The sequence below is a fragment of the Mesoplodon bidens genome (genome assembly GCF_964165515.1).
Source record: "Mesoplodon bidens genome assembly, chromosome: 16".
NCBI lineage: Eukaryota > Metazoa > Chordata > Mammalia > Artiodactyla > Ziphiidae > Mesoplodon > Mesoplodon bidens.
The window spans coordinates 3,183,146-3,305,041 of record NC_138173.1 but is presented as its reverse complement, the minus strand read 5'-3'; the positions used below and the strand labels follow the sequence as shown (position 1 = coordinate 3,305,041).

The following is a 121,896-nucleotide window of genomic DNA, read 5'->3' as shown; positions in this document are numbered from 1 at the left end:
AGCCCTCCCGCCGGGCAGCCCTCGGCCCCGCCTCCTCTCCCGGCGCCGCCCGAGGGGGTGGAAGCCGCCCGCCGTGACGGACTGACAAGCGCCCACACGCCGCCAGGCACCGCGGAGCAGCACCAGCTCAACGACCGACCCCAGCTCCGGAAACAGCCAACCCACGCGGGGAGGCGGGGGGGAGGGCGGCGGGGAGGGCGGCGGGGAGGGCGGCGGCGGCGGCGGCGGCGGCTGCTCTCGCGGGATCTCTCTCTGCCTCCGTGACTTCCGGCCCCATCGAGACCTCGCGTGGTTTGGGCTAGGGGCGGGGCGAGCCGAGGGGCGGAGTCGGATGGGGCGTCCCCGGGCCTTGTTGATTTCAGCGTCCTCGCGGCGGCCCTCACGCCCGCTGCCGTCCGCGCATGCCCGGTCCCCGCCGGCTCGGAGGCCGCGGCGCTCGGGCTTCCCCAACCAGCGTCCGGGCCCCGCCCCTACCCCCGGCGGCGGCGGTGGACGTGTTGTTTTGGCGGCGGCGCCGGCTGCCGCGGAGCCCGCCGAGTCCCAGCGCCTCACCTGCGCCCGCTGCGGCGGGCCCACCGACCGCCTCGCCACAGGTAAGGCAGTCGCCTCGGGCTGGGGGCGGGGTCGGGGGCCAAGGGGCCGGAAGGGCCGAAGGGGGCCTAGGGATTGAGGGGAGTCAGGGGGTGGTCGGGGGCCGGGAGGGAGGGAGGTCGGGCCTGGGCGGCCGAGGGGGCGGGGGGAGGCTGGGCCCGGGGGTGGAGGCGGGTCTGGGGCCGGGAGGTCGGAAGGGCCGAGGGGCCGGGGGTCGGGGCCGGCGGCTGAGGGTTCGAGGGGGCCTGGGGGCTGAGGGGAGGCTGCGGGCCGCGGCGTCCAAGGAGGCGGAAGGGCCGGGGGGCCGGGCCCGGGCCCCGCCGCCGCGACTTTGTTGTTGTCGGCTTCGGAGGAGGCGGACCTGCCCGCGGCGCCTCGCGCGGCCTCGGCGCTGCAGCTGGACGGGGTCTCGGGGGCTGGAACGGCGCCGCCTTTTCTCGTTTTCGGGTCTCGGTTGGGCGGTTACTGCTGTAGAGTGCGGGCTCGTCCACCGCGGGAGTAGAGGGGACCCCGGCGTGGAACCACACGGGGAGAAATTTTGAGAATCCCAATTATTTTTTTGTTTGTTTGTTCCCCACTTCCGGAACTGTGTTTCCATCTGTCCTCTTAAAATTTAGAGATCCCAACTGTGTTTTTTAAATCACACATTGGCATCCTTTGGGTACGGAGGAGGAAGTACGGTCTTCCCGATAGTTTTTGCTCGCAGTTTGTTATGTATCATTGTTGCAGGAGTACTATGTGCTCTTTAAGGAAACACAGCGCAGCCGCACAGTGCCGAAGTTTGTCCTCACGCCGCGCCGGCCTCCCACCCATCTCCACCCCCCCGCCCCCCGCCCCAGCTTACTGCCCAGGGGAACCAGTCTGAGAGTGTGGTGTTTAGCCATTAAGGATTTGTCTGTGCGTGTAATAAATACGGTTTAAAAACACAGTTGTCACATTACTGTAAATCGACTATACTTCAATAAAACAAAAACAAAAAACAAACTTGGGATCATATATAGTATGTAGTTCTTATTGGCCAGTTCTACTCATGGTTGTTTCTCCATTTTATGACGTATCTCATTCTTTTAAAAACCTACAGAGCTCTATTCTTTTAATCGATGAACATTGTCGTCCATAGTTCTGTAATCTTTTAGCTTTTAGTTAGCTTTTAATAAGGTCTACAAACTAATGTTTTGAAACATAATGTGGTAGAACTTTAAGAATGTCTGCCAGTTGGGGATACTTACATATTAGGAAGTTGAGTAATATGTTTACACAGAGCTTAATGATAGCTTACAGGAGGCCTGGGTGACTTCATAAAGCAGGTTACTAAAATACTTCATTTTTTGTTTCTTTAAGTGCATTTTTCAGAGTAAACTTGAATTCCATATGCTCAGTTGAAAACAGATTCAGTCCCTCAAATGTGAACTGGTCCCTGTGTGACGAAGAGGTAAAGGTAGGAGGCCAGTGGCCCACAAGTTTGTGTCTCAGGCAGGTAAACCATAGGGAGTAAGCTGTTAAGTGGAGGGCTGTAGCAGCTGCTTACTATTCAAGAGGACGGGAAACTAGGGACTCTCTACTGCACTTGATATTTCTGCGTGCAGAAGAACTGGAGGCTTTGTTGATCTAATCACCGCCTTGTATCTATTAAAAATGTGCTGTGCGTTCATCTTGGTGCTGGCTTCCAGGGAAAACAACTGAGTAAGGTAATCACAGAGAACCATCTGGTTCTCAACATGTATAGCCTGAAATCTGAGGCCCAGTTGTGTAGCATTTTATTATTTGGGAAACTGTGTTTAGAAGGAATCAAAAACATCCGTGGCCTTTTTAGTTATCCTTGCTGGTAATAGAATGCTCTTTCTTATGTATTTCTCACAACATAGGTGGCAGTCTCTCCATTCTATGAATTTTTAAACAGAGGCTCTGAGAGATTAAACTGGTGAAGACCCCACTGCCTTTTTAGTGGTGCTGACTGCATTAGACTCAGGCATGCTTCATGCTTCAGACATGCTTCCAAGAACCTGTTTTTTGCTCTACTGTGCTGCCCCCCATTAATGAAAATTACCTTACAAAATTACTGATCTTAGAGTTTCCTTCTCTTTTTTGGCTTGGAAACGTTCCTTACAAAGTAGAGACATAAATATAATTGTATGTATTGGAAAATAATCTAAAGGATACTTAGTGTGAAACTCTAACAATATCTATTTATTTATTTTTATTAATTTATTTTCATTTTTGGCTGCTTTGGGTCTTTGTTGCTGCGCGCAGGCTTTCTCTAGTTGCGGTGAGCGGGGGCTACTCTTCGTTGCGGTGCACGGGCTTTTCATTGCAGTGGCTTCTCTTGCTGCAGAGCACGGGCTCTAGGCACACGGGCTCAGTAGTTGTGGCACGTGGGCTCAGTAGTTGTGGCTTGTGGGCTTAGTTGCTCCGTGGCATGTGGGATGTTCCCGGACCAGGGCTCGAACCCGTGTCCCCTGCATTGGCAGGTGGATTCTTAACCACTGTGCCACCAGAGAAGTCCCTCTAATGATATCTTTTAGATGAGGTTTCTGATGGTGTATTATTAAAATATTGAATTCCTTGAGGTGATGCCATTAAGCAAGAAGATGGGGGATTGTGTTACTTTAGTTTTCAGTCACTCCATTTGATGCCATGCTAAATTTGGATGTCATAGTGAATTGTAGCTCTTACAGATGCTTTTATTCCTTATAGACTAGTCTCATTTCACTTAGTATTATTTTTATGAACCCCATTACACTCTTTGTAAACTAATATGATGAAAACAATACAAAGAGGGTCCTAAAAAGATTAAAATTTGCTTATTTATTTTGGTCTCCTAAAACTGCATCATGACAGGCAGTTTAATAGAGTATATGTCATAATGTTATGGTTATTGATCTGTTTTGGTTTTCCAGCAGATGTGACAACTGTGTGGTTTGAAGAAATATGGCACGTACTGAAGTTAAAGTATGATCAGTTGTAATATGTATTTGAGAAGAAACCCACGTATAGGAAAATATTTGAGCTTTTTTTCTGGGCATTTGTTAAGGATGGTAATTAGATTCACATTTAAATGGCATATCTGCCATCACTTGTCTCTTGGACAACTTACACTGGATGTGAGTGGGTTTTATAGTTGTGGGATACCAAAAAACAATTCAGCACCAGCAAGATGTCTTTAGAATACGTTAGGACTTCCATCTGTTGGAGGATGGGGAATCCAGTTCTGTGTGTGCATAGTCTCAAAAATTAATAAGAGAGATCTTATGGCTGACGGGGAGAAATACAGAGTTTTCCAGTTTAGCCAAAAAATCCTTTTGGGGCGGCATACATTCATGAGTAGCCGTCAATAAACTATTTAGGGCCTATGAATGGTAACAAAGGCGTCAGCTATGATCTAGAGTTTAAAATCTAGATGAGATTTAAAAGCTAAGTATGAAAGAACTCTTGTGGAATTGCCTAAAGGACCTGTTCCCTGATAGCTCTGTTTCTAGGGAGAAAGTAGTTAAGATGCAAGAGAGGCCAAAAGAGAGGGGAGATAATCTGAGCGTTGGCCCTCCAAGTAACAGAGGGAAAGGGGAGTCCTGAGAGTCAGCTCTGTGGTTGGAAGTCAAGGGAGATAAGCACTTAAAAGTTACAGTTCTTTGAGATACTGAAAGAAAGTCTAATTACGATTATTATCCTGTGGTAGCTGTGTCCTGCTGGGGGTTGAGTTGGAATAATTAACACTTTGCAGTAACGTGTGGGCTCTTGTAAACCTGTAATAACCACAGTGCAGTAAGTCAGTTCAGTGTATAACCTCAAGTGCAGTGAGCATCTGAGAGCTGTGAACTGTGAAGTGTCGTGAGGCCCTTGTCTTCCCCGTTCCTGCTGCAGGCCAGCACCTTGGACTTAACGTACAGGTGTTACCTGAGATAGAGTTCTCGTCTCCCTGTTTTGGGGCTGTGTTTTCTCCTTTCTGGCCACCTCAGGCCCCCGGATCCCCCTGTTAATTCCCTCTTTGCTGAGGTCCCAGTTTGCATCACCAGCTTCATTTTCTTTCCAGAGCTTCAGACCTGCCTTTTGTTGCTTTCCTTGACAAACTCTTTAAAGTGGCTGTCATTTTGTTATCTTGAATCAAATAAATTCAGAATTGAAGTGTTTTCCTTGCAAATTTAATTCTTTTTCCTTCATTTACTTGTTTGTATTAATGATCCTCACATTTCCTTAGTCATCTAGACTCAAAATCAAAGGACACCTTTGATTCTTCACTTTCCCCCTTCTTATAAATGATTTGTCATTTTATTGCATGTGGTTCCTGATTCTCCTGCCTCTTGTCCATTTTCCCAGCAGTTAAGTCATTTTAATCCCTTTGCCATTAACAGGAGACATCCCTAATCTCTAGGTTTTACCATCCCATCATGTTTGCGGCTCTCAAATTAATTGTACTAAATGCAGCCCTGATCATTTTTTTCCCCCTGCTCGCAAACAAAACAAACCCCCAAAACTTATGGAGTGTTTCTTCTGACAGCCACTGTGCTGGGTGCTTTGTCCCATTTGGTCCTCGTAATAGCTTTATGTTGTCGGTACTGTTAGGCCACTTTACAGAGGAAGACATTGAGAGTTCATGAGCCTGAAGGAGTTGCTACTAGGCAGGTGAACTGGAGCCGGAATCCCTCCCAAGCCGGGCTTCCAATTCTGTGTTCTTGGCCTCTGTGCTCGCACCGCGTGGCTGCTGGTCGACCCTGGAGTACCGTCCTGTTCGTCACCTTTGCCTTTTCAAAACTGCATTACGTGGCCCCGGCGCTCCTTCTCAAATTGGTTCCTTGTTTTATTCAAACTTCTGGTTTCTTATGCATTTTCTTTCGGAGTTTCCTCCCTTTCCTGTCTCTGCTCTTCGAGGCCCTCCTTGCGGAAGGCTTGCTGATGCGCCGTATTTCGCTAGGGCTCCTCTTCCCTGTCTGCGAGTTAGGTCTCCTCTCATTCATATCGTTGCTTAACCTTGTGATGAGAACTTTCTACTCTGAATTTGTTTTTGAGTACTCTGACAGTTGTAATTGGATTTAAAAATGCTCAAAAACGGAAACCGTGTGTTGTGGAGGCTCAGGAGATTGGTGTGAATGAATATGAAAATGATCTCTGGTCACCTGCCCTGTTAATGGCAATTTAAGCAGTATTTGACTTTAGTTGGTAGATGACACCCAATAGTTTATTGGAGTTTTTAATTTTGTGTATGTGACAAAACCAGATTTTCTTGTTGTAGGCTATCAAATGAGTTCAATTTTCAGATTCATTTCTAGGTACTTATGATAAGTTGTTTTTTCTTAAAAATTCAGTTTTGTTTTTTTTTGTATGCACGTGTCTGAGTTATTGACAATTGTACATATGTATAATATATGTATATAAATTCTTAAAATTAATGGTTTGACATTTGAATTCTTTTCGATGCCGTTGAATTAGACATATTGTCTAGTGAACTACAATGTTCTCATAAGCTTTCTGGCCTCACACCTTTCTCTGTGCTTATGTAGATACGGGCCTATCCTGCAGTGTCATTTATTCCTTTTTTGTGACACCAGGAAGCTCCAACTTTTTGGTCAGCTGAAATGCCCTCACACAGATTATACATCAGTCTGCTTCCTGAAGAGTTCATGTGAAATTTCAGATTATGTTGAATCTGTCAAGGTTAATGGTTACCATGCAAAGGTTAAAATTTTATATTTCTCTTATATCTGCCTCTGCATCTTGTATTACAGTGTAAGTAATACGAGTATTATATTAAGTAATTAGTTTCTGCTTTATCATATAAAAATACAATCTTTTCTGTTAGGAGCTGAGAATGTAGGATATCTTGGTGATGGTGATAGGGGGACACATTTGGGGTTTCTTTTTGGAATACTAAATGCATGATTATAAAAGAGTGAGATTGATTCTCAGACTAATTAGTCAGTCTTCCTGCTCTCGACTTCATAAAGGATTAAAGTAATCACAAATACTTCTCTAAAGATAAAAGTTTTAAGCAAGTTTAAAATGAAAGATTTTGAAAATAGATACTGCAGTCACATGGTTCAAGGTTTAAGTGCTGTGAGAAGTTTCTAGCCTGAAGATGACTCCTCAGCCTGCCCTTTTCCCCGCTGGGAGGTAGCCACTTATCTCTGGAATGATACAAAAGAAACTGTTTGTATAGGAGTAAATTTGAATAAATACTCTTTTTCTTTCCAGTTAGGATGAGGTTCATTGCAAACAGTTTCACTTGCATTTTTCACTCAGTGTATCTCTAATATTCCGTAACAGTAAAGAATTTCTTCATTCTTTAAAAAAACCTTTTTGCAGCCTCAAAGTATCTGTTATATATTGCTACATATATAGATTGTATATATTATCATTTATTTAACCTTATTCCCTACTGATGGATATTTAGATTGTTTCCAGTTTTCTACTGTTATACCCATTGAGGCACCCGTTTGAAGGAAGAGAAATAAAAAGTAGATCTTTCTCTCTAGGGAAAAATAAAAATTGAAAACTGAAATGGATGTTTCTTGGGGAATGAAATGGCTTCCTTTTCAGGCCTGATGATTACTTGTGAGAGAAGGATGGGGCCATGTGAAGGTGCTTGCTGGAGCCCCTGGCGACTGTGGGCAGGAAGAGTGGGAATGGCAGTGGTGATTGGCCGCAGCTTCCAGGGCCAGTGTCCGCTCCGAGCGAGGCCACCTCTGTCTGCGGTTAGAAGGTCTGTGCTGGGAAAGGGTTCTTGATATTTGGAAACTCGTCTCTGGGACTGTGGCCTGTAACAGTATATTTAACGTAGGAAATCTGTTAAGGGAATGAACGAAGATCCCTGGGTGTCATCTAGAAGGAAATGTCATGGCCAGCAACACAATATATTTTATGAGGTCATTAAATTTTTTACTGTAGTATTATTGTATGATCAGGCGTAAGATTTAAACTACTGGAATAAATGAAGTTTAACAAATTCCTCCTTCAGCAAACCTCTGCCATCCACATCTGTTCCTTGTGGGTTGTTTGGGTAATAATGGCTTTTTAACAGTGTGGTGTGAATCCTTTCAGACTTTATGTATAAACAGAAATAACATTCATGTATCTTAAAAATGTCAGTCAGAATCCTATTGAATAACAAGTCATGGTAAGAATAACGAAAAGTCAGAATTGAATGTAATAACAAGTGAATAAGGTGATGATGGGATGTCAGGTAAATAATGAATGCTCTTTGATTCCTTCTGACCAAGGGTGCTATAAATACAGACTGTCATTGTATACAAGTGTAACAGCTGCTAAAGTTGTGTAGCTGGTCTATCAGGTTACTCCTAACAAGTCATTTAAGGTTTCCCAAGCTGTGCCTTTTTTTGTTTGTTTGTTTTTTAACCATAGTAGATACGGCTTACTGAACAGGATGAGTTATCTTTTCTTTGTTATTTTTCAATCATTCTGTCCTAAATATGGGATTTGAGTGTTTTTCTGATAGGCATCAAAAAATTAGTTTTTTAGGTGTTTGGTAGCTATGGCATTTCTCTTTATGCTGGTACTATATATGCTGCCTGGGTCCACATGGCTCAGGTTTTTGTAACAAGGGTTCGTTGGCACTGACTCATTTCTGAACGCCTATGATTCTCTTTTGGTCACTTATACACACTTTCCTGGCTATCGTAGAAATAATAGGTAAAAAGGTCATTTGTCTTTGTTCATCCCCATGTTCTGCCACATATTATAGCAGTAAGAATTCCTTGTAGAAAGACTAGAAAATATGGATAAAAAAGCAACAGATTGTCGGGAATGTCATCACCCCGGGTGTGTGTCCTCTAGTTAATTCTGAGAGATTTCTATGTTAATGAGAACACCAACTAGAAAAGCCCAGCTTTATAAATCCTGCTGCCATATAAGGCAGATACATTTGGTGATAGAAGCATGGAAAATGTGAGTGCTTGAATTTTCTCTGACCTGGATGCTTTGCCAGGTAACCAAGGCTGTGGTAGGGCCTCAACTTAGCATGTCAGGTGGTTTGTGCACACGAACGGCCAAGTGCTGAGTGGTGTAGCTGTTGGTGATGGGAGCCCCCCATGTGTCAGTAGGTGGGTTAGTATCCACCTCTATTGCTGTTCCTGGTTTCATAATTCAGAGCTTTTATTCTGATTGTGTATCATTGTATTTTTGTAATCTGTCTTTAAGATACTGGATCTTAAGTTTATTAGAAAGAAATATTTAGAAATGCCATAGTTCAAAAACAAACACAAAATGAACCTTTCTTTGTTTGACAGTATTTCAAAGGACGGTGTATTTTATCCCTGTGACCCCTGTGAGTCCTGGTACTCTTAGTCTCCTGTTTGCATTGTAGTCTCTTTTTTAAAATTAATTAATTAATTAATTAATTAATTTTTGGCTGCATTAGGTCTTCGTTGCTGCACGTGGGCTTTTCTTTAGTTGCAGCGAGCGGGGGCTACTCTTCGTTGCGGTGCACGGGCTTTTCATTACGGTGGCTTCTCTGGCTGTGGCACACGGGCTCTAGGTTTGCCGGCTTCGGTAGTTGCAGCACAGGGGCTCAGTAGTTGTGGCTCGCAGGCTCTAGAGCGCAGGCTCAGTAGTCGTGGCTCACGGGTTCAGTTGCTCTGCAGCATGTGGCATCTTCCTGGACCAGAGCTCAAACCCGTGTCCCCTGCATTGGCAGGTGGATTCTTAACCACTGCGCCACCAGGGAAGCTCCCTGCATTGTAGTCCCTTGATGACTAGAGTGGATTTTTAAATTCATGGTCACCTTGATAATCAAATATAAGAGCAGATTTTGGAACACATGAAGGTAGTTACTACAGTTTTAGTTTTAAGAAAAAGCCTGGCAGTGGTCTGTAGTGATTTAACATGTATTGTAAATACCATTGTGAAAGACTTACTTCAAATACTTCTAAACCATTTTAATGGTTTAATGGACTTGACTTTTTTCCTGCAAATAGAGTGATTTTGAACCTTTATTCTTTTATGAACCAGAGAAATTAGAAATGGCAAAAGAAAGATTTAGGCTTTTCTGCAGTGATTTATATAAATATCTATATTGTAACTGTTCCTGAAATTGGTTTGGTTCTGATGGAAAGGGAGAGATCACCATGGTCTTAAACTAGTTGAGCCACCTTATTGTTTATGGCAAAAAAGCTTTTTGTAAGCTTTCTGTTTCTTGTTAAGGACTTGTTCAGTTGTCGCTGTTTAATAATCCCTGGTTTTATTGTGCCTAGATAGTGCATCCTGTATGTATTTGGGGCCGCACCTGCATATGCACGTGTGCATGGACATCCGCGGCGCACGGCTCCAGGAGGCCCCATTCACACAGACACAGTGTGATTGCCATTCCCTGCGCTGCCTCAGAAGTCTCCTGTGTGTGTGACGGATGCTCCCTGGAACGGTGCAGTACGAGATGCTAATATCTTGGTGCTTTAACATTTTCACACTTTTGTATGACTTTCCCTTCATTTAATCTTTACAACAGCCTTGTCAAAGAGTGTCTTGTGTGGTGAGTATCATTAGTCTCATTTTATAGATTCATGAACTGAGATTCAGAGTTAGTTCCTTTTCCTGAATCTGCTGAATCTGCTTTCTTTGCTGTGAAATGATCTGCAGTCTTTAAGGACAGAGGGCTTGGTGTGAGAATAGACCTGGAACTCAAAGCCCATTCTGCCTTCCAAGGAAGTTAGGCAGTCCCTTTCCTTGGAAGTAATGCTATTACACGCAGTTTTAAGATTAAATGAATTAAAATGGCAAAGCTTTATATGCAGTAAATGCTCAACTAATGACAGTTGCACTAATGATAAAGGTAGTAATGCTTTATGAGTCACACACTGCTTTTCAAAGACCATGAGATCCGTCGTCCCTCGGCAGAGCAGGGACGTGCACAGCAGTAGTGTCCGTGTAAACGAGAGGCCAGCCTCGGGAGCAGCCTCACGTCAGTGTTGTGTGGGGGGTCAGGAGGAGCCAGGGAGCTGGGGTGCGGTCGCTGGGGTGCGGTTGCTGGGGAGCCCATTAGGCTCGCTCGTCTTCCCTTTGTTTTTAGTGATAACATGCAAAGCACCACCTGTAGGGCAGTCTGTTTTTAAAAGGGTGCTCCCTCTTGAGGCCAGCCTGGAATCATACTACATTAAAGTTTGAGCAATTTTGAATCTGCTGCAAAAATCCTGACAAGTACCAACAGCTGAGAAAAGGTGCCAACTCTCACGTACAGGGTCTTAACTCACGCTGAACTGAATTTTTGTCAGCCCTCAGAATGAATCTGTGCAGTGGCTTCCCACTGTCCTAAAAGTAAGGGCAGGAATTGAGCAGGTTTGAGCCCTAAGTGGTTTTAAGCCTAAGCACAATTTCTCCCAGTGGTGTAGCATGTTAGGAATGCTCAAGTTTTTTTTGTGATACTGCTCAAGGGTTAGGACTGGGCATACATTTTCATTTATAAGAAAAAATGATTACATGCCTTAAGAATAACCAAACCAAAAAATGGATGGTTTTATTTGTTGCAGTGTTTCCAGTTAGTCCTTCAAATTGAAGTTCAGGGTCATCTTTAAAGTCCCTGTGTAGTCATCTGCAGTCTAGTTACTGTTGTTTCAGGGGACTTCGGGTTGTCTTCATGTGACCGCCTTATCTGTGAGAGAAAGTGAATTCCACGTTTCGTCAAAGGAATAGGAGCGTATCTCTTGCCGCGGATTATCCTTGTGCTCTCTTATTTTGTTTCCTGTATCTTAGGTGAGTAGAATGGATTCAGTCCCCAAGTGTACAGATTTAATTCCCTGTGGAGCAGCATTTGGCTGTAGACTTTGGGCAGTGTGATAGACAGATAATGCCCCCTTCCCCAGGGTGTTCATGCTTTAATTCCTGGACCCTGTCAGTGTGTTACCCCTCATGGCTCGGGGGAATTCAGGTTGCTAATTAGCTGACTTTGATAGGGAGAGTGTCCTGTATCACCCTGATGGGCCCGGTGTGATCACAGGGTTCCTTAAAAGTGGAAGAAAGAGGCAGACTGAGGACTCAGCCTGGTGTGGCTGAAGATGGAGAAAAGGGTCATAAGCCGAAGAAAGCAGACGGACCCTAGACTTTTGAAAATGCAAGAGTAACCCCCCCTCTTAGAGCCTCCAGAAAGGAATGCAGCCCTGCCTGCACCCTGATCTTAGCCCAGTGAGACCTGTTTTAGAGTCTGACCTCCAGGACTGTAATATAATAAACCTGTGTGGTTTTAGGCAGTTTCAGTTGCGGGAATTTGTTAAGGCAGTGATAGAAAATGTATACAGGTAATAACACATTGTGATCATTTGATTCCTTAGTGAAATGATTGCTAAGCAACCCCTTCCCCCAACAAAATATTTAGATGACATTTACAAAGCTGATAAAAAAACTAGTACTGCTGTGTTTATTTTTATTAAAAAATTTTTTTTAAAAGGCTTGATTTAGAGCATTTATATTAGTGTCATTTTAATTAATTAATTTATTTTTGGCTTCATTGCTGCGCTTGGGCTTTCTCCAGTTGCAGAGAGCGGGGGCTACTCTTTGTCGCGGTGCGCGGGCTCTAGGCGTGTGGGCTTCAGTAGTTGTGGCACGTGGGCTCAGTAGTTGTGGCTCGTGGGCTCTAGAGCGCAGGCTCAGTATTTGTGACGCATGGGCTTATTTGCTCCACGGCATGTGGGACCTTCACGGACCAGGGCTCGAACCCGTGTCCACTGCATTGACAGGCGGATTCTTAGCCACTGTGCCAACAGGGAAGTCCTACTGCTGTTTTTAAATGGGGGTGGTCTTGAGCCCTACCAGGTGGGATTTCCTCTCATTTTTGCAGCATCCTGGAGATACCTCTGAGTTTTTGGAGCTTCGTCCTTTTTTTTAATGACAGAAGTGGTGTATTGGGTAGGTGAATCAAAATGGTATACAGATGCTGTTGAAGTTGGGAGAACCGCAAGTATGAAGACCATCTTGAAGTTAGTTGTTGTAATCTAGCTAAAATTGATAAGGATGGTGATAGAATGGAATTTTCACTGAGAGCGGTGGGAGTAATTGAAGCAAGTAGCTGCCCTGCAGGGTGAGGGCTGTGTAGAAGGCTTTGGGTGTATTGTGTTTGAAGTGATGGTGGGGACCCCCGTCCCTGTGAAATTAATCTAGTAATTTATTAAATGCACTGGAAAATTTGTACTGAAGAGGAGGGTGACTTTGAATCAGCAGAGCAGGAGAAAGGAGAAATACATACCTGCCCTCAAAATCCTGAGGCAGTATGCTGGAGGAAGGCATGGACAAAATTAACATCTATTTAAGTTGCTTTTCTGGCAGATGGAAGCTGGGGTCCTTGTGAATTTGCTACATGGAATCCTTCCAGTTTGGGGGAAAGAGTCTTATATTTGAAGAAGTTGTATATACTCTTTGTTCTCAGTAGGAAAGAAAGACTATCCCTCTGCATTCACTGTAAATAGACATAAGTAAATTTCTACCCTAGGCTCCCCTGCTGTAAAAAATGGAAAAATGACAGTAAGGTAGTTGGATAAGGTAAATTATTAGAGATTATTATTTTTGAAAATATTTTTGTTCTTCCAGAACACACATACCTCCCCACACAACACGCATTAAAATAAAACCAAATGCTCTGTAGAAACATAAGGTTGTCTTTCTGGCTATTCCTGCTGTTCTCTGGTGTTCAGTGTGTCACATTTTTAGGGCAGCAGCAACGTTTATATGGCTTATTTAGCGTTTTTTACTGTTGCTCTCTTCCAAAATTATTTTCTGCTAAATGAGTAATACAACAAATCCATTGAATTTTTTAGGGCCTGTTTGTATATCTCGTTTTCCCTCCGTGTTCCTACAGCTCTGGGACTGCATTTTCCAATAAATGTTTTTTGATGGTCTGGTCTCCTTTCCGTTTGAAATGCCACCGACAAGAAAAGGTAACCTTTACCATTGCTTCGCCCTGGCACTCGGTTCAAGAATTTGGCTTTGCCGTCTCCCTGTCCCTTCGTTCCGTGTGGGTCTCTATTTTTAGCCTCTGCCTCCCATGTCTACGTGAAATTTAATGAGTGCTTCATTGGTTTTATTCTGTCCTTTCCCAGGTGTGCTAATGATTATTGAAGTCTATACAGGGGAAGCAAGGGAACCAGAAAGATGTTGTGTTTCAGTTAACAAGCTCATGTTTAAGCTGACGCCCAGTGGCTGAGGCTACCAGGCATCCTTCTGTCTAAGAGTGTGACCCAGTGATGCATCTCCTGAGACGGAACTTTAATTAATTAATTAATTAATTAATTAATTAATTAATTTTTGGCTGCGTTGGGTCTTCGTTGCTGCGTGTGGGCTTTCTCTAGTTGCGGCGAGCGGGGGCTTCTCTTGTTGCGGAGCACGGGCTCTACGCGTGCGGGCTTCAGTAGTTGTGGCTTGCGGGCTCTAGAACGCAGGCTCGGTAGTTGTGGTACACGGGCTTCGTTGCTCCGCGGCCTGTGGGATCTTCCCGGACCAGGGCTCGAACCCGTGTCCCCTGCATTGACAGGCGGATTCTTAGCCATGGCTCCACCAGGAAAGTCCCCCTGAGCAAGAGCTTTAAGATGGCAGAATTGGCGCCTGCTGCCCTCAGACTCCTAGTTGCTGTTGGCCGTCTAACTTTCCTCTGTGATCATGGTGGACAGCTCTCCTAGCACAGAGAAGCTGGTGACAAGTGTTTAACATTTTGCGAAGAAACTAAGATAAAACACAGTCACATACTTAGAAGTTTTAAAAAAAGCGGGGGTCATTGCAGGATATAGCAACTCCCGTCAGATCCGTGGGACTGTGGGTGTTTTGGCTGGCGAGTATCAGGGTCTCGTGTGTCCTCAGTTCATTTTACTGCCTGACTGTCTTTCGTTCTCTGATGGACCTGAATGTAGTCTTTCTGGTTTTCAGGTTTGTATGAGTCTAGTTTGTACAGGAAAGGAAAACCACACGGTACTTTGAACAGGGAAAGTTTAATGTGAAGAATTGTTAGCTGTAATGGGATTGGCTAGTAAGTAAAGAGAGCCCTAAAGAATATAGAAATGGTATAAGGAGCAGCCACTACTCCTGGGGCTGGGATTGAGCGCTCCAGGAAGAGGCCCGCCTGGCGCTGAGATCCAGGCCTTGTTGGGAGGGTGTGTGGCTCATTGGATGTCAGAGAAGTTGCTCTGGTGCCTCCTTGATGGAATTTTCCAGAAATCTGCTCTCTGGGGTATGAGGCAAAAATGCTAGAGAGGTGTTTCACCAGAGGCTGCTTTCCGCAAAGTGGCCAGGGCGGCCGCTGAGGGAGCCAGGTGCCGGGAACCCTCTTGCTCTGTGGGAGCCCGCCGAGCCATGGCTGGGCTGTCCAAGGTCAGGAGCCCGCAGGAGGAGTGAGGTGGAAAGTCCGTGCGAGGGGCCGAGAGGGACAGGAGGAGGGGCAGGGCAAGGGGGTGAAGCCTTGTTTGTGGGGCCTGTTCGGTCTGGGAAGAAAGTGGTGCTGGTGGGTGTTAGCAAGTTGTGACCCGTGGGTTACGCTGGGCCCGCTGTCTGTTTCTGTGTAGCCGACAAACTAAGAAGGGTGTTTACATTTTCATATGGTTGGAAAAATACTAAAAGAAGAGTACTGTTTCATGATGTGAAAATTCTATGTAATTCAGGTTTCAAGGGTCCATAAATAAAATTTCTGGGACATAGCCAACACTGTTTGATTTATAAGTTGTTTGTAGCTGCTTTTGCTCTAGAAGCACACAGTTCAGAAGTTGTGATGGAAACTATGGCTTGCAAATCCTAAAATACTTGCTCTCTGACCTTTTATAGAAAAAGTTAGCTCAAGGACTGGAGACACTGAAGATTCAGTGTAGTGGGAGAAGGATCAGCAAATGAGATGTGAGATGCGCTTGGAGAAGGAAGTAGGGATTCCGAGGGGCCGTGGGTGGGCAGGTCCTCAGAGGTGAGACAGTTGTCGTTGTCGGAGTTCTGGTGCTCGAGCACTTGTTGAAGGTGCCCAGGATGATGGTGAGAGCTGGCGGCAGAGAACCTGCAGCTGAGGTGCCAGAGTCCCCACTGACGCTGGGGGAGTGGACACCTCAGGGTCCTCAGTGTGCGGATGGGGAGATCAGCGTGCACAGATAGGAGAGCGGAGCGCGAGGTAGAGATGCACAGCGTCTTCCGCACCTTTTCCAACAAGAGTGAAAAGCAGTCGCTATCAATCTTCTAGGTCTTCTTGAACACGGAAGACTATGTATGTATATGTGTTTTCTCTAGCTTCTTATTTTTATATGTGTGTGTGTATATACATGTATATGTATACACACACATATATATTTTATATGTATATATTTTAAACGCGTATCATGAGTTTACATTGATTCCAGTTCCATCCAGCTCACAAGGTATATCCTCGCAGTCTTGCCCCGGTCTTTCCATGCTTTGGTTTCCCCCAGAAACACCATAGGGTTATTGAGATCTCATTGACAATTGGCACCTAACATCCGCAGTATTTTATGTGTCTTTATTATATCTTATTGCTAGATTTCTATACATTTGATGAATGTTTCTTGAAATGGAAACATGTTCTTTTGTGAGAGGACTAAGTAGGTCTGTATTAAATCATAAAAACAGCCGTTGAGCACATGGTGTGTGTTATGGACTGTCACAGGCAGTTTACGTAGATTATCCCATATATTTCTCACTGATCCTGAGGTAGTTATTATTATTAATATTGGGTTTACCATGTAGTAACTGAGGCCTAGAGAGATGGATTATGTTTCCTGAGGCCGCATAGCTGGGAAGCTGTACAATTAGGGTTCCGACCCAGAACCCACACAGTATCCTATGAACCTTTATTTAAGTATCATTTTTATTTTAAAAGAGCACTTTCTGTTAGAATATGACTCATAATGAACATACAACTTGATGCGAAGTTACGATTTGATATACTAATACTCATTCTACAAATGATCCTTGTAAGGGTAGCAAAGAGTAAAGTGAAATTAAGTTATATTCCTGTTGATGTGGCTCCTGTTGAATTCTGACCAGAATTTCACATTGCGGAGGGTTGTGGCTCAGCACCGTAACCTCTGTGCCTATCAGAGTTCCTGAGACTAGGTTATCAGTTTTTGTTTATTAAATGAGGAAATCATCAAGTAAAGTCTTTTTGTGCAAAACTCTTAAAAATTAAAATATCCAAACGTAAGGTAATACTAGTTGCTTTGAGTAACTTTTTGTTGAGGGAATATTTAGTGTTTTAAATACGCTATTAATAAACATGATTTTACTCACCCATTTTGACTACTGTTTATAGTTTGAAGACCAGTCTAATTTCATTTTAAAATGCAACGGTTTCTTACATTACTAGAGATCTTTAGTTCTGTGAATTCGTTTTAGCCAAGTTAAAAGTAATTTTTCAACATTTTTTCTGAAAATATGCTAACTATTTAAGAGACTGAGTTCCTTGAGCAGAGACTGTCTGTGTGCGCTGGAGCCATCCTTGGGCGTTCTTTCCTCAGCGTGCCTGTGTCGTGCTCATCTTGCCGGATCCGTGGTGAAGAAGTGTTGAGTGCAGGCTGGAGGGAGGTACTGAGCTATAGTTTTAAAAGCTTTTGCAGGCATTTTGATTGCTTAGTTTGGACAGTTTTCTCAAAATGAGATTTATTAACTAAAGGAACCACGGATGACAAATTAATCATTTGAACTTAAGGTGAAGCTCTTAGCACTTACTTCAGAGCCCACATAGCATTGTTACGATCATCTTAGGACGACAGTTCATTTCTCAGAACTTCTTAAACTTTCTCTGGGTTGTGAGTAAAAATAAGGATAGAACTATTTGTCCCCATAAATGAAATGAAGCTATAGTATCAATGTGGTGTGTGTGTGTGTTTGCATTTCTCAAGGGTCTCAGACCTGCATTTCTAGTCATTTTATTTCTGACAATGTGAATATTAGTAGTAGTGCATGACATAAGATCTATGAATAAGGCTGAAATATCTCTGTATTTAGGAAATCTAGAACAATTTACTCTTTCTCAGTTGGTTTTCTTCATTCATATGGTGCAGGTAATACCACCTGTCCTGAAATACCCTAAGGTAATTATGCTATTATGTGAGTTGGTACTGAAATATAACAAGGTGTTTTTGTTTTATGCAGCTTTTACTAGTGTCTGTCTGTAGATAAAGTGACCATCATGGACTTCAGAAAGATGCCATTTTATAGAACTACCATACGACCCAGCAATTCCACTACCGGGCATATACCCTGAGAAAACCATAATTCAAAGAGTCATGTACCACGATGTTCATTGCAGCTCTATTTACAATAGCCAGCACATGGAAGTGTCCATTGATAGATGAATGGATAAAGAAGATGTGGCACATATATACAATGGAATATTACTCAGCCATAAAAATGAAATGAAATTGAGTTATTTGTAGTGAGGTGGATGGACCTAGAGTCTGTCATACGGAGTGAAGTAAGTCAGAAAGAGAAAAACAAATACCGTATGTTAACACATATATATGGAATCTAAGGAAGAAAAAAAAAAAGGTCATGAAGAACCTAGGGGCAAGATGGAAATAAAGACACAGACCTACTAGAGAATGGACTTGAGGATATGGGGAAGGGGAAGGGTAAGCTGTGACAAAGTGAGAGAGAGGCATGGACATGTATACACTACCAAACGTAAAATAGATAGCTAATGGGAAGCAGCCGTATAGCACAGGGAGATCAGCTCGGTGCTTTGTGACCACCTAGAGGGGTGGGATAGGGAGGGTGGGAGAGAGACGCAAGAGGGAGGAGATATGGGGATATATGTATACGTATAGCTAATTCACTTTGTTATACAGCAGAAACTAACACACCATTGTAGAGCAATTATACTCCAATAAAGATGTTAAAAAAAAGCCATTTTATAATACTGGAAAACTGTAGTTAACCTACTTACATTCTTTATCTTTGCTTACTAAAGCATTTACTTAGACTTTTTGAAAGTTTTTAAAGGCGCCATCAAAATAATTTGATGTAATGACTGTGTTCCAGTTGAAAAAACCAAAACCAGAAAAGATAACCACTTGCTCAAAATCATACTGTGTGACAAGGCCAGTCTTTGCATTACACAGTACGTTAATACATAGAAAGAACATCTTTGGCGTGAGCTCATCTTCTGGTTTATTTTATAACGAAATATTGGAACAAATTAGAGGAAGGGAACAGATACAAATCATCTGAACTGATGAGTAGTTTCCAAGCCATGTAGTTTTGCTTTGGAGTATTCTTTTATTTTTATTTGAATATTGTCCTGTGTGAATTCATAATTTTTCCAATAAGCCCCACTTTGAAAGCATGACCCAAGAGGAGCTGAAAATGCGTATGCTTTTCTCTCATGTTTCCCCACCCATCTCACTGTATCCTAAGAACATGGTCACTTAACGGACTGAAAGCGGACAGCACAGCTGCCATTTCAGTGTTCTGGTTCAGACTTTTCCCGAGTTAGAGGAGGTAAACAACTTGCAGGCTGTGGCTCCTATGAGGATTGTTTTTAAGTGTTAAGGATTGTAGTATAGCACTTCTTAATACTTCTTGAAAAATTGAAAGATGTTAAGTAAATATCCTCAAACCTGATGAGTTTATTCCCCGAGGATTGGTTTTGTTAGGTCACAGACACGTGTATAGTGAGGGTGTTTGTGGTCTACGATTAGGGCTGTGCCCAGTGACCACGTGCTTGCGCGGCAGTGGTAGAGGTTTGACAAGGCCGTAGATTCAGATCTTTGAGTAAGAGGAGAGGAGAGACTTCTGGAGCTATATGAAGTTCTGTAATTTTCAAAATAAAAAAATTTCAGATTGAGTTGCTTCATATCTCTTCTTTTAAAAAAATGTGTATTTCTTTATCCCCTCATGTCCTGTACCTTGACCTCTTCAGCGAGCCACCACCTACTGCTTCTCTGTCCATCTGTGAGTTCATGCAGTTGTCCACTGTCCCAGGTGGGGAGGAGGGGAGAATTAGAAGAATGAGGGGCGCTGTGGGGCAAGGCAGCGGGAGCAGCTCTGGAGTCGTGGGGTTGAGAAGGTAACTGAGAAGTCCGCATCTGTGCATCTAGGCCTCTTAGCACTTGCCGAATGTCATCGAGTGTCTAGTGTGGACGCTTGAACAGATTTTCTTTCGTTTCTTCAGACTGTCTGTGGTAGTGAACTGAAGGGCTGGTGAGGAGACAGTGGCTTATCAGTTTGCCTTTCTTCCTGGCGCTGCAGCTGCAGGGTTCACACTCTCCCTCTAGAATCGTGTCTCACACAGGCCACTCGCTAGGTGATAACTGTGCCAGATTCCAGAACTGGTCCTTCTTTGTGTTCCCTCTTTGGTCTTCTGGATTGAAAAATGAAAGTTTGGAATGTGCACTGTGTCATAGAAGTGAAAGAAAGTGAAGTATTTACTGGATTTGTGTATTATTAGGAGCTTTATATGTAACGCACTCTTTACTCTTCACAAATTGATGATGTGATTATTATTTTTCCCATTATATTGATAGGGAAACTGAAGATCACAGGTTAAACAGTTTACCCGAGGCTGTACAGTCAGTAAATGACATCCGATGCTTCATTTCCCTCGAATCCAGGGGTCCCCAGCTCCCGGGCCGCAGACCCGTTCGGAGCCGGGCCGCGCAGCAGGAGATGAGAGGCGGGTGACCGAGCCAGCCTTTGCCTGCCGCTGCCCACCGCTCGCGCCCCCGCCCCCATCCGTGGAAAAATTGTCTTCCACAAAACTGGTCCCTGGTGGCCAAAAGGTTGGGGACCTCTCTTCTAATCCATTCTTCTGTCTTTGGAACCAAGAGTACAAAAGGGAGGGGAAAAAGGGAACTGTGAGAGGTTGAGGAGAAGGAAGGAGATCTGAACTGAACATCTTTTCAGCTAAGAGAATGAATGGCTCTTCTGAGTGAGAGGTCAGGAGCCTCTGGGCCAGCTGTTGTGTTTCAGGGGGGGTCCATGGCTTGACAGACCGCATTTGCGTTGTGGCTCACCCCTGCCAGCTGTGAGCTTGTCTCGTGGTCTTTGAACTTTGTTCTCATCAGTAAGATAAGGTTAGTGCTTCTTCGTAGGGATGCTGAAGAAAGACTCCAGTGCCTGGTAGGTAGAGGTGCATAGGGAATTGCATGTGTGTGTTATTAGTACTGAAACAAGGGCAAGCTTTGCATTATCTTTGGATGTGGAGTTAATCAGATGTTCTCAGCAGCTTTTGGCATGGAGTAGCGAACCTTGGCTCACCCTATTTTTTCGTTTTCGTCCTTTCATAAGTCTCTATGTTTCCTCATGTCTGTCTGTCATTGAGAAAGGTTCCCGTGCGGTTCTCTCTGTACTCAGAGCGGTCTTGGTCCATGACTCCCATGGCAAGATCCTTGAGGGCTTGAGGAAGGAGCCTATGTTCGTGCCCTCCTGTAGTGTGTTCTCCTTTGTTGGGGTCACCAGTCTCCTTCCCCGAAAGCTGGGTGGGCTGCGTCCCCACCTCTGCGGGGACAGGAGCACAGGGAGTGACTGCTGGCCACCCGTGCCAGGAAGGCAGGGGAGGGGTCAGCCTTCCGCCTGTTCTCTTCCCGCCCCGTGGCGTCTGTCTGCCACCGGCTTGCTTCCTGCCTCCTTTGACTTGGCTTTAACCTTCCATAAACATCCCTGAGCTGCCTGAAAGACACCATGATGTTGAATGTGGCTGCCAGTAGTTCTGTCCCACAGCCAGGTACATTAAAGTCACAGACCTAATTTTGAAAGCATGGCAAGCAGCTTTTGGAGCACTTGGAAATCAGGTCAGGTGAGCTTATGTGAATGTGCGCTTTGCTCCTCCACCCTCAGGAGTGAAAACTGTTCTTAGCTTGTTCACAAAGCTGTTCACAGCTTCCTTCTGGGACATAACTGCTTGAGCTGTTCAGTCCTTTATTCTGACACTTTGTCCTTTTCTACCTTTACCCTTTCTTCTTTCTCTCAGAATCCTTATTTTGCTTTTATTGTTTATGCAGGACTTGAACACCCCTAAATTTTTTTTTTCTTCTATGTTACAGAAAATGGCAGGAGTGGGGCAGAAAAAATTGTGATTGAAGTAACAGAAATGCTGAGGCACAGACACTCATTCCTAGATAACTAAAACTCAGTTGTATTCAATGCAGGTTTAACTGATGCCAAAGTAGCAGAGAAATCAGAGCCCTTGGGAACCTTAGGAATCAGAGAATTAGCCTCTTCATTTCACAGGTGAGGAAGTGATGTTCTGGAGGGTTGCCCAGAGCCATACAGCAAAGTTATCAATGGGATCAAGGCTAGACCTTGGTCTCTTGACTTGTGTTTGGCACTTTTCCATGATCGAGATGGAATTATCTCAGAATTAACAACTGGCAAACACATTCCATGACCTAATGCTGTAATGGCTTTTTAAATACTGTTTGCTTTACTCATAAAAAATGAACTGTATTTCAAGTTAGGAGATTATTATTGTTTGCCTTACTCATAAAAAATGAACTGTATTTCAAGTTAGGAGATGATTGTTGAATTATCAAAATATTCACTACAGATTTAACTTGCAAACTCCTCATATGTACATTGATTTTAATCAATTTAAAATCTCATGGTCCAGTAGTCGGGATTGGTTACTTGGTGCATCTGTCTGATGGAATATCACGCCCCCCTGGATTTTGGAAGAATTTTTGATGGCATGAATAAATGCTTAAGACATATTAAGTGAAAGTCTGAAATAATATATACAGTATAATACCAACATTGTGTTAAAAAAATAAGAATATTGATGCTTAGAAAGTAAATAATAACAGTGACTCTTCAAAGGTTAGGCTTATCAATAATTTTTATTTATTTTACTTGGTTTTCAGGTTTTCTGCAAATGCATATACTACTTTTATAATCAAATCAGTGAATATTATAAAATGTAATTTATAATTATACATATAATTTATATGTACTATGTGACTCATTTTTCACTCAGTTTTTCAGAACATTGTATATGATAAAATGACATCTTTCAAGCTCTGTAGTGTAAATTATTATATTATGATCTCTTTTGTTCTGTGGTTTTTCTGCTGTAGACTTATTTTATTTGTTAAATGTATTTTTATTCCTTAGGAAACTATTCTCCATGTGTCTTTATTGTACTTCATCTGGTCTAAATAAATATATATAGCTGTCTTCATTTTTACCTTGTCAGTTTTGTTCAAATAATGCAAATACACAGTTTAGAAAGTTAAGTGATACTTCGAGCCTTGGAGACAAAGCATAGCAGTTCCTGGCTTCACCTGTCCCCCCCGCCAGGAGGCTCAACACTCCAGAGGGAACTTAAAAAGATAGCTTTTACGTCCTGCTACAGGTGAAGGGTTAACTCCCATACCCCCTTTACCTCCCTCTCATCCTCCCAGTGTGGGTAAATGACTATTCAAATTAAATCAGCAATCATGTTTTCTGTTATGACTATGTAAATATTGCCTTCCACAGACGAAATAATGTATTCCAGTTCTAACAGTCCCTTTCTTTTATGGTTTTGGTTTTCCCTTCACATCCTGTTTGAGTCATTCAGTGCGCTTCTCATTGTCTGAAATCCTTCCCTGGCTTGCCCCGTCTGCAGGAGGAGGTCCAGGCTCCATGTGCTGTGGCCTGCGAGTTTGCCAGGCCCCTTGGTCCCTCTGGCCTCAGGAGCACTGCTTTCTGTCTCCAGGCTCACCTCTGCGGTGCTGTTTGCAGTGTTTGAGCGGGTGTAATGCCCCTGTCCCTTCTACATCCCGAAATGCCTTTCCTGCTTTCTGCTCTCTGCTGCGCAGGCCTTCTTTAGGCAACTCTTGCGGTCCTTCCATCCCCTCCCCTGCCCCCACTGTGTCTGGGCTGGGTGCCCCCTAACACCTTGTGCAATTGCTGTGCTCTGTTCATGTGAGTTTGTAGTTGTTTATGCCAGCTGCATGCCACATGTGCTCTGGGGTCCTTGAGGTCTCCTAGGATCTTTTCAAGGGTCTGAGAGGTCAAGTACTGGGTCTTTCTACTATAACATCTGAAAACACCTAATGTTTTGCAAAACAGCAGGGCTTGTGGGAAAAATAGCGTTGGGGCGTGCCACTCAAAGCCTGTGCAACCAGCTTACCAGCAGAAACAGTACCAATCCTAATAAAATTTCTGGGACAGCTAAACCTCTCCTGGGGTTTGCAGCTGGCATCACGGTCAGTCAGGCCTTCGCAGCCTTAACCCCTAGGGTTCATCGTCCTCCTTTGACATTGAGGCCCTGGAAGACCATTTGCTTATGGATTATCATTCTATTTGCATATAGATGTCATTTTTATTAAAATTAAAAAATCGGAACCTGGGTTTAGCCTTCATTAGTCTGTTGTTTTAATTCGGGGAAAACGTCTTAGCATTTTAACATCTGCATCCACAGTCCCCCAGATCCCTTGAAGACGCTGTACCATCATCGAATTGTCTTACATAGGAAGGTACTCTATTCTAAGCTTTTTGCTTGAAGTCTTTATGAACTGCTATGGTATGCCTTTAGTGTGTGGAAGCTTGTGCCTTCCTGTCACTTCAGAACACGAGCATGTATTGTAAAACGACCACACCTTCATTATCTCCACGTCATTACCGTGTATGCTGAACGTGTGAACTCATTTGTGTTGAAGAAACATGCACTGCAGCAGGTTGTACCTCCTATTCCAGGAAGCCTTTCCTGACTTCCTCCCTCCTGCATACCCTTTCAGCTTTCTGTTCAGATCTGTTTCTTTCCTACCAGACCAGAGAGAAAGGAGTCTGGGAAATCTGATTTCGCAGTTGGGCGCTACACCCTGTTGACAAGGTGATGTATTTTCCAGCCTTCTGAGTGCCTGGTCTGTTGCAGTAGATCTGAAACACAGATGCACTGCACTTTCTAAAATGGAAAAGTAATTTCCCTTGTTAATACCTGACTGACTCTGCTGCCTGTAGTAGATGTTCCTAAACTAGCGTGGACTCCTGGGTCTCTAGGAGCTCAGGAGCCTTCTGAAATTGTATGCACCACTTCTAATTTGTTCATTTTTTTTAGTAGAGGAGAGTTTGTGATCAAACTCTCAAAAGAAATCACTGGCCTACAGGATGAAGTCTACCCAGCTCCGTGTACTTTCCCTGCTCTCTTGACTTAGGCTGAGCTGTTTCCTCAGCCTGTAATTCCCTAACTCCCTTTACTGTGTTGCACAGTCCATGCCCTTAAGAAAGCTTCCTTGATCCCGAGAGCCAGTTCCCTCTGGGCTCCGTGGGCTCCTTCAGCAGCCTTGTGTCACGTGAGCTGGAGCTCCCCACCCCTTTACGGACGGTTTCTCACTTGACAGTGGGCGTGCCAGGGCCTTCTTCCCAGGCTTACGGTGGCGTTGGTGAGGTGGTACACAGATGGCAGCAAATGGTGCTAGTCCCTGCGTGCTTGGGTCTTCCCCTTGCCTTTCTCACTGAGAGTGTGAGCTGCCGTGTGGTGAGGTCCACGTGTGCGTTTTGCTCTGATGATTTTGGGTAGAGTTCAGAAGGACCCGAGAAGGGTCAGGTCACTCTTCAGCCATAAAACAGAGGAGAAGGGAAATAATTTTTCAGGCTAGTAGATGATGGCGTTTCGGTAGAGCCGTCTGTAAAATGCCTCTGTGTAGTCAGAGTCGCTCTCGTCAGATCCTCAGCAAGTGCTGCCCGGGGGGCTGACGGCAGCTGCTGCCGCCCAGCGTCGCCAGCTTTTCTGTCGTCTCGGGAAGACTTTGAGGACCCGGTGAGAAAGCTAACCTGTGCCTAGAGGCCATGCTGTCAAAAACACCTCTAAATGGGCAAGTCCCTGGCGGGCCAACGGTGGGCTTCGAAGACCCCGCAAGCCTCACGGCGCAGCCCCAAATCCCACCACCTTTAAATGCTGGAATTGCACCCCGCGCGGCGCGCGGTGCTTGAGCTGGAAAGGGTGTGTCCCCGTCCGCCTTCGTTGCGTGGCGGCTGCAGGGCGCTCAGCTCGCGGGGAGGACGGCGCTGCGGACCCTGGCCCTTTCCAAGGAGAGCGGGTGGGGACGTCGGAGCCAGCGTTTGTGTGCGTGAGCTTGAGCGCGCCAGATAGGGGCGCGGCGCGAGTCTGCAGTGCTTCCCCTGCTTGGAGAGGAGGAGAGAAGGGCCCGGCAGTGGGGCAGGCCCTGGGGGCGCGGCCGCGCGGTCCGGCTGCTCGTCCTCTCTCCAGTCCGGAGCGGACCGAGTGGGCTGTCAGAACTCTGGTTTTTGGCCATATGGGTGTTTTCGTTTCTTACTTTCCCTCTCGCCTGATTTATCAATTCAGAAATTAATTGATACATGAATTTGCTTATTAGTGCATTGAATAAAGCTTAAATTGTGTATTGAATAGTACTATTGAAATTCTTATTTTATCAAGTTGCACTTACGTTTCCATTCAAAGATGCTGAGTTTGACTTGTTAAAGAAGTTCATTGTACCTACGTGTGTATAACGTATGTTCTAACGCTTAAACTATTAAAGTTGTTAACAAAATTTGTGGTCTCATTTATCATGACAGGGTTTACCAAACACAATTGTAATATGTATATTTACATATATGTATATGTATTTATTTATATACACACATTTTAAACATGTTGTAGTTCCATTTTGTATTCCGTATTTAGGTAATCTATTCTTCTTTATGTTAACATTTTGAATTTATGTGGTGCATTTAGGAATTGATAGTGGATGTTTAAGTTTAGGAACTTTAAATCCAGTAATTCGTGTATATTTACCTAGGCTTTCCACACTCTCAAGAAGGCCACATGGCTCAGTGATGGAGGAGCGTGGTCTCTGGAGTCTGGAAGGCCGGGGGCCACGCCCCAGCAGCGTCCCCTTCCAGAGCAGCACTGTCCACCATGGCAGCCACTGGCCACGTGGGGCTCTTCAACACTGGGAGTGTGGCCGGTGTGACTGAATTTTTAATTGTATTTAATTTTAATTAATTTAGGTCTAGGTAGCCATGTGTGACTGTGGCTGTCATACTGGGCCTCACAGTATGAGGTGATTTAACTTAGTTCTGTGTCCCAGCTTTCCTGTCTGTACAGATGAGATCAAACTTAAGCTGCCTTTTGTGGTGGTTATAAGAATAAATAAAACAGTATATTTAAAGAGCTTAACTCTGTGCCTGGAACAGAATATGTCCTTGAGAAATGCTAGTTAGTTATAATGACTATTATATATTTAATAAGCTGGAATAACTTTCCTTTTGAGCATTCATTTAAACCTGTTTATTTTTATTCTTCCCTTTCAGGATTAATTTATTTTTGGAAATCAAGTGCAATATTAAAGGAAAACAAACCACACTACCTTATTGGAAGCCATTTCTGCTAATTTTATTACATTTTAAAATTTATGGTTTGATTTGAATACTATCATGGGAGGAGCTGTGAGTGCTGGGGAAGATAATGATGACTTAATTGATAACTTAAAAGAAGCTCAGTATATCCGCACTGAAAGAGTGGAGCAAGCCTTCAGAGCGATTGATCGCGGAGATTACTATTTGGAAGGCTACCGAGACAATGCTTACAAAGACTTAGCCTGGAAGCATGGCAACATACACTTGTCAGCACCTTGCATTTATTCAGAAGTTATGGAAGCGTTGAAACTTCAACCAGGATTGTCTTTTCTTAACCTGGGAAGTGGAACCGGATATTTAAGTACAATGGTGGGCTTAATTTTAGGTAATTTAATTTTTGTAAAATTCTATTTTAAAAAGTAAGCTGAGTTTGTATTACTGTTTATGATTTATAGGGTTTGTAACTTTGTGTACAATATATGTTTGAATGTATATTCTAAAAGTAGTTACCTTCCTTAAGTGTGGAAACACAAGGTCATAGTAGTAATCTTTCCTTATTTTCAACCCTGACCCTGATAGTTAGCTTTGCGTTCAGTCCTAGACTTAAAAAGTTCTTGGAACTGTTTTTGAACCCCCAGCCATTGTCTGTACTTAGAATTGAACAGTTGGAAGGTGGGAAACTCAGGAGTATCATGTAATCTACTTCAGGTAAAGTGTCCTGACAGCTGGCATCCTGACAGCTGGCATCGAGAGTTTGATGGCTATCAGTCAGTGCCCCATAGTGAAGGGGATGGTGCTGTGCTCTTGTTAGGGTGCAGGAGTCTGTGGGGTATGGAGGGTGTGGCACTGTGGGGCAAAGCACAGGACCCGGGAGAGAAGTGTGTGTGTCGTTAAGTTTCAGCCATCTCGTTGAGTGTCTCTCTGCCAGGCCTTATTTCTGGAGCGAGTATACAGCAGTGATCAAAAGGGACAAATGTCTCTGCCTTCAAGAAGCTTACTGGGTGCTTACTACGAGGGCTAGGCATTGCTGAAAGCACTTGACATACAGTAACTCATTTAATGCTCCCAATAACCCTGTGACGTATGTATTGTCATGATTCCTGCGTATGTTGGTGAGTAAACCGAGGCACAGAGGTTCAGTAACTTGCCTAGAGTCACGTAGCTAGGAAATGACAGCTGGGGGATTGAGAAGGCGGGTGGACAAAGCATGCACACAGGAGAGTCTGCTCTAAGACATTGTGATGTTGGATGGAGGATGAACAATCATGAGTGTCACTGAGCCACTTAGTATTTACTGAGAACTGCTGTGTGACAAGCATTAAGGTAGAGTGTCAGGCTTATAACATGGACTCCTGCCCTTGAGTTTGCAGACTGGTGGGAGTGGAGAGACAGAGGAAGATGCACGGTTCTCATCCCGTGTGCTGTGTGCTGTGGTTGGGGTGTGTGTCCGCGTTACAGGGATGAGACTGGTTTACAGACTACAGTGATGGGGATCATGGAAGGATTTTAAGTAGAGAAATGGCTGTACTCTAGGAGGGCGATCTTGTGTCCTGGTGCGCTGAGGCAGTCCTGGTTTTTCCCGGTTATCCTAGCATCAGTATTGACGATGTCCTTTTCTTTCCCAAAGTGTCCCAGTCTGCCCGGTAAATTATGTGTTCACATTGTACGACTTCAGGCCTGAAGTTCCCCCTCCTAAACACTGACTTAGCTCCGTACTTGCTCTCCTAGTCATGGAACCTGCAATCATTTCACTTAAAAAAAAAATTAAAGAGCCCTTTCATCCCACAGCTGAGTCAGTTCCTGATACATAATAACTGGTCAAAAACGGTAACATTATTAATTTCTGCCAAGAAAGAAATTTAGCAGCTTACATTTAAATTTGGTGCTCTCCTGATCCTGAGATAGCAATTTTTCATCAGGTTGGGAATCCCAGAAACCTAGCACTTGTATCATTAGAGCCTCTTTGAAAAAGGAATCTCTAGGGTTTGAGACGGTCTCCAAATCAAAGGAACTTAGTGGAGGGGGAGCAGGGAGAGCTGCTTTTCCAAAGTGGGAGCTGCCTTCCTTGAGCCAGTGCCTTTCTTTTTTTTTGTTTTTTTTTGTTTTTTTTTGCCAGTGCCTTTCTTGAGCAACTGTGGCTGCTTAAGACTCAAGTCCAGCCTCACTCCGCGTTCAAGCACCTGTTCTGCCTTTCACTCTTCTAGCCGGTCAGCTGGCTTCTGCTGAGGGAGGGCAGTTTAGCCAAAGGCCTGGTGGGGGGAGAGCAGGGGTCCTAACTAGCAGCCTTACCAGCAGTGGGGTCACCCTCCGAAACTCCATTCCTTAGTACTTGTCACCAAGAAATTAGATGACTGGGGCCAGATGCATTTGTAGGCCGACTGCAGACTTCATCATATCTGAATGCTTTCTCCTGTATATCCGCGGGCATTGTGGGGAAACAGACCCTGGTTTGCGTGACCCACAGTGATGACGCTTCCTCCTGTTAGCAGGCTCCAGGGGGTCGCGAGTCTTCAGTCAACATGTGTGACCGCACTGACTGGACAGTATTCCAGCATTTGTCTGTGTGTGGTCCTGCCGTCAAGACCAAGATATAATACCTCTCCTTTTGCTGGTAAATATTCATTTGATGAGAAGGGTAAAATAAATATATTTAGAAGAAGGAAAGGCAGAGAGAGCGGAGTCTGTAAAACTGTAAAACTTACTACAGTTAATACATCTTGGATCTCTCCAGCTTCTGAAGAAGCTAATCTTTTTTTCTCCTGCTCCCCTTTTTTGGTTTGTGTTTCTCGAGCATTTAATTAAGGTCAAGGAGGGGGATACATCCATAAAAATCACTTAGAACCAGCTGCACAGGGGGCTGCTTCCGTGTTGCCTGTAATAATCTGAGAGCCCTGCATCGGGCTTGGCCCCAGTGCCTCCCAGTGGCCGTAGCAACAGAAGCGGTCTCCTTACTGCGCTGCTCTAGCACGCTGGCCCTCAGCCCTGCTCTCCGGCCACAAGATGGGGCGGCGCGTCCTCCCTGTGGGCAGCATTCCTCGCCCGAGGACACGCTCCGTGTGGTCCGGGCCGGGAGGGCAGGGCGTCTGAGGAGGAGGCCCCTTGAGGGATCTCCGCCTGGAGAGGATGGGCTGCAGTCCTGAGAGCTCTTGTTCAGTGAGAGAAGTTAGGGTGATCCTGGCTGCAGGAAATGTCTCGTGATTCCACCACATTTGGAGCAGTTACTCATAAATGGAGTTTAGTTTTGCCCCGCACTGAGAAAATGGGTTACTCCAGGTTCTAAATCATGCCTCATTTTGGACAACTTGTTTCGTTCCCAATTGAAGAATAATTCTTGTTCCACTCTCTTGTCCTTAGGAGTCTTCCTGGAGCAAAGGATTTTCACACAGAATCTAGTCCTTAATTGATCCTCCTTTCAGTTCTGTCTTCTGCCCAGGGAAGACCATTGAATAGGATGCCGGAAAAGAGGCCTCTCATGTCCTCATTAAATATCAGAACCATGAAGGCAAATTATTCTGATCATCTTTCTGATTCAGGTGGGAATGGTTCGTCTCCATTCTGATCCTTTTTGCTTAGGGATTCACTCCTTATGTAACCCATAATATAAAACTTAAGTGTTTCTTATAAAACCTGTAATATCGGGCTTAATGATTCTCTCAGTCTCTTGCCTAGGTCCTGAGTTAGTAGGCGTGACTGTGGAGAGACCGGCAGAACCACCCAGCACTCGGTACGCCACTGCCTCAGCTCTGCAGCGTTAGTTCCTACAGGTCACACAGTGGGCAGGCTTGCGTGTTTAATGGGAAAAGCACCGCCAATGGACCTAAATGCCTTCACCTCCAAGGGGGCTGGTCAAGCTGCGTGTGGCCGTCATGTTTGGCCTCTGTACTCTTTCTTTCTCTTTACCACAGGACATTAAGTGGTGCTTGCTGATTCAGCTACACTGACATTGCCTTTGACCTCAGACATTCATGTTTTCTCTCTCATTTTAGCCCTCTTCCTCACTTGGATGAGGTTCTAATTTACGCACCATAAAGTTCACCCATTTTAACTGTACAAGTCAGGGAGTTTTAGTCTGTTAGCAGAGTTGTACAAACATGACCATAATCCAGTTTGAGAGCACTTCCATCACCCATAAAGATCCCCTACCGCAGCCCCTGGCAGCCACTTACCTACTTTCTGTCTCTATAGATTCGCCTTTTCTGTACCTTTCATGTCAATGGAATCATGCAGCCTGTGATCTTTTGTGTATGGTTTCTTTCCTTTAGCGTTACATTTTCAGGGTTCATCTGTGCTGTAGCGTGTATCAGTGCTCCATTCCTTTTGGTGGCTGAGTAATACTCCATTGTGTGGGTATACCACATTTTGTTTGTCCTTTCACCAGTTAATGCTGATTTTGAATGATGCTGATGTGAACATTCATGTACAAATCTTGGTGGAGACATCCAGTTACATTTCTCTTGGGTGGATTCCTAGGAGTGAAATTGCTGGGCTGTATGGTGAGTTTATGTTTAACTTTTTAAGAACTTGCCTAACTGTTTTCTGGAGTGGCTGCGCCATTTTATATTCCCACCAACAATACACAAGGTTCTAGTTTCTCCATAGCTGCACTGATGGGTTTTTTTTTTTTTTCTTTAATAACCATCTTAGTGGGTATAAAGTGGTATCTTGTGGTTTTAACTTGCACTTCCCTGGTGCCTAATGATGTGGAGTATCTCTTCCTGTGCTTTTCGGTTATTCCTCTGTTTTCTTTGGTGAAATGTCTATTCAGATCTTTTCTCCATTTTAAAATTAAGTTGTTGGTGTACTTATTATTGAGTTGTAAGTGTTCTTTATATATTGTAGGTACAAGCCCTTGATCAGAAATATGATTTTCAAATAATCGTCTCATATCTCTTTAAGTACCCCTTTGAGAAAACCCCGTGGCTCGCTTCAGGCCTGAGAACGAGGGGGACCCAGAGCAGCACTCTGCCTCGTCTCCCCCATCTTTGGTGAGACAAAACCCATTCTGCAGCTTTCCAGGGTTCTCTCCAAGGTAGATTCTCTTCTCTTCTTCTCTGCATCAAGCCAAACCTCAGTTTTCCCTCTATATTTCTACCCTACTTCTTCTTTTTGAGGAGATTATTATTATTTTTTTCTTTTTAAGAATTACGAAGACTGTTCTTGGTATGGGCTTTATTTTGGGCCCTGAGCAAATCTGTTTTGAAAAGAACCCTTGCGTTTAGGCTACTACCGTTTTCTGAGATCAGTTAAGCTCCTTGCTGTTTACACCGTTACTTCTTAGTCCTGGTTGGGCTTCCGTGCATCTTTTTTCTGCCCATATGCCCTGCATTGAGTTGCTACCATTACTGTGTTTCTTGGGGTTTTCCCTCACTTCTGGTTGTGGAGCGGAAGTCATTACTGACAGCCGTCTCCTTCATTGATGCTCCTGTGGAAGTCCCCAGATGATTCTGTGTTTATGGGTGTTACTGCTGATTATTACAGGGCAGCTAATAGTAATAAAAATACAGTTTGAGGGAACAGTGCAAGCTGTAGAAGTCTTACCAAGTTTTCATAGTAATTTCTTCTGGTTATATTTCTTCATGCTCTTCGAGGTTGAAAGGCACTTCCCTTAGTGCTGTGAAAAGTCTGAGGTGGGTCACTTTGCATCCTGAGTTTTTACCTTCAGGCTTAACGCTCCCCAGCCTGGATCATCCATGCACCAAAACCAGTTGAACCGTTATTTGCGAATTTGCCAACTTGCTGAAGTGCGTCTGTAACCCTGACGTCAGTATCTGTCATTGGTGTGCGTGTGCGGGCGCCGGCGGGGGGTGGTGGTGGGAGCTGCTCTGTGGGCCTGGCCCCAGCTGGCCTGGGTCGAGGGACGGTTCTGCTCCTGGTTTCAGCGTCTCAGAGCGGCGGCCAGAGGATCGAGTCGCAGTGCAGTGCGAGCAGCTTGGCTGCTGGGCCCCTTTCTCCTGAACCTCTTCGCTTCTTTTGCAAAATAGAGAAAGTAGACTCCACCAGGGTGAGTCTTTAGGACTGAACGTTATTTATCTCTGTGAGGTACGTATGTACGTGTGTGTGTGCGTATTTCCCTAGTAGCCGTGGTGTAGCATTTGCTTTGTGTTTTCTGGACTTTACAGAACATAAACGACCACAGATACCGTGTGCTGACTGTGTACTCCAGAACACTCCTCACCCTTTCCGAATTTGTGTCTCTGTGTAAAATAACTCGTGAACCTCCGTCTCCCGGTGACTCCCTCCGGAGCTGGCGCCCACGGCCGCATCTCTCCCCGGCAGTCTCCCCTAGGCTGAGCTGGGTGCCAGACTGAGCACCCCGTCAGAGGCTCACCTGTGTCGCGGGGCTGCTCCTGGAACCTGCCTTCACGTGGTCTGTGCGGGCAGCTCCTGCAGCCTCAGCCCGTCCGGCCTCCCTCACCTTTGGCCTGCAAAGAATCTTCCCCTGGATTCTGCTGCTCTTTGCGTTGCCTTTACATACACTTCCTCTGTCCTTTTGTGGAAGCTTCTTTGGCTTCAGCCTATGGTGAAGGGTGGCTCTTCCTTCTGTCTTCAGGTCACCTCCACAGGCAGAGGATTCCCAGGTTTCCAGCACCAGGTCTGTCTGCTGAGCTCTGGACACTCCGCATCCTCCAAGCTGGCCAACAAGCTGGATACTTGATTATGCAGTGCTTACTGCACGCCTCTTCTTCAGTGTGCACGAGATTCCCAAGTTCAGCCTGTCTCCAGCTCAAGTTGCCCTTGCTTACCCTCGCCCACACAAGACAGAGCAGCTCAAGTGGCTTATACCTCCTGTGTTTCCATTTTGGTGAAAGGTACTTTTTCCTACAAAAATTACTCAAGGCAGGGCCTGAACAGCAGTCTCTCTTCTCTGTCCTTAACTTTATCTTGCGGGATAGGCAGTCTGTTCACAGGGTTAGAAACCTGAAAGAACCGAAAGGCCCCTCACCTGTCTCCTCTGCTTTGTCTCGTCCTCCCACCTGAAGAGCAGTCAGCGCATGGAGCCCTGGGGACACCTCCACTTCGGCACCGACTCGCAGGATGCTTAGAGGGTGACAGTTGACTTGAAATCAGAAGAACTTTCCTAGGTACATAAAGGAAAGTCTGTATTGCATTTTAGAAGATTTCTAGCAAACAGCCAAAATTAGTAAGAAATTTATTTTCAATGACATATACTTTTCTGTAAGATTTACTTCTGTACAATGCCTCATTCTGTGATAAAATAGATTTGACACATGAAGACGTGACAAATACACATTTTTATGCTTTGTATATATATCATTTGCCTCAGTCTTCCTTGTGCACCTTTTAAATTTGGGATGGTAGCTAAGTTTATGTACTTTATCATTCTCCCAAAGAGTATTTATTATACGTGCCATTGAGCTAGCTGCTGAGGATACCACAGTGCAGAAGACACATCCCACACCCTTGAAATTGTGCGTGTCGCTTCTAAACTAGCATTAGAAGCACTGGGTCAGATTTGTTGGCTGTTCTTCATTTAGTTCAGGAATTTTTATTGAGTATTGATGTGACGTGGTCACTGCACTGGCCCTGGAGTATCTTCACAGGTGAATACGCAGTACAACAAAAGGGCTGATGAAGTGGCTTCCGTGGAAAGTGAGTGCGTTAACGGAGTTGGATCAAGACCTAAAGCTGTTCACGTCACCTTTTAAACCATGTTCTGTTTTATTACAGTTGCGCGCACTCCTCAGCTTACTGACTGCTGTGGCGTAGTGTTCTGGTGTAGATGTGTGAGAGATAGTCCTAAATTACTCTGGTCACGTTAGACTTGGGTATTATCAGCCCACTGGGTGGAAATACCTGAAGCAGCTGATGGTGACGTGTGTTCTTGATATATTGACATTTTAGACATATAGTTTACTGAGGATCTTGGGTCCGTGCTCCATAACTGTTTAAACCGACACTTTCAGATTTCGTGTAAACATATTTTTAAGATTCACGTGTAGTAAAAGAAAACAGTACTTATATCCATAAGCTGAGAGAAGCCTGAGGGACTGGAACGTTCTGGTAAATTCCAAGGCTTGCTTCACGAGGCCTTTCCCAAACCTAGAGAGCAGAGAACAAGTCTCCAGTCTTAGGTATGTCCCACTAGCTAAAGAATTTTAAGCTTAACATGGCAAGATTCAGTAAATGTTTGACAGTGTCTTTTGTTAATATGCTTTTTTAACGTGATACAGTAAGGTGGAGAACCATAAGAAAATATTTATATCATAAGTGGAAATGCATTTGATCAGTTTCTCTTATCTGGTTATTGGTTACTTAATCTTTTGCTGATCTCATTTTTTCTCCCCTTTTCTTCACCTACCTTTGCACTATTTTGTTTCTTGGCGTTATACCCCAGGGTGTTCACGGAAAGAAAGAATGAAACCTATTCTTGTCTGCTTTTCACCTGTTACCATCTCTGAATTCTTCTAAAGTTACTTGTAAATCTTCCCAAAGATGCCTATTTTATTCAACTAGAATTAGTAATAAAATATCATTGTAACTTGTTTAAAGGTGTTTTTACATATACAGTTGGTCCTCTGTATCCACGGGTTCCGCATCTATGGATTCATCCACCATGCATCAAGATATTGGGGTGAAAAAGTCCAGCAAGTCCCTAAAAGCAGAACTTGAATTTGTCACGTGCCGGCAACTATATACGTAGCATTTACGCTGTATTTCCTAGACGTAGCATTTATGTATTGGGTATTATAAGTAGTCAAGATGATTAGGGGAGGATGTACAGATGTCCAGGGTGCATGTGGATACTACCATTTATATGAGGGACTTGAGCGTGCACAGATTTTGGTATTTGCAGGGGCTGGTCCTGGAACCAACCTCCCCCCCCCCCCCAATACTGAAGGGTGACTGTATGTTTTAATTCTCACTGAGAAACTTTATGCTAATTTCATGGAAACCGAATAACTGATTCACCTACTCCCTCTTGTGGTAAATATTTAGTTTTATCCCGATGCTTTTATTTGTAGTTATTAACTCTTGATTTTCATTTTAGCAACGAGAGCACAGACTTGAATAGTCCAAAAAGATTTAAAAAATCATTTAGATTGGGCATGGCAATAATTAGGAGGCTGTAGCTAGGGTGCTCAACCCAAGCTGCCTTGTTAGGGTCACCTGCAGAGCCTGGGCCTCACCCTGAGAGACTCCCTCCCCCTGTTTACAGTTTAAATCAAATTAAATTTAATCTACTTTGAAATTTGATTTTAAAATTCACAGGTTATTCTAACATGCAGTCAGGGTAGAGAACCACCTATAAGCTGCAGTTTTGCTTCTACAATTAACCAGTTCTGTATTCAAGGGCAGAGCATGTTATAATTTCTAATGATTTGTACCCATCTTGTACTTTATGGTGTGTGAAAGACTTTTACATAATTTACATGATTTTCCCACAGACCCATTTCATACAGTAGGAAAGACCTCACATGGTAAGTGACTGCTCTGATTATTCAGCTGTAGCAGGAGCCAGGATTGGAAACGAAGGCACTGGCCTTAAATCCACCCGGTTTCTCAGCACCCCGCGGTGTTTTGGTCTCAGATGGGCTGCGAATTGTTCATCTACAGAGCTCCTCTGGTTATGTGCTATGCACTGTGAGGGGCTTTTTGCTTGTGGCTGTTCCACGGATTAGCTCTCCGCACAGCACAGAGGACGCTGGGCATCCCGGGCGCTGTGCAGCTCTCAGGTGCCCGGGCTTGCACACCACACTCAGTGCTTCAGAGGGGGCGTGGGGTGCTGGGCGCCACAGGGTCAGCAGCCGTGTAGTAAGAAATGGAGGTGTTGATAGACACTTGATACCTAGACCTAATAATCAGCGACCTTTATGTATAAGCTCTTATTATTGACTAACTGGAAGATAATAAATACGCTGGTTTAGGTCCAAATACTACAAAAGAAAAACAGTCTTTAGATTTTTTTGTTATATAGGAATTTTGTTATATTATTGCTCTTAATAAATGGACTTTTGCCAGCCTTAAAAGTAATTTCTAATATAGGATACCTATGTTTTTCTAGTAACTGTATTTGTCTTAATAGACTGTGACTTCTGTGTAAGTTTCTATTTTCTCTTTAGTATTTAGCAATTAAAGATAGTGGTCAACTGTCAGTACTTTGATTTTTTAAGAATTTATATGACAAAAATTAAGCTTTTATTATTTCATAGAAAAATCTCTTCACATTGGCATATACAAAATAACACTGGCATCTATTCAGCACAGTCCAATTAACGTTTCACCTGTTAGATGGTGATAGGGAGTCTTAAGCTTTCGTCTTTTGGATGCCATTTCAGTTTTCTCCAGCAACAGCTTATACCTTTCTATTAGAATTATTGTATATTACTTATTTATTTGAAAATCTTGTACTTTTTTTTTTTTAATCTCTTTGACTAACCTAAGCTCATTATTTTTTGGTCGAAAAAGTTATACATGCATGTGTTAAGACACACTTTAGACACTAGAGTGTAATGGTGAAAATGTCTCCTTCCCACCCCAGACCTCTTAGTCCCCTTCCTTAGAAGCAGCTGTGTACGCTTTTTTAGTTTTCTGTGTTTATTTTTCCGTTCTATTTAGTACAGGTGTCAAATGAGTTGTAATAAAGAGCATCACACTGCAATTTTATCATATACTTGATGTGTTCTAGTTGTATATCACATTCTAAATAAATGAGATACTGGTGACATTGCCATTTAAGTTCTGCCTTCTATTAATGCATTCTTTTCAATTTATTTTTTTCAACATGTTAATTGCTGTTCAGTTTATTAGTGATAATTAAAGATATATCTCCATGATATTTTAAAATTAAGCAATTCCACCCATTAAAAAATCATGAATGGTGTTTGTACTAGAAATTAATGATAGTATATCATACATGTGTGTTTATGATACTATCAAACAAATCCATTGTATGTTAATGAAATTGTCTTTATTTTGTGTCAAGGTGACGTGAAAAACAACCTTAAGAAATTTTCTTAACCAACTTTAAACCTTATTTCCAAAAGGTGCCACTTTGCTTTTAGATATTGTATAAGCAGAAAGCAAGAAAAGGAAAATGAGACCAGTGGTGTCTTAAGTGACAAACAGCCTACGTAGTCCCTTTTGACTTAGAACTCTCAAGTTCAGACTCCCTCTGTTAGTAAGGCAGTTTGAAATATTGAACCAGAAGCCTTGATTTCTACATTCTTTACTTGCCGCCTTTATTATAGTGCTTATCCATTCAGTCCTATTGGAAACTTCAGCCCCAGCAATAATGACCTTTTTTTATTGACCTCTCATCCATATAGCCCTCCTTTTGTTTTCCAGATGGTTGATGAGTATAACTAGATTCTTAAAATGAAAAAAGTCTCCGTTATGTTTTACATTCAGTGGATTACCTTAAAAGGGTAGAAGGAAAATTAGATTCATTTCCTAGAGCAATATTTTCCTTACTATGTATATAATGTTAAGTAACTGTAGTGTAATTTGAGGTTTTTTAAATGAGGAAAACTTTATTCAGTGTTTCCTAGCCTTTTTTGTTTCCTTACGGAAGTTCAGGTTTTCAAAATAGTCAGATTCAATACCAAATTGAAAAGTGACATTACTACGTGTACTTCTCTAAGTTTAATTTTTTTGCCATTTTCGTTTATTTTTTGAAAAAAGGAAATTCTAGTTTTTGTCAATTTGTCTTTGGTAATATTAAGGAATTACAAGAGATCTTAAAAGATATTGGATGGGTGTTCCAGTTAGCAGATGAAGACTAACGGTTTGACAGTAAGGAAAAAAAAAATGAGAAGCAAAACATTTAAGATTTCATTGATCAGAATAACATTTAAAAAAGTATAAAGCATTTCAAAGGAAGTTAATGCTATAACTGTTGTGGTCTGAAGGATCAAGTACCTTTTTATTTAATCTTTTTTTTTAATCAATACATTTTCCAAGGAGAATCAGTTTTTTTTTTTAATTAATCAAATGCAATAGAAATATAGTAGGTTTATCTGCTTTTGACTTGAAGATAGTATCTGAACATTTTGGTTTAATTTTTACAGTTAGGTAATTCCTAGATTACAAACCGGTATTTTCATGTGCCCCCTGTACATTCAAAAATGTTAATTGAGGACTGTGATTTTTTTTGTTATTTTAAAGTTCTTAGAGGTCTGTGGAACTCCAGTATATGTTGTATTTTTAATGGCATTCAGTAGGGGGCACATCCAGTTAAGTAGTTCCTAAGATACATACCAGATACAGAAAATAACACACACACTTTTTCCTGAGAGACCAATCTCAAAGTAAGACAGAAATATAACAAAAACGTAGAGTGGAAAACCTGATTGCCTCAGTCTCAGAAGTTTGGGAGGAATGAGATGACTAGCTCAGAACAGTGTGTTACTGTCTTGGGGTCATGGGGCAGGCACGAGGCACAGTAGCCTTAGGAAACGGGAATCCTGTTGGTCACATTCTTGGCCAGTACCAGGGTGGGGGAAGGAGCAGTCCCTAGATCATTGCCTTGTTCCCCGTTCCTGGACTGTCACTCATCCTTGGCTGTGTGCAAAAAGAAATGCCAAGTAAGCGGTGTGAAGTGGGCGGGAACAGGAGAGTCAAACCAGCTCCGCCCGGAGCCGCACTGCCCTGGACAGTGGGAGCTCCAGAGGCAGAGGGTGTGGTCTCAGCCCTGGAGGAAAGTAGCATTCACTGGGTGGGGGGTACTGTGCGAGGCTTCTGTCATACCTGTGTCAGCCCGTGGATGCAGACATTTGAGAATTACCGAATTTTTAACAAATGATAAAGGAGATAATGGTAATTAACTTGAACTTCATATAGAACTATGATTATTTCTTTGGCAGTATTGTCCTGACAGATAAGCTACACCCTGGAGAGAACTCTGTGACTTATTTTTTTTAAAGCAGTGTAAATAGATTTCCATATAGCTTTTTAAATCTGTGGCTAGCAGATAACATATTTCAAGCCCTCTTTAAATGCTCCTGTGATAGATAAATGAGCAGAAATTAAAAGAGCTCTATAAAGACATTCTTAATATTTTTTATAAATGCTGCTGCTACAATTGCAGGTCCTTTTGGAATAAATCATGGGATTGAGCTTCATTCAGATGTGGTGGAGTATGCCAAGGAAAAACTGGAGAGCTTCATCAAAAATAGTGATAGCTTTGATAAGTAAGTATTCATATCTATAGTTCTGCTTTGAAAGCACTTGATAAGTAGACACGTGTGACATGTCTGTTCCTCACTACGGTTAGTTTATTGATCCTGAGTTGTCAGCTGAGTGCAGCAAAAATCAGTGTGGTATAAAATGAGAGAAAAAATTAAGTTAGAAAACTGCTGTGATTTTTATTCTGTGTGCATATGTAGTGAATGACAAATAAATACCTTCTCTGTTTTAATTATATGCTGCCGTCACTTTATTCGTGGGGTGATGTTCCATTCATTACGCAGCATACAAGTACCTTTCCTGAAGACAGAATGTAAAGGTGCGCTTGGCATTAGAATAGTTTTGGGGAACTGTGTTTATACCTTTGGGATAGTAATTTAATAGTCTGCCCTCTTTATTTGCAGCATAAGAGCGACACCTGTTAGAATATGGAGGACTTGCTTAAAAACATGAGGTTCCTTAGTAATTTAGCCAGAGAAAATCATCATCGAAGTATATTGATATGTGCTGTGAGGGCTGTGTTTGAGAAATTTGCTTATAGAACCATTGTTTTGAACTCCTACTTTCCTTAGAAGAAATACTGCCGCACAGGCGTTGGCCCTTGCGCGGGCAAGGAAGTCTGTTTGCTGTGTAATGTCCTTAAAATTCAGCAGTGGTAGTACTGTGGGGCAAAGGCTGCTTCTGCTGAAGTCCGTGAACTCTTGTGAAACTGGAAGATTTGGAGGGCATTTATCTCTCTCAACTAGTCATAGTTTCAAAGAGAGAAAGGCCTAAAACTGATAGGAATCAAGCTTAGAACCTAGTCCCTTTACTGTATAGCAGAGCTTTGGTCCAGGGTTCCAACCCAGCTTGTTGGGAGTGGGCCTCACTCAGCTCTGGCCTGGCCTGGCCTGGCCTGGAGGTGGGGACCTGGGCTGGGGGTGGGTTCCGAGCTGAGGGCTGTTTCCTAGGGTTCAGGCCTGCGGGTCAGCGCTAAGAAGGCAGCAGGACGGCCTCTGAGGGTCTCCTGGAGCGTCTTCCCCTCCTTGCTCCTCCCTTCTCTGCCCCTCCTCTCCTTCCTTCCCTGGCCCTTTCCTTTCAGTCCCCTTTGCTCCGGCCAGTTTGTGTGTGTCCTTGGCAAGTGGCACTTGGTGGGTTGAAGAACAGAAAACCCGAGGTGCCGCAGAGTCCGCAGTGCAGGGGGAAGGCCCAGGGAGGGAGCGTGACTGGGTGTTACGGACCTCCGGCGGCGAGCTGGGATCTGCGAGCTGCGGAGCGTGCCTGTGCTCGGCTTTGGCTTTGTTCTGTGATCAAGCCAGTGGATCTGAGCAGGTCACTTGAATTTTCTGCACCAGTTTGCTGAACACAGTTCTTTATCTTATTTATAAAGAGTTAACATTTAATTCATGTTTTTGAATCATTTTTCAAATGCTTACCATGTGGATTCATATTCTGTTTCCAAGAATAACATACTGTTTGACAGAAAGAAAATAGTGTTGAGTTCAAGTTATTTGATAAGAAATTGAGTTTCAATGTTAGTATCCTTTTGTGTCTTCATCGTTTCCGTGTCTTATAATTAGTGGTATGGTAAGTGCTTAAGATCTGGGCATGGATATTTTTTATATTGGTTGTTAGAACTCTGGAACTTTGTTGAATTTATTGAATTTCTATTGTTCTAAGTATTTGTTTTGATGCTGAAACTTAACGTACACATAAGACCTTTTGAATACAAGACCTTTTGAATACAAGTAAACTTGGAAAATATGAAAGTAATATTACTAAAAGCAAATGTTTAAAGTCTAAAGAACTATATATTAGATAATATATTTCAGGTGTTAACACATAAAGGCACAGATAATTCACTTTTGGGTCATTAATCAGGCAGAACAAACTCAAGGAAGAACTTTGAATCATCGAAGTACCTTTTTACAATATCTGCGGAGTCAAGTTTCTTGCTGACAAGTGGGCATGGTCCTGGCAAACAGTAGAATATGTCATTCTTTAAAGTATTTCTGTGTTGATGTAATTTAAATATTAAATCATCTATAACACAGATAATTTTGAAGGTTTTATATATTTAAGTGTCTCAATTTTAAAAAACTTTTTCTAAAATTGTTTTTGTGTAATTGTAAGATGATCAAATGTCCTTGGCTTGTATTTCTTGAGTGTTGTTGTTACTGTGTTATACAGGTTTGTTATTCATAAAATGGCGAATCATCAAATATGGTGATATGACTGATCTAAATGTTTCTTTATAATTTTTAATGGTCTTGTTACTTTAGTTAAAATAATCAGACTTTATAATATGGTTGTTTCTGAAGTGTTACAACTTACTTTTAAAACAGATTCTTATATTAATAAACTATTCTGAAAAAAAAAAGACAGTTTTGGAAATGTTATCTATTCTGGTTTTCAAGTAGCTACTGAAATAATGGTTACGTACTTCAGATTATGAAGGTATCTTGCACATACAAGGGGTAGTAGGTGCTGGGAAATGCTTTGTTTTGCACAAAGTCGTGAGTTGGGTGAAAGTTAAGTAATCAAAGTTGAGTCATTTAATGGGCTCCTTTAACGTCATTTGGTTTTGGTGATAGAAATAATGAAGATGTAGTAGTTTTCTTCCTATCTTACTTGTATTTTGATGATTTCTTTGATTTTTTCTTGGCGTTTATTGATAATATTCCTAGTTATTTTCAATTTTTAAATTTGAAAACCTTGCTTTGGAAAGTGATGTTTAAAATTCCGTTCCTAAGCAATTTTATTATATTTAATTGTGTACGGGTCATCAAAATACATGTTTTAATTAATAAAATATAAAGTAACTCAGGAAAACAAATTGCTATTTATGTATTCCTTAGTACTTAGTATTGTTCCTTAGTACCAGGCTATCCTTGATTGTGTGTAACACGAAGACAGTAGAAAGCTAAAACCTAATACTTTTCCAATCTTATTTATCCTGTTGGTTTGGATCTTTTTTTTTTTTTTTTTTTGGATCTTTTTTATCAGTTCCTTTTTTGAAAGTATTGTCATGTCACTTATGATTTAAACTGTATCTTTAAAGTTTTCTTGTGTATATCTGTTGGAGATCATAGTGAACTCCCAAACATAGCAGGTGGGAAAAGATTCAATAAACTACTCAACATTACAATATGTAATGTAATATACATATTTTTAAAAAAAATATACAGATGTATGTTTCTGTGTGTGCTTTGTAAAGCAAGCTTGGTTCCTGAGTCTTGAAAGTACTATTTCTTCTTTCAGAAAAAAGATCCTTAGTATAATGTGTATACTTGTAAATGTTCTATGTCTTGGTTCTGTATCAGCAAATGAAGTAATTTGGAGAAGCTACCCTGAATTTACTGTACTTGGAGATAGGAGGGAAGGGGGAGTTCTCTTGTGTGGTTTATTCCTTGGCTCTGCCTGTGGTATACCCACATGCACCGAAATTCCCTAATGAACTGACATTTGATTCCAAAGGTTCTCTAAAACACTGGCAAGCTTTTTCAAATGAAGGACCAGATAGTGAATGTATCTGGCTTCCTGGGCCAAGTGGTCTCTGTGGCAGCTGCTCAGCTGTGCCACTGCAGTGCACAGGCCTCTTGGGACACCCTGTGGAGGGGTGGGCGAGGGGTTCTGGTACCACTTCATTGACAGAAACAAGTGCGGGCTGCATTTGGCCTCTTGTCCGTGGTCTGCTGACTCCGGTTCTGCCCGTCACACACACGCTCCGCAACGTTTTTATCTTAGCCCACTCTGATACAAATGAGTCTTTGGGCCTAAGTTCTAAAGGCCCTTAGGTGTCTGGCTTTCATGAGGGAAGGAGAAGTTTGGGGAAGGTCAGGTTATCTGAATCAGTGTTTGTGCACATAGAGTAAGCAAAATAATGTCTCCAGCTGTGTTTGCTTGGAAGAGTAAGTCAGTTAAAGGAGCGTGAATTATAAGCCTTTATCCTGTAAGTGCTTTGCAAGTAAGTTGGTAATTGGTGTAGCATTTATTTACGGCTTCATTTATGTGTTTGTATACATGGAGCTGACTTGGCTCCCTAGAGGGCATGCTTTGGGGGTGTGCCATTCCCTGTGAGACAATAGGTCCTGTCTCCTCTCCCCTCCAAGGATGCTGTACCTGATTTTGGAAATACTCTACTGTCAGTAGCCACATGAGTGCAGCGTAGCCTGACTAATTGAAGATTTTCATTCTCTTTGAATGGAGGACTGTTGTTTCTACATAGTTTGTTGTAGAAGTGAGTCATGAAGACAGTAATGAGATGATAAAAATAACAGCAGGTAATGTGTATTATCTGTTCTTTAAGTACCAAGTGCCATTCTAAGAGCTGTACCCACAGTCCTAGAGGCAATATTGATGTCCACATTTCCCAGATGGGAAAACAGGGTTAGACAGTCCATAACTTCAACTAGGCTAGTCTTTTTGTTTAGTTCTGATTTAGCTATGATGATGTAAAAACTGATTTATTCTAGTGTTTCTTCCCAGGGGTAAGCTGTGCCAATGAATTACAGCCTAGCAACTTGGCCCCAGATACAAAAGTTGAAGCAGCACTTTTATTTCCATCATTTATTTATTTTTTCCAGATTAGAATTTAGGAAGTGCTGTTAGCATGGTTACGTGCACTATAGCATTTTTATCAGAAAGCACACCTACCTGTTCATTAATGAGACTTACCTGTGGTATGGGTGATGGAGATGGGCAGGAGAGGAAGCATGTCCCTCAGGGTCAGTCAAGGTACACACTTGAAATTACCTTCAGAGCTAGTTTAGTTGTCTGCATTTTAGAAGATTTGATTGATTTGTGGCAATGTCTAGTGTTCTAATTTTATTTTTAATTATAGGCTCCTTTTCCACATAATTCAGTTTGCATTGGAAAAAATTAAATGATACTGTATTCTATCAGTTTATCGCTAGAGTAGTCCCGCTTCATCTTTAAGAGAATTATGGCATACTTGAAGTAGTTTCGCTATCTGTAGATATATAGTCAATATTATTTCAAACTAGTTCTTGAACTAGTTCTTGAACACTTTGGTATATTAATAATGTTCAGATGGTAGTTTTATGAGAGATACTATAGGTTGTAAGCACAGTTTTTAATCATGACAAACATTCAAATGGTGGGACAGAAAAATGCTTAAAACTAGTCATCAGGGCTCCCAGTTACGTGTTTTAACGTCGGTTAGAAATGGCGTGGGGGAAAGTTTGATGGCTTCTAACACATTTCAGGAGAAGAAATTATTCCCGGAATAACATACTGTTTGACAGAAATGAAATAGTTTTTATCCCAAGTTACTTTATAAGAAATTACTGTTGAAATATATGAAGGCTCACTTTTATGCGATGTACCTGTCACATTCCCTATAAAATGTTTAGAGATTGTTTTTGGTCCTGTGGAGTCTCCTAAAGCTCTATTCAATGAGAAATCTGTGTATTTACTCTTAACACTGTGCTTTAAATAATGCTTGAATTATTCTGAAATGAGTTTGATACAGTTGGAAGGGAAACCACTTGAAAAGGTAAAGTCTTTGTTTTTTTAAATTTTTTGAAATTCAGTAGCTTAATCCTTGGTTGTACGAGTTTTTGAATGGTATAACTGTACTTGGAGATCAAGAGATTAACGTTTCCTTGGGTTTTCTTCCCAATGGAAGGTTGTGAAGTGTTTTGTTTTTTTGTTTTTTGGCGGTACGCGGGCCTCTCACCGCTGTGGCCTCTCCCGTTGCGGAGCACAGGCTCCGGACGCGCAGGCTCAGCGGCCATGGCTCACGGGCCCAGCCGCTCCGCGGCACGTGGGATCTTCCCGGACCGGGGCACGAACCCGTGTCCCCTGCATCGGCAGGCGGACTCTCAACCACTGCGCCACCAGGGAAGCCCTGAAGTTCTGTTTTAATGAAGTAGTCCTAGCTGTTAGAGTTCAAAATGTATATTATGGCAGAGTGTTTTGAGGAAAAGAAGTGTCTATGATTCATTTGGCAGGTTGTTTTGGACGAGGTATGAGAACAAGGTAGGGTTCTTTCCTTTGTCCTTGAAGTCCTTTATTCCATGGGAGTAATAGTCTGACATTTCCATGGCAGCACATCCTGCGGCACATGATACACTAGGTGTGCAAACTGCCAGCTCCCACTCCAGCCGTGTATTGAAGGGAAGTGTTGCTTTCCCACCCTCAGTCAGCTCCTAGACCGAGACTAGCCATCTAAGAGGGCAGCTGCAGGGCAAGGCTAGGTCACCCTGTTCTCCTAGCAGCTTATCAAAAGAATTGTATGGGCAAGTTGGCAAGGTCCCTGCTGTGAATGAAATCGTCTGTCCACCTCGAGATGAAGATAATCCAGCACGCACCTGTACAGAAAAGCGCGGCTGAGGTAAGTGATTGGAATCCGGGTGCTAGTTTGGCCAAGCGCTCATGTCGTAAACCAAGCTCTCTGTGCTCTCTCTTTTCCCACAAATGATTTTCCGTGCACGTTTTATTTTAGTAAGGGCATGTCAAATAATTTTCCCTTTCAACGTAAAAGTCTAAAAAGCCATTAGATTTTCGGGTTTAAATCAATAAATAATTAATAAGTCTAAAGTGGGTGAATTTGTAGTTATTACATTTTAGAACTGTTTAACTCTTTTTTTTGTATACAGGTAACTTACATAGTTAGGAAGTATAATTTGGTGTAATATAGGAGTATAAGGTATCTGTATCTGGGAAATTTTGTTTTGGAAATTTTCTTCAAAGGATAAAAATGATTGCTACTTTTCATGTTACTAACAGACATAAAATTTAAATGAGCTCCCCCGAATCAAGTGTGAAAACTGGAAGAGAACACAAGAACCATACTTTTAGGATTAAAATGATAACCACATAGGAAGTCTCCTTTTGGTAGGTCTCTTCTCTCTTTTTTTTGTTTATTTTTGTTTTGCTGTTTTTTTTTTTTTTTTTTCCCCTTCTCAGGTTCCATTTGTGTGTGGTTGATGTGAAAAGGTGGAATTTGGATTTTCTCTTTCACTATTTTTAAACCTAGATTTTATGTATAAATCTATAAATAATGTAGCACTATTTTATAATGAAGTGAAAACTTCTGGTTAGTTTATTACTACAGTCTTCCAGATTATACAGAATGGTATTTTTGTTATAAAATATGTCCTTTGCCTATAGAGGTTTGTGGAAACTTAGGGAAGATGCAGCTTTCAGAATCTAGTTAAAGCTGAAGGAGGAAACTGTTCTCTTTATTTTCTTCTTTACACTGGAAGAAATAATAGCAGTTGTAATTGACTCTAGCCACACTGTAGCTGTCATCCATGCCTCGAATCAGTCATTTGTTCTTCATACGTATATGAGCACATCCGTAAACATTTGCCTGAAAAATTTTAATCATAGTCTTTTGAAAAAGTATTATTAGCAGTAGGATTTGTATGAATTTATTTACGTGAAATGCTATTTTTAAAATGAGCCCTAATTTCAGTTTCAGAATACAAAATGTCTAAGTAAGATCCTCACCTCTACCTAGTCAGAAATAATAAAGGCATCTCTAAATCCTTTATTAGGAAAGATAATCTATAACCCATTTGTGTATTTAAAAAAATAACGTTATAAGTACAGGCAGTTTGAGAGTTGTTTTGTTTTCTTTGCTAACCTGAAGGATTCGTGAATTATTGGTGGAGAAGGTGAAGCCATAGCTGTAAGTGTAATAAACAGTACCCAGACGGAACAGTGTCTCTGCTAGACATGTTTCTTATAACTAGTAAATTACTATGTTCTAGGTGTTTTTGTGCCTATATTTTAAAATATTCACCTTTCTACCTGATACGTCCTTGAGGCTTTACTATTTGTTGTCTAGAAATAGTCCAATCCTTCTACTCTTTTTGGAATGTTGTCTCAGGTTCAGTTAAGCTTTAAAATTTGAGTATGCTGGTAAAGGAAATTAATTTGGTATGTTAAATGAAAGTGTAAAGACCCCATATGCATTTGTTAGAGGTATATGGTCCATTTGCATTAGTAGAAATTATTTATAAATTTAGAGGTCTAATTTTTCTCTATAATGATTCTTTGTAATATTCCCTAAGTGGAAGCAGATATACTTGTTCAGATCTGCATTACAAGGGAAAAGACTTTTCTTTCCTAGAATAAGGTGGCTTATTTAAGATCTTCAGAAAGGCCCCTAAAAAGTACCTTTCAGGGGCTTCCCTGGTGGCGCAGTGGTTGGGAGTCTGCCTGCCGATGCAGGGGACGCGGGTTCGTGCCCCGGTCCAGGAGGATCCCACATGCCGCGGAGCGGCTGGGCCCGTGAGCCATGGCTGCTGGGCCTGCACGTCCAGAGCCTGTGCTCCGCAGCGGGAGAGGCCACAACAGTGAGAGGCCCGTGTACCGCAAAAAAAAAAAAAAAAAAATTTACCTTTCAGTTAGAGGACAGTTGGTTTGGTTTATTCATTAAAGGCAAAAGAGTTTGTTTTGTTTTTTTTACTGTTTGAGTTTTGCTTTTTTTTTTTTGGCACTTGGGGAAAAAATCATGTATTTTGTAACATGAAGCTACAGTTATTTATAGTTATCCAATTTAGTAAAACAAGAACCATCATATTGATATAGAAGGTGCCATGGGCACATATTCTTTCTGTAACTGTTTCTGTGCAGGTTTCTCTTCTAGTCCTGGGGTTCTTGTGATTAACATATTTAATTTGTCAAGTTTGGGTTCATATTCAAAGTTGGTAGGTGGAACAGCTGACAAAACAATTATGTTTCTTATGTTTCTCACCTACTTAGTGTTTTTTGAGGCCCGTAATAGGTGATGGAGATACAATTAAAATTCAGAGGAAGTGTTCAAAGAGATATCGGGAAAACCAGGAGAATATTCCAAAGGGAAGTTTGTATTAAGGAAAATATTTGAAGTTCCTGTTGATAGGTGATAAAGTTAAGTGTTTTCAGTTTATGCGGCTGTTGAAGTATACACAGACACACATACACACATACACATATACACACACACATATATACCTACACATATACACACGCATATAAAAGAAATACTGAGATATTTTACATTTTCATACTGAATATTTGAGATCTTGTGTGATTTTTATCCTTTCAGCACACCTCAGTGTGGACGAGCCACATTTTAGGCGCTCGTATCCACATGTGGCTAGTGGCTGCCATCTTGGATGGTGTGGTCTGATTGTCCTGTCTCGCCTTTCCGATCAGGCTTAACCATTTCTCAGGGAGCCTTCCTCTCCCTCCCCAGGGCGTCGGTTTCCTTGCATCCTCTGTCTTCTTTATGGAGTCGCATACCTTTAGCGCATTTATCACACTTTTAAATCAATCTTTAATTACTGAGATTGTTGTCTCTTCCACTAGATGTAGGCATGGGTGTTTCCCTTTGTATTTCCAGTCTTGACACACAACTGGTGCTCCACAAACAGTATTTGGAATGAATTGTCCTAATCACTAGTGTCAGGCCACTTGGCTAGAGTCACACATTTGATTTTAGAATCAGACACTAAATTCCTTCTAATTCATTTTGCTGGGATGAGAGTATATAAAAATATCACGAATATGAGAAGTGGTTTTAATTGTAAGTTGTTTACTTGTAATGGTGTTTTCCTAGATGATAGTTCTGTGAGCTATCATGTATTTTTAACTAGTAGGAAACTTTTAAACTATAAGCATATTTTTAAGTTGATTGAACAGACTTAATGGTAAAAGAGGTTTAATAATTCAGATTTGTAAATTTAAATTCCCTGCTCACGTTCATCCTGAAAATTCTAAGACTGGCTTAAATTATTATAAAATTAAGTTATTTAAAATGAATTTTTATAAGAATGAGGATTTTTAGATTGAAAATACTGGTCTTTTTTCTTTTTAAAGGATGCTTACTTTGAGTTTGATGAGATGATTAAACCACATGATCCACATTATTTAGTTATTTGAAAGCCATATTTTAGACAATCCTAGGTTGTGTTGAGTGTAAGAGAGAATTAAACATTGTCCATTACATAGGTAAGTTTACACTTGTGTGTGTACTTTGCAAGTAGAAAGAATGAGATCTGATTAAGGAGTTGGGTAAGATTTCGTTGTGTAGCTCATATCTGAACTGTGTCTCCAAGTGACGCTAGGCGTTTATCAAGAAGAGAGGGAGGGGCCTTTCAGTCAGAGGAACAGCACAGACACAGGTAGGTACAGGAGACACTTTGTAATATTTCCTCTAAGTGATGAGAAGCCAACAATTTAACCTGTGGCTGCCGCGCAGTGTGTAGCCTAGGGGGCAGAGCCAGGGAGTGAGTCTGGAAGGGGGGACATCCAGGTAGAACCGTAAGGAGCCCCACATGGCCCTCTAAGGGGCGTGGACCTGTGCTGAGCAGCCGTGGGGGAAGCGGTGGAGGGAGGGTGCAGGCTCTACACTGTCCCTCAGGCCCCCAGCCCCTCCACCAAGGGGACAGGAAGTTGAGGACGGCATCATGCTGAGAAAGTCTTCTTTAAATATCCATGACCATAGTGTGTCTGTACTTTAGTGAATTTTAATGGGAACTTACTGCGTAATAAGTCTGTTAATTACCAAAGGACAGGATAGGTTTTACAAAATAAAAGTGATTATGATTCAGAGTCATTTTTCGTATTTCATCCTCAAATGATAGCCTGATTTTGCTGTGTGGTCAAATTAACATCAATCAACTTAAAAGTGAAAGGATATTTCATGAATTAATTTTTTAAAATTACGTGTTTTATTAGTGCATTAGGCTTTTAATTAATTATATATTTTAGAGACTGTTTTCAGATTTGCCAGAACTTAAGGAATAAAGTAGAAGTCTAAACAGGATAGTTTGTAAAAGCATAACTATATACAATGAACCAACATTGTAACCAGGAACAGGTGGCCTGGATAAGATGCCTTTGCTTTGAAACCATCCATCTCTCTTCTTTTGTTGTGTAGGGAGATCCTGGGGGCCAAAAAGCACTTCATTCTGCTCTCTTTTCCAACCTGTAACATAGTTCTGCCAAAATGTATTAGGAAAATCTCCCTACTCTTTAGTGGTTGCAAGAGCATAGGGTAAGGGCACCGGTGTCTTTTCCTGACAAGCTTTGCCACTGTTAACTGCAGCAAGATGCCCGCAGTGGAGACTGCACAAGCCCTTCCATGTCCACTGGCCCCTGGCTTCTTTTGGAAAGAGCAGGGGGAGTGAAGCCTTGTCTCTTGTGTTTGACCCTTTGGGATTCTCATCCTCATTGTACGTCCTTTGTGGGCATCACAAGGTTGGTGTCGTGATGGCTTTTCACTATATTCACCTTTTAAGCCTTAAGTAAGGTTTCAGTGTGGCAAAAAAAAAGGTTAATGTTTTGAAAAAATGTACCCTGCATCACTGATAATAAAACAATATATTTGATCAGTGTTAAACTTCATAAATCTGATATTTCAATCAAATTTTATAATATATTATCCTTATAATTAATTTGGTAACTTCACTCTTTCAAGAAGCTGAACTCTGTTAATTTGTTTAGATCTGATCTTTTGCTTAATGAGCTAAAATACTGTCTGTTTTCCGTATAGATTCGAGTTCTGTGAGCCTGCATTTGTGGTTGGCAATTGTCTGCAGATAGCGTCAGACAGCCACCAGTATGATCGGGTCTACTGTGGGGCTGGAGTCCAGAAGGACCACGAACACTACATGAAGATACTGCTGAAAGTCGGGGGCATCCTGGTCATGCCCATAGAAGACCAGGTAGCTTCCACTGTCCTTTCACTTGATGTAGGAGATGCACTTAGCGTAAGACGGGAAGCGTTACCTCAGTGAAAGGTACACTGTAAGTTTCAAGGAAGAAATAAATACTCTTCACAGATCTGTCTATAGAGGAGAACATTGAAACAGGCTCTCGACTATTAACCAAGGCAGGTGCGGAAAAGACCCGTTAACTAGGGTTAGGAGAGCCACGCTGAGCTGCGCCCGCCTGGTGTTTGCGTTGCTGCTCCCCCGTCAGGGTCCTCGCCGGGTGAGGGGAGGGAGTGCCACTGAATGTGTAACTGCTTCTAGCTGAATATATGAAAAGGAAATCCTGTTCGGAGTTTGGTGTGAACTGCTTAACTCCATTCCAGACACGAGTAAATTTTTGGATCTTCTTTTAGTATACGTAGATGCATTTGAAAGTATTTTTCACCTATTGTCTGCCTTTGTTTTGGAATTATTAGGTATAAGTGTATGAAATCCTAATTTATTCAGAAAATGGGTGGGTCTTTTACTTTGAAATTTTATAAATATACATTTCAAAAAATATCTTTTATATTCATATTAACCTACATCTGAGATGTTTAAAACACCTTGTGGTTTGTAAGTAGAAGATAGATTGTCCAAGATGACTGGGACGTAGTGTGGTTGTTTTGGAGTTTGTATATCTGAGGGTCCCCTAAGTTCACACATGTGATTTGCAGGTCAGAGGATTTCACCATCACCACGTACTGTGTTTGTCAGTTATTAGAAAGACAGAATATAATGCATTCATTAAAACGCATTCTTGGAAAAATGTTGTTACTTGAATGCTTCCGGAGTTGAGACTCCCAGATTAATCGTCTTTTTCTGTTTTCCTTTAAAGAGACACTTTTGAACATTTAAAATATGGTTTCCCATTGGTATTTTATTGAATATTTATTATATACTATTGTACTAACGTAAAATATAATAGGCTGATTTCTATAATATAAATTGAAGATACTAATTCATCTTCCTTCAGTCATGTACTGAGCTAATATTTTTTCTCTAGAACTGATGGTGGATATTTGCTGAGTGGGTAAAACTTCTAATCCCCTTGTGACTAATTACATTTATCCATGAAATGTCAAGTTGGGATTAGGATTAGAATCTGTATTTTATAACCACCATGGAAGCTCATGAAGTTGATTCATTAGTACAGTAATGAAAACGTGTTTTTACTAATAAAACACTTTAACCAAACAACTAAACCTGTGTGAGACGTGTGTTTTGGGGGCCATTGGCAGGTGTGGGTTGGAAGAGTACCCCTAGAAGCCCTCAGACCCCAGATATAACCTGCGGAGTCATGCTGTTTGCGCTCAAGCGTCTGTCTTGAACAGCAAGTATTTGTGATTCCTCCTGTATCATTTTATGGTAAATATTTAAACGAAAGTAATTTGGTTGCATTCAGATACAAGTGATTATATAGCGATCACTGCTGTTACCCTGTTAAAACAAAATTGTGACTGTAAGGTGATCACATGTCCAAGATTAAGCTGTTCTGTCTCTTTTCTCCCTCTAAATAGTTAACACAAATTATGCGAACTGGACAAAACACTTGGGAAAGTAAAAACATCCTTGCTGTGTCATTTGCCCCACTTGTGCAGCCGAGCAAGAATGACAATGGCAAACCAGATTCCGTGGGCCTCCGTAAGTAACCGCTGGTCCTTTCTGACTCGACTGTGGCTTACGTTGTTCAACAGCTGTGCTTGGGCTTAATGGGCTGTGTTAACTATGAAGAGTTAAGTAAATAATGCAGTCATGTATTCCGTGGATTGATTTTTTTGTTGTTGTTATTTTTGGATAAAGCTCCTACCTTGCACCAGGCCCTGTTAGCCGCCTTCATGGAGGTATGAAAACAAGGGGCAGGTCAAATGAAAAGATGAATTTGTTACTTACAGTTGTGAATGTATTAATTATGGTACATTTGTTGGCATCATTTTCCATACAGAGGGACAGCAAACAGAAAAGCCTTTCTTTAGGCTGAAAAGAGCTTGCTCGTTCCAAGATCAGCAATAACTTTCAGGGTCGCTGAAGCTCCTCGGCTGGGCTGCAGAGGATAGCTGATGGAGACTTTCCTTGTCCTCAAGGAGAGAGTCAGTGTTGATGGGGGTGGAGTTGTTTGAAGGTAGGAAGATGGTGGAGGAGAAAGAGGGCTCTAAAGTTTTACCCTGAGCCCCTCACTGAGTGACGGTACCATTTATTGCTGTTGAGAACTGAGGGTGAATAGCTTGGAAATCGGTGTAGGAAGATCAGAGACTTCTATTTTGGCTGTCTTGAGTTTCCTGTTAGGTAGGCATGTGGGTGTCACCCTGCTGCACGAGCTATGAGGATGGGTGAGGAGACTCAGGGGAGGCGCTGGGACTGGGCCTGTGATCCACCAGGTCAGAGCTGGACCACGAGCAGAGGCAGGGCCGAGAAGTGGGAGGACAGCAGTGTGTGGTGTGTGAAACCGGACTTTGGAGAAAGCGGGAGTGCTGAGCTCCCTGAGGGCTGCTGAGACCCCGAGGAAGAATGGTGAGCGCGGCAGTGGTTGGCCCAGCGTGTATCATGGCTTTGGAAACCGATAAGTAAAGTTCTTTGCCAAAAATGAGCTTTAGAACTTTACCATAGTAAACTTCTTGATTTAATTTGCTTTTTAAATGAATTCATTTCATAGGAAACTGGGAGAGATTTCGTTTTATTTTCAGGGTTATTTTACCCTCTTGCAACCCATGTGGTTTTGTGGTCTTTTGGGGTGCTTTTTTAAAAATTTAATTAATTTATTTTATTTATTTACTTTTGGCTGCGTTGGCTCTTCGTTGCTGCGCACGGACTTTCTCTAGTTGTGGCGAGCGGGGGCTACTCTTCCGTGTGGTGCGCAGGCTTCTCATTGCGGTGGCTTCTCTTTGTTGCAGAGCATGGGCTCTGGGTGCGTGGGCTTTAGTAGTTGTAGCATGTGGGCTTAGTAGTTGTGCATGCAGGCTCTAGAGCGCAGGCTCAGTAGGTGCAGGCACGGGCTTAGTTGTTCCGCGGCATGTGGGATCTTCCCGGACCAGGGCTTGAACCCATGACCCCTGCATTGGCAGGAGGATTCTTAACCACTGTGCCACCAGGAAAGCCCTGGGGTGGTTTTGAGAATTAAGTGAAGTAGTGTTTACAAAGTGCTTAGCAGGTATTAATGGATTAGTAAAGAATAGTGTTGGGATTTTGGGACGGTCAGTAAATTACACCCGTTTCCCCTGCTCAAGTTCTTACCAGTGGAGAGGTGGACTTGGGGACCAGGTAGCTAGGAATTGAAATGGAATAGGATGTGTGGAGAATAAGAACATGTTTGCTTTTCTGTTAAAATAAGTTAAAATAGGTTTCTGTGTAGAGAACATTATTTCATTAATTATAGGGAATAAAAACGTGAAAGAACGTTAGCACAAAAAAACCCTAAAAAATACACGTGCAAATCCTTTGCCAAATGTATTTTGTAGCTATGAAATTGCTCATATAAACAATTACTAAAATGTATTTATAACTCTTCCTCAGGTTCATCACAAATTTTTACTCAACTTAAAGTCATATTTCTTTTTCTTTCTTTGGTATAAGACATTCTAAAAATAAATTTCACAGCAGGCCCTTTAGAAGGGGTGAAGGAAAAGCTCTGTTTCCTTTATACACCCCCTGCCGGATCCTCCTGTCTCCAGACCTGTGGGTTCTCCTCCCTGAGCAATCCCGCAGTCCTCTGCGGACCCCAACGAGCTGTACTGCGGTCTGGCGCAGTTGCGGCACTCGCCGGTGCCAACACAGACCCCGCAGGCTACAGGCTGTGTCCTCCTCCAGCTTCTCACAGGCTGCTTATGAATCAGGCCCCATGACCCCTCCTAGAGTTCGATAATTTGCTGGAGCGGCTCCCAGAATGCAGGAGAACAGATGACTCATTAGACTAACTGGGGAACAGCCAGATGGGAGTGACGCCCAGGGTGGGGTGTGTGAGGATGCGGACCTCCACGCCCTCTCTGCACGCACCACCCCCCCGGCACCTCCGGCTGTGCACCAGCCCAGAAGCTCTCTGAGCCCTTTCCATTAGGGGCTTTTGTGGAGCTTCGATTGATTAAATCATCGACTCTTGGTGATCAACTCACCCTCTAGCCCCTTTCCCGTCTCTGGAGGGGTAGCCTGAAAGTTCCATTTCTCTAATCCCATGGTTGGTGTCCCCGACAAGCAGCCTAGCACCTTGAAGGGTTTAGTGAAGGTCACCCCGTAACATCAAGTCACGTGTGGTTGAAGGGAGCTTCTCATGAACACTAAAAGGCACTGCTTTGCACTTTGATGCTCTCATCACTTAGGAAATTCCACGTGTTTTAGGAGCTCTGTGTCAGGAGGGGAAGCCAAATGTACATTTCTTCTTATAAATCTCAGTATCACAGAGGTCAGGTGATTTCATGAACTGTGGAACTGCGCCACACTGAGCCAAACGAAGTTGCGGTTTCGTAGGTTAAAAATGGGGTTTGACCTAAATCCAGTGCCCTTTACAGTCTTACTTAACAAATAAAAATGAAAGTGCTGACTGCTAGGTTCCTACAAAATCTACATAGAGACCACCTTTTGGGAAACAAACAGAGCTGATGTGTGTGTTAGAGATAGCCTTCATTGTAGTTTTGGCCTGAAAGCTTTAATTCACGGGAAAACTTTATAGCCGTCAGGACTGGTGTTGTCTGGTCCATTGAATCCTTCTCGTGACTAGAAGCGTTAGGAACAAGGAGTGTTGAAGTACAGAAAATGCTGGGATTTTTGAATAAGTGGGGCTGAGAATCGTCCAGAAGTTTTCGTATTATCAGGAAACGTTTAAATGAGGCTCTTGTGGGTGCTACTTTAGGACCTGTGAGTGTCAGAAGCGACTGAATGGAGCCCGGTCTGAATCCTTTTCCAGTCCGGGTCCGGGTGGTGCTTTTGAAGTTGGGCTGCCCCTGCAGTCGTCGTGGTGATCGTGTCCCTGGAGGAGCAGCAGGCAGTGCTGGCGGAGGAGGAGGACAGTGGAGGTGTTGGGAGAGCGCCCGGGGTGTGGGCGGGTCACACCCACAGGGACAGCCGAGAAGACTAAGTTACTCCTTCTCTTCTTTGTAGCTTCTGAAGCTCTTCCCCGGTTGTTCTCTACCCCGCTTCCTGCAGTGGTCCCTTGACCTCCGGCCCCCCTCCCTCCGGTGCCCCCTGTGGGGGCCGTCCTGGCCTTTGGGGCTGATGACCCCATGACTCCCGTCTGCAGCCGGGCCCTGCCCTGAGCCCCTCTGCAGCCGGGCCCTGCCCTGAGCCCGGTGCTGGTGGAGCTGCCGCGGGTGGAAAGGGCCGGCACGTCGCATGGCCTCTGGGGCCCCGAGCACCTTGCTGGCCCCTCCCCGCTTGCCTCGCCTGGCACTGACGGGCTGCCACGTGTGAAACGCCCACGGGGTGGCGGCAGCGCCCAGACCTCCATTTAGGACGCACAGCACGAGCAGAGCAAATCTTTATCTTCTCCTCCCCAACTGTTCTTTCTCTTTGTCACGTCGGTAATCAGCGTTAGCATCTGCCTCGCCGCTGGGGCCAAAGACTCTCCGCGTCCAGTCCCTGTCCATCCTGTCCTCAGAGCAGAACTCAGGCTTGTCCCCTCTCTCCGCCCCAGCGTGGTCCTGTCTCACGCAGGCCCCTGGCACGCCCGCTCCTGCCCCTGCCAGCCGCCACCCCACAGAGGGGCCGGGCCGTGCTCTTCATCCGTTACGACCCTGCCCCCTTAGCACCCTGCAGTTGCTGATGGCCGTGGCCTTCCAGACCTCGACGGGACCCGTCCCCGCGCCCGCCTGCCTCCGCCCAGGGCGCGCTTGGGCTGGCCTCCTCCTGTCACGTGGATCCAGGCACAGCTCTGACTTCCTCAGGGGTCCCGCAAGGGCCACCCAGTCGGGAGCAGCCTCGCCCCCATGTTACTTGCTACGTCGTTGGTGCTTTGTTCCATACTTTTTTATCTGCCGCTCCCCAGACGTATATGCTCTGTAAGAGCGGGGCTCTCTTGGTTTCAGTCTGTTGCGTGCTCACACAGCTGGCTGCTGGCAGACTTGTTACGGGTGGTTCCAGTTTCCCCGCATGGTTGGGGGCAGGTGCAGATGGCAGGATAGACGTGAATTCCTTTCCATTTTGGGTTTCAGTAGAGAGTCTGAAGAAAAGGTTTTTGTAGCAGGCCAGGAAGTATGTGCTAAGGGATCTCTGAACTGGTCTAAGATGCCTCCTGCCTGGAGTTTTATGACAAACCGCATCTCCCGCTGCAGGATGTGCCCAGCTTGTGACTGGGCGGAGCCCCGGGCACTCGGGCAGGAGGGGACCACCCAGGACGGGACGTGTACCTGCAGGCCCTGTGGGGGGAGGATGAGGAAGGGCCCAGGCAAGAGCTCACAGCTGAGGGCAAAGACCGACCACGTACACATTCGGATAACTGACACGGTAACAGGAAGGTTTGGAAGGAGGTAGCTAAGAAAAAGTATAAAAGTAAGCGGAAAAGTGGTGAAGGCTTTCTCGTGCTGTGGACCTGAGGAGGGCTGTGTTCTGTTTTGTTAGGTATTTGAGAAGAATCCTTGATAAGGGTTTTATTCCCACAGGGGTGGAAACTCGGAAAAACGAATTTCAGGTGGGGACCTGAGAAGTTTCTTTGGGTGCAAAGCACTGGAGGAGGCCACCAAGAGGGGCGTGTGGCCTAGGTCTTAACACCTGCGCGTCGGTGGGAGGCAGGAGTGAAGCAGACAGGGCCTGTTCCGACTCTGCCTGTGCGCTTGATAGAAGTGAGCATCAGCAGCTTAGATCTGTGGTGCTTGGGGGCTGTTAGAGTGCTGCGGCGTGATTTCTGGTGGCCCTGTACCTGTGAACCAGTTCTGCCTGTTGATTTACACAAGGATGGAAACTGCGTGTGCATGCGTGTAATAGTTTAGAGCTCAGACCGAGGCAGCTGTTCAAACAGTGCCTTCATTTTAAATAGGTCCTTCACATGCTTTTCAACATCAGAGAGTACAGAAAATGTGTAGGGTAAAACCTCTTCCATTCTCGTCCCCTAACGACTTAATTCACATGTGCTCCAGCTGCTGTAAGGTATTTATCCCTCCCGAGAGGGTTTATGCTCGTTCCTGGGGATGTGCCCACGTCTGTGCACACAGACCCCGGTGCCGTCCGCCGCCCTCAGTACTGCCGTGGTCCGGCACATAGTAAGCGCCCTTCCTAAAGTCTGTGTTAGATGAGAGTCAGAGTTTCTTATGTCCTGTCTTCTAATATTCACTAAGAAGTGAACAGTATATAACGTTTAACTCTTTATGTTTTCCCTGTGTTTTTAGCCCCCTGTGCTGTCAGGAATCTGCAGGACTTGGCTCGCATTTACATTCGACGCACACTTAGAAATTTCATAAATGATGAGATGCAGGCCAAGGGCATTCCTCAGAGGGCGCCGCCCAAAAGGAAAAGGAAGAGGGTCAAGCAGAGGATTAACACTTACGTCTTTGTGGGGAATCAGCTCATCCCTCAGCCTCTAGACAGCGAGGAGGAGGAGAAGATGGAGGAAGATAAAGAGGGGGAGGAGAAGGACCACGGCGAAGCCCGCAAGCAGGAGGAGCCGCCCCAGAACTTGCTGAGGGAGAAGATCATGAAGCTCCCCCTGCCCGAGTCTTTAAAAGCTTACTTGACGTATTTTAGGGAAAAATAACTTAGAGCAAGAAGAAAGAATGCCTACTGATAATTCCTTTAGTCTTGAAAATGTAGCATTTGTTAGAAGTTAAAAGAGAATTCTTTCTTTCATCAGAGTGAATTTTTAGTGGAAAAAGTATAACTTGTTTCTGTCTTAGTAATAAAAATGATGTATTCTGTGATTAAAAAGAATCCCTTTTATAAAATATATTTTTCTTTAAATCTTGTTAAAATTGCTGTTTTAACTTGGAGAGACTTCAAGAGTGGAATGTAAAGTAGTCAAGACTGGGTCCTTCAGATCCTCATCTGGTTCTTTACAGACTAGTAGTGTGAGGGTTAGGTTTAATTTTCCGTAAGGTGAAATCATCATGAAGCATATTTAGTCTGATTCGAATTGCAGCCATTTGCATTTCCTCCATGAAACCTTTATCTAACAAGGAAATCAGAAGCTTTGTGTTTTGCAGTCACTATTGCTGAGTTGCTGTAGGTCTATTCCGGGCAATGTATGAGTGCAATAACGATGCAGATACGGAGTAACATAGCTTTGAAAAGCCTCCTTTCAGGGAGTTCAACAGCACTGCTACTCTTGCTCTTGAATCTGTTGCCAAAAGACATGGGGAAAACATCTGCTTCTCTCATAGAGACTTTAGGAGCACGTCAAGTGAATATTAAAGTAAAACGTATATACTTAATACAACTCTTAGTTTGTGTGGACCCTTTACATTTTCAGTATTTAAAAATGATGAGGTTATCTTACTCTGAAGTTTTAGAAGCTAGTATATTTAGGACGGTTTTCCCTGTAGTCCACTGTATAAAGTATTTGCTTTAAGAGAGTCCGTTGTTGTACGCGACTGTTGATGGCTCATCGGTGCATCGGCCTGAGGGGGCTGCTCACAGGTGCACTTTAGCAAAGGGAATCCTGGTTCACTGGCAGGTTCATCCTTGACAAGTAGGGCTGCGCCAGCCTGCATTTGCTTTGAAATTCATCTTCATAGCATAGGAAGTAGTCACAGAAATTATACGTAGATGACCTTTTCTTTGAAAATTCGGAATCATAGTGTAATCTTTGGGACCTACACTGTGCTCATTTAATTTCTTCCCATGTTTTTCTTTTGTTCTTGTTTCTTGTGGTGAAGTAACAGTGATTTTCATTTTTTTGCTTAATATCCCATACTACTGTATTCATTATTTGAAAGTCCGTAGTGAAACAGGTGGTAAATGCCATTATTAGTGTGTTTCTTTTCTTCCTACTAGGGCCTGAAGAGTCATGCCTTGTTTAAGAAAGTATACAGTGTAGCATATTTACTATTTAGTGTTCCATGGATTATATATTTTTTAAAAGGAAAAATTTGAGAGTATCACTTATCACCACCAGCATCACTGTTACAACTGTTGAACAAGTATGCTGGAGGAAACGCAGTCGATGTGTAGTGGAAGGGTTATTATGTCTCTGCAAAGACTCAACCGTTAGATGAATGGTTTAAAAAAATCTCAGCTCTGGTAATTCCACACATCTAAAAACAACAGTTTGAAATAGCCTAAGCATGAATTATCCCAGGTAAATCACGATATTTTAGTAATGTGAAAGATAATTTCGTGGAAGCTGTTCGCTTTTTACCATTGACTGGGCTTGGGCGTTGGGGGTATCTCCACAATTTTTCTTAGGTGATTACTAAGCTGTTATTCTTAAGAAATGCCCCATTCATTTCTATCAAGGAAAAAAAAGATAGTTTCATACAATTATCATGTTAGAAATGTTCATTTTATTTTGAAATAAGTGTCCATTTTAGAAGTTTAATTTTGAGTTCCTGGTGCCCACATATTTTTTATCTAGCCGCCCCCCCCCACCAGCTTTGTTGTTTTCGGGGCAAGTGTTCAGATAACGTCAACACAACGTTTTCTTAAATCATGGTGTCAACTATTGATAAGGGACGTTTTTGTTAAGGATATGTTTGAAGATGGAGTTTTTCATATCAGCTTTCATTCTGTTGGCTTTGGCAAAATGTACAGTAGGTTTTCATAATCACTGCCTATTTTTTGTCATTGAAATGTATCTTTTGTGTTTTTAAATGCATTTATTTCACAGTTGTGACTTTACTATTGACTTTAAATAAAGAAGTAGAAATAAAAAATGAAATTTTAAGTGAAAGCCCTTTTATCTATTAATGGGAATATATTAGAATGATTAAGAATATTTTGGGTGTTTATTTTTTAATGAATCATGTTATATTTGAGTGTGGATGATTATGCTTTATAGGTGGAGAGGTAGCAAATAAAGATGAAGTAATTGAAAATGATGAGCAGTGTATTCATGGGATTTTACAGTGGGGTAATTATTTGTTCTGTGGAGAGAAAGTAGGCCTAGGGAGGGAGCACGACGACTTCCCCCCTCAGTCAGATTGCTGCTTGGAGATGGCTTGAAATAGCATCCAGAATCTGATAAAGCCCGAGAAACTGCCAGCAATACCATAACTACCAGGAACATCATTTAAATCTGTACTGCTTATCGGTCGATATATCTGGTTTTAGTACTAATAAAGAGAAATGTCATTAAAATAGCATACATCGTAGTTAAAATACAAAATGTGTAAGTGTTGGTTTCCAGCTGTTTGAGAGGACAAAAGTGAAGCAAAGCCTGTTAATTTATGGGAAAACTTGAAAAATTATTTTAAATAAACAGTTGCATATAATTAAGCATTGTTCTCCAGTGGCCTGCCTTTTTTCTCTTTTTAAATTTAGAAAATGTCAGTACACCTATGGATATATGCTGAATTATGGTATAGAATTGTCTGTATTTGGACATCTCATTTCCTTTTGACTGTTGCCACCTCTGAACGGTGTAGGGTTTTAAAAATTTATTTTTATGAACTATTCAAGTAGATATGAAGGATATTTATAAGATGCATGGAAAGTCCAAGGAATGGCTGTGCTCATGTAAGTACATGTGGGTACGAACCATGAGGCTTGACTGCTAGCACTACCGTTACCTGTGTGTGCCCCTCTTCCCCGCTTATCTTAACCCCCCTCTCAGGGTGCCCGTTTGTGACGATCACACCTGGCTTTTTGCCGTGGTTTTACACATACGCTTGTATCTCCAAGCGCTATGAGTGGAATCGCCCCTGTTCATTCCTGTGCACCTACTTTTCACTGCACGTTGTCTTTCTGAGGCTGGTCCCTGTTGTCTGTAGTGATGCTGGATTACCACATTTCCACTTTTTTGTTCATTATTTCTTCTTGACTCTTAGATCATCTCAATTTTCTTTTGCCTAAAGTACATCTTTTAAACTTTCTTTTGGTGAAAGACCCTGGGTAGCTAACTCTTAGTTTTGTCTGTCTGAAAAAAATTTATCTTTGTTCTTGAAAAATATGACTAGTATAATTTTAGGATGACAGTATTTTTCTCTAAAACAATGGAGTTACTTCTCTACATTCTAGCTTTCATTGTAGCTGTTGAGAAGTCCACTGATAGCCATTTCTTTGAAGGTTATCTTTTATCTCTTTTTACAGTTTTGTCTTGACATTGCTAATACTCTTGTCTTGGCATTGTTGATTTTCTGTAGTTTCATATAATGTGCTAGGTGTTAATTTTTGTCTTTAATCCTACCTGATACTTCTTTTATAGGTGTGTGGATTGGCCTCTTTGATCAGTTCTGGAAATTCTTGGCTATTTTCTTTCCTTACAGACATTGCCTCAACTTTTTTTTTTTTTCTTTTGCGGTACGCAGGCCTCTCACCGTTGTGGCCTCTCCCGTTGCGGAGCACAGGCTCCGGGACGCGCAGGCTCAGCGGCCATGGCTCACGGGCCCAGCCGGTCCGCGGCATGTGGGATCTTCCCAGACTGGGGCATGAACCTGCGTCCCCTGTATCGGCAGGTGGACTCAACCACTGTGCCACCAGGGAAGCCCATGCCTCAACTTTTTGCCTCTCAGCATTGGATTCTAAATAATTTATTCAAATATATCTTCCAACCACTAATTCTGTCTTCACTTGCTTTAAGTCTGCTGTTAAACCCTTACACTGAGCTTTAATGTCTGTTAAATTTTCTAGTTCTGCTTTTAAAAATTTTTTAAAAATAATTTCCTGCTCTTTATTAATATGTTGAATTTGATAAGCACGCTGAACCTATTTTCTATTCCATATCTGATTCCAGTATCTGAACTCTACGGTGGGCTTCTGCTCAGGATGTCTCTGAGGACTAGGGCTAGCTGTGACGACCCCGTTTCTTTTGTGCTTTGCGGGCTTTGACGGAGCTTGTGGAACTCTATCTGTGAGAGTTCATTAGAGGCCGACTGGTCTTTGCCAGAAGCACTGCTGGCTCCCGGCCTCTTTAAGTCCTGGGTTTAAGGGTTTCACACCACTCAGGGAGAGGGGCCTGAATATCCACGGGAAAGCTAACCTGGGGACGTTACATCTTCGGGGAGATTTTACTCCCTCCTCATAGCAAGTTTTGAAATAGGCAGTTTTCTCTGCGTTCTCTGGGGGAAGGAGGGGATAAGGTGGATTATTTCTAGTTCTCCTTAATGAACTTGATGGGGACGTGGAGATTCCAGTGAAGCCCTCCCCATTTAGGAAAGGGCTTTTCCCCTTCTTCCTGTAGGCTTGCTGCCCCAAATCTGAAGTTAATGTCACTAAGGTAAGCAAATACTCCAGCTGAACAAGACTCCAGTGTTCACGTACCTTGCTGGCTTCCCTTTTCACTTTGTTCTTGGACCCTTGTATATGTCTTACTAACTTGCTCACTTAGCACACTGATGCCTTTTTTAAAATAAATGTTTCTAATGCTTTATCTAGCACACACAGTTTTCTGCTGGAGAGTTTCCTAGGGCCTGCAAGGAAAGGTCCCACAGCCACGACAAGGCTGGCATTCATGTGCTCCTCTGGGCCTTGCAGTTCTTAGCCTTATACTCATGGAAGGTAACAGTAGGGTTTTTTTTTTTTTTTTTCATTGACTGTCAGGTTTCTAAAAGTAGAAAGTTTTTAGTCTTTCCTTCCAGAAAAATGCCCTACGAATACAATGTAATATTTATTATATTGAATATTTTGAACTGAAAACGACGCACAAACCCCCATGTCTTGTCCAAGTTCTCCAAATTGCAAACATCACCAAGAGCATCGGAATTGTTAGCGGTGGGCCTGAAAGGACAAAGCTGACTTTTTCGTTTATTGATATAGACAATAAGAGACACACGAACGATGTCAAGCATAGTTCAAGTTAAAATCATTCCTGTTCATGGAGATTGAGTTTTTTCTTCTGATTTTTGTATTAAAAAACCCTAAAACCCCACATATTTAAAAGTTGGAACATTCTGCCAAAAGAGGGCAGTGTTCACCATCAGTAGAATGTAAAGGGACGGAAGAATTACTGAGAGAAGGAGAATGAATTTGTTTCTTCTTTATACTCATAAGGTTGATAAAATTTGACAAAACGTTCTCCACTCACTACCTCTGTCTCACAGCCTGGTCATCTGGAGTTGCTGCCTAAATTAACCATCCAAGTTTCACTTTGTTTTTCTGTTTTGCATTTTTTAAAGTTCTATTTTAGGGATGAGATTTGTTTGAAAGTTTCAGTCTTTAAAGATAAAACCAAAACCTTAAATACCTGCTTACAGAGTGGCCAAAAGGTACACGTTGAACTGCAAGACATACTTGTAGCAGAAGTCTTGTTTCCAGCGGTGTCGCCGGGAGGGGGCCGCCCGCCCCCGGGCACCTAGCGGGTGAGAGGCGGGTCTGCAGCCGCCGGGGCGGCGGGTCCTGGAGGCTCATCGGTGCCACTTCACGTGCTCACACGCGTGACGTGGGTGCGTCTGCTCCAGGGCCGGGCGCGGGCGCTAAACACTCAGTGTTAAAGGAAGAAGCCAGAAGCAGCCGGTGGGAATCTCGTATTAGTGCAGCGCTTTGGGTTTCAGGAGTGGAATAATACAGTTCGTAGTAGGGAGTATGTGCCCCGGGGTCTGCCAGTTATTACTGCGCCCGCCCTGCAGGGTTTGGAAGTGTTACCGGATAAAAAGAAGAAAAGCTGTCCTGCGTGGATGCAATAAATAATTAACGTGAGCTGCCGAAGCCCGGCCGGGGGCTGAGAGGCTGGGCTCAGGAAACGGTGGAGCGACGCGCCAAGAGGAGGTGCCTTTGACGGGCGGCTTTGGCGCGGACGGGTCCTCGTCCCCGCGGCGCACTCCGCCCCGCCTCCTGCCCCGCCCCGCCCGCCGAGGCCGCGCTTCTGTCCCCCCAGGTCCCGCCCCCGCTCGGGTCGTCGGAGCAGGGTCCTCACTTTCCCGTAACCCCAGGCTTCGGCGCTTAGACTGGAAAGCGCGAGCCCCGAAGCGGTGAAAGGATCGGGCCTCCTTTCTAGCATCTTCCAAAACTTACCGCGGAGAATTCCCATCTTCATTCCTTGGGTGATTTGCCTGCATAGAGTCCCAGTTTAGCCCCTTTATCGTCGCCCCGCCACCCCCAAATCTTCCCTACTCTGAATTGGGTGAAGCAGCCGTCCACGCCGCGTGTCCCCGCTCCCGGCTGGGCCTCCCCGCGCCCTGCGGTGGGCGATGCTTCCGGGTCCCCAGAGCAGCCGGGAGCGCGGGGTGGGGGCCCGGGCGAGTAGGCAGGTCGGCGCCCGGGAGACCACACCGGAGTGGGCGGGCAGATGGGCCTGGGTGCTCACCCGCCGTCCTCGCCTTCCGTGTGGGGAGAGAAACCGCATCACTGAGCTGCCCTTCGGGTCGCACAGTGTGTGGAGTGCGCACCCTTCTCATCGTGGTGCTCAGGCTTTACGCCCCAAGAGGAGAAGACGAGAAGTGCCTCTAGGGCGAGCCGGTTGGAAGGGCTCAGCGTCCCCGGTAGAGTGTCTGCCGGTCGTGGCGGGTGCGCGCGGGATAGAGCCGCCTGCCCCGTTCGGGTGCATCCCTGGGCAGAGGGAAGTGGCCCGAGTGAGACTCCGGGAATTTTGAGCAAGAGGTAGGACGAGCAGCGCCGGGTCATTTTTCGTCATAATCGTGAAATGAGGATCTAGCTGGGTAATGAAAGTTGAAGCTGGTGGTTTGTCGTTGCACATAAGCCCACTTATATTCGGCCCAGAGTAATTTTTATTAAGCATCTTCTTAATTTTATGTGCTCGTGAATGCGAAAAACAGTCTTACTGTAAAAACTCACAAGACGCATTCTTGAGCCCGGGGCCCCTCCTCTGCGGCGGCCAGAGGACAGGGCGAGCCGGGCCTTTGGCCTTGAACCTTGCCTGTGTCCTGTTGTGGCGTCAGTTTCTGCAGAAGCCCCAGCGCCGGGCGCAGGGCGGCCTGTCCATCAGGTGCCAAGGTCGGCGGGCGGCCCATGCCGGACACCCTCTGGAGGCCCTGAGCGGAAGGGAGAGGGCATTGTCCTTGCAGCTGTGCAGAGCCTTCCTCGGCTGGAGAATGACACCCCGTGGCTGGACCCTCAGGTCCCCAGCCGGGCCCCCTGCGAGTTCCCAGCTTCCTGGGGTCTCGGTTTCTTAGTCTGTAAAATGGGGATGCTAGCGGTGTTCTCCCCCTGGGGTTATTCTCAGGTGACATGAGCTCGTGCGCGTTACTCGCTTAGGAGAGTATCAGGCTCTGCCCAGCGCCATGGAAGGGTTCGCTGTGACTACTGTTTACGGCTCAGGGCACGAGCTTCGGACTCACATACCTACAGGAAGCTGGCTGTCAGGGTCCTCTGAGGGGAGCAGGGGGGCGAAAGACGACCTGCCCTGAGTAGAGTGAGGGACAGCGACTGACCTGCAGCTGGAGCCCTGGGGAGCGGGGGCAGCCCGGGGCCAGCCAGCTCCTGAGTGGGTGCCGCCCTCAGGGCTTGGGGCCCGTTGATAATGAGCTGGCTGTATTTTTCAAGAAAATATGTAAGTCAAAAGTGAAATTCCCTGATTTTTATTATTTTTTAAATTTTTGGGCCAAGTGACACGGCTTGCAGGTATGTTAGTTCCCCAACCAGGGATGGAATCTGGGCCCTAGGCAGTGAAAGCGTGGAGTCCTAACTACTGGACTGCCAGGAAGTTCCTCCCTGACTTTTATTTTTATTTATTTATTCAAAAAAACATTTGTTTATTTATTTGGCTGCGCCAGGTCTTAATTGCGGCACACGGCATCTTTGTTTCTGCATGCGGGATCTAGTTCCCTGACCAGGGAACCCTGCATTGAGAGCGCAGAGTCTTACCCACTGGACCACCAGGGAAGTCCCCCTGACTTTTAAGTATTAGCAGCTAATTACAGTTTTTCAAAGTGAAAGGCCCGACCACGTGTACTTGCAGGTTGCTTTCAGCCCAGAACCTTCCGTTTTTTACCCCTGTTGGAGACAGGCTATGAAAGCCGAGAGGAATACATGCAAAGTCTGTACAGATTGGGCCTCTACTTCTTTGGGGCCAAAAACCTTGACATAGGATTACATTTTCATGCAAGCAATATCATGAAGGACCACAACTCACTGATTAAGATAAAAATTCTGAAAAGGAAAAGGCAGATCAGCCTTTGAAAGCAAAGGCATATGGAGCCTGGCTCAGTTTCTCCCTAACAGCAGAATTAAGTTTTTGTTAAAGCACATTTAAATATATGTGTATTGTCACATAACAGTGGAAACAGTGTAAAGAACACATTTAACACTATAAATGGCCAAAGTGCTAGTAAGTGTTAATTTGTAGTATTGTTATATTGATACTTTCCTTGATTTTTTTCTTTCCATGTTTTTAGAATTTTAACCTTAATGTAGAAAATATTTTTCTTAACCATAGATAAAAAACTTCACTATATTTAAAGATTATGGTTAATCAGGGCTTTAAGATTAGAAAAATGCAAAGCTATTCCCTTCCTCAATTTTAATTTGATTCCATCTATAAAGATATCAAAGCACGTATCGTTTACCAAATATTCTACTACCATTTTGAAACTTTCGGGACTTCCCTGGTGGTGCAGTGGTTAAGAATCTGCCTGCCAATGCAGGGGACACGGGTTCGAGCCCTGGTCCGGGAAGATCCCACATGCCGCGGAGCAACTAAGCCCGTGCACCACGACTACTGAGCCTGTGCTCTAGAGCCCGCGAGCCACAACTACTGAGCCCAGGCGCCGCAACTACAGAAGCCCGTGTGCCTAGAGCCCGTGCTCCATAACAAGAGAAGCCACCGCAATGAGAAGCCCATGCACCACAACGAAGAGTAGCCCCTGCTCGCCGCACCTAGAGAAAGTCCGCACGCAGCAACGAGGACCCAATGCAGCCAGAAATAAAAATTAAAAAAAAAAAAAAAAAGGACCGCTGCTGGAAATTGTGTAAATCGTATATGCTTAGTGGAAGGACTTTTCAATGTGAAAGTTTCAATATACTCTGCTTCTTAGCAGAAAGTTGAATTTGACGAGTAGTAAATAAAGGTAACCAATCAGGTAAAACTATAGCAAAGTGTTACACCTGACTTCCAAGAGGAACCCCAGGGCAGAATGCAGGCTGGAAGGGACCTTCGAGGACTGGCCAGGTCTGCCCCAGGGGCGTCTGGTCTCCCCCGAGGGTCCCCATCCTCCACCACATCCCTTCATAGTCTTGGGTTCGGCAATGGATGCTTGGATACTGTGCACCAAAAGCACACTGACAAAAGAAAAAATAGATAAATTGTTCTTCATCAAAATCAACAACTTTTGCACTTCAAAGGACACCATCAAAAAAGTAATAAGACAGAATGGGAGAAAAATTTCAAATCATATATGAGAACCCTTTTACCTCAACAAGTTAAAAAATCAGATAACCCAGTCAAAATTAAACAAAGTATTAGAAGAGCTATTTTTTAAAAGAAGGTGCACAAATGGCCAATAAAACCCATCTGGAGATGCTCAACATCATTAGTAATTAATGAAATGCAAATCCAGAATGAGCTACAACTTTAACTCTTGAGAATGGCAAAATAAAAATGACAGATGATAACATGTGTCAGCAAGGATGTGGAGAAACACTGCTGATGGAATTGTGAAGCAGAGCCCGTTGGAGGACAGCTTGGCAATTCCTCAAAACCTTAAACGTAGAATTACCGTATGACCCAGCAATTCTGGTCCAAGAAAAATGAAAACATGATATTGATTCTTCCGATCCAAGAAGATGGTATATCTCTCCATCTGTTGGTGTCATCTTTGATTTCTTTCATCAATGTTTTCTTTTAAAAAATTATTTATTTATTTTTGGCTGCGTTGGGTCTTTGCTGCTGCGCGCAGGCTTTCTCTAGTTGTGGCGAGCGGGGGCTACTCTTCGTTGCGGTGTGCGGGCTTCTCACTGTGGTGGCTTCTCTTGTTGCGGAGCACGGGCTCTAGGCGCACGGGCTTCAGTAGTTGTGGCACGTGGGCTCAGTAGTTGTGGCTCGTGGGCTCTAGAGCGCAGGCTCAGTAGCTGTGGTGCACAGGCTTAGCTGCTCTGTGGCGTGTGGGATCTTCCCGGACCAGGGCTCGAACCTGTGTCCCCTGCATTGGCAGGCAGATTCTTAACCACTGCGCCACCACGGAAGTCCCTTTAGCAGTATTTTTAAGTGGAGAATTGATCTATAAATAATTCCTGCCTACAGAGAATTTTCCAGTCTCTTTCCCTCTCTCCTTCCTACAAATATTCATGGAGTGCCTATTTTATACTAATAGCTAAAAAAAAAAAGAGTTATATTTTGCTTCTTGGTCCTTCCCTCTGGCTCTTATACTAAAAAAGGGAACATAGATAATAAAGAAAAAAACCCCCAACCCCCCAAATATATAGAGTGCAAATTCTGAGATGTCCTATGTAGAAAACTGTTCAGGGATGGAACGTTGCCAGCGGGGGTGGGCGTAGGGAAAGCTTACTTAGAAGCATCAGGGCTGGCCTGCCTGAGAAGGGGGTTTAAGTTGAAACCTACGGAATGAAGAGACAGCCATTCAAAGACCTTCCAAGCAGCGGAGTGAAGTCTAAGGCTGAGGAGATTTTGGCTCTTAGAGAAACTGAAAGAAGGGCAGTGGGGCTTCGTGGCTGGAAGGAGAGTGTCTCAAGACGTCGAGTACAGGAGAAGCTCCTTCAGCCAAGCCTGGGCAGGCGGGCAGCCCCTGGGCCTCTGTCCCTGGGAGCCAGGGCTTGGTGCTGGCAGGGTGCACCCAGAACCCGAACGTCCGCTCTTGTGGCCATCACCGTGTGGTCCCAGAAGATGCTTCTCCTCATCTCCTGCCCTAATGCCTCAAAACAAAAGGGGATGTTACCTCTCCAAAGGCTGCCGGGACTTGTGGGAGATACTGGTGCTGACCCTGGAGCAGAGAGGCGATTTGAGCTGTAGGAACATGTAGGTCAGAGAGAACACAAATACGCTACCTTGTCACATCCCTCCATTCACAATAGCATGACAGCCATTCTCATTCACGCATAATCATTTTCCCAATCTCATTGATCATCCGTTTCCTTGATTCTCTTCATGAACCCATCCCTGGACTGGACGTACTCATAAGTTAGCAAGGGATTTGCATCTTTCTCTTGAATTCACACACTCCACATTTGTATATTTGTATGTCTAGACATAATGTGTGTGGAGTGTGATAACAGACTCTTTACGCTGGTAACTGTATAAACTTGGAATGCTTAATTACAAATAGATTTACTTTTGTAAAAATAATAGGGTTTAATTACATTTTTATAAGTAAAGATTTAACTTTAATACATTTGATTTAAAATTTGATAGATTATGATTTGCATTTGCATTTAACTAGTTTAGATTATTATATATTTTTTTTATTTTTCCAGCTTTATTAAGTATAACTGACAAATTTTTATATATTTAAAATGTACAATATGATGATTTGATCTGTGTATACATTATAAAATGATTACCACAACCAAGTTAAGTAACACATCATCACCTCACATAGTTACTCTTTTGTTTTTGTGAGAATGCTTTAACTGTACTCTCAGCAAATTTCACATCGACAATACTATAGTCACCATGGTGTACATTAGATCCTCAGAGCCTCTTTTAACGAAAGTTTATACATTTTGACCAACATCTCCCCATTTCCCCCACTCCCCAAGGCTCTGGCAACTACCGTTTTATTTTCTGATTCTGTGAGTTCAACTTGAGTTTAATTTTAGGGTTCTACATATAAGTGATACCACACAGTGTTTATCTTTCTCTGTTGGGCTTATTTCACTTAGCACGAAGCCCTCCAGGCCATCCACGTTGCCAGTATCTTGGCTATTGTGAACAGTGCTGCAGTGGACCTGGGAGTGCAGGTAATGTCTTTGAGATCCTGATTTTTTTCCTTTGGAGATATACACAGAAGTGGGATGGCTAGATCATATGGTAGTCCTATTTTTCATTTTTCTGAGGAACCTCCATACTGTTTCCCGTAGTGACTGCACCAGTTTACATTCCACCAACAGTGCACACGGGTTCTCTTTTTCCCACATCCTTGCCAACGTTTGTCATCTCTTGTCTGTTTGTTAACAGCCATCCCATCCGAACAAGCGTGGTGATATCTCACTGTGTTTTTTTTTTTTTTTTTTTTTTTGCGGTACGCGGACCTCTCACTGTTGCGGCCCCTCCCGTTGCGGAGCACAGGCTCCGGACGCGCAGGCTCAGAGGCCATGGCTCACGGGCCCAGCCGCTCTGCGGCATGTGGGATCCTCCCGGACGGGGGCCCGAACCCGTGTCCCCTGCATCGACAGGTGGACTCTCAACCACTGCGCCACCAGGGAAGCCCTCTCGCTGTGGTTTTGAATTACATTTTCCTAATGACTAGTGATGTTGAGAATCTTTTCATCTGTCCGTTGGCCATCTGTATATCTTCTTTGGAAAAATGCCTATTCAGGTCCTTTGCCCATTTTAAAATTAGATTATTTGGGGATTTTGCTATTGAGTTGTATGAGTTCTTTATATATTTTGGGTATTAGCCACATATCAGATACATCATTTGCAGATATTTTCTCCCATTCTATAGGTTGCTTTTTCATTTTGTGGATGATTTCCTTTGCTATGTAGAATTTTTCTAGTTTGATGTAGTCCTGTGTTTGCTTTTGTTGCCTTTGCTTTGGGGATCAGATCCAAAAAATCGCCAAGACCAATCTTAAGGAGCTTTTCCCCTGTGTTTTCTTCTAGGAGGTTTAGGTCTCAGTTCTTACATCTAAATCTTTAATGTATGTTGAGTTAATTTTTGTGAGTGGTATAAATTAGTGATCCAGTTTTATTCTTTTGTGTGTGGCTGTCCAGTTTTCCCAGTACCATTAATTGAAGAGGTTATTTTTTCCCCATTGTGCATTCTTGGTGCCCTTGGCAAATATTAATTGACCGTATATGTGTGGGTTTAATAGTGGACTCTCTATTCAGTTCCATTGGTCTATGTGTCTTTTTAATGCCAGTATCATAATTTTTTGATTACTATAGCTTTGTAATATAGCTTGTACTCAGAAAGTGTGATTCTCCAGCTGTGTTCTTCTTTCTGAGGATTGCTTTGTCTATTTTGGGGTATTTTGTGGTTCCATATGAATTTTAGGATTTATAAATTTCTCGTGAAAAATGCCATTGGGTTTTAATAAAGATTGCATTGCACTGGATAGTATGGATATTTTAACAATATTAATTCTTCCAATCTGTGAACATGGGATATCTTTTCATTTGTTTGTGTCTTCAATTTTTTTCATCATCGTCTTATAGTTTTCAGCACACAGATTTTTTTACCTCCCTGGTTAAATTTATTCCTAAGTATGTTATTGTTTTTGATGCAATTGTCAATGGGATTGATTTCCTAATTTCTCTTTCAGTTAGTTTGATGGAGTCTTTAGGGTTTTCTAAATCTAAGATTGTCATTTGCAAACAGAAACAATTTTACTTCTTCCTTTCTGATTTGGATGCCTTTTTTTTCTTACCTAATTGCTCTGGCTAGGACTTCCAGTATTATGTTGATTAGAAATGGTAACAGTGGGAACTTTTGTCTTTTTCCTGATCTTAGAGGAAAAGCTTTCAGCTTTCACCACCAAGTCTGATATTAACTGTGGGCTTGCTATATGGCTTTTATTATGTTGAGGTATGTTCTTTCTAAACCCTCTTTGTGGAGAGTTTTTATCGTGAAAAAATGTTGAATTTTGTCAAATGCTTTTTCTTCATCTATTGAGATAATCATTTGATTCTTATCTTTCATTCTCTTAATGTGGTGTATCACATTTATTGATTTGTGTATGTTGAAACGTTCTTGCATCCCAGGGATAAATCCCACTTGATTGTGGTGTATGATCCTTTTGATGTGCTGTTGAATTCAGTTTGCTGTTATTTTGTTGTGGATTTTTGCATGTATTTTTTGTCAGGGATATTGACCTGTGATTGTCTCTTCTCGTACTATTCTTGTTATTGAGAGTATTGCTGGCTCGTAAAATGAGTTTGGAAGTTTCCTTTCAGCTTAAAATTTTTGGAAGAGTTTGAGAAGGATTGAGGTTAATTTGTCTTTAAATGTTTGATGGTATTCACCATTGAAACCATCTGGTCCTGGACTTTTCTTTTTTGAGTGTTTTTGATTACTGACTCAGTCTTCTTACTAGTTATAGATCTTCAGATTTTCCTTTTTTTTTTTTTTTTTTGATCCAGTCTTGGTAGATTGTACTTTTCTAGAAATTTATCCATTTCTTCTAGGTTATCCAGTGTGTTGGCATATAATTTTTCATAGTAGGCTCTTATGAACCTTTGTATTTTTGTGCTATCAGTTGTTATGTCTCCTCTTTAATTTTTGATTTTGTTTAATTGAGTCTTCTTTTTTTCTTAGTCTACTTACAGATTTGTCAATTTTACCTGTCTGAAATCTAGCTCCTCCTTTCATTGATCTTTTTTACTGTTTTTCTAGTCTCCATATCATTTATTTCTGCTCTGATTTTTGTTATTTCCTTCCTTCTGCTAACTTTGGGCTTAGTTTGTTCTTCTTTTTCTAGTTCTTAGAAGTGTAAAACTAGATTATTTAAGGTCTTTCTTTTTTCTTATCGTGGGTGTTATGGCTATCAACTTCCCACTTAGAACTGCTTTTGCTGAATCCCATAAATTTTACTATGTTATGTTTACATTTTCATTTGTTTCAAGATTTTTAAAAAATTTCATTTTTGGTTTCTGTTTTGACCCATTGATTGTTCAGGAGTGTGCCATTTAATTTCCACATATTTGGGAATTTTCCAGTTTTCCTCTTGTTATTAATGTAAGCTTTCATCCCATTGTGGTTCAGAAAAGATATTTACCTGATATGATTTCAATCTTCTTAAATCTGTTAAGCCTTGTTTTGGGACTTAATATATGATCTATCCTGGAGAATGTTCCATATGAGCTTGAGAAGAATGCGTATTATGCTGTTGTTGGATGAAGTATTCTGTATATGTGTGTTAGGTCCATTTGGCTAATGTGTAGTCTAAGTTCAATATCCCCTTATTTATTTTGTCTGAATGATCTATCTATTGTTAAAAATGGGGTATTGAAGTCCTGTGTTATTGTTACATTGCTGTCTATTTCTCCCTACAGATCTGTTAATATTTGTTTTATGTATTTGAGTGTACCAATGTTGGGTAATATATATTTACAATTGTTATACTCTCTTGATGAATTGACTGCTTTATCATTATATAATGACCTTCTCTGTTCTTGTTATAGTTTTAGACCTAAAGTTTATTTTGTCAGATATAAGTATAGCTACCCCTGCTCTCTTTTGGTTTCTATTTGTGTGGAATATCTTTTTCCATCTCTTTGAGCCTGTGTCCTTAGAGCTGAAGCGAGTCTCTTGTAGCAGTCTATAGTTGGGTCTCTCTCTTTTTTAAAAAAATCCATTCAGCTACTCTGTGTCTTCTGGTTGGAGAATTTAATCCATTTACATTTAAAGTAATTATTGATAGGTAGGGACTAACTGTTATCATCTTGTTAATTGTTTTCTGGCTGTTTTGTGGTTCTTTTCTTCTTTTTCTACCTCTCTTGCTTTCTTCCTTATGATTTGATGATTTTCCATAGTGGTATGCTTTGATTCCTTTTTCTTTGTCTTGTGTTTTTTTGCCTTGTGGTTAACATAAGGCTTACATGAAACTTCTTGTAAATGTAACAGTCTCTTTTAAGCTGACAGCAGCTTAAGTTGTGTTCCTTTGGTGTGTCATGTTTTTCAGTTTTTTTTATGTTTCTTATAGCCTTGCTCTGATGTCTGCATATTTGATGGAGCAGTCACCTCTTTCATACTTGACAGACTGGTTTTGGTGTGGAAAGACCTTCACCTGTGTGTGGGTGAGAGGGTGTGGCTGGGTTGGAGTAGTGATTCTGGCTCTGGGGATGCCTCTGTGTTAGGCTCTATGCAGCTCTGTCAGCTGGGGGCAGTGTTGGTGAAGATTTCAGGGCTTCTAGAGGACCAAGGCTGTGGGTGTCCACAGTGGTGCTGAGGGCTGCTGGGGTCTTTAGTGGCAAAGTCTGCTGGGACCACCTGATATTTTTTTCTTCCATGGGGGATGTCATGGCTGAGGGGATTTCTTTGGTAATTGGTCCAGCTTGTGGTTGCCTTCATGGTGGTGATGTCACTGGTGTTGGATATGTGGGTGCCCATGGAGTAGCTGTGGAGCCGGGGTCTGGAGAGTGGGCACTTGTGGATTAGCAGTGGCTGCTGTTCTGGGGGGCTGGCCAGCCTGCAGCAGTGCTGGCTGGGGGAGACTGAGATATGGGTGCAGAGCCATTGTCTGGGTGCAGGTGAGCACAGAGCAAGCAGAGCAGGCTTTGGGGGCTGGGTGTGCACTGGGGTGAGGTTGCTGGCAACTGTGGTCATGGGGCAGTGTAACAGAGGATCCTTTTGGTGGGGGGCATGGCAGCATCTCCCTCTCGGGGGGCCTGTGTATATAACACTAGGGGTCCTCCACTAGGGAAGCTGCAGGAAATCTACAGTTGACGTGGTCCCCAGTGGCAAAGGCTGCCCGGTCCCCACAGAACAGGGGCACTTGCTGCTTGGCTGATGTTGTTGGACCCCATTCTTCTTTGTTCCTCGCTGCCTCTGATGTCTCTGCTGAGCTGATCTCCCCAGTAATCCTTTCTGTGCAGTTTTTCGCCTTCTTTTGCTCCACTGTGTTACTGTAGGTTCTTAATTGGATTCTTCAGCCCTCCTAAGGCTATTTTCAATTGTGAATAGCTAATTGTTTTTTTTGTGAGGGGAATGAAGTCTGGTATCTCCTACTGTTTCATCTTGCTCAGTTTAGATTATTTTAGAAAAATAAATTTTGTCAAAATACATATGAAAAATAATTTATTCAGTTTTTACATTTGATTTGGATTTTTATGAATATATATTCAAACAGCCTTTGGATACAGTTATGTTTTAAAAATTCTTCAGATCACTGAGAAATATTATAATACATGCCAAGGAAGGGCTGGAAAAGAAGACACAAAAATAGAGCTCAGAAAAGGGGAAAAAACAGCGGAAAAGTAGGATTTTAGAAGCAATCTGCTTAAATTTTTAAAACCTGAAAATAATGAAAGAGTAGGCTTCTGTCATGCATGACCGATATAAAATCTGCAGAGTTCATTACACATTTTTCAGGTTTAATTACTGATCAAAACAATAAAAACAAGCCAACTGGGCATTGCAAATTGTTTAGATTTTTACCACTGATCAAAATAATGAAAATGAGCAGAAAATTATTCTCATCAAATCCAAAATTTTATCAGGTCTGATAAAATTTATGAAACTACAGTCTTTAGCAAATGAAGCTTGAGTTACTGATCAAAATAATGAGAATAAATGACAAAAGTATCTACATCAAATTTCTAACCCAGAAGCACAAAGGCGGTTCTGTCCAGTGTGAGATGACAAAGAAAACGCCTTCCCAGAATCAGCAGATCGCGGGAGAAGGTCAGGACTGGAAGCCCCGCTGTCCTTTGGGAGCTGATCCTGGAGGGTGTGGCCCTGCTTCCGGAAAACAAGCTGATTCGGGTTCATGGTGAGAAACCTTTTGCATTGGATGAAGAAGAAATAGAAACGAACCTTTACGTTCGCAATCTATATTTTGTTACTATTTTTCTAGGTTTTATAGCTAATTTTGGAGAACAGCTTTTATCAGTGAAGTTATTTGTGATTGAAGCATTGGGTTCTTTATGAAGAGAATATAAAAAATCGCTATTATAGAGAAAAGCACACATAATACAATGGCTAGAATTGAAAAACTTCTGGAGAAATAGCAAAAAATTGGTAGTATTTAACAAAGAGAAGTAATAGTCAATATAGAAACATTGGTATGATGTTCTAAAAATACTTAGCCAAACATATTTAGTCAAATAAAATGACACTTTATTTTTTGACAGTGTCCAATATTTACTGAAAACAATGGATAGATTCTAAGTATAGAAGAAGTAACTTTGGAATTTGAGGCTAGAACGTCTGAATATGTCAGATAAATATAAAAATAATAAAACAAATTAAAACTAGAATGATAAAATCAAGTGAAATTTTTAATCTAATGGGAATATTGTAAGGATCCAGGTATTTCTTTTTTCATTTTTTATTTTTTAAAAATTCTTATTGGAGTATAGTTGACTTATAGTGTTGTGTTAGTTTCAGGTGTTGCAGAGTGAATCTGTTATACATATACATATAGCCACTCTTTTTTAGATCTTTCTTTAAGAGCTGTTGAGATCTGTGATAATGATTCCTATGAAGGAAGTTAAACTATTTCATGGTATTTTCCATGGTAATGCTAATTTTTCATATTCAATCCGCCTGTACAATTCTATATGTAAACTCTGTTGGGTTTGTTTCTGCGTCTAAGTATCACGTTAAGAATTTTATTAACAGTTGCTGCTGCCCCAGTGAATACAGTTTCTCCAAACTGAAAACATCCCTCCAGGAATCAGTGTGGCTCTAGAAATGAGGTTTAATTCGGCATTATTCTCAACAGAGCAAGATTATGTGGACAATCTGGATTGTAAACACATAATTAGTGATTTGTTTTGACATGAAGGCAAGAGATAAATTTTGTGGCATAAATATGTGAGTATTTATGAGTTCTCTAGGTCTTCATTTTATTAGTCATCCACCACCACTGGTCCATCATCAGAACATCTCAGCACAGGTGATGATTATGATATTCAAAAGGTCTTATGATTACGGAGGTATTCTTGTCAGGAGAGAGTGGCAGAATATATTTTATTTAATAGCTTGGTTTCCATTACTTTACAGTGTAGACGCACAGTGTGGGTCTATTTGTAGTCTTGTCCAGACTCTGCAGTGGAAGTGCTGGCCTGGGTGGACGAGCCTCCATCATTCAGTGCGGGGGCCTTTTGTGTTCTCCAGGACCTCGTGTGAAGTGATGCCCAATCAGTGTTGCCAGATGAATGCATATTACCTGGTACTCCCTCCTGCAATTCCACTTGTCACTACGACTTGCCTTTCAGAGCCTGGATGGACTGGCTCATTCTTAGGGAAGCATTTCCCATCCCCCATCAGCCCGAGCCATCGCTTCTCCCTCTGCCCTTCTGCAGACCTTACGCCTGGCTGCGTCCCACAGAGGGTCATTGCAGATGCTCTCAGCATCCCCTCTGTCCCTGTGTCAACAGCAGCCTTAGGGCAAACACACTGGTCTTTGCAGCTTCCCACAGGACTTGGCATGGGGGTATTCAGTACATTTTTTCTTTTACTGACTATGATATTTTAAGAAATTAGTATACATAAATCCTATAGTAAAATCCCTATTCCTCCACATTTATGAAATAAGTACTTGTGGTTTTGTCCTTTTGCTGCAGATTTTTTAACCTTGTATTAAATACGTGCATAACAGACACTGTTCATTTTGAGACTGGTGAATGATTTTTATAATGTTTCAGGATAAATCTTTATAAGTTGTTATCAAAATAGCCAAGAGAAAAATATAAAAATAAGTTTCAGATCTCTGGTGGCTTGATCAAAGAAATACATAGTTTGAGGGTCAGAGATGCATTCATCTGTTGAAGTTAAATGTAATTTTCTATAAAGTCAAAGAAAGGAGTGCACGCTAGTGTACTGGGTCTGAGAGGTTGTGTGGACCAGAGCTTCATCACAGCCAGGCTTTGGGTCAGGATCTTCCTGCCCTGCTTATTTAATTGTAAATCTGCTTTTGGAAGCACCTTTACTCTGCTTGCTATAGATGATCTGTTTTTAGCTGCTATAATTTTCTCAGAAAACTTTATACCCCCTTAAGCACCTTATTTCTTTTTCATTTTTCCATCCTTGTGAAGGAATCTTCCCAGCTTGACCTTAGCTGAATTCCGTTCTGTTCTTTTTTATTCTGCTTGCTTCCGGCAGAAAATGAACCAGATCACTGATGAACCATTTGGCATGAGACGTGCGGGTTTCAGGACTTCACTGAGGTGCTATTTTAGGATGACTGTGATATTATGGGTCAGAGTGAAAACAGAAAAAAGGTGTTCTTTTTTATTAAAAAGCAGTTCCAAATGAAATGACGTCAGTTTATAAACATTTGAAATGCATCCTCATTTTCCACCGGTTTGGTAGAAATAGAGGGATGATTGCAATTCCTGTGGGTCTTTACTCTTTCCTTCAGGACGTTCTCTGTTAAGGACTCTGCCTGGTATTCATTGTCTCACACCTGAGAGGTCATGTGATGGCAGATTCAAGAGGAAAATGAGTAATCAGTATTCAAAAATAGTTTTTAAAAGTAGCCAATAGCAGTTTACGGCTTTGGATAATCTTTACTGAACAACGGAAAGGGGAATTAGATTTCTGGAAGCTATTCTGTTAGATTTTATGCGAGCAAGAGAGATCTGTTTGGAGGACGGATCCGTGCCCTGAATGGTGACTGTGCTTTTCCCGTTTTGCTGTGTAAATGGTCACGTGCTCACTGATGAAGGGCTAGTGGTGCCCGCTGGAGGTGCCCGGTGTTGGCTGGCACGCCCCGCCTTTCCAGGTCTTCACCTCCATCTTGACCTGAGATACCTCAGCGACCAGCTTGGAGAGCACCTCCGCCCACACACATAGTTTGCTCATCCTTTTTGAGCAGACTTTGTCATGTGGAAAGTTTTCTTGGGGAGCTGAGATGTGACCACCAAGTTCACTTCCATCTGCAAAGCCAGGATTTTCCCCACTGCCAAAGGAATTCCTGGGGCTGCTGTAACTTGGTGCTTTGTTACAATGCAAGCAGGTATCACTGATGTCATGACAGTAATTTTAAATAAGGTAGGCATTGAGGAAATGAACAATGAGGACAGAAAACCTTACTGCAGGTGTGTGGACAACACCTAACCTCCCCCATCTGAACCCATTTGGCCAGAGATGGTGCGTGGTGGTCTTTAGTTTGGGTTCATGATGCTAGAATACACGATCTATATTAAAACAGCCCTAACTGGGCTTCCCTGGTGGCGCAGTGGTTAAGAATCCGCCTGCCAATACAGGGGACACGGGTTCAAGCCCTGGTCTGGGAAGATCCCACAAGCCACGGAGCAACTAAGCCCGTGTGCCACAACTACTGAGCCTGCGTGCTGCAACTAATGAAAGCCACACGTCTAGAGCCTGTGCTCCACAAGAGAAGCCACCACAATGAGAAGTCTGAGCACCGCAACAAAGAGTAGCCCCTGCTTGCTGCAACTAGAGAAAGCCCGCGTGCAGCAATGAAGACCCAACACAGCCAAACAAACAAACAAACAAACAAATAAAATAAATTAAAAAAACCCACAACAGCCCTAACTAAGTGTGAATTGAAATTACAGAAGTACGTATCTTAGCTGATAAAGAAAGGAATTTGGAGGGAGAATACACTAACTACCAAAAAACTACTTACTTTTATAAACCTTGATTGTCTTTTTGAGATTATCAAGGACCAGGTAGGATGACAATAAAAGCAAACCCCTTCTGTCCCCCACCCAGCTTCTTGCATCCGGGTTTTCTTTGCTGAGTCTGGACATGATCAGAGGGCAAGCCAGGAGGACGCAGTTGGGATTAAACCAAATATTCTAATGCAACATTCCTTATTTTTCTTATCGGACCTTTGGAATCCATGGTGACTTGGAGTTAGACAGCATCCTCTAATACATGAGATTTAGCTCAGAGAAAACATGAGCTCGAGCATAGTGTAAAAGAAACATGCCAATTCATTTATTCACACCTCACAGAGAAATCATTGATTGGAAACGGTGGTTAAAATTTAGAAGGAAAATAAAAAACATTTTGACAGGGATAAAATCTGCCGAGAAAGTACTCAGAAAACGAAGACTGGATAGTATTTGATCTTGAAAATACAGTCTTTAGTGGCGCTGTATGTCTATAGTGTCTCTTATGTTATTGTAAATTGTATTTTGTTAGTAATTTTAAGCTTTCAAGTAATTAAAATTAGAAGGGGTCTGCTCCATATCTAGCATGATGTGTGGAGCATTTTGTCACCAGGTCACGTTGATATGACCCACGATGAGGTCTCTCAGTTTCTCTTTGGCAAAATAAGAGCGATGACGTTTCTGTTTGAAAAATCATTGCGACTGTCTGTAAACACTTTTCCTCTATGGATATATGTATATTTAAATAACTGGCATTTTCTCTGGAGAGACTTTGCATTTCCCCTGCCATAAGCAGAAAGTTGGAGACTGCCAAAGCCATAGCAGCTCTTGTCCCAAGCCAGGGAAACTTCTCTGTCTTCTCTGCCTCTTTATTAGCAAAGACAATGTGTGTATTTTTTTTTTTGACAATGTGTGTATTTAAGGCCTGCTGTTTTTTAGAAGGTTGTCTAGGTTGAGTGTTGGGTAGACAGCGTAAGAAAGAAAGAAAGGATTTTGTTTTCTGTTGCCTCCTCCATGATGTTTGCGGGGCTTGATGTGGGTGATTTAAGCCACCTGTGGCCTCTGGTTCAGATGGAAACTCGGGATGAATTGTGAGTATTGATGCGGTTCATGTTCATGAAGGTACTGACCTGTCCTCCACTTCATGTCATTTGTGCCCTTTTCTCCCTTATTATTGGAGGGTGTGTGTGTGTGTGTGTGTGTGCCTGTGTGTGTGTGTGTGTGTTGATGATGAGGGATTTTGGAGGCAGTGCTGTGCATCATCCTAAACCTGGCCTGGGATGCTTTTCATCAGTCAGTGCTGTGTCACCTGCCCTAACAGAAGAGTACACTCTGGGTGAGAAGCAGGGGACCAGAAAGAGAGAGGCAGTGCGCATGGGGTCAGCGTGGCTCATCCCAAGTTTGTGAATCACGTTTGTCTTATTGAAGACGTTTCTAAAGTATTTTAATAGTTAAATTCAACAGCATTTATCAGCCTCCACATTCGCTATGGGGTAGATAAGTATTTAAGTTAACAGGAGAGGAAACAAAAGATGCTGAAGGTGATCTTGACAAGGGATCTGGCTGGGTTCTGGATCTGCGATGTCTCCCAGTTCAGTTCACACCTTTGCTCAGAGCTTCAGAAAACGCCCAGTGATCCCTGTGGCTGCTGGGTCTAGGCTGGTGGACTCTTGTAAACAGGGCTTTGAAGGCCTTACAAGGAGTGTTTGGAGGTCAGCCAGGGCTGGGACTCTGACAGGGGGGTTCCCTCCACCCCGGGAGGCTGCCTTCTGCCCAGGAAACTGCGGGCAGCGCAGGTCCCCTCGCGTCTTGATGAGACCTTGAGGGGCGGCCGAGGGACCGTGTGTCGGGATGCTCTGCCCTCAGAGGACTGGGGTTCTGGAGCCTACATCACGTTTTCTTAGATACCACAGGGCACTGGGACTGACTCCAAGAAAAAGGCTTTCAGGAAGCTTCCGTAACTGGAAGGGTAAGTGAGTAAGAGAACTTGTCTCCTGCCCTCTAAGTAGCTCTGGCTCAGGTGCTACTTTGGGTGTAAACTAATTGTCCGACCATTTATCTCAAATAGATTGCTGTCCATTTACATCTCAAGCCTTCCTAGAGGGTCCTAGGACATAATTTGGAAGATTATTTTTATATAAATATGATCATCTGCACACATTCCTTGAATCAGGTAATTGGTGTCAATGAATAAAGCCTACAGAACAATGCAGTGAATACTGGTATCAAAAGGTTTACAATTGTTTTAAAAGAATTCATAATGATTCCTTTTTTACACTTTTTTACTTATTTATTTTTTACCTTTTGGCTGCACCATGTGGCGTGTGGGGTCTTAGTTCCCTGTCCAGGGATCGAACCCTGCACCTTCTGCAGCGTAAGTGTGGAGTCTTAACCGCTGGGCATCCAGGAAAGTCCCTAATTCCTTTAAAATTGTTTTTTTTTCAGGTTATTATGTGCTAAATTGATCCTCTTACACCTAGACTAGTTAAGTCTTTGAATTTATAATGAAATCTAAATAAACTTGAAAAAAAAAACAGGTAGTTTTAAAGCAAATGAGGTTCTTAAATAAAATACATTCTCTGCTTAGTTTTAGTGCCCTAATTGTGAAAATGAGCACCGCCCTTCCCAGGTAATTTTTATTTTCTTTTATTTTTTAAAAATTTATTTATTTATTTTTATTTATTTTTGGCTGCATTGGGTCTTTGTTGCTGTGCACGGGCTTTCTCTAGTTGCGGCAAGCGGGGGCTACTCTTCATTGCGGTGTGCAGGCTTCTCACTGTGGTGGCTTCTCCTGTTGCAGAGCACAGGCTCTAGGCACCCAGGCTTCAGGACTTGTGGCTCGCAGGCTCTGGAGCACAGCATCAGTAGTTGTGGTGCACGGGCTTTAGAGCGCAGGCTCAGTAGTTGTGGCATGCGGGCTCAGTAGTTGTGGCTCGCGGACTCTAGAGCACAGGCTCAGTAGTTGTGGTGCACGGGCCTAGTTGCTCCATGGCATGTGGGATATTGCCGCACCGGGGCTCAAACTCGTGTCCCCTGCGGACAGGCGGATTCTTAACCACTGCGCCACCAGGGAAGTCCCTTGACTGAGCACTCTTGATGCAGCAGTTCATTTGCTCCTCACAGAAGATGCCGATGAAGGTACTGTTATCACTTCCAGTCCTACCCACCAGCCTGCTGACACCACATTAAACAAGTTGAAGAATAAAAGTCATGTGATCATCTCAATAATGTAGAAAAACCTGTTGACAAAATTCAACATCCATTTATGATTAAAACTCTCAACAAAGTGGGTTAGAGGGAAATATCTCAACATATTAAAGGCCATATATGACAAAATTACAGCCAACCTCATACTCAACAGTGAAAAGCTGAAAGCATTTCCTCTACAACCAGGAACAAGACAAGGATGCTCACTCTCACCTCTTTTAGTCAACATGGTATTGGAAATCCCAGACATAGCAACTGGACTAAAAAATATAATAATCAAAAGAATCCAAATTGGAAAGGAAGAAGCTAAACTGTCAGTGTTTTCAGGTGACATGATACTACATATAGAAAATCCTAAAGACACCACCAAAAAACTATTAGAGCTAATAAATGAATTCAGTAATGTTTCAGGATAGAAAATTAATATACAGAAATCTGTTACATTTCTATATACTAACAACAGACTATCAGAAAGAGAAATTAAGAAAACAAGCCCATTTACAATTGCATCAAAAAGAATAAAATACCTAGGAATACATTTAACCAAGAAGGTAAAAGACATATACTTCCAAAACTATAAGACACTGATGAAAGAAATAGAAGATGACACTAACAAGTGGAAAGATATACCATATTCATGGATTGGAAGAATTAACATTGTTAAAAGATTACTAGCCAAGACAATTTACAGATTGAATGTAATCCTTAACAAAATAACAATGGCATTTTTTTTCACAGTACTAGAACAAATAATTCTGAAACTTGTATGGAAACACAAAAGACCCCAAATATCAAAAACAATCTTGAGAAAGAAGAACAAATCTAGAAGTATCATCTTCTCTGATTTCAAAGTCTGCTGCAAAGTTACAGTAATTAAAACAGTATGGTACTGGCCCCAAAACAGACACATAGATCAATGGAACAGAGTAGAGATCCCAGAAATGAACCCACACTTATGTGGTCATTTAATCTACAACAAAGGAGGCAAGGATATACGATGAGGAAAAGACAGCCTTTTCAATAAATGGTGTTGGGAAAACTGAACTTCTACATTCCAAAGAAACAAACTGGACTAATCTCTCACACCATATACAAAAATAAACTCAAAATGGATTAAAGACTTAAATGTAAGATCTGAAACCATAAAACTCCTGGAAGAAAACGTAGGCAGTATGTTCTTTGACATTGGTCTTAGCAATATTTTTATGGATCTGTCTCTATAAAAATATGCAAGGGAAACAAAAGCAAAGACAAACAAATGGGACCACATCAAACTGAAAAACTTTTGCACAGTGAAGGAAACTATCAACAAAACGAGAAGGCAGCCTACTGAATGGGAGATGTTTGCAAATGACTTAGAGATGCCCTGGCGGTAGAGTGAGCTCCCAGGAGGGCTGTGCCCTGTCTGTGTCCCTGGGAAGCACAGGGTCCCCTCCCCTCCCTGTCTCTCACCTGGCCTCCTCCTTGGGAGGCCCTCCAGGACCAGCTGGTGGAGGGGCCCAGTCTCCTATCGGGTCACTGCTTCCACCCAGAGCCTGGGAGGTTTTGCACATCTTTTAAGCCTGGAGCCTTCATCCCCCTGGCCCTCTGCTCCGCTGAGAGTCAGCCCCACTGGCCTTGGCACCAGACTTTCTGGGGGCTCGTCTCCTGGTGCAGGAGCCGGGCTGGGGAGCCCCGTGGGGCACAGACCTCTGCTCCCGGCTGGACCTCTGTGGTGTGGTCAGCCTCCGTCTGGTGGCTGCCCATCCTGGGGTGGGGCTCAGCTAAACTGCACCTCGCCCACCCCGTCTCCTTGTGGTTCCTTCTTTGTGTCTTTAGTTCCAGAAGCTCCTTTCTGCTGGTGCTCAGGTGCTGCTTATGGAGATGCTCTGGAGAGTCGTGGCTTTGCAGGCTTTTTGGGGCCCCTGGGAGGCTGGGTCGGGGCTTCCTGAGATACCGTCCTGGTCACTCCTGTTATTGGCTTGCTGTTTTAATTTTTATGTCTCTGATTCTGAGGGTTAATAGAGTTTTGGATATCTTTATAGGTATTTATGTTTTATCTTTTGTAGCTATTTATATTTTGTCTTTAAACAGAGATCAGTGTTAATATATTAACTAGCAATAACTATGTCAGTATGTTAGTAGTCTACCCACAGTATTAACTTGCCTTTAAAATATCATGGTCATAGGTTTCTGTATTGAGTTTGGGAGGAATCATAATAATAAAATAGCAAAAACTTATAATGCATATTATGTGCTAGACACTCGTCTAAGTACCTTCAATGATTAACTCATTTAATCCTCATAATAAACTTATGGGAAGAGTTCTATTATTGTCCCCATTATAGAAATAAGAGAACAGCAATGTGTCCAAGGAGACACAAATGACAGGGCAGAACTGAGAGCCGGGCTCCAGGGACCGGCTGAGCCTGGACTCTACTGTGGAGAGACTTACTGAAATCCTGCCTGGCGAAGTTACATTAAAAGAGGTGAAAAACTCCGTGTTATTACTATAAAGGTACAGTTTCCCAAAGAGTCGTTGAAAGAATTTAATCACAGGAGGCTTCTTTCTTGAAATACTATCATGAGCAGTCTTTGTTTCTAATACCTGCCATCTTTTATTTAGAAAGAGACATTCAGCTCCTTGGGTTGAGTTATTTCATTTTGGGCGACATATGTCTGGGGTCAGGAGCCTCTGTGTGGGATTTATTAATAAATCATCATAATAAAACCCACAATGGTAGCTTTTAAAAAACAGCTTCTTTTCCCATCAGGAATTTGCTCACGGCTGGATGTTGGGAAGCCCTCAGCTCTTTCCTGAGCCGAAGCTGAGACCCGAAGGCCCCGGACAGGGTGACCTGTGAGTGGCTGGGTCGCCTCACCTCACACCTGGGCTCTTCCTGACACAGAGCGTTGCTTTCTAGGTCTTCCAAGGATTGCATTAGATGATAGGTTTTTACAAAATGGTGTAAAAATAAACTTAACATGAAACTTACCGTTTTAAATGTACAGTCCAGTGGCATTCACTACATCCACCTGCTGTGGAAGCAGCATCACATCCATCTCCAAAAATTTTTTTCACCTTCCCAAACTGGAACTCTGTACCCATTAAATAACATCTCCGCCCACCCCGGTCCCTGGTACCCTCCATCCTCCTTTCTGTCTTTGTAAATTTGATGCTCTAGGGACCTCATATAAGAATCGTACAGTATTTGTCCTCTTGGGACTGGATGATTTCACTTAGCATAATGTCTTCAAGGTTTATCCGTGTAGCAATAGGGTTGCTTTGAGAAATTACGTATATAAAGCAGTTAAGACAATGCCTGGCATATACTGAGCTCTTAATAAACCGTTACTGTTGATATTCATTGTATCCGTTTCCTATTGCTACTGTAATGAACTCCCACAAACTTTGTGGCTCAGAACAACACACATTTATTCTCTTACAGTTCTGGAGGCCAGAAGTTTGAAAGCAGTTCCACTGAAGTCCAGGTGAGGGCAGAGCTGGCTCCTTCTGGAGGCTGCAGGGGAGAGTCTGTTTCCCGACCTTTTGCAGCTTCTAGAGGCGCCTGTGTGTCTGGGCTCAGGGCCCCTTCCTCAGCTTCAAAGTCAGCAGCATGGCGTCCTCTCTTCTGTCCGACCTCTGCCTCTGACCTTCCGTCTTCTCTAACTTTCACCGGCCTGCCTCTTTCTTACCTCTGACCCTTGTGGTTACCCTGCGCCCGCCTGGATAATTCAGGGTCCTCTCCCCATTGCAAGATCATTAATTTAATCACATCTGCAAAGTTCTTTTTGTCATATAAATTAACATATTCATGGGTTCCAGGGATTAGGACATAGACCTTTTGGGGCAAACCTTATTCAGCCTACAACAACAGTAATGCAGCAGCTGCTGATAGTAATAATAACATAGTATTTAGTAATGGAAGGAATGTTCTTATACCTGAACAACTAATCGCAACAACATTGGTACCACATGGGAGGCGGTTAAATCTCACCCAGACCTTCTGACTCAGACTGTGCATTTCCGCCAGGTCCCCTGAAGATCTGAACGCACCTTCCTGTTTGAAATGGTGTCTGCCCTTCATCGGGTGCCTTAATGCGGACAGTATGCACAGGTAAAGATAGAGCCTCAGTTCTCTGTTCTCTGCTTGATCTTCCTGACAGCACCACGACACTGAAGATTCCTAGTCTGCACCAGAGTGTTGCAGACTTAAGCCCCATATGAGAACTGGAGGCGGTTGTAGGATGTAAGGGCATTTGCTCTGTGAGGATTGCTGACTGATTTTACCTGAAGGGAGTGTGTAACAGGGGACCCCATCTGCTCTCTGCCTTCCGGTAAGGACTGTGCCGCAGGATGGTAGGTATTGATTTATGACCCTGGGAGCAGAGTAGTGATTTGCCTTCTGGTTTCGATTAAATAGTCTGAAGGTGAATAAAATCTGCTACTCTAGCACATACGTCCTTTTGATTATCTATCTTTTTTATGAATATAAATTTGAAGATAACTTATTTTAAAACCTTGCTAGAGAGGTGGACAGCTTCTAAATGAAGCATGGAAGACCAGCTGGACTAACAGAATCAGGGATTTTGTTTGTTTGAATTGATTTTCTTCCTCTTATTTGGTTATTTTGTTTTGTATTATTTTGTTTTGACTAGTGATTGAGGTTTTTTTGAAAGCTGGAAGCTTTATCTTGACAGACACATAGGGAGAAAGACAACGGTTCTTGGGGGGAGCCTCCAAACCTGTGCAGAGATGCAGCCTTTATCACGGAACTGTCCCTCTGCCTCAGCATCTCTTTCTAGAACACCAGGGTGAAGGACTGGTCGTGACTATTCTAATTCGGCGTTCCGTGTGGGAGACTTCCAGGTGGGTCACGGGACTCACCTCTCGTGTTCTCGGGTTTCTGCGGTGCTAATATTGCCAAGTAATGTAATTTTGAGTCTCAGTGACCCCACACTTGAGTTAACACTGTCTTTTAATTTTCCTTGGAGGTTTGAAAGAGCAGGGCAGGAAATACTGTCTACAGTTGATTTATTAGGTGTCAACCTAGAAGGTAGTGGATGGTTTGGTCTGTTTTTCTCTGCCTTATATATAGAGGCATGCATGCCTGAAATTGCCGGGCAGAATGACTGTTTGTATTGTCTATGTCGTTTATCTCTTTCCTATTAAGACGTTAAGATTCTCATACAAACACTGTGTCTTGATACTGATGAGCTGTGAATTCCTGAAGGGCTGGAGACTATTCACTCTCCTTCCGAGATTCCCTTTTTCAGGGCTGAGCTGTCATAACCAAATTGTTTCCATCATTTTGAAAGAACAACTGGAACTCAAATAGACCAATTTATCTATGCCATACATAGAAAGGAATTTAGGGTACTGGAAAGATAGGGTATTTTCAGATATGTCCTTTATTTTTGTTTTAGTTCTCTTCAGTTCTTATTCTCAGTAAATGATGTAAAAACTAGTTAGTCTGAACTCATTGTTTATCTCTATTCTCCCCTAACAGACTCAAAAAAATTCTTGGAGCTGTAAGTTCTAAAATAATTTCCAAAATAAGAAACTTAGAAAGATGCTATCCTATTGACCAAAGCTCCATAATATACTGAAAGTGAAGTTTCTTTGCTGATACGATGAGACCATCGTTCCTCAGCTTGAAAGATACACTTTCCCAATGTTCACAGCAGCACTATTTACAGTAAGTCAAGACACAGGAGCAACCTAAATGTCCATCAACAGAGGAATGGATAAAGAAGATGTGATACATATATACAATGGAATATTACGCAACCATAAAAAGAATGAAATACTCCCATTTGCAGCAACATGGATGGACCTAGAGATTATCATACTAAGTGAAGTAAGTCAGACAGAGAAAGACAAATACCATATGATATCACTTATATGTGGAGTCTAAAATATGACACAAATGAACTTATCTACTAAACAGAAACAGACTCACAGACATAGAGAACAGACTTGTGGTTGCTAAGGGGGAGGGATGGACTAAGAATTTGGAGTTAGCAGATGCAAACTTTATGTATAGAGAATGGATAAACAATAAGGTCCTTCCATGTAGCACAGGGAACTGTATTCAGTATCCTGTGATAAACCATAATGGAAAAGAATATGAAAAAGAATGTGTATATATATATAACTGAATCACTTTGCTGTACAGCAGAAATTAACACAGTATTGTAAACCAACTATACTTCAATAAATAAATTAAAAGCAAAGAAAGATACACTTTTAGACAAGGATGTTTGGTATTAATGACAAAGTAGGTATTCAAGATGTTTGTTAACATGAAATGAAATATTCTTGTGCAGGTGTGTTACTTAAAATGCACTCTGGGCCAGGCAGACCTCCCTGTATCTCTTCTTTTGCTTTTTTCCTTTCTTTATATTCCACTCTCTCTGTTCCTTTCTCCTTCATGTATCCTCCTTTTCCAAAAATGAATCATCAATAAACTTGATTTCTGCTCGTGGTAAGCACATGGTGTGCAGATCTTTTACTCCTCTAATTTTCCAAAACCAAAATCTGCCCATCTGAGTATGCTTGAGTTACATTTCCTAGAGGTCTGTCAGTCCTGGGGCAGCCCCTTGGGCACAGTGGGGGCTGTGGTCGCCCCTTTGGGGATGGAAAGAGAGAAGAGGGAAGCAAAAACTGTGCTACTTATCTGGTTTCTTCCAAATGCTCCTGAAATAAGTTTTACCATCCCAGGCAAGGCCAAGGCAGGGTTTTCCCTTTCCCCTTGGCCTTAGCTTTACTCCCAGATCGGATTCTAAGGTGACTGTTCCCAGAGTTGTGCTCATGCCCCAGACAGTTGCTGAGCACTGACCACATGATGGGCACCGTTCAGAAAGAACACCCAACTCAGACTATCATTAGAGCTGTTAGGAAAGAACCTGCTCCAGAAGCAGCCACAGGCATTGAGTGTTTGTAGTGAACAGAGAACAGTGCATTGGTGGAACACACGTGGGATCCCATGTCGGTATTTCTTTATGTATAAACACCTCTTATGAGTGTTTACTTTGACCATAGGGTCAGAGCTTTCCTCTTAATTATCTTTGTATCCACAGCATATAGAAAATCACCGGCATAGTAGACAATTGGTAACCTGCTCATAGACTAGAGATTTCCCCCTTATCACTGCAAAACAAGGACTGTGGTTTGATCAAAGCCAGATTGTGAAAATAAAGCTATAATTTATTCACAGAATGTGCTGTAATTAAAAACTGGTTCTGAAATATGGGATGTGTAATGAAGGAAAGAGAAACAAAATTCAGGAAAGGTTATTTGATTGTGTTGACTTAAAAAAATAGACTTTATATTTTAGAAGAGTTTTGTGTTCACGGCAGAACTGAGTGGCAAATGCAGAGATTTCCCGTATACTCCCTGTCCGCCCGCCCGGACAGACACAGCCTCTACCAAGCTCAAGTTCCCGCCATCAACATCCTCCTCCAGATGGTACATTTGTTACAGTCAACGAACCTACACTGACACCTCATTATCACCCAGAGTCCATAGTTTACATTAGGGTTCATTCTTGGTTTTGGACATTCTGTGAGCTTTGACAAATGTATACAGGCATTATAGTATCATACAGAGTATTTTCACTGCCCTAAACATCCCCTGTGCTTCACCTGTTCATCCCTCTCTTCCCTCTAACCCCTGGCAACACTTATCTTTTTATTTTCTCCGTAGTTTTGCTTTTTCAGAATGTCTTATAGCTGGAATCACACAGTGTGCAGCCTTTTCAGATGAGCCCCTTTCACTTACTCACATGCATTTAAGGTTCCTCCTTGTCTTTTCATGGCTTGATGGCTCGTTTCTTTTTAAATAGTCCAGTGTCTGGATGGACCATAGTTTATTTATCCATTCACATGCTGAAGGATATCTTGGTTGCCTCCAAGTTTTGGCAATTGTGAATAAACTTTCTATAAATATCTGTGTGCAGGTTATACTGAGGATATATGTTTTCAACTCATTTGGGTAAATACCAAGGAGCACAATTGTTAGATTATATCAAGAGTATGAGCGTAGTAAGAGTATAGTAAGAGTATGTTTACTTTCGTAGGAATCTGCCAAACTGTCTTCCAAAGTGGCTGTGCCATTTGCATTCCCACCCACAGTGGATGAGAGTTCCTGTTGCTTCACATCCTCACCAGCATTTGGTGTTGTCAGTGCTCTGATTTTGGTCCCTTCTGACAGGTGTGTAGTGGTAGCTCATTGTTTTAATTTGCATTTCCCAAATGTATTATATGGAGCATTTCCACATATGCTAATTTGCCATATGTTTTTACCTTCTTTGGTGAGGTGTCCATTGAGGTCTTTTGTTCAGTTTTTTAGTTAGATTGTTTGTTTTCTTATTGTTGAATCTTAAGAGCACTATTTATATTTTGGCTAGCAATCTTTTATCAGATATGTCTTTTGTAAATATTTTTGCCCAGTCTGTGGCTTGTCTTCTGATTCTTTCAATCTATCTTTTGCAGAGCAGAAGTTTCAAATTTTTATGAAGTCCAGCTTATCAATTTTCTTTCATGGATTGCGTTTTTAGTGTTGTAACTAAAAAGGCATCACCAAATCCAAAGTCCTCTAGATTTTCTTCTATGTTATCTTCTAGGAGTTTTATAGTTTTGCATTTTATTGTTGGGTCTATAATCCACTTGGAGTCGATTTTTGTGAAGAATAAGTTCTTTGTCTGGATTCTTTTCTGGTTTCGTGGGTGTCTTGTTCCAGTAACATTTGTTGAAAAGACCATAGTTTCTCTCTTATTCTTCCTCTGCTGCTTTGTCAAAGATCCTTGGACTATAAATGTGTGGGTCTAGGTCTGAGCTGTCTGCTCTGTTCATCTATTTGTCTGTGCTTTCGCCAACACCACACTGTCTTGGTTACTGTAGCTTTACAGTAAAATTTGAAGTCAGGTAGTATCAGTTGTCTGACTTTGTTTTTCTCCTTCAGTATTGTGGGTTATTCTGGGTCTTTTGTCTTTCCTTATAAATTGTAGAATCAGTTTGTCAATCTCCCCGAAATAACTCGCTGGGATTTTGATTGGGATTGTGTTGAATCTGTAGGTCATTTTGGGAAGAATTGACATCTTGACGATTTTGAGTCTTCCTCAAAAGTCTGTAAACATGGAATATTTATTTATTTAGCTCTTTTTTGATGTCTTTCATCAGAATTTGGTAGATTTTGTGTATATATTTTTTAGGCTCTTACCTAAGGATTTAATTTTGGGGGTACTGATGTAAATGTATTGTGTTTTAAATTTCAAATTCCGCTTGTTCATTGATAGTATATAGGAAAGCAATTGACTTTTGTATAGTAACCTGTATACTTGCAACCTTGTTGTAATTGCTTATTAGTTCCAGGAGTTGTTTTGTCAATTTTTTGGATTTTCTATGTAGATAATCATGCCATCTGAGATTGTGCTGACTTTTTTTTTTTTTTTTTGCGGTATGCAGGCCTCTCACTGTTGTGGCCTCTCCCGTTGTGGAGCACAGGCTCCGGACGCGCAGGCTCAGCGGCCATGGCTCACGGGCCCAGCCGCTCCACAGCATGTGGGATCTTCCCGGACCAGGGCACGAACCCGTGTCCCTTGCATCGGCAGGCGGACTCTCAACCACTGTGCCACCAGGGAAGCCCTGTGCTGACTTTTAAAGGAAAGTTGAAAAGCTTTCCTGCTTGCATAGGGAACTTGATTTTTAATTAATTAAGTGCTTCTCCACTGAAAACTGTTCTACAAACATGATTATTGTAGAGCACAATGCATAGCTTTTATATATGTCCCTTAGGAATACCAAATCCCCCTCATTAAGGCTCTTTCCTAACCCCAGTTCTACTAAGATTGGTACTACATTTTGAAAAGGTTATAAAATACAAAATCCTTATATTTATATCTGATATTATATATATAAGGTAATTTATCTGAGCTGACTACATCATAGATCTTTTGCAGCGGCCAAATAAAATACTACACAATATCACACAGGGTGATCTTTTTAAAACACGGCTTGTGTTGTCACACCCCCTTGCTTAAGACTTTCCAGGCAGTGTCCATGGTCCTTGGGATGGACTCAGACTGCCTTCAGGGGCCAGGGCTTGTCCATCTGAGCTGGTCCTGCCCCCTCCCAGCTGCTCTCTGTTCTCCCAGGACCCAACCCTTGTTCTCAGTTTGCTGAGTCAGTGCTGGGAAAAGCTCAAACTCCTGGTTTTCAGATGCCGGCTCGTCCTGGCTCATGGGACCCTTGCAGTGTCCCCTTCTCCGAGAGGCACCCCTGACGCCATTGCTAGCCTGCACGGCTGCCCCTTGTCTCTGGGTGTCATGCCCATCGTTGTCACACTGTCCTCTGCAGGTATCTTCCCACCTCCTCTCAGGGCCCCCTGTGGTCTTGTCAAGTCCTCCTTTTCCGTCTCTGTGACCCATACCTGCCCACCCACCACTGCGTGTGTTCCAGGAACGCTGGGACTTTGGGGGGTCATGTTCCTGCTCTCTCCCCATCAAGGTGCCCGGTGTCCGGCCTCGCAGTGAATGTTTGCCTCGCAGGCAATCACTATAAAAGTGATAAAGATATTAAGCCTTGCAGATAGGAAGTGTAGTATTGTTATAAGGTAGGAGATGTAAAGGGGAAGATATACACAGGTGCGTGATGCAGGAGTAACGCTTTGAAGAGAAACTATTTTCCTTTATTCTTTCCTTCGGGTGGCTTTTGCTACCCTTTTGTTTTGGTTCATAGTATTCATGTGGCTACCCCCATCCCTGCTGTCGTTAGGCATTGAGGCTGGAGCAGCCTTTGAAGGTGTCCCCTCAGGCTCCACCGGGACCTGCATGGCTTCTTCCTTACCGCGTGGAGAATCTCCTCTTTCCAACTTTAAACGATTTCTTAGGTGTAAATGGTAATTTAATTTAATTTAATTTCATGCCTTAAATGGTAATTTGTGAGATTTGTTTTTTCAACTTTTTACCTTAATCTAATTCTAAATCTAATTCTAAGGACCTAAATCTAACTTTTTACATTAACCTAATTATAAATATGATAAATTCACATGAGGAAATAGCCATTGGATTAGCACAACCCAGAGAATAATTAAAGTCACATACCCGGCATTTGGACCAGGAAAGCTTTTAGTGTCCATGTGACTGCCTTGTGGTTTTGTACTGATGGATGGCTGGATGGCTGGAAAACCAGCTGGGTGACGCTGATGAGCCCCACTCTCGCAGATGCGCTGGTGTCGCGGTACAGTAGCTACAGAGGGTTGCCTGCCACAGGGCAGGCGCTGCACCCACGGTGCCCTTACAGGCTTTGTTAGACCTGATCTTTGCCACAGATCTATCTAAGAAAAACAAAATACATAAGCTTGTTTGAAATCTAGAATCTGGTTTTGTTTATAATCTGTATTTGTTTTGTAAATACTTGGGTGAGATGTAGGCTTTTCAGCAAACAGATGGGAATTAAAAAGAGGAAGACAAAATGATATTTGGAATTTAGTACTGTTTTTGTGTCTTCTCCAGCTGTTTGGTAGTCATGATATTAGTTCTACCGCATAATCCGACTTCAGATGAAAATATCAGATCAGTGACTGTGGAGGTCACTTGTGCTTCTGTCGACCTGGAACAAATAGCCTGCCAGATATTTCTCCAGCAAAGGTGGGTTTATTCAGAGCTGCAGAGAATTCCCATTCGGGGTCTGCAACCATGGCAACCATAGCAAGTCCCCGCAGGGCAAGGGAAGGAGAATCTTTTATAGAGGGGAAAGGAACTGAGGAGGGATATAGTAAACAAAGGGTCCATGGCTTGTCACTGGCCGAGTCCTGGCCAGGAGAGAGGAGTCTGTCTTCTTCCTGCTGGGGTCTGCTATCGGCACAGGCATGAGAGCTCCCCCTTCCGGCCTCCCGGCCCTATTCAATTGAGGTTTCTGTTTATTAAGTTTTTACACTTCAAATTGTGCAGTTATGGGATGTTACCAGGGGCCATGCGTCTTACGTGAAAGGCTTGTTCTAATCTAAAAGGAGGACAAAACAGATATTTTTGCTGACTGACTATTTGGAATTTGTTGCTAATAAGAAATTGGCCAAAAGCATTTAGCATCTAGAAATATTAAAAAAATATTTTTAATTAATTGATTAATTAACTTTTGGTTGCATTGGGTCTTCGTTGCTGCGTGCGGGCTTTCTCTAGTTGCGGCGAGCGGGGGCTACTCTTTGTTGCGGTGCGCGGGCTTCTCATTGCAGTGACTTCTCTTGTTGCGGAGCATGGGCTCTAGGCACGCGGGCTTCAGTAGCTGTGGCACACGGGTTCATTAGTTTTGGCTTGCAGGCTCTAGAGTGCAGGCTCAGTAGTTGCGACGCACGGGCTTAGCTGCTCCGTGGCATGTGGGATCTTCCCGGACCAGGGCTCGAACCCGTGTCCCCTGCATTGGCAGGCAGATTCGTAACCACTGCACCACCAGGGAAGCCCCTAAAAATATTTTAAGAAAGAGAATAAATGTGTCAAAGTTAAGAGAACAAAATTTTACTTTTATCTTTCTTTCTTTTTTCTTTCTTTATATTCCCAAAATAAATTCTTGGACATTGTATTCTTATAAGTGATCCTACAATAGCAGACAATTTTAAATGCATTGCCATGAAGAGAAACATTTTTATGGTACTTTGCATTATTGAGAATGTTTAATATTCATCCACTTATTCTTGCAGTGGGTTATGGTACGGATGCTCTGGACTCCTACTCTGTACCAGGATATGGAGCAGATGTTATGTGTTTGTACGCAGTTCAGTTTTAGTGTGCTCAGTTGTAAAATGGTCCATGAATTGAAAACAAAACAAAAGAAAACAAAATGCCATGTTCTTTGTAAAAGCAACCCTGTGAAGCCTTTGGGGTCAGCATTTGGAATTCTCAGGCAAACTGTCTCATTCCTAGTCTGTACTTATTATGTGTACTTGTTTTCTAGCATCTCAGGAATGATTTCTTTCTTGATGCAAGATATACTTAACTGGTGCTATTTTGGTATCGTCTTATAAGTATGAGTGCACTGGTTAGACTCACTCAAGAAGTATTAACATTCTTGGACGCAGAGGAAGGCCAGTGTGTCTAAAAAATCTAGTACTACTTTATAATGAATTTCAAATGGAATATTCTTTTTTTTTTTTTTTTTTGTGGTAAGCAGGCCTCTCACTGCTGTGGCCTCTCCCGTTGTGGAGCAGGGCTCTGGACGCACGGGCTCAGTGGCCATGGCTCACGGGCCCAGCCGCTCCGTGGCATGTGGGATCTTCCCGGACTGGGGCACGAACCCGTGTCCCCCACATCGGCAGGCGGACTCTCAACCACTGTGCCACCAGGGAAGCCCCTCAAATGGAATATTATAAAAGGTTGATGAACAAAATCAGTCTTTTCAATACAGTTGACTCTTTTTTCAAATACTACTTTCTTTTAATGGCTCAATGTAATGAAAATGTTAGAAGAATTCACAGCAGATTCATAACCGTTGTAAATTACTTCCTTTCCCTGGTCTTAGGTTAAGCGTATGCTGTTTTAAGTGCTGTTTAACGTTCCATGAAGCTGTTATCTTATAACTTAGACTTTGAGTTAAAGAGAGGTCCAGATAAATAATAAAGAACCCTGATTAATAAAGAAGCCTCACGGGCAGGTGTGAAGGCCCGGCTTCTTCACTTTCTGCCTCTCTTTGCAGAGTCATGTCTGCTGTTTCTTGTGGTTTCCCTGAGAACGAAAGGGCATACGAGTGGGAGGTGAGGGCAGATGTGCAGGCATGTGTGCGAATGCCACTTTTCTGGGCTGCCCCAGCCCTGGCGGGGGCGGGGTGCCCACGGGGTAGAGGAGGAGCACAGGGGCTCCACTCAATGGGGAACTTGGGCCCAAAGGCACCGAGAGTGGTTGACCCTGCCCCAGGGCTGCAGGCACGGTGGATGGAACCAGCCCTGCTCCCCCAGCTGTCTCTGTGGGAGAACTGGACCCTGAAAACACCGGTGTGATCGGGATGAGGTTAGAGCTGCAACTGACACGCACACAGCGGGTCGGGATCTGTCTTATTTCCATCACAGAATCACTGTTAGAATTTCTGGAGATTCCTGGTGGTTGTAGATGACCCTTATTTTACAGTTACGAGAGCAGAGACTCAGAGGACGGACCGATCTAGTTGGGGCTCCATCGTCAGTCACTGGCTGAGCCGGAACGTCTGTGCAGCGTCGTTCACATGGTCAAGGGTCCCATCTAAACCGAGTGAAGGGAATCTTAAAAAGCCAGTAAAACTGGCCTACACTTCAGGGGTGATCTTTGACCTGAATTTGAATATTTGCCTGTTGACTAGTTATGTCTGGGTATTTACAATCCATATTCACAAAAAGCGAAAATGATAACGTGTGTCAAGGAAAACCGGACCTTCCCCATCAAATTGTTCCTCAGGTGTCCCCTCCCAGGATTATGACTCTGGCCCGGGAGCGCTCACTCATCCCGGTATTGCAACACCTGGCAGCTGGTGGAGCCGGAGGTGGCCAGTGTCCTGTCCCCCCGACGGCTCCCAGGAGGAAAGAGGACACTGCCCTTGAGCGTGTCCTCAGCACCTCACCTGGCGGAGGTGCTGCCTGCAGCTTTGTAGCTCAGTTTATCAAAGAACAATAAAATAAGTGGTGTTAGAAACACATTTACACAAACTATTAGGATTTGCACTCAGTTTATTTAATCTCTTTTTCCTGCATTTCACGTGTTACTAACAGCAACACAGCTTTCATTTCTAATTCTGGTGCTTCTAGCTGATGAGAAAGGGGAAGATGTGGACCCGCTAACGTGGCCAATGTCTTGCCCTGCCTGTGACCCATCGGCAGAGCACGGTGTGACGCCGATGTGCCAGGACCTGGGTGACAAGCCTTGGTGGAAAGCTTGATATTTTCGAGGCGTTGCTGTGAGCACCAGGTGGGGAGGACAACCATGAAAAGGCCTTTGTCCTCAGGACCTTCCTATGTGGTTGACTGGGAAAGACACCAAGTGCCCCGGAGTGAGTCTCTTCTGGGCTGAGTCCTCGGGCAGAGCCAGGTGAGCCCCTGACGGCCTCCTGGGGACGGTGCTGACACTGCCCCTGGGTGGCACCTTATCGCCTAAGAACGGACCTGGCGTCTCCACCGGGGGCCGACCCCAAGGGCAGATGCCCCGGCAGCCACGGATGAACATGAGTTCAGGTTCTCTCGAGAAGGCTCTGCTTCCCGACACGCCTTTCTCCTGTCTCCTGCAGTGCCCTTTGCTGACTGGTGGAACAGACACCTAGGTTGTGGCCGTCACGGCTCGGAGACATCAGGGTATGATGGGCCAAACACGTGGGGCTCTGTTCCCCGGGAGGTCTGGACGCCCTTGCCAGGCTCCTTCGACGACAGCCTTACCCTGGAGAGTCCTGAAACAGCCCCTTGTAGCCCCAGACTCCCTTCTGAACGCTGGTCGAGTGCATCCACTAGCCCCTGGACACCGTGGCTTAGATGTCGTCCTCAGCAGAGCCCAGAGGCCGCAGTCTTCCCGCGGTGGCCCCAGGCCCGCCCCTTCCGAGATGCCCCTCGCGTGGCCAGCAGCCCCAGGACCCAGTGGCGGGCTGGGAGGGCTCATGGTGCTTGGCCCTCCCGCCCCGGACTCCCCACCCGCCGGGCTCGCACACAGACGCTCGGTTCCAACCCTGAGCACGTCTCCACCGCGTCCGCACTGCTGTTCCCCGGGTCACCCCTCCGGCTTCATTTTCCCCAGTCCAGTGCCCTGAATTCCTTTCAGGGTGCACAGCGACTGCAGTGGCTGATGACACGGTCCTCCTAGATCTGGATGGGGGACAACTTTCTTTATTTTACACTGTTCAGAAGGGAGAATAATTGCTTTTTACAGATTTTTCCAAGAAGTTTTGCTTACAGACATTGAGGAGCTCTTTGTCTTTCTTTCCTTCCCTCCTTGCTTCCTTCCTTCCTTTTCTTTTTCTTTCTTTCTTTCTTTCTTTCTTTCTTTCTTTCTTTCTTTCTTTCTTTCTTTCTTTCTTTCTTTCCTTCCTTCCTTCCCTCCCTCCCTCCCTCTTTCTTTCTTTCTTTCTTTCTTTCTTTCTTTCTTTCTTTCTTTCTTTCTTTCTTTCTTTCTTCTCTCTCTCTCTCTCTTTTTCGGCATATGGTATTTTTTAAAGGAAAAACTCCTGTGTTTCCCATCTACATCTCATCTACATTACTTTCAACACTTCTGACACTTCAGGTCACCAGATATGTGGGGTTTTCCCCACACCAGGCAGTTCTGTGACACCAGCTGGGCGTCCTACAATTCAGCTGACTTCTGACACTGCTTACCTGGAGACAGAGTCAGATCGACAGTCAGGGGCTCAGTCCCACAGCCCTGCCCATCCCCCCCGAGACACCACTTACAAGTCCAGGGTGTCACATGTGGACCAACTAGCTACAAATTCTAGGTTCCCATGACCTCTTACTTGAATTCCATTAATTTGCTAGAGCAGCTCACAGAATTTAGGGAAGCAGTTTACTTATCAGATTACCTGTTTGTTCTAAGAGGGTACATGTAACTCAAGAACAGCCAGATGGGAGTGATGCCCAGGGTGGGGTGTGTGGGAGGATGCAGACCTCCACACCCTCTCTGCACGCACCACCCTCCTGGCACCTCCGGCTGTTCCCCAGCCCAGAAGCTCTCCGAGCCCCCTCCTTTTGGGTTTTTATGGAGGCTCCATTACATAAGCATGATTGATCAAGTCATTGGTCACTGGTAATTAATTCAACCTCCAGCCCCTGTGTGTTGGGGGTGGGGGGACAAAGGAGTGGGGCTGAAAATTCCAAACCTCAGATGGATGGTTGGTTCCCCTGGCAACCAGCCCCCATCCTTAGGTGCTTCTAGTAGTTGCCTAATTAACATAAAGCCTGGTGGGGTTGGAAGGGGTCCATTAGGAATAACAAGACACTTCTTCCTCCTTTATCACTGGAGCTATTTGAGAACAAAAGATTCTCTCCTTGCTCTTATTCCTTAGGAAATTCCAAGGCTTTAGGAGCCGTGTGCTAGGACCAAGGACCAAATGTGTATCTGTCTCTTATAAATGATAGTAGCACAGCTATAGAAATAATTCTTGAATGTAAAGAGCGACGCTGGTCTTCAGTGCCAGGGAAAACGCATCAGACTGCAGTTCTGCGGCCTCGTCCGCCGCGTGAAGGCTGTCAGCCGATGACAGCGCCACCTCTGGCGGGACCTCTTTGTTTCAGGGCTCCTTTCTGCCTGTGAACGTGGGCCCAACCAGGAGGCTCTGCTGGGTTCTTCTCTGGTTTTGTAACCTCTGAGAGGTCAGCCTTGGCTCTCTCTGTCCCCACCTGGGAGCTTCCTTTGGTGCCTAGATATCCTGCGGCCACGATGGGACAGGCTTTGGGAAGAGGATGGGATTTGCCCTTGTGTGTGCGTGCCGGTGCCCCAGTGCTGTCGGAATTTAACATTCGTTCTTATCTGCATGTCCATGGGCCCTTGGTCTGACATTAGTTAAGGCCGGCGGGGAGCTGGCAGCAAGAGGAAAATGTGCCATGACAAATATCCTGCTCTTGTTACTGAACTAAACGTGGGTCCGCTAGCCTGCCCGCAGTACAGGCAATCTACTGACACCAGGAGGAAAGGGCAGCGTTGATTGTCAAGGCACCAAACAAGGAGTCCAGGACAGGGAGTGCTCAGAAAGCCTGAGCTCCCCGATGAGTTTCAGGATGAATTTCAGGAAAGCCAGGTGACGGAGGGGGTCACAGGGTATGTGATCAGCTCGTCAGTTCTCTGATTGGTAGATGGTGAGGTCACAGGCTGGTGTCACTCAGATAAAGCTTATCTTTAGTCTGTGAGCATTTTAACACAATGACAAGTTCGGGATCCCAGAGAATTAAAAACATCCAGCTATGATGGTTATAAAAGTAGTGGAGGCGCTCATGTATAATCTGTATAAGAATTTCCAAATCTATTTACAAAGAAGTGGAAATCGGGCTTCCCTGGTGGTGCAGTGGTTGAGAGTCTGTCTGCTGATGCAGGGGACACGGGTTCGTGCCCCGGTCCGGGAAGATCCCACGTGCCGCGAAGCGGCTGGGCCTGTGAGCCATGGCTGCAGAGCCTGCGCGTCCGGAGCCTGTGCTCCACAACGGGAGAGGCCACAACAATGAGAGGCCCGCGTACCGGGAAAAAAAAAAAAAAAAAAAAAAGAAGTGGAAATCTCCATCCCTTGGGGAGTCAGATGACTTGTCACAGGAAGTTGTAAAATGAGATACCTCAAGCAGATGTGTCCATCTTTGAGTTTTATAGCACTTGAAAAGACAAATTACAACATTCTTAAAAAATTTTCTATTAAAAAAAATGACCAAAGCAAATGTGACTGGTAAGCAATGAAAAGTACCCTTTTAGGCCACCATAGGAAAATACAGGTAAAGGCAAACTATTAAGTTTTAGCTGTGATTGGTATTTCTTGGTTCCCTGTGGGTAGCTGCCACCTTTTTCGAAAAGAAAAACAGTTATAATGCTGGAAAGTAGGTCGTTGGATTACAGGTAACTTACACCTCAGTACCCCAGCCTCCAATGCAGCCAGTGACACTGGTGGTCCTGGACCCGGGGCACTCACAACAGGAGGGCGAGAGGTCCCTACCCGCACTGGGTCCAGGGACATTCAGCCGCAGGTCTTTTCTGTCTCATTTCTGGTAGCAAGAAAATAAGCCACTGTTATGATGCGGAGTAAGAAGCCCACATGCCGAGGGTGGAAACGTAAATGCTTGTCCCAGATGACGCGCTGGGGGCTGCAGCCTGACAGCCCCCAGGTCTTCTGGGCTGTGTCTGTTTGAGCCTGGTTCAGATTTTCTTATTTGCAGCTTAAGTTATGCCTAACTGATACAATAGGAAAGACAAACAAACAACCCCCCCCCAAAAAAAAAACACTTGGATTTGCACATCCTTAGATGGTGACTAAAACCTTGCTTTTCTAAGCCCCAGTCTCCCCGCAATGGGTGCTGGGCGGTCTGGGGAAGCATCTCCACCTTCTCCCTGGTGGCTACAGGAGCTGCGCACACAGTGGCTTCCTACTTGCCCTGGGGACTGCCCAAAGCTACTACTGTTTTCATCCTTTCTCATGTTACCATTTACTTTCTGATAGGAATTAGACCCAGAAGATAATCTGGAAGGGATCATGGCATGCATTCAGGCTCCTAGACCATTGTCCTTAAGGATTCTGAGCTGTCTTATTTTTCATGGGGCTTTTTCCTAACGAAAAGTGTGTTTGCCTTTCACTGATCCAGCTGTACTTTGCAGCCCGAGTGCTGTAGCTTATAAAAATGTGCAGCATGAGGACAAATTAGGTAACTACACCTCAGTTTAACTGTTCTCTCAGATTGAAAGTCAGTCCCATTCCATGGAATAAGCAAGAGATAAAAGAGCATTTTTGTTTTATGTGTGTGAGCATTTGAACCCGTGTTTGTTTTATGTTTTTGAAGGGGCACTGTTGAAGCCAGAACTGCAGTGGCCCCAGGGTACAGCTGCCAAGAAACAGGGACCAAAAGGGAACTGCTTCACTAAACACAGAGCTTTCCTTTGTCATTAGGATCTTGCCAGATGGGAATTTAGTGTTTTGAAGGCAGGCATCCCTGTGGATGCCTTTTGTTCCTGACATTGTTGAATGAGATGGAGTTCTCACCATAGGTTTCGAGGAATGCTGGTCCAGGTGGGGCCCTACCATCGGATGCTGGAGGGATCTGTAAGTGCCAGATCAGCCTGTGGTTGAGGCCTGCAGAGAGAATCAGTATCTAGGAGTCAGAAAGGTAAAAGTAAACTCTTGAATTTAAATTTTCATATTGGAACTGTTGGGACTCAGGGTGGGCCACCTCCAACTATGCCTCAAAATAATCAATGTTGATTATTTTGATTGACTTTTTTTAAACATCTTTTTTGGAGTATAATTGCTTTACAATGGTGTGTTAGTTTCTGCTTGATTGATTATTTTGAATTAAAGTTACTTAAGAAATGGCCAGTGCAAGAGGAACACTCTGACCCTCCTCTCTGTCTCCCTGAAGCAGGAAGTCAGTCTCTCATGTGAAAGGTCTTCTCCCTGCATCCAGAGGTAAAAGGACATCCGTATCTCCAGAGATCGGGGATTCGGCCAAGAAGGCTGGATGGACAAAACTGTGACTCCTTTAGTGGACTCCCCAGGCTCAAAGTCTGTTGAGATTCTTCACTAATTGAGCACCCAAACCTAGGTTTCTATGTCCTGTCAGTTCCTCACCAGTGTATTGTTCCTTTTTCTAAAATGTATAAAAGCTGCCTGCTTTGACCACTTCTTGGGTCCCATTTCTGTGAGACCTCCATGTGCACGAATTAAAATTTGTTTCTTTTTCTCCTGTTCATCTGTCTTGTATCAACTTTATTATTAGTCCAGCCTGAAGTACTCAAGAAGGGTAGAGGCGGAAATTTCACCCTCCCCAAAACAAGAGTCTTCCAAGTGGACCAAATACCAATTTTTTCACAACACTTCCATTGAACCAGATGTGTAGGAAGAACCACCACATTCACTAATTAGATTCTCATGTCTGTATAAAAGTGAAGAGTAAACACGTTAAGTTTAACAAACCTAATGTTCTGACATTGATAGATACATGAAGATAACGGCTAAGCCACTAGCAGTTGTGGAGAAAGTTGAAGGTTCGCGTGTTATGACACTGATGGTTTCAGTTGTTCAAAAGTTGAAGATTTGTGTGTGATGGTGCTGAAGGTTTCTTAAGGTCCTTATTTATTCAGACACTAAGGACTTGTAAAGTAGGAAAGATGAGCCGAAGAAATCATTTGACAATATGCAAATGATTAGACATGCTAACTTGGCTCCGTTTTTATGAGCTAAATAATTCCATATACCATATGGTTCCATAGACCTGAACGGTTCTGTGTTTCTTGAGGAATATTGCTGAAATCTGTGATTCCGGAGCACGGTGGGGTCGTCAGGTGACATGGGACTCACCCTTCCTTCCCCCTGTTAGACATGAAGCTTCAGACCAAGCTCCTCAAGGATTCAACTCCCTCACCCATAAAATTAGAAAACCAAGCAACAAGCAAACAAACAAGTATGCTTTGTGCCTCTTCCTTCTGAGCCTGGTGTTATTCTCCCCCTTATCCTGCGTGAGTATGTTAGGGGGCCATTGCCTCTGTATCACCAGCAAATGCCCCGTTTCAAGACCACTGAAGATTAAAATCATATATATATATATATATATATATATATATATATATATATATATATTTTTTTTTTTTTTTTTTTTTTTTTTTTTTTTTTGCGGTACGCGGGCCTCTCACTGTTGTGGCCTCTCCCGTTGTGGAGCACAGGCTCCGGACGTGCAGGCTCAGCGGCCATGGCTCACGGGCCCAGCCGCTCCGCGGCATGTGGGATCTTCCCGGACCTGGGCACGAACCCGTTTCCCTTGCATCGGCAGGCGGACTCTCAACCACTGCGCCACCAGGGAAGCCCTAAAATCATATTTTATCCGTAGTTTTCATGATGACACCAGAGCCCTGACATACCATTTTATAGACGACAGAATGAGGGGTATCAGGAAAGTAAAGCACAGCATCCAAGTCAGTAAATTTAAAAAAGAGTTTGTCAAAAACAAGAGGATGATATGGAAGAAATCAAGGTGAACGACACAGGAGAGAAAAACAGACCACACAGGTGACCTTGTGTGCTGGCCCAGGGAGCAGAGGCAGCAAAGGTGAGGGGGCCCTGGAGACCAGAGCCACGGCGGAAGATGCCCACCAAGTAAACCAAACATCATCGCATTTACTGACATTGTCGTGATATAGGGTGTAAAAATCTAGAAAGGAAGCCTTCCTTTCTCATCCGTGTCAGTGAGGTGTGTCTATGTTCAGTGTTCATCTTTGAACCAAACTCAGTTCATCAGTTGTTACCGAACTCGGGTTTGGCTGCTCACCACTCAAAGCCAATAATTCGAGAGACAAGTGTCAATAGACAGGAAAGGTGCTCTCATCAGAAAAGCTGGCAGTCTGGGGAGAAGGTGGACTCATGTTTAGAGACCAACTCTGAAGATTCTGCTCAGCCAGGACAGTGTTTAAAGGGAAAAGTGGGATTTAAGAATCTCAGTGAATCATCGAGGCAGAAGGTTGATTCTTCATCATTCTCCATTATGTGCAGACTGGCTGACTCTTTTCAGATGTTATCTTGCCCACGTGGTCTGCCTGCAGGATTGCCAAGGGGGCCGCTGGGGGGTAGAGAGCTAGCCATTCTTTAACTACTTAATTCTTCATCTTACTTCTTTTTATCTAGGAAAAGAATCAACAGGTCAGGCAAGGCATGGTGTGCATTCAGGAGAGCACAACTCAAGAGTTAGGTTCAATTGCCTAGTGATCTCATTCCTGTAATCAGGTATTTAAGGTTAGAGGGGGATGGAAATGGGGAAACAGGAAAGGGGCAAAAGAGCTGCTTTCAGAAGCAACGGAAACCTTAGGAAGAAGAGTTGAGGGAAACGGCAAGGATGTGGGCAGGTAATGCTGCCCGGTGATGTCTGAGCAGTGGACACTTGAGGAGGTTGGAAGTGCTTTATGGCTCTGCACTTTCTTTCTTTACAGAAGGAGGAATATCAATACCTCCTTGACACTTTCTCTGTTTCCTTGACAAAAGAAAACTGCACTTTCTTTTTCTTTTTTTTTTAAACACCTTTATTGGAGTATAATTGCTTTACAATGGTGTGTTAGTTTCTGCTGTATAACAAAGTGAATCAGCTATACGTATACATCTATCCCCATATCTCCTCCCTCTTGCGTCTCCCTCCCACCCTCCCTATCCCACCCCTCTAGGTGGTCACAAAGCACTGAGCTGATCTCCCTGTGCTATGCGGCTGCTTCCCACTAGCTATCTATTTTACATTTGGTAGTGTATATATGTCCATGCCACTCTCTCACTTCATCCCAGCTTCCCCTTCCCCCTCCCCGTGTCCTCAAGTCCATTCTCTACATCTGTATCTTTATTACTGTCTTGCCCCTAGGTTCTTCATGACTTTTTTTTTTTTTTTTTTAGATTCCATATATATGTGTTAGCATATGGTATTTGTTTTTCTCTTTCTGACTTACTTCACTCTGTATGACAGACTCCAGGTCCATCCACCTCATTACAAATAACTCAATTTCATTTCCTTTTAGGGCTGAGTAATATTCCACTATATATCTGTGCCACATCTTCTTTATCCATTCATCTGTTGATGGACTTTGAATTTGTAAATTGAGTGGGAAAATAGCAGATAGTGCAAAGAAAAAAAAGCATCTGGAAATATATTTCATTTGTTCAATCAGATTCATTTTAGTTTGCAAAAGGGCACATTGGAAAAAACACCTTATGTCATCATTTCCCACCCCTTCTTGTCAATTATTTTTCTCTCTGGGCGATTCTCTTCTCTGGACAATTCTCCCTTGAATTGTTCTGTGAAAATTGCTGACACTTTATTCCTTCTAGATTTTCAAGTGCTTTCAGAATTGGATTATTGTGGTAATAGGATCTCAATATTTAACAATCTCAGTGTTTAAAATTGAATGTTTTCCTGAATATTATACTCAGACAAGCTTTTTTTGTTCCCTTGAGCCGTTCAAAGAAAGCGCAGACAGCTCTCCAGAATGACTGCAGTGTCTGTTCACTAGAGATATGTTTAGACAGTCTAGTGGGAATGGAACGCTGTCTGAGATTTCCTCAATGCCATAACAGGATTGTGCTGGGTGAGAGCGCTGCAATATTACTAAATCAGCAAAATGATGTCTTGGATTCATTAACAGTGTGATGTAGTCAGTGATTAGCAGTCCGTCTGTGCAGCAGAAAAGGGATCTGGAGGCCCAAAGAAAGTACAGACATATTTGTTAACTCAAAAATATGAGGCCTAGAGGAAAACATTCCATAAAATGTGACCAATTTATGCAATAGTCATTAGGGATGACAGTTTCACTCATTACAATAGTCTAATCTTAACAAGAGGTTGAAATCACAATGTACTCTCTATTTTAAATAGCTTTAAAGGGCGTTTTTGGGTGATTATTGGATCTTATTTTTGCAGTTTCCTTCATTGAAAGCGCTGACAAAACAATTTACGTTTTTATTGCATGGATTTCGCAAATATAATATAGAGAATTAGAGTGATACAGAGGAAAGGCAAAGCTTTTTTTTTAAAATAATAGTCCACTTTTATTTTAATAAAGCTAGTGACTATGTTGCTTGGATCTGACATCTAATATACTTTGGGAATACATTTCAGCCCTAATTAAGATAAATGGCCCACGATGGTAAATTCTGATTTTGGTAATCAGCTCTTCTGTATTACCAATGATTTCTCAGAAAAATGTATGTTTCTTTGTGGCAAGCACTTCATTTTCTCATTGCATTTTTTTCTACTTTGATGACAAAAGGATAAAACCCATTTCACTAAACGGGCCTTGCAACATGTTAGTTTACACCTCGTGGAGCTTCCGTGGCTGAACCGTTGGTCCTCAGCATCCATATGCTGGTGGTTTGATCTTCAGTTCAGCGGTTTGAACTGGTTACACGGCGTGGGAGCTGGGTTGGCCAAGTCTCGTCGGAGGACCAGGCTGATGCGAGGCTGCTCTCGGGATCAAGGTGTCCTTTTCCACCCTCAAGGGTCCCTGTTTGGATGCCAAGTCACACTGTCACTTTACAGTTAGCCAGCTGCTGCTTTCCAGAAGAATGCTCTAGGGATTTAAAGTTTCTTCATTAAAAAAGCACAGGCAGAGTCTTCTCTGGTGGCGCAGTGGTTAAGGATCCTCCTGCCAATGCTGGGGATACGGGTTCGAGCCCTGGTCCGGGAAGATCCCACATGCCACGGAGCAACTAAGCCCGTGCGCCACAACTACTGAGCCTGCACTCTAGAGCCCGCGAGTCACAACTACTGAGCCTGTGCACTAGAGCCCGTGCTCTGAAACAAGATAAGCCACTGCAATGAGAAACCCACACGCCGCAACTAGAAAAAGCCCGCACACAGCAATGAAGACCCAACGCAGCCAAAAACAAACAAACAAATAAATAAATAAATTTATAAGAAAAAATAATACTAAAGCCCCCCCCCCCCCCGCTTAAAATAATTATTTAAAAAAGCACAGGCATATCAAACCTCAAAGTTGCCTTGGGTGGTATTTCAAGTGAGATTTTGTATGTTTTAGCATTACCTCTGCCTTAGGACAGCTCAGCTGATATTATAAATTCTTGGTAATGTTTAAGTACATCTGTCTAATGAGATTTTCTAAAGAGAAGGGATGTAAACCAGTTTCAGGTAATATTTTCCTTATCAAGTCATTTAGAGAAATTCAGCTGGATTAAACCCCAAGTATTGGTTAACCTGATTTTTTATTCACTCACATTTTAGGAGAAAGATAAAAATGACCTTAAAATTAGTTCACATGAAGGATTTAATTGTGGTCAGTACCCTTTTGGCTCAGTCTTCCATACTTTTTCTTTCTGTGGTTTATTGTTGCATAATGTGAAATAGTGTTCAGAATTAGGGCTCTGAAACATCGCAAAATTGTAAATAAAGAAATGTTGTATTTTATTACCCATTAATCATAGGTTATTAAAACATTTCCAAAACAGGTTTGAAAGGAATATTTTATTTATTTATTTAAGTATAGTTGATTTACAATGCTCTGTTTAGTTTCTGCTGTACAGCAAATTGATTCAGCTGTACATACATATATTCTTTTTCATATTCTTTTTTATTATGGTTTATCACAGGATATTGAATATAATTCCCTGTGCTCTACAGTAAGACCTTGTTTATCCATCCTATGTATAACAGTTTGCATCTGCTAACCCCAGACTCCCAATCCGTCCCTCCCCCATCCCCTCCCCCTTAGCAACCACAAGTCTGTTCTCTGTGTCTGTGGGTCTGTTTCTGTTTCATAGATAAGGTCATTTGTGCCATATTTTAGATCCTACGTATAAGTGATATCATATGGTATTTGTCTGTCTCTTTCTGACATTAATACTTCACTTAGTATGATAATCTCTGTGTCCATCCATGTTGCTGAAAATGACATTATTTCACTCCCTTTTATGGCTGAGTAGTATTCCATTGTATATCTATATCTATATATGTGTACACCACATCTTCTTTATCCACTCACCTGTCGAGGGACACTGAGGTTGCTTCCATGTCCTGGCCATTGTAAATAGAGCTGCTGTGAACATGGGGGTGCGTGTGTCCTACACTGTTGGTGGGAATGTAAATTGGTACAACCACTATGGAGAAAGGAATATTTTAACAGTTAGCAGAATTTAATAAACCAAACTGTACAATCTTCTGAGCACTGTGTCTAATCTAGATGTGTCTGTATGGAACATGTGTCTAATATCCAAACTTTGCCATACAAGGCAAATTATTTTTTTTCTTCTGCTATAGAGGCTAAAGTCATTACGTTTTTCTTGTACTAGAAGAGCTAAAGTCATCTATTTTGTTTATATTAACTTTGATACACGTGATAAATGTCTAAACACTTATTCAAGAAATGTTTATTCAGTGACTGCTAATGTCCCAGGCACTGTTCTATGTGCTTGCAACAGATGGGCGAACTAAACAGAACCAAGCCTCATGTCCTTACATTTTAGCAGAGAGATGGAGAAAATAAGTGAGAAACATGGTAAATAAACATAGTTTATATGGTAATAAATGCTACATAAAAAGGAAAATTAGAGCAGGGTAAAGACAAGCAGGTGTGCTAAGGAAAATCACATAGACACAGTGCTTTTTATTGACACATAATAAAATCAACTGTATACCACCAAGACGTGCTATACTTTTGGAAATACTGGTCTGGACCAGCACCTCCATTTAGAAATTGTGGAAAGTCCCCTTCACAAAACAAAGACACTTGAAAGTAAATTGACAAAAGTGGTTGGATTTGAGAAAATGGCTTTGTAAACTTAGAGTTATAGATACACATTTTAGAGGAAAACATCATCAGGGCAATTGCAAAGCAGGCAGTTAGCAAGTGCAAATTAGCAAGGCAAAAATTTAAGTACAAGGCTGATATTTCCCTGAGATTAAACATCAGTATTATAATGGCCTAGAATAAAAAGATACAAAAAAAAAAAAGTGGTTGGAATCTAGAAGTCCTAGTTCTCTGGTTCCCAAATACGTACTGTTTCTTTTTCATAATGCTGGAGTGTCATGTCATGGTAGACTCTTAACTCTATTAGATCTTTGTAATTTTTATAATCAGAGGACAAACTGTATGTATAACTCTGCAACAAAAGACCACAGTGCGTGTATGTGGTCAAGAGACAACGTCAGGTTAGCTTGAAATGGAAGGAGGAATTTGCTTCTACACAAATTTTATTATTTAAAATCTGGAATGTGATGAATTTTGTCTTTTTTTTTATTTGGAATTTCAGAAAATGGCTGGGACAGAGGGGGACATTATAAAAAACATCCATTGCTTACTGTAGAAAACTGAAAGGAAAAAAAGTTAAGTGCCGTCTAGCATCAAGTTTTTAAAGCTCACAGAGTTGTAGCTTTGGTAAAGTTCAAACAGTAAATTCAATTAGTGAGGCAATAACTATCTGAATAAACATGACATTTAATGTATTAAATTCTTATCATAGGCTAGTCACAGGCTGAAAAGGGGCAGACACATGGGACTTCAAAGCAACATCACGAGTATGGGTGTTTGTAGTGGATTCTGTGATCTTTTTTTAAGTAGAAAAGACTTCTGACAGTAGATTGTTTTTTCCTTACGAAAAAAAAAAGTAAAAGCACAAAGAAAATTTTATATTACTTTGCTCTGGAAAACATTAGAAGAAACAAAAGCAAATACTCTAAACTAGTTGTCCAAGAAAACATCTTAGCACAACATAAACGAACGCAGAACATTTGCACCTCAAGTTCACAAGAGGGCTTCTTAAACACGGTGCACATAAATTGCTTATTCTTTTTAAATGTCTACTAGAATTAACAAGGTTATGAGCTGGACAAACAAATTAAATAGAAAATCCTTCAGATGGTGATTCTGTGTGGACATTAGAAGTTTCTCTTGGGACTCGGCAGTATTTGTTACCTGCAGTTTCTTCTTTTTTTCCTCTCTCTCTCTCTAGATGTGGTGTGCGGGCTCAGTAGTTGTGTCACGTGGGCTTAGTTGCCCCGTAGCATGTGGGATCCTAGTTCCTGGACGAGGGATTGAACCCACGTCCCCTGCATTGGAAGGCGGATTCTTTACCACTGGACCACCAGGGAAGTCCCCCATTACCTGCAGTTTCTGATCAGGTGGCTCAGAGGGACTGGGTCTGGGTTCCAGGAACCCGTGTTTTTATCAAGCATGTCACCTGTGTTCTGGGGACCATGTTGTGAGAAACACTGGGTTAAAGTCAGAGTTCACAGTTTGCAAGTTTGGGCAAAGAAAAGCTGGAGAAGCAAAAACAAAAACAAACCAAATCGTCAAATTTTGGCAAAGATACAATTATGCTTGTTCATTTGAAAAAAAAATGCAATGAAATTGACAGATAAGTTAATGATCAATTTTTAATAAATAAAGAGCATATAAGGAAAACACCCAGAAATTTTCCTTTGGCTGCTTTTTGTGGTCAGCTGTTAATGGGAAACACCATATCTCTTTTGCTATGAAAAAAATCCCCAAAATGAAAAATTTGTGCTGTACTATGAAATTATACCTGTGTAAAATCAGTTTGATTAATGTATTCAATTCGAGTTACTTAGCTCAGAAAAGGAAAGAAGTTAACTGAGAAGTGAAAGATTAATGCAGTGGTTTTCCCCACAGTACATCTGGGGCTTTATGTACATTTAACCTCAGCTGATTAGCAAAGATTCCAGAGAGTGGCCACAGTTTACAGTGTAGAGAAGAATGTTTCTGAAGTGTTATTCTAAATACAGAGGAAGTGTGGTGATGAGAATGAGATCATGAAACATGTCGAAGCTACCTGGGTGTTCAGACTTCATGGTCCCTCCTTGTGACCAAAGAGGTTGTGTTGACATAGAAAACAGTCAGGAAGTTTAGTTTTGCTGCTGCATTTCAGTGTAGTTCTGGATTGGTTGGATAGATTTGAAAATGATGGAACCATTTTGAAGCTGTGATCATCCAAGTGCAGTTCTGGGAACGTGGTACCAGTTCACGCTGCCTCTTATTTACTCTTCTTCAATTCCAGCCTGTTCCTCTGCCCGCCTGACAGATGTGGAGAGTTGGGTGAGTTTCAGTGTCTTGCATAATGTCCCACGTTTAATGAACTGCAGGATGGAAATTCACGCCCAGCCACACCCCAATCACCCGGTTAGAATCTTTCATGTAGGATGAAGGGAGAGTGTGAGTTGATTCTGATTTGAAAGTTCTAGTGAGAGCTGCAGAGTTCCCTGCATGGCTGTGTCCTTGCTTTCCCCACCATCGTCCACAAGTTTCTCTCTCAAACACCCACCGCTATTGGCGTTCACTTTCCACGCTAATTTCCCAGGACTGATGCCGGAGGGTCTTGTTTCTGCGTCAGCTGGGGGCCACAGCATCCCAGCGGGTATGTCAGTAGAGAGCCTGCTGCTAATAGCAAGTCGGTCGTTTGGAAGTTGTTCTAGAGGTCAGTGCCCTTCGTCCAGCTTGTTACGGAAGACCGATGGATAAAGTAACAGGAGATGCTGCTGCAGTGTGAGAGCTGTTATGCAAATCGAACATCCTCTACTGAACAACTCGGGAAAAATAGTGGAGTAAATGGTCATGCTTCTTAAAGTGAGCCTGGATGGGAAACATGTATTTTTCTAACATTGTAAAAATATTTAAAGGAGTATTCTGGATTAATACAGTGTTTTCTATTGAATACTTTCAACATTCTAACAAAAAATAAATTGATTAATGGCCTATTTCAGTATTCATCTAAAGTCCAAACTTTGGACTAGTGGGTCTCTACCTGGCCTACACACAAGACTCACATGGGCCCTTTTAAATTGTACTCAGGACCAGGTCTGTCCCACATCACTTACATCAGCATCTCTGGGGAGGGGCTCAGGCATCAGGATTTCAAAAATTTCTTCAGGTGAATCTAGCTGGCAGCCAGGGCTGAGAACCACTGTCTTAAGATGTTTCCCGTCTAAGTGCCGTTTGAGTTGCTTCTAAGTAATTAAGGAATGTGTTTTCTCTGTTCTTATATCTGAAAAGTCTTGCCTTTATCTTTTAAGAAATTTTTTTTATTTATTTTTGGCTGCGTTGGGTCTTTGTTGCTGTGCATGTGCTTTCTCTATTTGCGGTGAGCGGGGGCTACTTTTGTTGCGGTGTGCGGGCTTCTCATTGCGGTGGCTTCTCTTGTTGCAGAGCACGGGCTTTAGGCGCACAGGCTTCAGTAGTTGTGGCACGCGGGCTCAGTAGTTGTGGCTCGCGGGTTCTAGAGCGCAGGCTCAGTAGTTGTGGTGCACGGGCTCTAGAGCACAGGCTCAGTAGTTGTGGCGCATGGGCTTAGTTGCTCCGCGGCATGAGGGATCTTCCCGGACCAGGGCTCGAACCCATGTCCCCTGCATTGGCAGGCGGATTCTTAACCACTGCACCGCCAGGGAAGTCCAGCCTTTATCTTTTTTTGAAACTCTTTATTTTGGAGTATAGTTGATTAACACTGTTGCGTTAGTTTCAGGTGTACAGCAAAGTGAATCTGTTATACATACACATATATCCACTCTTTTTTAGATTCTTTCCCCGTATAGGCCATTACAGAGTATTGAGCAGAGTTCCCTGTGCTCTACAGTAGGTCCTTGTTGGTTTTCCATTTTAAATAGAGCCGTGTGTACATGTCAATCCCAAACTCCCAATCTACCCCTCACCTTCCCTTTCCCCCTGGTAACCATAAGTTAGTTCTCTACGTCTGTGAGTCTGTTTCCATTTTGTAAGTAAGTTCATTTGTATCATTTCTTTTTAGATTCCGCATATAAGCAATATCACATGATATTTGTCTTTCTCTGTCTGGCTTACTTCACTCAGTATGACAATCTCTAGGTCTGTCCATGTTGCTGCAAATGGCACTCTTTTGTTCTTTTTATTCGCCTTTATCTTTTAATCGAGTACCTAAACCTCCCTTGATGGAAACACAACTAGACATTCAGAGTTGGTTTTGCTAAGATTAGAGAAATGGGCAGTGGAGAGATGCTCACGTAAATCAATCACGCTGGAATCTGTTTAATTACAGCGATGTCGAGGGGGGTGGGAAATACATCACCGAGGTGATGCTAATTGCTTTAATGAGCTGGCAGGGACTGAAAGGAAGGGATCCCTCAGCTTGGCCACGTGGGACGGAGACGGTTCCATCGGTTTCCAGCCTGAAAGCGAAACCTTAGAATTTCTAACTCTTCTTCTAAAACAAGGGGAAAATGAATTATCAGTGAATAATGCATTACATCTGCTCTGGAATGATAGTCACCACAAATTATTCAGAGCAATGTCTGGAGACCCGCTGAACGTGAAAGAGGAGGTTTTAATGCAGACTTTGGGTGAAGGAGCCGGGGCTGGGGCTTGCTAGTCCACATCCACCTGCATTCCTGCATTTCTGTTTTATTTCATCTGTGATATAAACAGAATGATGTAAACAGGATGAAGATAAACATTGTTTATATAAATACACATGAAGTACTAATAACGAAATTGCTAATGCTAATGTATGTAATTTATGTCATCTAAGTAGAATGTGCTTTCCTGAAAGTACTTGTAATTATATAATTTTGAGTAAAAGACTTACTAACCAGTAGTCATTAGGAAGCTTTCTAGAGGAAACTCTTCCGGATAGCAAGCACCCTGAAGGCCTACGTCGTTTTACAATCCACCCCTCCCTCAATGTATACTGCCTAGCAGAATAGATTGCTTTTCTTATGCACCATTAAGTACATTTAAGCCAATAAGCTCTTCATTAAATCTTTTTAGAGCAAGAGTAATCACCTTTTCTATTTCCTTATTTAGTTTTGAGTGTATTCCTCCATGTTTAAATGAAAATCTAAAGAACTGTTCTGTTCCTTATCTATAACTTTCCTCATATATGCATCTATTTTGTGTGTTGGTTTCTGCTTTGAAAAAGCAGCACCATGACCAACAAAGACTGTTCCAAAGTAGCATGTATGTGTGTGTATGTATTTGTGTGTATGTGCATATGTGTTTATGTATTTGTATGCATCTGTATGTGCCTGTGTGCACGTGTGTGAATGTGTATATGTGATGTGTGTGTGTTTGTGTGTATGTGCGCTTGTGTGCTTCCCTGAGCCTCGAGTTCTGTCCCACGAGGAGCGGTCTCCTGCCTTCTCTGTCCAAGCTCCTCTGAGTTGAACCAGTGTCTTAGTCAGCTTGGGCTGTGTAACAAATACCACAGACTGGGTGGTGAACAGCAGACATACATTTCTCACAGCTCTGGAGGCTGAGGAACCAAGACCAAGGTGCCGGGGTGGTCAGATTCTGGAGAGGGCCCTTTCCCTGGCTTGCAGATGGCCGCCTCCCCCTGTGTCCTCACCTGGCGGAGAGAGTGCTCTGCTGTTTCTTCTCTCACAAGGGCACCAGCTCTATGGGATCAGGTGTGTCAGAGGCACGGTCATTGGTGAAACATTTTTCTCCAGGAGACCAGGCTGGCACTCTCGGTTCCCGTTGGTGGGATGGAGGGTGGTGAAGAGAAAGCTGCTGTGTTTTCCCAAAAAGAATTATGTTTGGGAGCAAAACAGAACTGTGATTTAGGAACTCTGAGTATGTTATCATCTTTATTAAGATAAATTCTTGTTTCTAGCTTTTTTCTCTAAACAACATGTACACTGTGATCACATTTCTGTTGACAGTGAAAGATGTTCTTCTGTGTCACTTATAGCCTGTGTGTTAAGAGCCTGAATTGAAGAGATATTAGCCTTGGTTTCAAGTTCTCTTAGTAGATGGGTGATGTTGACCAGAAAACTGAACCTCAGTCTCTGTTTATCTTCTGTGAAATAAGGATAATAAAGCAGAGCACAAACCCAGTGTTTGGCATGAAGTGAATAACTCGTTTTTCATCCCAACACTACCACAGTACAGGGCAGCAGTCTTGATCCAGAAAACACAAATCTTCAACATATTCTTTTTTTTTTTTTTTGCGGTACGTGGGCCTCTCACTGTTGTGGCTTCTCCCGTTGCGGAGCAAAGGCTCCGGACGCGCAGGCTCAGTGGCCATGGCTCACGGGCCCAGCCACTCTGCGGCACGTGGGATCCTCCCAGACCGGGGCATGAACCCGCGTCCCCCGCATCGGCAGGCGGGCTCCCAACCACTGCACTACCAGGGAAGCCCCTGTCTCAGAGATTTTTAAAAACACAATTATTTAGCATCTGTGATCTGTTGGCATTTCCTAATTAAATATTGAACAAGTTATACCCACATCTAGAAACCTAGAAAAGCCTAAACTTCTCCTAAGTCTGAGTCTCTGGAGGGCTAAGGTCTTTCTGTACATCAGCTCTGGGTTTAACCAGACTGTTCACATAGGCTGGCTTTGTGACTCTTGGGTTTTCACATTTAAGGGATCATAGATTCTCTGCATTAAAAGGATTGTAAAAGTTGAAAACATCTTCTGCTTGATTCTTCTTTATGAGGTACTAGTTGGGTTGTCCTTCTAGCCTTTGTCGAAATGTCTGAGGTCCTGAGCACAGATTATTTCCCAGGGCTGTTCATCTCGCTGGACAAACCTGACTTAGAAACTGAGAACGTTTCGTTAAGCCAAAGTCTGTCTCCCTCCCTACGTCTGCTGGTCTTTGTTGCTGTCTTTTGGGAGAAGAGCTGTAAGCAAATTTTTATTATAATAATATTGTTCACATTCAGAAAAGAAGTATTTGTTCATTTTAGAAACTTTGGAAAACATAAAAAAGAATGAAAAATAAAATGAAATTCCCCTACAGTCTACCCTGCAGACACAGTCACTGTTAGCATGTGGTATCTTTTTTTTACAGGTTTTCCCATGTGTGCTTGTAAACACACTCAGGTGTGAAATTGGAATGGAACTCTGGCCCCTCACGCTATTTTCAGAACTACATCTTACGTGGGAAACATTTCTCCACGTCATCAAATAGTCTTCAAAAGTATGGTTTCCAATAGTCCAAAATTGGGATGTGCTGTAATTTATTTACCATTCCCTGAGTTTGTGGGTCACTCAGTTCACATAAACATACATGTATAAAACTTGGAATTTCTTTTAAATATTTGAAGAGGGTATTCGGGTCTCCTCTGTGTCTTTTCAAAGTTAAAAAACCCCTCAGTTTTTTTCAGTTGTTTCCCCTCTAACACAGTTTCTCTGCCTTTCACCATCGAAATTGCTTTCTCCTGAATTTAATCTTGTTTGCTTGTACCTTTTACCTACAACCGAACGTAATACTTTGCTTGACAACTGAGCATTTCAGCGCCAGTTAGGAGTATGTTTTCCTATAATTGATGAATGTTCTTCTGTGGTCTAATAATGCAATGTACGAGCCCCTTCGCTCTTTCACTGACGAACCCCGGCCAATACTAGCTTTACACATAATCCGTTAGTTTTAGTCAATAGAACCCCACGAGGGGGAGTGGGCAGTGCTGTGCTGCCAGCTCCAGGCGTGGGCTCGGGTCCCAGTTGTGAGGCCAGCCGGGAGCGACCGGGCAGCGAGGCTACTGGACGACTTTGCACTGGCTGATGCTTCTCCTCAGCATTTACCATCTGTGTACAATAGAGACACAAATTAGCACAGAAGATGTAGTCATATGATTTGGAAAATGATACAATATCTAATTCTTTGGGAGATAACTCAGACCTTTGTTTCCAAGTAGGATTTGGTAAAAAGTGAAAAGGTATAAGGGACTCTGTGGCTTTAATTTCTGGAATGCTACAGAAGGAGAAAATGTCATAGGTTTCCGTGCAACTTCTAGCTCCTGAGAAGGACACTTTACGAGATTTTTATCTGGGGCCTATGGATTTCAAGTACTGTATAATTGAACTGACAGACTGACGACAATGATCGTGCTAATGCGGACTGACGGCGGCTGACGCCTCATTATTAGGGTTGGCAGGAGTGGCACCCGGCACAGAGCTAGATAAGGCTCACCTTCCTCCCGGTGAAGACACCTCATTCAGTTCAGAGGTGAAGATCGCCGGTGCCTCTCAGCTAGTTAACAGTAGACCTTAATCCAAAATCCGATGCTTCTTCTACTGCATCGTACTGTATCAGCAGTGGGCAATTTAAAAATGATGAATAAATCATAATGTTCATTGTTCACCAGTGCATTTGTTGGATCAGAGAAGCTGTGGGAGGATGTAACGTATTCTGTGTTCTTACAGCGTTCATGGAGGGGTGTGTGTGTGTGTGTGTGTGTGTGTGTGTGTGTGAAAAGTACCATTTTGTATATGGTTTAGAAATGCCACTCCTTAGATTACCATGTCTCTCTTTTGGTTTCTGAGGTTCAGGGAAGCTAGGGTACCTTTACTTCTGTCAGTATGGCGACCTTGTTTTTGATAGTTATTTTATAATATTTGGTTAATTAAATCAGGAATTGAATCTAACGTTATGAGTGTGTGCAGTGACTATGTGTGTGCCCACATATGTGATAAATTCCTGCCAATCTGTAGTTCATCTGAAAGCCCAATGTTACCTGCCTTTGGGGGTAACAGTCTGACCAGCCATCTCCTGATCAAGAGATTAAATGGTGCCATCAATTATAAATTGGCAAAGAAGTTTGAAATGTTTCCAAAACCTAAGTGAGCAATTATAATCATTCTATCATTCCAGTCATACAGTCAAACTGCTGACTAGGAACTGCAATGAATTATACAGTATTCTTTTGCTCATTAAAAAACATTTCTCTGAAAATAGGTCATAACAGAACAACTTTTTTTTTTTCATTTTAATTACTAGAAGCAAACAGTAATGTGCCCCAATGGAAAATCACTTTAATCCAAATCAGGAGATCTGAAATACAGTCCCCTTTGTAGGTCAAGTTAATTTTGTGAACTTTTATAGACTGTGTTTCCTTATTTTTAAATCTGGTTTGAAATATATGGTTGATAAGATTTCTTCCAGATCTTGTTTCTTGGTTAACCTGAGGGATAAGGTAGGTTAGTATTTTAATATATTCATTCATTATTATTCATTCATTCATTGATTTGTTTATTATACAATTTCTGAGTTACTTCAGTGTGTAAACTACTGTATTATTTATTTTTAATAATATTTATTTTAATTAATGTTTATTTTCTTCTTGGAAGAGCCCATATCCCTCTATCTATGCATTTGTCCTTCTATCCATCATTTGTCAACGAATGTTCTTTTTATTTTAATTAATTAATGAATTAATTAATTTTTGGCTGCATTGGGTCTTCATTGCTGCGTGCGGGCTTTCTCTAGTTGTGGCAAGCGGGAGCTACTCTTCGTTGTGGTGCGCGGGCTTCTCACTGTGGTGGCTTCTCTTCTTGTGGAACATGGGCTCTAGGTGCACAGGCTTCAGTAGTTGTGGCACACGGGCTCGGTAGTTGTGGCTCGTGGGCTCTAGGGCACAGGCTCAGTAGTTGTGGCGCACGGGCTTAGTTGCTCCGCGGCATGTGGGATCTTCCTGGACCAGGATCGAACCCATGTCCCCTGCATTGGCAGGCGGATTCTTAACCACTCCACCACCAGGGAAGTCCCAGCAAGTGGTTTTTGATCACTTTACTGTATGTAGGAACATTTCAAAGTTTATAATCCTTCTGAGCAGGTAGTATTTCTAGAAATATCTGGACCATTTTATACAAATATATTTACGTCTAAACCTCACATACCATTTAAAGGAAGAATACTTTTTAAATAGAAGATAATATTGCTAAATATATTATGAGAATTTTTAATGACATTGGCCGTTATAATGATGTCAGAATTATGTATGTAAGTGGCAGATGGAGAATTCTTTGACACGAGTCATGACTCGGTACCCTCAATTGAAGCATGACACCAGCAGTCAAGCAACTCCATACAAATAGGTTGTAGATACTATAGAAAAAATGGGTTGAGTAAAATCCTTCTTTGAAGAGGTCTTTCCTTCCTTCCACCTGTTGTGTTACTACTATGGTCGAGTCATTAGAAGTGAGCTTTGTATCCTGGTAAAGACGGGTGGAGTTGGGGGAATAAAGGTCACCATAGTCCTCCACTGGCTGGTCCCTGAAGCTGCTGCGATGCAGGTAAGCTTCCTAGGGTCGGGACAAGGGTTCCTCACTGGTGACATCAGAAGTGGAGAGCCGGATGCTCTCTGTGCAGAGCGCTTTGTTTGTCCCTCTGTTGTACCACTGAAGCTTTACATACTGGTGCTATGACGACCTGTCGCCTTCAGCTGAACTGTGTGCCCAGGGGCAGGGACAGTGTCTTGTTCACCTTCGTGTCCCGATTACTTCACACGATACGTGACATGCCATTGGCACTCAATAATTTAATGAGATAATAATTTCAATGAAAGAGAATGTCGGTTGTCTCTCAGACTCATTGTTGACTTGCTTTAGTACTTCCTTAGGAAACTGTTGTATTCCTGGGCCATGGAGAAAAATTAACTAATTCATGACTTTGCCTAAACTCAAGCAACAGTATTATGTTGGCGTTGACAGGTGACATCTGACATGTCAATATTATTTTCCAAACTAAATGTCCTCGGTTGGCATGTTGCTATAAATAGAATTTATTTTGGTGTCAAGTAACCACAACCTAAAGC

At 42.9% G+C, this 121,896-nt stretch overlaps 1 protein-coding gene across 22 annotated transcripts; it reads left to right on the top strand.

The window, feature by feature from the left end:
* The first annotated feature begins 287 nt into the window (after positions 1–287).
* PCMTD1 (protein-L-isoaspartate (D-aspartate) O-methyltransferase domain containing 1) lies at positions 288–61,982 on the top strand. 22 transcript variants are annotated; one of them, XM_081214250.1, is made up of 11 exons: positions 2,037–2,279; positions 9,789–10,063; positions 11,146–11,280; positions 13,335–13,454; positions 17,653–17,974; positions 21,648–21,729; positions 26,758–27,187; positions 39,851–39,953; positions 51,443–51,614; positions 53,162–53,285; positions 58,949–61,982. In XM_081214250.1, the coding sequence occupies exons 7-11, from the start codon at positions 26,881–26,883 to the stop codon at positions 59,311–59,313; spliced, it is 1,071 nt and encodes a 356-aa protein (XP_081070376.1). In that variant the 5' UTR covers positions 2,037–2,279; positions 9,789–10,063; positions 11,146–11,280; positions 13,335–13,454; positions 17,653–17,974; positions 21,648–21,729; positions 26,758–26,880; the 3' UTR covers positions 59,314–61,982. The 22 variants fall into 22 exon arrangements, with proteins under 22 accessions (XP_081070374.1, XP_081070369.1, XP_081070382.1 ...); XM_081214246.1 differs by lacking the exons at positions 2,037–2,279; positions 13,335–13,454 and adding an exon at positions 579–593; XM_081214255.1 differs by lacking the exon at positions 13,335–13,454 and having other exon boundaries at positions 9,789–9,960.
* Positions 61,983–121,896: the final 59,914 nt, after the last annotated feature.

What these genes read in the sequence shown, in the direction of transcription:
- PCMTD1 (XM_081214256.1), top strand. Translation starts at nt 26,881, where the DNA reads ATGGGAGGAGCTGTGAGTGCTGGGGAAGATAATGATGACTTAATTGAT. An exon ending in TCATGCCCATAGAAGACCAG is followed by an intron (nt 51,615 to 53,161) that starts GTAGCTTCCACT and finishes CCCTCTAAATAG; the next exon opens with TTAACACAAATTATGCGAAC. An exon ending in ACCAGATTCCGTGGGCCTCC is followed by an intron (nt 53,286 to 58,948) that starts GTAAGTAACCGC and finishes CTGTGTTTTTAG; the next exon opens with CCCCCTGTGCTGTCAGGAAT.